Source organism: Vulpes lagopus, chromosome 11 (genome assembly GCF_018345385.1).
Source record: "Vulpes lagopus strain Blue_001 chromosome 11, ASM1834538v1, whole genome shotgun sequence".
Lineage (NCBI taxonomy): Eukaryota > Metazoa > Chordata > Mammalia > Carnivora > Canidae > Vulpes > Vulpes lagopus.
Genome location: NC_054834.1, coordinates 29,463,726 through 29,607,904, shown reverse-complemented (window position 1 = coordinate 29,607,904; position 144,179 = coordinate 29,463,726). Strand labels below are relative to the sequence as shown.

At 40.8% G+C, this 144,179-nt stretch overlaps 2 protein-coding genes across 3 annotated transcripts; one reads left to right on the top strand and one right to left on the bottom strand.

Moving 5' to 3' along the window:
• The first annotated feature begins 53,915 nt into the window (after positions 1–53,915).
• RGS5 (regulator of G protein signaling 5) lies at positions 53,916–101,275 on the top strand. The gene is made up of 5 exons (XM_041721775.1): positions 53,916–54,067; positions 79,515–79,625; positions 86,175–86,236; positions 93,470–93,636; positions 96,139–101,275. The coding sequence occupies exons 1-5, from the start codon at positions 54,024–54,026 to the stop codon at positions 96,298–96,300; spliced, it is 546 nt and encodes a 181-aa protein (XP_041577709.1). The 5' UTR covers positions 53,916–54,023; the 3' UTR covers positions 96,301–101,275.
• A 33,688-nt stretch (positions 101,276–134,963) lies between these two features.
• Positions 134,964–142,461, bottom strand: RGS4 (regulator of G protein signaling 4). 2 transcript variants are annotated; one of them, XM_041723534.1, is made up of 5 exons: positions 142,282–142,453; positions 139,129–139,233; positions 138,845–138,906; positions 138,072–138,238; positions 134,964–137,628 (listed from the first exon to the last, which is right to left on the bottom strand). In XM_041723534.1, the coding sequence occupies exons 1-5, from the start codon at positions 142,323–142,325 to the stop codon at positions 137,389–137,391; spliced, it is 618 nt and encodes a 205-aa protein (XP_041579468.1). In that variant the 5' UTR covers positions 142,326–142,453; the 3' UTR covers positions 134,964–137,388. The 2 variants fall into 2 exon arrangements, with proteins under 2 accessions (XP_041579468.1, XP_041579469.1); XM_041723535.1 differs by lacking the exon at positions 138,072–138,238 and having other exon boundaries at positions 137,415–137,628; positions 142,282–142,461.
• Between the last annotated feature and the right edge of the window lie 1,718 nt (positions 142,462–144,179).

Genomic DNA, 144,179 nt, shown 5'->3' with positions numbered 1-144,179 from the left:
CCTTACACAGATACCATTTAGCTAAGGGGTAAACACATATGGGCAAACTTAGGTACACTTTTCTAGCACCAGCCAATTTCTTAATAACCCTTTTGACAAGTAAGCACAAGTATGCAGTATAGAAGCTTCTCCCAGATTTCTTCAGATATTCCTGGAAACCGTAGTAGCAGTACATTTGTTTAGAACTTTTAAAAATGTTTTCATTTTCTAAGAGAAATTTATCTTTGTGATGTCTTCTGGTCCTCTCCAGAGATACATGTCTGGTCTTCATCCCTTTCAGAAGTGCAGAAGATGCTCCCGTGTTAGTACAAAACGCAAGGCTCTGGAGACTCAGGTCCTATTCATGAGTTGTTTAATACTAATATATGTAACCTTGTTCTAAAAATGTATGCGGGATTTGTTTGAATCAGGTATGACAAGATAGCAAACACAGAAATGATTATCAGGAAGGGAAAAAGTTTATATGCACAGATCCCTAGAAATAGAAGGCACAGCGTACCATGGAGGCCACGTGCAGAATCATCCAGATTGTTCAGGAGGCAGAAGGAAGAGAGGGGAAAGCACAGCTCAGAGACTTTATTGGGATTCTCTCAGGAAGGAATGGGAGAGACAGCATAGGCACTAGGATTGGGTAGTTTGACTAATTTCAGAGGCTTTGGATCTGAGTTGTCCAGTATCGTGGGATGATTTAGGGCAGGGGGTAGTATTGGCTTTCTGTGTGAGAGTTTGAGAAAAGTGACAGTTATGGTTGGGGGCTCTGGTTTGGTAGGTTTGCATTTCAAAGGCAGACACATAAGGGAGTTTGCTATCCCTAGGAATTAGCTAGCTTAGGAGAGGCTGTCTTTTTAGGAACAGGACCTCATTTTTCAGAACTTCAAGAATAGAGCAAAAAAATGTCCATCAACAGATGATAGGGTAAAGAAAACATGACCACACACACACACACACACACACACACACACACACACAGTGGAATAATATTCAGCATGAAAAAGAAGAAAAGCCTGCCACTTGTGACAACACGGATGGACCCTAAGGGCATTATACTAAGTGAGATAGGTCACACAGAGAAAGAAGTATACTGCAGGATCTCACTTATGTGTGGAATCTAAAACCCAAACAAAAATAAACTTCTAGAAAAGAGAGATGAGATTTGTGGTTTCCACAGGTGAAGGGTAGGAGGTAGAGAAATTGAAGGAAGGTGATCTAAATGGACAAATGTCCAGTTATTAGATAAGTGAGTCCTGGGGAAGTCGTGCGCAGCCTGGCAACTGTAGTTAACACTGTTGTACGGTACATAGGAAAGTTACTGAGAGAGTAGATCCTAAGAATTCTCATCAAAAAGGGAAAATATAGTTTTTTTCATCTTTTCCTTATATCTGTAGGAAATGACACATGTTCTCTAAACTTGTTGTGGTAATCATTTTACAACATATGTAAACCAAGTCATTGTACTGACTGTACATTTTAAGTTTATACAGCATTGTATATCAATTATATCTTGCTAACACTGAAATAAGCAAAAGAAAGAAAGTGTATAGTCAATACAGACCTTAGTTGAGTCACTTCGACTCTTGGGACCTTGGTTTCCTTGTCTGCAAAATGAAAGTATTGAATGAAGTGACTGATGTCTTTCCCTGATTATATGGGACAATCCCTAGGCTCCCTGAATTTCATGTTTGAAGCTTCTCCTTAAGCCAGTGAATAATAGCTATAGTTAAAAGTGTGGCTCTATCTCACATAAAAGATTGTTTAGGGATGCCTGGGAGGCTCAGTGGTTGAGTGTCTGCCTTTGGCTCAGAGTGTGATCTCAGAGTCCCGGGATCGAGTCCCACGATGGGCTCCCTGCAGGGAGTATGCTTTTCCCTCTGCTTATGTCTCTGCCTCCCTCTCTCTCTCTCTGTGTGTGTCTCTTATGAGTAAATAAATAAAAATAAATATCTTTAAAAATATATATTGTTTATGTTTGAATAAGTATATTTTTTAGAAGGAGAGGTCTAATAAATCTAGCACATTTAGTGTCTCCCTAACCCCTATTTTTCCCTTAATAGAAACTGAATTAGTAAAAAAAAAAAAAAATTGAGTTAAAACCACAGAAACCTTAGGAAATGGGGGGAAAGTGTGAACAAATCTCATTCATATATACTGGAAGAATGAGAACCAGTCAAAACAGAGAAGGTATAATTATTTATATATAAATCACGCAGGAGCAAACTAATCTTTTAGTTGGGAAAAATTTAATATTTAACTCATTCATTAATTTGCCAAATATGGTCACAGGTGTATCTGTGAACAAATGAGACTGAAAGAGGCTAGTCGCCCATTAGGAAATTTAAGAAGCATTCTTTTCAGAATATCATCCATAACACACATAAACATTTCAGAAGTTCAGAAAATACAATTTTCATTTCATGATTTTTGTTGTTAATTCGTGCTCTACAACTTTTATTTTGCCCCCACCCCAGCCCGTATAAAACTCAAATGACGTCCCATTGACGCTGACCTAGCTGCATATATTATAACTTTTGAGCAGGCTTAGAATAGGAGAACCATGGTGGTTGTGCAGGTAGCAGGCTGTACAACGTTGGCGGGGGGGAGGAGGGGAGGGCACGATTCACAATCAGATTCAATCTTGTCCTTCCAGATGCTTTCTTTTTAAATAAGACATGCATCTTGCATTATATACAGTGTATTCATGCAAGAGCGTGAGGGGAAAGGTGCTCCAGGGTTTCAGAGGACAGATAGCTAACTTCTGGTTGGGGCCACCCCAGAAGCTCTAGGTTCTAACAACCACCACCACATGTCTTAGTCTGCCCAGGCTGCCATAACAAAGTACCACAGGCTGGGGGAAGGAGGCCATAGAAATTTACTTCTACAATTCTGGAGGCTGGAAAGTCGAAGTTCAAGGTGCTGACTGATCCAGTTCCTGGTACAAGATTTCGTCCTGGCTTGCAGACAGACATCTTCTTTCTAAGTCCTCATATGGGAGGCAAAGAGAGAGGAACAGAGACAGAGAAAGAGAGAAGAAAGAAGCTCCTTGGTGTCTCTTCCTATAAGGGTACTAATCCCCTCACAAGAGTTGCATCCTTCTGACCTCATCTAACCTTAATTTTCTCCCAAAGGCCCCACCTCCTGATATCATCACATGAGGGGTTAGGGCTTCAGCATGTGCATTTTGTGCAAGTGCAAACATTCATTCCATAAGAGCATGAAAATGATACTTCCTAGAATTATTAAAAAGAGCACCATGGTCATAATATTGTGTCTGTAAAGCATCCTTCAACTCTGTTTGTTACTACATCATTTTATTCCTCTTCCAAGACCCACATAGGGTCCTAGCTGCCTCCCTTATTTCTTGAAACACACTTATAAGCGTGTGTTTTCTGGCAGTGCGGGGCAGGTATTAGGAAAAGTATCCATGAATAAGATATGTCCCTCCTTTCTCTTGCCTTGCAATCTGGAGGAGGAGATAAATGAGACATGCAAATACCAAAGATGCAGAGTATTAAGTTGAGACAAAGAAATCAGTGGTATGAAAGAGAAAATGACTCATTCCATGGAAGAAGCTGCCAGAGCCTGGGCGCAGAGGAAGTGGAGTAAGAATTCACAGAAAGAGGGAAATCTTGGAGAATGGACAAACACTTGATAGAGAGGTCTGAGGGTTGTGGACATTAAGACATTGGGGCGAGACCCAGAGGTAGGTCATTCAAAGCCCTTTCCGACCTTACAAAGAATTTGCACTTTATCCCATAAAAAAGTACAAGAAAACACTATGCTTTAGAAACATGCTGCTTTAGAAACATGATTTGAGAGATGCAAGCCCAGAGACACAGAAACGAGTCAGAGGAGAATTGCAAGAATGGGAAGATGATGTGAGACACAACATGGATGCGAGGATAAACACAGGAAACATTCAGTACGAACTACCTACACGATGGATTTAACAGATGACTGAATGTGAGGGTCGGGGGAAGGAGGGAGAAAGGTTCTGATTTGGATGACAGGGTCTTGCCAGAAGCTCAGAAGGAAGGAGAGCTACAGTGTGCAGTTCGAGAAGGACACCAGGCTGAAGAAGAACATTTTTCAACTATTTTTTTTTAAGATTCTATTTATTTATTTTGCCAGAGGAGAGTATGCGTGTGTGTGCACAAGCAGGGGTGGGGTGAGCCAGAGGGAGAAGAAAAAGCAGACCCCCACTACCACCAGCCCCACTAGGCAGGGAGCCCAATGACTTGGGGCTCGATCCAGCTAATTTAAATTAGCTTTAAGTTTACAGGGGCAGAGGTAAGATGATAAGGGACTTCATGTCTGGGAGACTCTTTTTTTTTTTGCCTAGAAACTTAAAAACTGTCTGCTGAACTTGTAGGAGAGGTGGAGAAAGGACCTGTGAAGTCTAAAAAAAGTGTGGACCAGCCCCTGTGAGGGACAGAAGAGGGAGCTGAGCAGAGCAGATAGAAGGCTTGTCAAATGGTCCAGAGGGCGTCACCTCTGGACTCAGTGAGAATCTGCCAACTCCCAGGTGTGTCATGTCCTGCAGTGATGCTCAGTGACCCAGGTCGGAATGGAGAAGGCACAGGTCTACTTGTCAATGGCTATGAACTGACAAGGTGGATGCAGAGGGGGAAGGGTCTCTAGGTATGGAAGTGCTTGCTGGTGAGTAATTTAAGAGACTCACCATAGATTTAGACTGAAAAGAAGGGAAGCCATCAGGCAATGATGAATTGAGAGAAAACGGGGGGAAAAATTGAGGAACAAAGTCTCAAGGAGGTTGAGAAATAAGTCGACATGGGTCATAGCCTTATAAAGGCTCTAGGGACAGGAGATGCTAGTCAGATCTTAGAATGCTGGAATTTACCATTCCAGAGGTGAAGGTATTCCAAGGTCCAGGTTCAGCCATGTGATTGGGTTATTGAAGTGGGAGAAGCACTTTGGGGTGGAGCTTAAAACCAGCTTGTTAGATGGGCATCCATACGCATGACGCAATCATAGGCGATTCTGCAGGAGTTGGGGCAAAAATGAAGCTTATGAGTCATACCAGAACACTTAATGAGGTAGTTGTGGGAGGGAATATATGGCAAATAATGAACAGATGAGCTTCTATTCAACTCAGAATTTACAAAGTGTTATTCACAGATATTATTGTACTTAATCTTCACAACCTATGACACAGGCATGACTCTTAGTCTCATTTTACAGATAAAGAAACAGAGATTTAAGTTGGGACTTGCCAAACAAAAATCACTCAGCCAGTCGGTGACAAAACTGAAATTCAAGCTCCTATTTTCTGACTGCAGATCTCTTGTTCTTTCCAGGATAATAGGCTGTATTAGCAGAGAGAAAATTTAACCCCTTATGGCACATGTTTCACAAAAGTACTCTAAAGATATAATGCCTTAATTTCAACAAAAGATGCTAAAATATGTCATTTAAAGCCTGTTAGTAGGTAAGAGGTGCTTTCACAGGAGCTGCTGGGTGGAGAGAAGAAAGCATTTCTCCCAGTTTGTGACAAAGAAAACCAACAGCTTATGGACATGCATCATCCATAACCTCTCCTCCGCTGCCCTGGGGTAAAGCTGACCTTCTACCATACTGTGGTTGCTGCCTGACGTTCAATTTTCACTCAACCCCACTTGTATAAAAATGCCAGCTGATGGGGTCAGGAACTAAGGGATGGAACACCTCCTATGCTCCTTAAAGTTTCTACTTAAAAACAACAACATAAAGAAATGGTCTTAGTGTTCACTCTTCCCTAATAACTCTCATTTCCTCTCAAAGATAAGAGTACTGATAATTCTCTAAACAAAATGTTTCTGAAACTCCAACCTTTCTGACAGCAAGAATCACAACACCTGCTTTTAGACGACACTGTGATCATTCTGTTTGACTCACCATGACTAATAAGGCAGGAAACTAAAAAAGAAAAGGAAAAAAAAAAGGAATAAATTCCTCTCTCCCACCTTCCTCTAGTGTTTGCATCCAGGGTTTTTCCAGAAGGAACAAGGTCTTTGGAGTCACTGAGGCTCTTTACCTACCCAACAGTGGTACCCAGAAAATGGGCAGGTGCTCAAGAAATGGTGACTAGGTTACCCTTAGCTTAGTAACTGGCTGAGGGTATATCCATCAAGAGAAAAACAACCTGACAATGGGAGATACAAATACCCAAACCATGTTTAGAGTGGTCAGATAAGGACAAGAACTAATTTCAAGAATCTGAAGAAGCAGTCTCCTTCGTGAATACAGACAGAAGTGAATATTTGGAAGATTCAGAAAGAAGCCCTCCTTTGATGAAATACCTAATGGGCGGATTGCTGAGAATTTGGATGGTGCGGATATACAGATGGCGAGCCAGGAGAAAATTGGGATTACAGAAATGGGATGATGCAACATGTCAGGCAACCCAATTTCAGTGCAGACCTTAAGCAAAGGGCTTGATCTGTAAAATCCAGATAAGGACATTCCTGAGGTTCTTGAGCATCTCAGGTGTGGGTTTGGGTGGGGGTGGAGGTGAGCTGAGTTGAGAGGTCGCTGCACTCAGATGCTACTTAGACCAGTTTGTAGGATTGAGATCTCCTTGCCCAGCAGGGAATTCACCATTACTAAAAGAGATGCAGGGATCTCCCCCACCGCTGCCCCCTGCAACACGGAGCTGCCTAGGGTGAGAAAGAACATGGGTAGCAGTGATGAGAAAAGTCTCAATAATCTGTGTGACTCCAAGAGGGGGCTGGTGGCTGCAGTGGGAGCAATCTCTGCTGTACTTAATAAAGAGGCAAAGGGGGAGCTGTGGGAATGGAGCCCACACAGGTGAGGATGTAGAAAGTGAAGGGGACAGCAGCATAGAGTAGAGAGGGGGCCATCAGAGACCATGCCTTGCCAAGCCAGCCCCACAGGGTCTGCAGCACAGAGACAACTGCCTGGAAACAAGGGAGAACCCTAGAATACTGGCCCTATGTGGGGCCATTTGAGCAGATACCATCTCAGACTTTCTAGCAATGTGCCATCTAAGAGCAAGCATGGACATCAGTGGGCATACTGACCCTCCAGAACTCATGTCTCGTACTAAAATAGTGACACACAGCACGTGCTCAGTAAATACTTGGTGAAGAGAATCGAGTGGACTTGAATAATATCTAAATAACCACAGAGTGCTCAGCTCTTGCCGCAGAACATGAACTGGCCTCTTGACTCCATTATTCGACACATCAGCCAGTTTTGGCTACTGATTCATAATCTATAGATTGTAAGCACCATTTTACAGACTAAGTGATTTGCTTTTGTGTGGATTGCTTTGATCAATGATATTATTGCCCTGAAAAGTCCTATTTGAACAGGTCAGGTCCTGCCATTGGGGGAGAAAGTAGAGATAAAACAACAGGAGGAAAAAAATATGTTTATCCCCCCCTTGGAATGCAAAGATTTACTAGGAGAAGAATATGGTAAAATAATGTTTTTGGAATATTGACTTTTTTCCCCTGCTATTTCCCCATTTCCCTTCTTTCTACGTAAGATATTAGTTACCTGTATCCATCATTCTGGGAAAGGCATGAAGCTTGCGAGCCTCTTGATCCTGGTTTTGTTTTCCAAAGCCCTAAAGGAATGAATTGGGGGTGGGGAGAGCTGGAGTGTGTGGAAGTCTCCCCTCCCTCCCTGGGAAAAAAGTCTTCCAGGCTCGGGAAGCAACGAGGTGATGGAGAGGTCTTGAGGAGAACAGAGATCCACAGACCTAAGAGGAAGTCCTGCCCCTTTCTTCTCTCATCCTGTCCTGGGAAGGAGAGAGAAAGGGGACTCTGCTTTGTAGACAGAGTCCAAGAAAGGCGACAAGACCTCAGAAGGGATGGATGCATAGAATATCTAGGCAGAATGTTCCAAAGGTGGTCCCTGAGAGATGGTGAAAAGCAGCCCAAGAATTCCTGTGCCTTTCTGCATAAGAAGGGGCAGAGAGAGTGGCCAGTCCTGGAGGAGCCCCAGCGGAAGGGCCAAATGTCATCCTAGGAATGACCAGTGTAGACAGATGAAGGAAAAAGACAGCCTCTGCCCCCAGGGGCTTGACCTAGATGAGTTCTCATCAGATCTTAGATGCCTAAAGTTTCTGCCAACAGGGCACAAGAGAGACTTGAAATCTAATGTAGAGAAGCTACATTCCCCCTCACATGTGAATTTCGGGCCCTAGATTTATAACCACTAACCTGCTATTTATGCTACTTGGCAACTTCATGCATTTATCTTGATTCCCTAACAAGATGCACATATTGAGACCCAAACTGTCTTGTGCATCCTTATATTGCCATCAGTACTTAATGGTCACGCAATCATTTCACGGATACTTGTAGAGCACCTACCAGTGCCCAGAGCTACTTAGCTCCTGAGTGTACATCTTTGAACAAAACTGAGAATGTTCCTGGTCTCATGGAGCTCCCAGGCCAGTGCAGAGATGCACGGGATTCACATGAACAAATATATGGCATGTTACGTGGTGATATTTGGGTGAGAATTATGAGTCAGGGCAAGAGGGATCTCTAGAGTGTCGCTAATGTCGAATTCGTGATATTTGCTGGGTGAAAATGTTGAACTGAGCTGACTGGGTTCCATGCTGTCTTTGAAACGCTGGCAACCATTTCAATAAGCTAAGAACATTTTATCAAGAAAGCCAAAATAGGCAAATGAGAGAAGCAAATATTTATATAAGACTCATAAATAAAACAAACCAGCCAGAGACCTCATTAATAGACTGTCAAGAAGGGGAGATTAAAAAGAAAAATCACACAAGACAAGGACATGATTTATTTTAATGAATTTAAATCCAAATACATCTGATTCCAGAGCCTATTGTGGCCTGTTATGACATCATGTGAGAAAAAGTGTAGGTTTTGGATCTGAATTCCTATTTCAGATACTTCTAGTTATGTTACCTCGGGCAAGTGACTTCATCCTTTTTTTTTTTTTTTTTTTAACCCTTTGAGCTTTAATCTTCTTATATGTAAAAGGGATTAGTAATTCCAAACTCACTGGGTTGTTGTTGGGAATACGTATTTAATAAATGATAATTTTAAAATATTACAATAATGTTATAATAAAAAAAGATAACGTAAGCACCAAATAAATGATTATTAAAACATACTAGCTCCCTTCCATGTGCCCCTTACAGATATGCATGGATTACACACAGAAGTGGGGACGGAAATGATGGATATTCAGTATATCACTGCTTTATGAGCAGAATGGGGCATGGGAATATTTTGAAGCAACCAGAGGCTGCTTTCAGTGTTTTCTTTTGGAATTCACACTTGACCTCCAGATGCATTTATCTGGGCATCTTCCCTTCCTGGCAGAGAAGAGAGCTCCCCGAGCACCGGGTGCTCAGAGATCCTGCCCCTTCCCACTCTGGATTTGCTGATGCCCTGTTCTCTCCCCATTTCCAGCCCTGGTGATTTTTCTTTCCAAAACGTTCCTCTTTCTAATCATGCATGTTGGGCTTCTCAATAGATTCTTAGAAAATGATATGATTCCATGAATGATAAAAACTTCTGCAGCTCCGGGGAACCACCTGATGATAACTTCTACTGGCTCTCAGGAGGCAGATACCACCTGCCCCTTCCCTGTCTGTCTCCAGCTGCACAATATCCTCCCATACAACTTGGAGTTGTCTCTGTTATAATTACTTGCCACACTCTAGTGCAATCATCTGTTTACAGATCGTCTTGGCAGGGCCTGTGAACTCTTTTTTTTTTTTTTTAACCTTTTTTTTAAAATGTATTTATTTATTTATTCAGAGAGAACAAGAGAGAGGCAGAGACACAGGAAGAGGGAGAAGCAGGCTCCATGCAGAGGGAGAAGCAGGCTCCGTGCAGGAGGCCTGACGTGGGACTCAATCCCGGGTCCCCAGGATCACACCCCGGGCTGCAGGCAGCGCTAAACCGCTGCGACACCAGGGCTGCCCCTGTGAGCTCTTTTGAAGGCTGAAACTGTCTTTATCTTTTCACTACGACGCTAGATGTAAATGGGGGGGGGTCAGATATTTGGTTCTCCAAATGAAGGAATGTACTGTCATCATCATCATATAAACACACGTGGAACACCTCGGCTCCATGCCTAGCATTATGCCAGTGTTCTTACATGTAGTGAGATATACATTTTAGTACTCTCCTTCTGAAGGTAAGGCTGCGAGTTTGGGTTAAATAACTCAAGGTGCATGCATCTAAAAGAGAAATTTAGCAGGCTAAACCAAGGAGTGGGTCAGTGGAGAGAGAAACTTCTAGCAGATGAGGCCTTTTAACTTTCCCAAATCCCGTATCAATGTGGCCACATTTTTCTGACTCTAAGCAATACAGGCGTTGGCTTCAGGATCCTAAATAAGTCACTGCAGGCAGACACAGAGGGGAAAAGGCTTTGCCACCACTTGGCCATCTGTTTGCTCCAGGTTTATATCTAGCTCATACCCACCACAACTGAATTCTATAAAGGGCATTAATTTGTTGTTGTTGTTTTCTTTTGACACCAGGCATAGCATAATCTTCTTGAAGCTAGAAACTTCCCAGGAAGGTACCCTGAGAAACTAGCTGGGTTTCTTCCCTAGTAACATTCAAACCTATCATTTAATTTTTCTAAGGACAGACTCAAACCACAAAGGTTGTAAATGGCATTGAAAGAAGCCAAACTGGCCCCACACATATTTTCCTCCACATGGATTGCAAGTTGCTTGCATCTTAGCTCTGCCGAGGGGGCCAGGGGCTGGTGGGAATGCAGGAACTGGGGATGAGCAACCCCAAGCCATGCAGCTCCCAGGGGAGGACTGTCTTTTAAGGTGCCACAGGGATCAGTTAATGAGGCTAGTCTAAGGTCCTCGGGTCACGTCTGAAAGAGGAAACAACAAAATCTTCATGGGAAAAGTATGCAAGAATGAAAATAGCCAGAATATACAAGTAGGATCGAGCACCCCAGGGAGGTTGTAAGTATAGCCTGGAAAAGAATAGAAGGGGGTGGGGTCGGGGATAGAGGGATCATGGAAAGAGAACTCAATTTGAAGTATAGTCCCAACTGTGTTAGAATATTCCAGTGTATGTGTTGCTCTTTGTCTGGGCCTCAGTTTCCTCACACAGGAAATGTCACTTCCAGTCATAGTCCGTGAGACATTTTCTAGTGCTGAAATTCTATGGCGCTGTTCTCAAGGAGGTTCCCTGGCTAGAAAGCAAAAAAGATACAAAGGAGACCACAAGACAAGATGGATTTGGAATATGTGCAGAGTGATAACGCTGAAACAGAAGAAAGGACCGAGAAAGGTTAGGTGTCCACTGCCGGGGGGTGGTGGGGGTGGGGGTTGTACAGCCCAGGAGTCGCTGCAGAGAAGTCTCCTGTGTGTTTTCTCCTTCCCTCACAAAAGGAAGAAGAAAGTCTACCTGAAGGTGTTGTTAGTTGGTCAGTGTTCTTGGAGAAAGGCAGTGGCTCATCAGAAAGCTCTCGGCAGCTGTGTTCCCATTTACAAAGTCAAGAATTACCAAGGACACTGGCAGAGGCCAGTATTAGGAGTCTTCAACTTCCTGTAACCCAGACTGCACACCTGGCCTTATAAGAGAGCTTGGAGGTGCCTTTCTCTTTTAAAAAATGAAATCTTCTCAGGGGTGCATGGAGGGCACGGTCGGTTGAGAGCATTGGACTCTTGATTTTGGCTCGGGTCATGATCTCAGGGTCCTGGGATGGAGCCCAGTGACAGGCTCCTTGCTGGGTGCAGAGTCTACTTGTGATTCTCTCTCCCTTCTCCTCTGCTCCTCCCTGGCTCATGCTCTCATTCTCTCTCTCTCTCTCTATCTCTTTCTCAAATAAATAAATAAAATCTTTTTTAAAAAGTAGATCTGTCAATATTATTCTTATATTTTGCCACCTGCCTTCATCATTTGCCATGTGATGGCAGGCAGGGAGTCTGAGGGTCCACTAGAGTCTGAGTCTCTCCCCACCTTGGAGAGAGCAAAGCTGCTGTTGTTCCATCCCCAAGAAGAGTTGGATTTCCATAGTCCTCTGACCAAGAAGCCTTTTCCAACCTTGCCCTCCTAAACTACAAGCCCCCTCTGGTGGGTTTCCCACCCACCTACCCAAATAGGCATGCTTTCTTTCGCTTTCAACAGCCCCCAGTAGGTATCTCCAAGAAACACATTACATCTATTTTAACCTATTTCTTTCATTGTCCAAATGAGACTAGACTGGACTAGAATGGCAGCTCCTGGGTGAAAGGATTGTGTCATAATCCGTTTGGGGTTCTTAGGATCTACGGCCGTCCTTGGGCCAAGACAAGGCCTCAAAAAAACAAAAACAAAAACAAAAACAAAACAAACAAACAAACAAACAAAAAAAACCCACTTGCTCAGTAAATGAGTAAATGACAGAATGAATGAATGGTTATGTTGAGAAAGAAATTTGAGCACAGGAAAAGGGGAAAGGTGGCTGGTGGTGGGGCTTCCCAAAGCCTTTCAAACTAAGATTGTTAAACATTTATTCATCCAACTAACCAAGTAGTTTCATCAATATCAACATGATGCTCTGATGGTGCTCTTCCCCATCAACCCTCATGTTGTTTCCCCAGATTTCCCCCTACCTGTTTCTTGCACTTACACATCTGCCTCTCTCTCCCCCAGCACCAGGATATCCACATTCTTGGGCTATTACTTTCATCCTTCTCTTCCCTCTGTAGGTATACGGTTTTCTTTGTCCACCTGTCCTGGATGACAGATTGGGAGAAAATCATTTTTTGAAACTAATTTTCAAATTGCTTAAGTGACATAGGGTGTGTGTGTGTGTGTGTGTGTGTGTGTGAAGTTCCTCTTAAGCAAGGATACCGTTGCAATTAATTATAAATCAGTATTTTTAAAGATTGTATTTTTTTTTATTTGAAAGGAGGGGGAGGGACAGAGGGAGAGAATCCCAAGCGGACTCGCCGTTAAGTGTAGACCCTGATACAGAGCTTCATCCCAGGGCCCCGAGATCACGACCTGAGCCAAAATCAGATGCTTAACCGACTGAGTCACCCAGAAACCCCAATTATAAGCCAATTTTGATGATAAACTCCTTATTGTATGACATATATCTGCCCACTGGCTAATTAATCATTTGCTAGTTTCCTGCTTCCTCCCTACCTCCGAGCCCCATTTAGCTTTTGGGAAGATGGTCTTATCGTGTCCTAATTTATCGTTGATCATTTCTTTTCAATGTGGACTTGAATTAGAAATAAAACACTCAGCGAAATGATGTATAGATTTTAGACCCTCCTGACATAGGAAACTATAAATATGGAGGATTGTGTCAATATTTCAATCGTAGAAGGGTGAAAACACCTTGAATCTTACTAGAAAGGTGTTACAGAAGACTGTCTCACCCCAGAGAGACCTTAGGGGTCATTTAAACATACCTGATGTTCAAATTGTCCCTATCTTTAAGTGCTTCCAATCAAAATTGTGCAGCAATTTCATCATACATTAGATTCATATTTGCAACAGGCTGATGGATTAGTGTGATTTCATAATTAGAGGACATTAAATTTCCTCCAGCCCTTTCATTTCTACACATGAGAAAAAAGTCAGGCCCAGAATGAAGAGGCTGCTCCAAAGTCACATAGACATTTAGCAGCAAATCTGAGGTTAGATTTCACGTCCAAGTACTTCTCTTTTAGCAATACAAAGTCTTTTTCCAACCAGCTTCCATGAAGCTTTCAACTCCCACAATTCAAACCACTTCTTATTTTCAATTTGTCTCTGGAAAGCATGCTGGTATACAACTGAGGAGCATGGAGCATTTTCATGGCACCCTGCTACACATATTGCTCTCAGATTATCTTCTGTCCCCCTAACCCACCCCACGCCTGTAGAAAACAGGATCCTGAGAGAATTGGGGGCAGCAGACAGGCACATTCAAATATTGGAAGTGGAAGTAAGGAAATGGCTGGAGCAGCATGTCCCCGTCTGGGTTCTGTAGAAAATCTATAAACTGGAAGTTGTTCATGATGGGCAAAAAAGACAATATTGGTCAAGTCAATTGAGAAACACCGGAATAAACACAATCAAGTGGGAGTTTTTGCTTTTGCTCTGCAGAAGACTCTGAGTGTTAGGTTGATGGGATTTTGCATGATTTTTTTTCTTTTTTCATATTTTTCTCATTATTGTTTCTGTACTTTAAAGATGAAAAAATGCAAATATGACTTTTTCAATATTTGTAAACTCGGTGAAAACAGCAAATCTTCTTTTGCTTGCTCTGGGATCCTTTTACGTATTCCAGCTTTACTGAGAAACTAATATCCTTCACAAGGAAAGAGCTTGTTAATTCAAGGAATACATTAGCAGGTGTGTTTAATAGGCATGACAGAGGACTGAGTCCATCTGGCATGCATATTGTTGTCTCACATAAATGTAATGAGGGAAAAAGAAACAAAGAAAAAAATCTAAATCGTATCACCAGACAACTTTTGAGGTCTTATTTTCCCTCCTCTAGAATCTAAACCTCGAGAGGTGGGAGATAGCATCTAACTAGTTCTGAACATAGTGCCAACCACAGACTGAGCTTCCAGAGTATTTGAAACATCTTAGGTCTGTTTAAACCCAGAAACACCCCAAACTTTACATTTATGAAAAATTCCCTTGCTAATGACTAAGCCTTGGGCAGAAGTTGTCTATAATTTTTACGTCCAAATTCTTCTGCCTTTTAAGGATGGAGCTTTATAGATCACAAATTCAAATGCTCAGAGAACCTTAGAAACGGTTTATTCTTAGTCTCTGTACTGCTTCTCTTGTGTGGCATTACCGACTCAAGAGAGCTTAGCTGAAATTGGCACTTTTCTAACACTAATAATATTTCCTATGTTCTCAGGGCCTTATTGCCAAGAGTAAAAGTAGTGAGGTGAGCAAGAAAAAGGCATTTCCTCTGAGATCTTGAAAGTTCACCTTGCATCAACCACAGTAAGGCTTTCTGCAATCCCACCACAGCTGACCTAAGCAGGGCGTTTTAAATATTAATTAATTAATTAATTAATTTGGCAAAGGTGTAGGAAACCTGGATTCTCTTGGTAGCTATGTGACTAACCAGCTGAGTGACCTTGGCTAACTCACTTGATCTTGAAGTTACAGTGATTCAGTTACAACATTGCCATCTCAGGTCTGCTGTGGGGATGCTGAGGCAATATTCATGACAGTTCAAGACACACAGCAGAAGCTTAAAGGCCATAGCCCCTTTCTTTTTTCTTTGCAGTCATTTATGATCATTTCATGGCTGCTGTGATTGCTTCCCAAAGATTAAATCTGTGGCTTGTGTCTGGAGTCCCGCCTTTTCTCTAGTGCATCAGTTTTAGATGAGCAGCAGTTAGTTCTGCAATACCACAGCCTAAGCCAGGTTTGCAGAGGGATTTTGGACTCAACTGGAAAATCCAGTGGTCATCTTTGGGGCCTGAGTCCCATGCTAGCCAAGATCTATTTTGTGGTGTTAAAAGAACGAGCTAGATACTTCCAGGCTCAAGCCCTATTACTCTAGGCACGTGGTGGTGTTGTACCTACCATGGGGATACTCCGTACAAAGCCAGCAGTAGGTGAGAGAAGGCAGGGCAGGATAAATAAAATGAGGAAAATAATAGCTAGCACTTTTATTAGTGTTTTGTGCTATGAAATCATTTAACTTTCACAAAAAAATTTGCACAGCCATTATCATCATATTCCATTTTATAGAAGAGGAAACTGAGGCACAGAAGGAGTGGATGACTGTCTTAAGGAAATACCGAAGGTTTGGTAGACAGTGATGGCTTGATTTAATCTTCTAAAAGGAAGATCGTCCTCCTTGTTGTGAAAAACACAAATGAGAAGAATGATGACAAACACACGGCAAGAGGCTTATTGCCATAGTGCAGGTGAGAAATGAAGACCAGCCCTGGAAGCTTCCAGAAGGAGGCACTGATCTTCCTTCCCTTGCATTTCCATAGAAGAGACATTTCTCTCTACTCCCCGTAAAGCAGAGTATTGGAGTGGATACTTCTTATCTCTTTCCACTCATTTTTGTTCCAGCACAGGGAACAGAAGTGGGTGATTTGAAATTTGAGAGCCTCGTGCCCTATGTAGTAATTTCATTTGAAGTATGTTTATAAAATTGAGTACCAAGAGGAAAACATTTCTTGTTTGCATTTGCTCTTGCACTTTCTGCCTTTGTTTTATAAAGGGCTTCTCGCTTCTTCCTGCCATCATGAGGAAGCCGACCAACGGGGACAGATGTTCCCCTAGGGAGTGAGGGTGAACCATTTCCCAGCTTCTTCCTTGCCACTTGAATGAGAAAATTGGACCCTATTCAAACCCAGCTTTACCAAGAAGCTCTGTGTTTTGTGTTTTACTGAACAGTCAACAATAAAGTTGATTTTTTTCCTACCTTTTATCTCTTTACACCCGTTAGGATCCTAAGGGGAGGAAAGGTTATTAGCACCTAAGATTCTGGGAGAAGCACCTATGGGGATGGAATTAAAAGATTCACGTTTACTGAGCAGTGTTTTTCCAAATAAATGTGCATTCCTGATATTTTGAGGAAGCTCTACTTCCCTGCTTGACCAGTGCCCATGACAAAGAAATCAGTTTGTGCCTCTGAGTCTTGAGTTCCTCATCTGTGAAGTAAGGGTTAGGGGTAGGTAGCTCATTTTAAACAGAGGCGATGCTATTGCTCATAATCCACCCACCCCCATCTGGGTTCATCCTAGGACATCATAGACCCTGGTGAGTTTTCTATCATCTCCTCCTTTATGGCAATCAAAACTCCATCTGGGTCTCTAGGACACCCTGATGGAGTGTCAGAAGTCATTAAAGTAAAAGAGTAAAGAAAAACAACAGGAGCCTTTGATCCCTGGGTCTGGTAATCAGTCCATTAAAAAAAGAGGATGAGGTCCAGTAACTCTCTCTAACCATATTAAAGCCGAGGCAGATCTGACTCTCTGCATGTTTCGGGGACCTGTTCCACTCATCCAGATCTAATAACGAGGGTGGTTTTATCTCTGCTCTTACTAACGTTGTCACTGTCTGTACTGAGGACAAATAACATGGGCAAGAAAAAAAGTGAGTTCCGGAAAGCTGAGCACACGGACTGTCCTGCCTGCCTACACGTGAGTGGCCCAGGGTCAAATCCATTGGATCTAATGTCTCGTTTCATTCTGCTTCTTTTCTTTTCATAAAATTATAGAATTTCAGAGAAGAAACAGAGGCACAGCCCAGAGAGACTCGTGATATGCCCAAAGCAAGTTAAGGATAGAGAAGGATCAGAATGTATTGATGGACTGAAAGAGCAGACATTCATTGATCACCTACCATGGGCCAGCAGTGTGTTAGGCTCTAGGAGTGAGATTAAAGGATGAATAAATATTAGTTGATGCCTGCCTCCCAAGAGCTATAAGTATTGGTGGTGCTATAAAAGAATATGCAAGGAGACCACTCAGGAAACAGTTGTCATTCCTTCGGAAAGGAGATATATAAAGTATATATATCGTCTCTATATATCCTCTTCATATATATATATATATCAGATATATATATATAAAATAATCATTATATATATATATATATATAAAATAATCAACCTCTGTCCAATCCAGTAGCAACACGCAATATAATTTCTGTAACTTAAGAGTTACATAGATGATTTCAAAATGTTTTGATAGAGTTAAATGCAATTTAATTGTATTTGTTTGCCTGACAGTCAATCTTAGTAGTTACTGATTGCAAACTAAATTTTTATATAATTGAAGTTCACCTATTATTACAGATAACATGATTAGGACGACATGGCCTAAGAATGGCACCATATCACAGGGCTAGGAACAGCCCTGGAGGATCACCAGCTCACCTGACTGAAACTAATCTCATATTTTCCTATTTAAAATTGTCTTTAAGTTTTCCAGATAGCCATTTAGAGCACCTCGGAAAGTCTTTCCAATCTTTGGAAATTTACCGTTGCAGTAAATCCCAAAGGAACCAGCAGATTATCCTAGAGGCATCACAGCATAAATTGTTCACAGAGACAAGTGGGTTTGGTAACAATACATCACCTCAAGAAGAGCTGTTCTGTCTATAGATTAGTCATTAAAGTGCTCAGGTTCTCTTTCTCACAAATGACTTGCATTCAATTGTAGGCCAAACTGAGGACGTAATCCAAATGAGTTACCCAGAGAAGGTAATTATTACACCTCAACTCTACAGAACACAGAAGTTGTTTAAGCTGCTATTCATTCAGCACACACAATGGGTCAAGTGCCATTTTAAGAGCTTTATCTATAATGTCATAGTTACTTCTCATGACAACACCTTGAAATTGACATTACCCCCATTTTTACAGATGAAGAATCCGAGTTCCCAAGAGGTAAAAGAGTATACCTAAATTTAAATTTACGCAAGTAGTATGATTTGCTTTTGCATTCTCCACTACACTATGATGCAGTAATGCCCTGCATATAAGACAGGGCAATATAAAAGCTACGCTTCCTGGTTTCTAAGATCTTACAATATGCTTGAGGAATCAGATCGTCGTGAAGGCAAGTGATGTCAATGTTAAGGTGTTAGAAGCAAAGTCTTACAGTCGTATTTGTGGCTCAGTTGGTTGAGTGTCAGATTCTTGATTTCAGCCCAGGTCATGATCTCAGGGTCCCTAGATGGAGCCCTGCATCCAGTTCTGCCCTTAGCGTGGAGCCTGTTTGGGATTCTCTCTCCTTCCCTCTCCCTCAAATCCTCCTCCCCACTATTGTGTGAGCTTTCTCTTTCTCTTAAAAAAATAACATAAGGAAGGCTCCTTGGAAGAGTTGGGAGTTTTGAGAAACTGTAAGAATTATTTCCGTAAGTTGTCATGAGGGAAAAGAGAATTCTGAGCAAAGGTGCTTGGAAGTCCATAGGTAGATAGGTGAACAGAGAGCATGAGACTTGAGGAATATGGGATATGAAGAGAGGGAGACAGTTGGGGGACAGGACACCAGATGTCTATTATGGAACCAGGCCCTTCCCAACTACACTGGAGCCTGGGACCATTCTTCCTTCAACATCCACATCATTGGACTCGTTGCAGGTAAGCTGCTACAACGAAAGCCTTCAGATTAATTAAATGCTCTGGATGATTCTGCGTTATGCCAAGTTCTATTATTCTTCATTCTTCAGTTTTGCTCTCATGGATTATCGTTTTCAGTGAAAAGGTTTGGTTGTGTCCTTTCTGTTTGGCACCAAGCATGCAGTGAGTCAACAACCAGAGTAGAGGAGAAATTACTCTCCATCATCTTTTCTGAATTCTTTAATTTGCTTTATTTTTCAAGTGTTGTAAATGTTATTATATCCACTAAAGTTGGGTTTTTTTAATTGTTTAAAATTTTTTTAAATCACTTGCAATCTCTGTAGCTTACTTTTTCCATGCGTCAGAGACGCTGTTTGTTATAGGATCAACTTCAAGCAGTCAGAAACAATACATTTGATAAACTTTGCTGTGTTAAATGCTTTGAAGATCATCCCTGAGCAAGAGTAGCAGAATGAATAAATAAGTATGTAGTGAGGCTGCAGGAGGGGTAGAAAGTGTTCACTCACCAGAGTGATTTGGAACTGAAATGAAACTTGGAACAGACTGGAGGATTCTATGTTCTGTGTGGGGGTCTTCTATGGTTAAAACTATAAAACAATCATCATGGAGACCGTGGACCTTATCTTCCTGAATCTGTAGACCTCGGGCTTCTTCTGATAAGTGCTATTACCAAAATACTCATTGACCTGGGGTAGGTGCCACATTGGCAACAACAGTGACCACGGCATAGAAGTATTGTGAGCTCCCAGCTACTGTGTACTTACAATAGACCAGAACCTACATTAAATCCTTCAGATGAGTTATTATATTCACTGCTTAACAAACTGTAAAGTAAATGTCTTTTGCTCCATTTTATATCAGAGGGTTTAAGTATCTTAAGAAAAGTTACACAGCTGTTGAAGGAGCCAGGCTTTTTGTCTGATTTAAAGTGCAGGTCCTCGACCATCCTAATACTCTACCTTTCAGATCTGCTGATTCTCTGCGAAACGGATGTTGTGTGTGTGTGTGTGTGTGTGTGTGTGTGTGTAAATGCATCCTCCGGTCTATAAAGACACTCATACAAATGTATCTCTGCTCTTTTGAGTATAGAACATTTGGTAACACAGTGAAAATATTACCATTAATTTATCTTCAGGCACCATAGAGTGCCTTTCTCTCTACTTCGCACACACCTCTACAAAGTCAACTACTTATTACAAAAATCTGCCCATGTCACCACTGCCCTCAGAAAGTGTTAGCAGCCCCCTAAGGGAAATGCGATCAAGTATGAACTCCTTGCCCTCCATCAGCTTTCCTCCCACTTACTTTTCCAGCCTTACATATTTCCTCCAATTCTAAATTCTTCTCATGGTAGGGCTACTACCATCCTGCCGGTATATGTGCAATTTCTTGCCTGTGCGCCTTCTTCCATGATGATGTCCCTTCCACCTGACATGGCCTCACTTATCTTAACTCAAATACCTTTTAAAACTCAGGTGAAACATTTAATGTAGAATCGACCTTTGCATTTTCTGATCGTTGGCTACATGTGGTGAGGGTGCCTTTCAAAGTTTGACTTCAAGTTCAAGTACAGCACTCATTTGTGTGTCTGTCTTATCTCACGTCTCCCTTCAGCCTGTGTTCCTTTCAGGCAGGGGAAAAACATCTGGCTCATTTCATATCCATCATGTCTTGCCCAGTGCTCAGCACATGTTCAGAAAATGTTGGTCACGTTGAATCACACATTCACTAATGTTATCCATTACTATAACTACCCCATTTTAACAGAGCACAGAATGTATTTATGCCATATGACCAAAATGTAAATATTTTTTTTCTGCTATACTTAAACAATATGCCATGTTTGACCCATTAACTGTCTGTCTTCATGGAGCCACTAACTTAGATATTTAGGTCAAAACTTTTATAGAACGCATCTATAAAGTTTTAAGGACAGGTTATTTTTCAAGAAGGATCTTTCTACATATGAAGACATTCAATATAATGTTCCACCTTCCTGATCCCAGAGCTCACTATGAAATGTAGAGTGGTTTGAGGGGCTTGGGATTAATAGCAATTCATCCAGTTTAATCTTGAGCACACCATACTTAATACAAGTACTGTACTTATGCAGCTATTCATTTTGCTAATAATGATTAATCATACCCCTGGGTGGTCAACCAAATTCTCCATCAATTATAGACGCTGGCCAGTCCCCAATCTCTAGTGAAAATATCATGTCTTTTACTATATTCAACATTTGTGACTTATTTTTATACATGACCGTCTGTCTGTGTCAGTTTTTCATCTTAAATTGAACATGTAAGAGTTGAATGGCCATGTTAAACTTTGTCGAACGGATCATTTCAGTAATTTTATTGTTTTTTTTTTAAGATTTTATTTATTTATCTGAGAGAGAGACTGAGTGAGAGAGAGGACACCAGAAGGAGAGGGAGAGAGTGAGGGAGAAGCAGGCTCCCTGCTGAGCAAGGAGCCCAATTTGGGGCTCAATCCCAGGACCCCAGGATCATGACCTGAGCTGAAGGCAGATGCTTAACCAACTAAGCCACCCAGACACCCCTTTTCAGTCATTTTAATTTAGCAGAGAATCAGATCAACAACTTAATGATCTGATTCAAGCTTATGCTACCTGAATTCAAATAATGACAGCAGACATGCCTCATGGTCCTGAGTTGTGAATATGTGACCCAAATGTGTCTGGAAGGCACAGCAAACCAGCAAAACTACAGCCTGAAATGGGGGTTAGAGGAACAACTTTATCACAAAACAAAACAAAACAAAACAAAAACCAATTTAATTCTAAATGCTGCAGGCAGGGGACACACATGCAGAGAGAAAAGATGTAGTCTTGCAGAGAAAGATTTTAAAGCGATAAAAGAGAGTCTTCTGGGAATGTTGAGAGCAGGAAATAATATATTTCCAAGTCAAGTCATGGAGATATTCATTCTCCATTCATTCAACGAGGATTTACTGAAGGCCCGTTCTGTGCCAGACATTGTTTTAAGTATCAGGGACACAGTGATGAACAACAACAAAATTCCTGCCATTACTAAACTTGCATCTTAGTCTGAGAAGAAAATAAACAAATGAACACCCAATACAGTATCTGTCTTTATAGAAGAAAAACAAAGTCAAGTCACGTAGCGTCTGGGATAAGGTGAGGAACAGATATTTTGAAGGTACTGGTCAGGAGTCTCTCATCTGATGACAGGCCAGCAGAAACCTGAAAAAAAAAAACAAGGAAGCAAGCCCCAAAGATATTTGGGGAGACAACAGCAAGTGCAAAGAACAGGTGGATATATTTAGGGTGCTTGAGAAACACGAAGGGCATGGTGCTTGGGATATTGGGAGCTAGAAGCCAAGTGGTAGGATATGAGACCAGAGAAGTAGCCAAGAGAAAATCACACTGTCCTAGCAGAGATTATTTTTTTCATTGAGGTCCAATTTATAGACAGTGAAATGTCCATATCTTAGGCAGAGAATTAGGTAAATTTTGATAAATATATTCACCCAGGTATCCACCATCTCAGGTAGGATATAGAATGTTTCCATTACAAAGGTGCCTGCGTGGCTCAGTCAGGTTAGGGTCCAGCTCTTGATCTCGGCTCAGGTCATGATCTCAGGGTCCTGAGATCGAGCCCCACATCAGGCTCTGTGTTGGGCATGGAGCCTGCTTGAGATTCTCTCTCTCCTTCTCTCTCTGGCCCTCCCCCACCCTCTCTCTCTAAAAAAAATTTAAATTATTTTAAAAAATAATGTTTCCATTACCCCTAAAAATTCCTCCATACCCACTTCCTGTCAAGCTCTGCCCTGCCTCCTGAGGCATACAGTCTAATTTTTCTCTACCACGGATTAGTGTCACTCAATCTAGAACTTCATATGAGTGGAATCATGGAGTGCATATTCTTTTTATCCTCAAAATGTTTTTGAAATTTATCCATGTTATTGCATGTTTATTAGTCTATTTTTTTTACTCCTAATTGTTTCTTTTTTTTAAAAAAAAGATTTTATTTATTTATTCATGAGAGACACAGAGAGAGAGGTGGAGACACAGGCAGAAGGAGAAGCAGGCTCCCTATAGGGAGCCTGTGGGACTCGATCCAGGAACCCTGGGATCATGTCCTGAGCCAAAGGCAGACACTCAAAACCACTGAGCCACCCAGACATCCCAGTTTTCATTGATAGTCATTTGAATTATTTCCAGTTTCTGGCTATTACTAAGTACAGGTCATAGTATTGGCATATCTTTTCATTTCTCTTGAGTGAATTCTTGAAAGTAGAATTGATAGGTCATAGGGTAAGTGCATTTTTTACTTTAAATGAAACAAAACTGCTAAGCAGTTTTCTTAAGTAGTTGTACCATTCATCATTCCCTTCAGCAACGTACGAGAGTTCTAGGTCTTCCACATCCTCTCCAATATTTGGTGTTGTGTTTACTTTCATTTCAGTCATTTCAGTGGGTACATTGAACTATTTCATTGGGTTTTAATGTGCATTTTCTGAATCTAATGATGTTGAATACTTTTTCATGTACTTATAGGCTATTTTTTTCTTGAGAGAGAGAGAGAGAGAGGAGAGAGATAGAGAGAGAGAGAGGGCCAAGCAGAGGAGAGAGGCAGAAGCAGAGGGAGAGAGAATCTTAAGCTCCGTGCTGGGTATGGAGCCTGATGCAAGGTATCAATCTCATGAACCTGAGATCATGATAAGAGCCAAATCAAGTTTGATGCTTAACTGACTGAGCCTCCATGATGAACCATATTGGTCATTTTTATGTCTTCCTTTGTAGACAATCTCTCCGAGTGTTTTGTCAATTATACTATTAGTTTGTCGAAGTGACATATGTTCTGCATACAAGAAAGTAAGGACTTTTAATTTTAATTTCATTGTTTTCCAACTGTGAGGCAAAGCTATCAGAAGATTTGATCATGGAATAACACAAAACCACACACATGGTCATGCATAACTACAGGGACAGCCATTCACACTTGCAGCCATCGTCAATATGTGTATTTGTTATGAGTCCCCATCGGATGTCAGCAGATGTCTCGAGAAGATAGTTATTGTTTTAACTCACTCTTACAAGTTTGGAGAAGACAATACCAGAAATGGTTCTGGCATATATTATTTTCCTCAGAAGGCACAGGAAGCTTTCACTAAGTATGCCCAGTGAATGAAGGGGACCAAGGCTGTATGTCTGCTCAGAGCAATCAGGTGACTCAGCTGTTCCTACTCTACATTTTGGACAAACTAACCAGACTTCAGTCCATAGGTTTTCCATAAAACAACCTATCAGAGAATTACAATGGTGCATCTTAAACCAGACAACTACTAAACCCACTGTCTCCTCACCCCCATTGCACAGGAAAACAAAACAAAACAAATGGAGCCTGGGAAGGTAACTTAATCACTCAAAGATGCATAGTTAGCAGGAAGAGTGGGTCTAGAAGTAGGTCCCATAACTCTCATAAAAATTTTAACTCTCTTAAAAATTTTCTCTGCATGTCAACCTCTGATTTTGCCCTTGAGTTGGAATCCCACACCTGGTGGGTAGTAGTAACCACCCCATTGGAGGAAGCATTCATCTCCCGCACACGGCAGCAGCAAGGAGAGGTGGAAGTCCTATGCATTCCCCAAGTGCTTATATAGGACCAATTTTAACACTGAAGGGAAAAATTTCCCATTTAACCTTTGTTTGATGCTACCATTTGTTTCCTCCCAGTGCACAAGATAACAGAGCCCTAACAAGCATAAACACTCTGAGGGACTCTAGAGCGAGGGCGTGGATAAAAGGAATCAGCACCAAATAAGTTCAGTTTATTCTTCATCATACAAAACACATTCCTTCAGACTTACTGTAGCCTGGCGCATACCACTGGACTAAAAATAGACCCAACCTTTATTCCGGGAACATTGTTTGCTTTACTATTGTTACATTCTCCAGGCAAAGTGGTTTTTCCCATGAGATTACATTTGGGGATCACAAGAACTGAGGTTCTCTCAGTGCCAGTCCTACAAAACGTCCTTCCTGCCAGCCTCTCATACATTGAACACAGACTCTGTCTTTTCTCAGCACCCGGACTTCATCAAGCCAACTCTCAGCCCCACACCTGTCTTCTTGTCTGTCAAATGGAAAAAACAACCACTCTAGTTACTGCACAGATTTTTGTGCAGCTCTAATTACATAAATATGTGGAAAGTCACTTTATGGATTTTGAAACACTGCAAATGCACACAGGATGATGATGGTTGTCAGCCCCTAAGAGGTAAATTTCCTCAAAACTACCTGCTGTGATTTAATATGAGAGAAAGAGAGAAAGTTGTCAGAAAGATTTCTCTAAATGATATCTTTATATTTTTTGCCCGTCCCTTTGGTCAATCACAGCTCCAGAAGTGTTTGTGGTATCTCTCACCCCCTCCACCCTGGCCAGAGAATGTTTCCTGACTGGATATGCCAGTAACTTGTACAAAGTCCATATAAAGTGCAGAGTTGATATCTTATCATCCATAAGGGGAAAATTATTGTAAATGGGGCTGAATTTTTTGTGATGTGTGAATCTTTATGGAATTTTCCAGAGGACTCTTCATAAACAGACCCTGCTATGACAGTTACATGACATGGAGAAACCTATCTAGAAATAATCAGGTTATCAGACTCTATGCTGACTAGTTCATATATTGCGCACTTCTCTTTACGTGACCCAATGTAGCTGGAGCTCTTGAATGAAGGTCAATGATAAAGTCTTAAAAATCTTTACCCGAGATAAAGATGTTTTACCATTAAGCTCCGTGCTGGAGATAATTAATGGCAAAGTAATTTAGTGATGCTACAGGGTCACTGAATCACCTGTCATCAGAGCCTGAACTTTCAACTGCTGTTAAAGTAGTATAAGAAAGGTATGGATTACATTCACTGATGGTCCTATATAAGCAGGGTGTGGATGGAGCTGAGAGTGACAAAACTTATTTAAGTAAATAGTCCATGTGGAACTAAAGCCATCAAAACCTTGGTATTTTAGAATTAAACTGACCAGTCAGAGACAATATAATAAAAGCTCCTGGGATCCCTAGGTGGCTCAGCAGTTTAGCACCTGCCTTCGGCCCAGGGCCTGATCCTGGAGTCCTGGGATCGAGTCCCACGTCGGGCTCCCTGCATGGAGTCTGCTTCTCCCTCTGCCTGTGTCTCTGTCTCTCTCTCTGTGTCTTTCTGTCTCTCATGAATAAATAAATAAAATCTTTTAAAAAAATAAATAAATAAGTAAAAGCTCCTATTAGGGGATCCCTGGGTGGCTCAGGGATCCCAGGTTTGGCGCCTGCCTTTGGCCCAGGGCGCGATCCTGGAATCCGGGGATTGAGTCCTGCATTGGGCTCCCGGCATGGAGCCTGCTTGTCCCTCTGCCTGTGTCTCTGCTTCTCTCTCTCTCTCTCTCTCTCTCTCTATGTCTATCATAAATAAATAAACAAATAAATAAATCTTTTAAAAAAGATCCTATTAATATTATCAGCATTTTTATGATAGCTTTTTGTTGTTGTTTTTGGCCTTCATGATAGGAGAATAAAGAAAAAGGAAACTAATGTTTATCGCATACCTATCATGTTTCATGCTTCCCAAGGTTCACAGCAATCCTATGCGGCAGGAAGGGAAGTTGTGGTTATGTTAACACCAAGTACAAAGTGGTGCCCAATATGACTCATCCGTGCCTTAGACCCCAGTCTGGTCCTCTGCCCCTTAGTCAAAAACTGTTTTCAATTTTACCTCTAACAAACATCTCATGTTTCAATGCTTTTTATTCAGAAATTTGAAAATCTTTGCAAACAAAAATTCATTATCAATGGTAAAAAGAGCATTGAGTAGATGGGAATATCATGACCTTTATTTTATGGAGGAAGGAGTTCAGGTACAGAGATATGAAAAGACTCACTTCCAATCAGACAATGATTAGATGGGAAGCCCAGGTTCATCACACGTCATTCATCCATCTATTAATTTCATAAATATTTGTTTATGACCTGTGAGCCCAGTATCGGGAAGAGGCTGGAGATTCAGCAGTGAACAAAGAGATGAAAATCCTGCCCTCAAGGAGCCCAGATCTTTGTGAGAGGCATCAGACAAGAAAGCAGGTAAGGATAGGAGTTCTGTGTATGTGTTGAAATTTTCATTAGAATGACTGAAAAAGTCTCACTAAGAAAAGATCATATTCCAGTAAAGGAGGTTGTAGGAGGTTGTAGAGGAAAGCCATGCAGATAGGGAGCGCCTTCCTGGAGCAAGAGCCTCAAGGTCAGATGATAGCAGGTGCAAGCCCATCTGGCTTTGCAGACCAGGAGGTTCTGTGGCTAGGACAGAGGGAAGGAGGACAGGAGAGCTGAAAGTCAGGCCTCAACGGTAACAGTCACTGGGCCTGTGGATGGCGGGAAAACGTAAGTCTTGGGAGGGCTTGAAAACTACTATGCCAGCATTGCCTTCCATTCAGAAAGACCGGAAGTCATCAGGATGTTTTCAGCAGAGAAGTGACCGTACTCTGACCTAGCTTTTAACACAACATGATCACTCGAGTGGCTGCATTAACAACAGATAAAAAGGAACACTGAAAGTGTGTGGAAATGGAGACATTTAGCCTAGATCATTAGCCAGGCTGCCAGCAGTGGAGGCAGTGAGAGTGGTCTATTCTGGTTATGGCTTAGGACTGTCGCCCCTGCTGCCTTTCACTCACATCACTAACGTAAATGCCCAGTGTTTATAATGATGATTTTTAAAAAGGGGGAAAAAAACTGAAGTGGTTGAAGAAAGCAAAACAATTTTTGGCCTGGAAGGGCAGGCATGGGTAAGCAAGCAGTTCATTTAGTTTTCTCTCCCAGGAGAATTAAGTGTAGATAACAACAAAACCCTAATTGCTGGAAACCCTATTTTCAGCTGGATGTGCCAGCAATCACCTTGAAAGAGTCACATATCACGTAGAACGCAGGGCCATCTGTAATCATTTTTCTATTGTTGATTAGAAGACAGTAATTGTGCAGTTTAGCTGTTCTTTGTACACATGATTGGTATTTGCTTCTCGGGAAAGTCAAGTCACAGAACATTCTGTGGCCAATACATTGAAGATATTTACTAGGGTGGGAGTGCAGCTCAGAAACCACAGTAGATTCGTGTGACAGGCTTGCCTCTCAGAGGTCTTGGTCCAAGCCCCAAGTGCCCCCTCCATGCAGCCCAGAGACACCAGCCTGTACTGAGCAGGGTCCCTCCTCAGAGGTGTGGGCTGCAGCCCATGGCACTCTTTACCCAAGCTTTAAGTTTAATCATTCCAACCCTATCCCTTCGTGATCCCACTTCTAGAGGAAATAGCTGCTTTTTACATTTTCTACCTCAGTGCTAATTTTTTTTTCCACTAATGTGCCCTTTATTTTGCCTTCAAATATACCCAGTAAACAATTTTGATACCTAATTAAGAGTTCTTCATATAGTCAGACCTTTAAAGTTACTTATAATTTTTACCTTCCTGGACCCTGATTGAATCAGAAATCAAAATCAAGATTGTTCTCGGAAGTGGTCCCTCAAAGATGAAATTTTGAAATTGATTTGGTCACATCCTTGGGCTTGAACTCAGTGCTGAGCTTCTGTCCACGGTAAACGGGATGCTAGTAATTTCTGGAATGAGGTGGTATCACACTTAATCAAATTACTTGTGATTAACTGCATTGATGTGCCTCCTGAAGTAAGCACCTTGGGGCATCAAATGTCTCTACACTTCTTCAAATTCCTATGTAAATTTAAATGTTCACAGGTTCTGGGCATTGGGTTATGGGCATCTTTGGGGGCACAGTATTCAGACTACCACACAAGCACAACATCAATTCCATGATTTTCCATGGAATTGGCCTTGTGAAAATATCAGATAGAAGTACCTGGGTGGCTCAGTCAGTTAGGCATCTGCCTTCAGCTCAGATCATGATCCCAGTGTCCTGGGATCAAGCCCTGCATCAGGCTCCCTCCCCAGTGGGGAGTCTGCTTTTCCCTCTCCCTCTGCCCCTACTCCTATTCTCTCTCTCTCTCTGTTTCTCTCTCTCTCTCAAATAAATAAAATCTTTAAAAAAATGGAAAAAGGCTCTGAATAGACAACTGGCCAGCTGGTACATGAAGAGGTGTTCAATATCACTCATCATCAGGGAAACGAAAATCAAAATCACAATGAAATATCACCTCACACCTGTCATAATGATTATTATCAAAAGAACAAGAGACAAGTGTTGACAAGAATGTGAACAGAAGCCTCCTACACTGTTGCTGGGAATGTAAATCAGTACAGTCATTACAGAAAACAGAATGGAGATTCCTCAGAAAATTAAAAATAGTACTAAATTGTGATCCAGCAATTCTACTTCAAGGTATGTACCTGAAGGAAATGAAATCAATATCTTGGAGAGATTTATGCACCCCGTGTTCATTGCAGCATTATTCATAATGGCCAAGACACGGAAACAACCTAAGTGTCCATCCACTGGGTGAATGGATAAAGAAATTTTGGTATATATTTAGAATATTATTTATCCCTGCAAAACAGAAATCCTCCCATTTGTGACAACATGAGTATACTTAAAGTTGAAGGCATTATGGTAAGTGAAATGAGTCAAGTAGAGAAAGACAAATACTGTATGATCTCACTTACATGTGGAATCTAAAAAAAACCCAAACAAACCCATGAGAGACAACAGATTGACGGTTGCCAGAGGTGAAAATGGGAGGTAGGGAAATGGGGGAAGGTGAGCAAAAGGTCCAACTTCCACTTATAAGATAAAACAAGTTCTACAAATATTATGGACAGCATGATGACTATAGTCAACAATGCTATATTGTATATTTGAAACTTGCCAAGAGAGTAGATCTTAAAAGTTTTCACTACAGGAAAAGAAATTTGTAACTATATAAGGTGATGGGTGTTTTTTTTTTTTAAGATTTTATTCATTTATTCATGAGAGACAGAGAGAGAGAGAGAGAAAGAGAGAGGCAGGGACACAGGCAGAGGGAGAAGCAGGCTCCATGCAAGGAGCCCGGCATGGGATTTGATCCCTGGACTCCAGGGCCCAACACCGTGGGCCGAAGGCAGGCACCAAGCCCCTGAGCCACGCAGGGATCCCTAGGTGATGGGTGTTAATTAAACTTATTGTGGAAATTGTTTTATGACATATACATATGTCAAGTTATTACATTGTGCACCTTAGACTAATGCAATATTACACGTTGATTATATCTCAATATAATTGGCAAAAAGAAAGCAAAACCCTAAACTGGATGACTTAATGAGTAAATTCTTTCTGATGTTTAAGGAACAAATAACACCAACATTGTACAACATTTTCCTGAGAATAGAAAGAAGGGAACATTTTACAACTCATTTTAAGAGGCCAACATTACCTTGATTGCAAAGAACATAACAACAACAACAACAAAATAAAATTATAGACTACTTTCTCTTTTCTGTCATGAACATAGATACAAAAGCCTTTTGAAGAATTAGCAAATCAAATCCAACACTATAAATAAATGGATATATACTGTGAGCAAGTAGAATTAATCCAGGTTTTCAAGAGTGGTTTAGTTCTTAAAAATCAATCAACATAACATAGTTGACAAAGAAAGAGAGAAAGAGAAAGAGAAAGAGAAAGAGAAAGAGAAACATATCCTTTCACTAGATGTAAGAAAAAAACATCAGGAAAAGCATGCCTACAAGTCAATAAAAGATAGATGACCCAGTAGAAAAATATATGGCATAAGTGACAATTTACAACACGATATTTAAATCGTCAATACACATATATGAAAGTTTGCGATTTCATTTGTCATCTAAGAAATACAAATTAAAACCTTGACACAATACCACTACACGATCAACAGAAAAGCTAGAATGATAAAGATGGACAACACTTCCTGTCGGTGAGAATGTAAACCAGATGAAAACTGTTGACTGCTGGTAGACTATAAACTGGTGCAGACATTCTGGAAAACTGGGAGTATCTACTAGAAACTAAGTCTACACTCTGTGTTCTAACCATCCCATTGCTAGGTGTATATGTATAGCCAACAGAAATAGGTTCATATGTTCATCAAAAGACATGTTCATAGAAGTAGATTCATAATTACCCAGAAAATGATTGTCGAACCCAAGGAAGTTTTATTTGGGTTATATCTGCTAATACTTACCATAGTGGAAATTGAAACTGAGAAATCTTTTAAAACAGGAATGCACAAATACCATCATGTACCCTGTAGCTTCTAGAAAACTCCACTGTACACTCATTAGAGAATGAGAGTGAAAAGGCAGACAAAATGCTTTCAACCTTGTGGACATTCTGGAAAGATCCCAGGACTCAGGAGTCCCTTGGTCACATTTTGAGAACCTCGGCTTACATAACAATGGAATCAAACTACAACATGGAAAAATATGGATTAGTTTCCCAAACTTACCAAAGGAGCCTAAAAAGTGGCACCTACTGTTATGACCCCGTTTATATAAAAAGTACCGCAATGTCCACAATAACCAAACTGTGGAAGGAGCCTCGGTGTCCGTCGAAAGATGAATGGATAAAGAAGCTGTGGTCTATGTATACAATGGAATATTCCTCAGCCATTAGAAACGACAAATACCCACCATGTGCTTCAAATACCCACCATGTGCTTCAACGTGGATGGAACTGGAGGGTATTATGCTGAGTGAAATAAGTCAATTGGAGAAGTTCAAACATTATATGGTCTCATTCATTTGGGGAATATAAAAACTAGTGAAAGGGAATAAAAGGAAAGGAGAGAAAATGAGTGAAAGTATCAGTGAGGGTGACAAAACATGAGAGACACCTAAGACCTAAATCTGGGAAATGGACAAGGGGTAGTGGAAGGGGAGGTGGGCAGGGGGGTTGGGGTGATTGGGTGATGGGCACTGAGGGGGGCACTTGGAGGGATGAGCACTGGGTGTTATGCTAAATGTTGGCAAATTGAACCCCAATAAAAAAAATTTAAAAAAAAATACCACAGCAGGCAAAACCCAACTCCCCTATTAGAAGTCAGAATAGTGGTGATGACAGGAAGGGGCACCTGGGGGGCTCCAGATTCTTCACTTGGGGTGCTTTCTGTGTACATATTATACTTTGATAAGAGTAAAATAAAGGAACAAAAATATTGTAAACACTTGATAAGCTGCTACTCTATCCACCTCCACTCCAAGCCACTCTAAACCGTAATTTCTGTCCCCATATAGTTTTTGAGTCTGAGAATTCCAGGTCCCCAGCAACAAGCTTTTCACTTCAGCCCCTCCCTCTGGCCTTCACATTTACATCTCAGTTTGAGGCAAATATAAACAATAGTGTGGTTTGGGGTGTGGAGGCACCACCACAATCCACTCTTGGTCACCAGCTGTTTCCCAGATGGTCTACACAATAAATACCTTTGTCCCTTTTGTAGGGCAGAGGATTTAGGGAGTAGCCTGAGGCAATGTATGTCTTTTACTACCACAATCCCCTTCCAAACTCTCCTGTCTCCCCATCTCCTCTTCACTAATTTTACTGTAGGTAAATAAATGTTCTTAACCTTCTTTATGCCATAAACGCATTTGGAATTTTGGTGAGGCTTAGAGACACAGGTACTGTTTTTAAGTAAATGAAATAAAATGCACAGATTACAGGAAAAATTAGACTGAAATACAGCTGTACAGTTGTGAAAATTACTAAAAACACATTTCTGATACTATAGGTGCTCATTAATTTTTGCAAACAAATGTTGAAGATATTAATCAATTCGATATCTAGCTGTGGGGTCAACTGACATTTCAAAGTAGTTATGAATTTAAAATATTTTGAGACATCTGTAGTAACTCTAACGTGATATAAAATATCTGTATCCTACTGTTGACAAAGAGAATCACACAGATCCAGCTGTAGGTTGGTTGGTTGGTTTGGTCTGCATTTATAATGAAAGAAAATGCTGGATTTCACTTAGGGGCTAGTGAAAAGAAAGAGGTGATTTTGTTTTCCTATCCAAGTACACCCATACTCTGAATTTTATTAATAGAGCCACAAGATGCTCAAGATAAATGGAGACCAGATTAAGAACTTGTGGCTCAGACTCAGCTCTTCTAACCTTGCAAGGCTCAAAATTATCAGACTCTTGGTCCACTGGGTTTAGAGACCATAGCTAAGCCTACTTCGACCTCTCTTTTTAGAATGGCCACTTTTTTTTTTTTTTTTTGCTGTTTTAATAGTCATTTTTATTTAAATAAACTGTTTCTTTTTTATCAAGTACTATTCATAAAATCCTTTCCCCTAGAAAGCCTAAATTTAGTCTAGTGTGAATATTTTACATTCATGTAATTAAATAAAAGTTATTTTAAAATAAAGAACTGTAATAAATTGATTCATAGGTTTTATGACCTGTTAAAATATGAGCTAACAATGATTAAATAGTTTAAGAGATTATCATTTTTTTAATAAATTAATTTTTATTGGTGTTCAATTTACCAACATACAGAATAACCCCCAGTGCTCATCCCGTCAAGTGTCCCCCTCAGTGCCCGCCACCCATTCCCCTCCACCCCCCGCCCTCCTCCCCTTCCACCACCCCTAGTTCATTTCCCAGAGTTAGGAGTCTTTATGTTCTGTCTCCCTTCCTGATATTTCCCACACATTTCTTCTCCCTTCCTTTATATTCCCTTTCACTATTATTTATATTCCCCAAATGAATGAGAACATACACTGTTTGTCCTTCTCCGATTGACTTACTTCACTCAGCATAATACCCTCCAGTTCCATCCACGTTGAAGCAAATGGTGGGTATTTGTTGTTTCTAATGGCTGAGGAATATTCCATTGTATACATAAACCACATCTTCTTTATCCAGAATGGCCACTTTTAGAGTAAGCTTGTCTCTTTCTTGTATAAGGCCATAACGAATGGTCAACACAAACCAACATTTTAAATGGTGGGATCCTCACTGATGCATGTCCAACCTCCAACACCCCATTCTGCATTTTATTGGTATGTTATTCAGAGTAGCCTACTCTGGGTATCCGTTTCCGTATCTGTTGGTTTGCATTACAAATAACATAAGCCCTGATTCTAACACTTTTAAACAACAAGACTTAATTAAGTAATCACAGATTAGAAGTCTTAATGCTAGAGTTCAGGTTCAGGACTTTTATTTTAAATTTCTTATTTGAGTATAGTTGACGCACAACGTCACATTAGTTTCAGATACACAGCTGACTGATGTGACAAGTTTATACATTACGCTATTTCTTTTTTTCCTTTTTAAAATTTAATTTAAATTCAATTGGCCAACGTAGATAGAGTATAACACCCAGTGCTCATCCCATCACGTGCCCTCCTTAGTGCCCATCACCCTGTCACCCCACCACCTGGCCCACCTCCCCTTCTTCAACCCTTTGTTTGTTTCCCAGAATTAGGAGTCTCTCATGGTTTGTCTTCTTCTCTAATTTTTCTCCACTCAGTTTCCTCCTTTCCCTTATGGTCCCCTGCACTGTTTCTTATATCCCACATACAAGTGAAACTATATGATAACTGTGTTTCTCTGACTGTCTTACTTCACTCAGCATAATACCCTTCTGTTCTATCCATGTCGATGTACATGGTAGGTGTTCGTCCTTTCTGACGGCTGAGTAGTAGTCCTATATATATATATATATATATATAAACCACATCTTCTCTATCCATTCACCTATTGAAGGACATCATGGCTCCTTCCACAGTTTGGCTATCGTGGTACATTATGCTATTTCACCACAACTATAGCTACCTTCTGTCACAATCTATCACAATGATATCATTGACTATATTCCTAATGCTCTGCTTTTTATTCCCCATGACTTACTTGTTTCATTAATGGAGGCCTTTATCTCCCTCTCCCCTTTACCTATTTTGTCCAACCTCCCTCATCTCCCCTCTAACAAACATCAGTTTAATGCCCTCTAGATCCATCCATGTTGTCGTAAATGGCACAGTCTCAACATTTTTTGTGGCTGTGTACTGTTCCATTGTGTGTATATACCACACCTTCCTTTTCCATTTATCTATTGATGGACATTTAGATTGCTTCCATGTCTTGGTAATGTAAATAATGTTGCAATAAGCATAGGGGTGTAAATATTTTTTTTGAGTTAGTGTTTTCATTTTCCCTGGGGAAAATACTCAATAACGGAATTATTGTTTTATATAATATTTCTATTTTTAATTTTGAGGAACCTCCATATTGTTTTCCAGAGTGGCTGCACCAGTTTACATTCCCACCAACGGTGCGCGAGGGTTCTTTTTTTCTACATCCTTGCAAATATTTGCTGTTCCTTGTCTTCCTGATCTTAGCCATTCTAAAAGGCGTGAAGCAATATCTCATTGTGGTTCTGGTTTGCATTTCCCTGATGATTAGTGATGTTGAGCATCTTTGTGTCTGAGCATCATGTGTCTGTTGGGCATTTGTATGTCTTCTTTGGAAAAATGTGTATTTAGATCCTCTGCCTATTTATTTATTTATTTTACATTTTTTAAAATTTAAATTCAATTTGCCAACATATAGTATAACACCCAGTGCTCATCCCATCAAGTGTCCTCCTCAGTGCCCCTCACCCAGTTACCCCATCCCCTGACTCCATTTTTTAATCAAATTGTTTGTCTTTTTGGTATTAGGTTGTATGAGTTCTTTATATATTTTAGATATTAATTCTTTATCAGATATATCATTTGCAAATATCTTGTCCCATTCAGTAGGTTGTCTTTTTGTTTTGTCAATGGTTTCCTTTCCTGTGTTCCTTTACTTTATATTTTTATGTTATGTAGGCCCAATAGTCTTTTTGTTTTGTTTTGCTTTTGCATTTGTTTCCCTTGTCTTAAGAAACATATCTAGAAAAATCTTGCTATGGCTGATGTCAGAGAAATTACTGCCTGTTTTCACTTCTAGGATTTTTATGGTTTCGAGTTTCACGTTTGAGTCTTTAATCCAATTTGAGTTTATTTTTGTGTGTGGTGTTAGAAATAGTCCATTTCATTCTTTTACATGTAGCTATTCAGTTTGCCCAGCACCATTTATTGAGAAAGTTATCTTTTCCCTTATTGTATATTCTTGCCTCCTTTGTCATAGATTAATTGTCCATATAAATGTGAATTTATTTCTGGAGTCTCTATCCTGTTTTATTGATCTGTGTCCATCTTTGCGCCAGTGCCCTTATGTTTTGATTATTATGGCTTTTTAGTATGTCTTAAAGTCTGGGATCCCTGGGTGGCTCAGTGGTTTAGTGCCTGCCTTTGGCCCAGGGCATGATCCTGGAGTCCTGGGATCGAGTTCCGCATTGGGCTTCCTGCATGGAGCCTGCTTCTCCCTCTGCCTGTGTCTCTGCCTCTCTGTCTCTCTCTCTGTCTCTTTCTCTGTGTGTCTCTCATGAATAAATAAATAAAATCTTTTTAAAAAAATCTGGAATTGTGATACCTCCAACTTTGTTTTTCTTTCTTAGAATTGCTTTGACTATTTGGGGTCTTCTGTGGTTCCACACAAATGTTAGTATTATTTTTTCTGATCTTGCAAAAAATGCTGTTGATATTTTGGTAGAGATTACATTGAATCTATAAATTGCTTTGGCTAATATGAACATTTTGATGATATTAATTCTTCCAATCCAAGAGCATGAAATATCTTCCCATTTGTTTGTATCATCTTCAGTGTCTTTCATCAGTGTTTTATAGTTTTAAGAGTACAGATATTTTACCTCCTGGTTAAATTTATTCCTGGGTATTTTATTCTTTTGGTGCAGTTGTAAATGGTATTCTTGTTTTAATTTCTTTTTCTGTGACTTCATATTAGTGTATAGAAATGCTTCTGATTTCTGGGTATTAATTTTGTATCCTGCCACTTTACTGAATTTATTTATCACTTCTTGTAAATTTTTGGTGGAATCCTTACAATTTTCTATGTATAGTATCATGTAGTCTGCAAATAGAGACAGTTTAACTTCTTTACCAATATGAGTATCAATGATTTCTTTTTCTTGTCTGACTGCTGTGGTTATGATTGCCAGTACTATGTTGGATAAAAATGGCGAGAGTGAACATACTTTTCTCATTCCTTATCTTAGAAAATTCTTGGTTTTTCACCATTGAAGATGATGTTAGCAGTGGGTTTTCATATATGGCCTTTAGTATGTTGAGGTATGTGCCCTCTAACACCATTTTGCTGAGAGTTTTTTTTTTTTTATCATGAATAGATGTTGAATCTTATGAAATGCTTTTTCTGTTTCTATTGGTATGATCATGATTTTTGCCCTTCATTTTGTAGTTGTGATGTATCATGTTGATTAATTTGTAAATAATGGACTATCTTTGTATCCCGGGAATAAATCCCACCTGATCATGGTGAATGATCTTTTTAATGTATTGTTGTATGTAGTCTGCTAATATTTTGTTAAGGATTTTGCATCTATGCTCATCAGGGATATTGACCTGTAGATTTCTTTTTTTGTGGTGTCTTTCTCTGGTTTCAGTATCAGGGTAATGCTGGACTCATAGAATGAATTTGGAAGTTTTCCTTCCTCTTCTATTTTTTAGAATGGTTTGAGGAAAATAGTAACTTTTCTTCAAATGTTTGACAGAAATGACTTGCAAATCCATCTGGTCCTGGACTTTTATTTTGTGGTAGTTCTTTATTAGCAATTCAATTTCATTACTTTTAATTGGTCTATTCAGATTTTCTATTTCTTCCTGGCTCAGTTAAGATTGCATGTTTCTAAGAATTTATCCACTTCTTCTAGGTTGTTCAGTGTGTTGACATATAACTTTTCACGATATGTTCTTACAATCCTTTGTATTATATTATATTTAATATGCATTACTGCATTTAAGCCACACAAGAACCCTGTGAAGTGGGAACTATTATTATCCTAATTTTATAATTTTGGAGATGGCAGGAGAGTCTGCATTCCTTAACCACTATGATATCTAGCCTGCTGTGACAAACACAGTAATTTCAAAAACTGCACTAGATCAGATCCAAGATCTGATGCCTTCCTGAGAATTAAGCTTTCTTTATGCTTGAATTGTCTCTCCTTTGGATAGAGATTCACCTGGCATAAATTCAGGGACATCCTTGTAAGAATACAATGTTCCCGAATGACTTAAGAGAACTAAACTAGGTAAACTATGTTTATGATTTATCTCACTCACATATAGTTTGGACTTTGAAATGTTCCTATGTTATAGTAAAACTAAGTTGTTTCCTCTAAACAGTTGTATATTCTGAAGCCAATGGATTGAATGGGAGACAGAATTGTTGCTGAAGAGCTGCATGTGAGATCAGGTTAAAATGCATTGATTTTCATTTAGGGAAATAGTTTCCCTCCTGTTTTACCCCAGGTAGAAACAATGAAGAACGTGCCTGACATCTCATCAATGACAAAATGCAGGGCAGCCCGTTTGGCTCTGTAGTTTAGCACCGCCTTAGGCCCAGGGCCTGCCTTTGGCTCAGGGCCTGATCCTGGAGACCCCAGATCAAGTCCCACATTGGGCTCCCTGCATGGAGCCTGTGTCTCTGCTTCTTTCCCTCTCTCTCTATCTTTGTGTCTCTCATGAATAAATAAATAAAATATTTAAATAAATGACAGAATGTATGGCCTTTTCTCCTTTTCTTATAATATCTCATAATATCATCATTAGAAATTTTGTTACATGTTCCTAATGCATGATTTTTTCAGCAGGAAAATAAATTTTTCACAAAATAACTAGAGAGTGGGTTTAATATGTAAATATTGTGAAAGAAGAAACTTGTACCCATATGAGGGTATAAATGATTGGTATTTATTCATGTTGAAAATTGTGTGGGATTAAAATGGGAATTTAGAACTATTATGGTCAGAAGATGCAGTATTGCCCAAAAAATACTCTGACAAATGTTCCTACTCTGGCCAAGTTTTTAAGCATCACTAGTAGAAAGAGAACCAAGAGGAGGAGGGAGAGTAGTAGTGGTAGTAGTAGTAGTAGTAGTAGTAGTAGTAGTAGTTGTTGTTGTTGTTGTTGATGTTAATAACTTTGAAAGCTCTTGATTCCTCAATGAAAACTTTGTTAAAGACCTGGTGAAGAACTTTTTAAACATTGAGGTCTTACCATTCTTCTTCTGGCCACATAGATAGAGAAAGTAAGTTAAGAATAAAGAATTGGATTTCTGAGAAGTTTATCCACACAGAAATATAGCAGAGAAGAAAGAACAGAAGTGAAGGAGGGAGTCCTGAGGAGTTCATGTATCATGAGGTCAAAGGGAGAAGGAGAGAGGAAGAGGAGGGAAAATTGCAGGGGAGAAAAAATTTTCTTGTACCTTCTTAGGCTCCTGGCTGGGTCTGGGAATTTAATTGACAAAAACAGTAACAGAAGAAAAGCATGCATGTTTATTTCATACATGTTTTATGTGACATGGGAATCTTTCCAATGAAATGAAGGCCTGAAGAAACAGTGAGGCCTGGGTGTTTTGATGCTGTGTTTGCTTAAGAGTGTAACACCATGGGCAAATGTGATAGAACAACAAGCGAAGTGTGGTAAATGGAAAGACCTTGCAAGATCTGTTTCTTCCAATTCTTTTTGGGTTCCTCCCTCTTGGAGAAAAGGATGCTCCTTTCCTCCAGGTTTAGGGAAGTCATCTCTCACATGAGAGAGGGTCTCATAACCTGCTTCATGGTGGCCAGCAGAGGGAAGGTCAGAGAAACCCTCTTGCCTCTGCCAGTTTCTCTAATCCTTCCACATTGGGTCTTCAATATGCTCACCTGCTATATTTTGGGGTAGTGTGTCCTGAATCCCACTAGGAGGGGGGATATGAGAGGGAGCAAGAGAAGAGGAGACAGGAAGAAGAAGGGAAGGGAAGGGAAGGGAAGGGAAGGGAAGGAAAGGGAAAGGGAAAGGGAAAGGGAAAGGGAAAGGGAAAGGGAAAGGGAAAGGGAAAGGGAAAGAAGGGAAAGGGAAAGGGAAAGGAAGGGAAGGGAAGAAGAGAAGTGAAGCGAAGCGAAGCGAAGTAGAGAAGGGAAGGGAAGGGAAGAGAAGGGAAGGGGAGAGGAGAGGAGAAGAGAAAGAAGAGAAGAGGAGAAGAGAAGAGAAGAGAAGAGAAGAGAAGAGAAGAGAAGAGAAGAGAAGAGAAGAGAAGAGAAGAGAGAGAAGAGAAGAGAGAGAAGAGAAGAGAAGAGAAGAGAAGAGAAGAGAAGAGAAGAGAAGAGAAAAAAAGAAGAGAAGAGAAGAGAAGAGAAGAGAGAGAAGAGAAGAGAGAAGAGAAGAGAAGAGAAGAGAAGAGAAGAGAAGAGAAGAGAAGAGAAAGAAGAGAAGAGAAGAGAAGAGAAGAAGGAAGAGGGAGGAAAGGAAGTGAGAGGAGCCTCAGTCCTACAAGGGGCCCTGATTCCATACACCTTACAAGTAGGCCTAAGGCCAAGGAGAGAAGAGAAATAAAGATCTGCACACTTGAAAAGATCATGTCTTGCTTGAGTCAGTTTACCACAGGAAGGCAGACCACACACGAGGTCCCCCTACCACGGGCTCTCATACTCAGATCCTAGCCAGTCAGATGAAAATCTTCTCCTCCACTGAGGGAAAAGCTGAAGGAGAGAAGACGAAAAAGTTGGGTCTAGGTACAGAGAGAAGGGACCTTACTTTATGCCTTTTCTTTTGGTCAGATGATGTAAATGGTAAAATCAATTGTTTCTTGTTTAAAATTCATCTAGGAAGACTTTACAGTTCAAATGAATATAGGAAGTGAGATGACATTTCTGAGTGTGTGCTTTGAAATACAGCTAACTCTGGACAACTGGGGTTTGAACTGCATGGCTTCACTTACACACAGATTTGTTACAACAAATATAGTACAATGTTATAAGTGTATTTTTCCTTGCTTATGATTTTCTTCTTCTTCTTTTTTTTTTTTTTTTTTTTTTAGAGAGAAAGAGAGAGCATGTGGGGGTGGAGAGGCATAAAGAGGGTAAGAAAGAGAATCTTAAGCAGGCCCCACGCCCAGCTCGATCCCAACATGGAGTTCAATCTCACAACCCTGAGATCATGACCTGAGCTGCAATGAAGAGTCAGTCTCTTAACTGACTGAGCTACTCAGGCATGTCCTCCCACACTTATGATTTTCTTAAATAACATATTCTTTTCTCTAGTTCACTTTGTTGTAAGAATACAGTGTATAATACATATTACACACCAAATATGTATTAATCAGCTATTTATGTTATTGGTAAGGCCTCCAGTCTAAGTAAACTATTAGTATTTAGGTTTGGCAGGAATCAAAAGTTATATATGAGTTTTCAACTCATGGGGTGTCAGTGTCCCAACCCCACATGGTACAAGGGTCAATTGTATCTGCAATGACTTCTTTGGTTCCTAATGACACACCTATTTTTGTTCTGGCCTACAAGTGGTTACAGCTTCCTTTTTCCCCTGCTGCACTGGGTTACTGTCCTAATCCTTATGGTTTACCTATACTTTGCCTACACTTTTGTAATTAGTCCTGTTATGGATAAACCCTTTTCCAATTATCCTAATTTGAATGTGCCATCTGCTTTCCTACTGACACACTAGTATTGTGTCCTGACTATAGCCCAGGAAGCTTATAGGTGCTTCACATAGGTAAATTTGTTTAATCCTCATTTAACCCAAAAACTAGCTACATTTATTAACTGCATCTCATAGATGAAATAACTGACATCAGAAAGTCTAAATAGCTTGCCTGAAGTCACACAGCTAGTAACTGACAGGTGTTTGGATTAAACCCAAGCCCCTAGTTCCAGAGCCTCTGCTCTTAGTCACCGTACAATGCTACCTCTCAAGTAAATGATTTTGAATACACGTGTTGGGATACAATATAGCATTTATGAAGAATGCCATAGATAAATATGAAAGATCTTAAAAGTCTAAAGTTGAGGAAAAAAGAAAGTTTCAGAATTATTCCATCTTATGTGTGTTTTAAAATAAATATACAGAACTAGATTTAGATTGTTTATGGGTATATATGCATAGATATAAATATGTACTTATATATGGTAAAGTATATGAAGTAAAAATGAAAAGATACATATTTATATGCAGCAAAATACAAAAAATGATTTGGATACAAATGAAATCTATCATAATGATTTTCTCTGTAACGGAAGGGAATGTGTCTAAGGAATAAAACAAAGGGGATTTCAACTTTATCTGTGATGATTTATTCATTTAAAACAACAAAACATTAAAGAATTTGAAAAAATTAGACAAAATGTTAGCAATTTTTTATTCTAGGTCATGATTGGATGACTGTCTATGTTATCCATCACACTCAAACAAACATTTATAAAAGCCCAGTTTCAAAAAGCAAACAGCAGCAATAAAAATATTTATAGAAATACAATGTGAATAGAAAAATAGGAGGCAAAGTTATGGAGATTGAATGTGGAAAAAATAAAGAATTTTGATCATGAGGGGAAAAGAGTCAGAGGTGGCTCTGGGCAAGGAGTTGAGATCAAAGGTAGATTCTTGAAGATAAGCAATGCTAGAGCAGGTGAAATGATAATGGAGAGTGAATCAGAAAGAAAGAGATGGATGATGGAGAAGATGGGAGTTGGGGGGTATTTATACAAGGGAGCAAGGCCTCTAGAAACTTCAAGGGAGGAGGTAAGTATTAGGTGAAGGAAATATGAAGGAGTTAATTTCTGAAGATTTCAAGTTCTATTTTTTTTTCTCCCATATAATATGATGCAAGAATTTAAGGAGAAGATGTCAGACAGGTCTACAGTTATTTCAGCAAGTGGGAAATGAACTTACTAGAACAATCTAGGAGAATTGCTAGGGAGAGCCGAGTGCCACTGGAAGTTGCAGATCACAAAATGGATGTGAAACCTGTCTCTCATGTGAAATCTTATATAATTCTCAAAAATGCTTGATTGCTTCTTGAACCCGGACTTGGGTTTTTCCATACGAATAAGTTGGAGGGAACAGACGTCAAAGGTGTGGACAGTGTTTGCCAAAGAGTGGTCATACTTTAGTTTCATGAGATCTTACCTGGGAGAGGAGAGTAGTAGAGGAGGGATTTCAGGGCAAGTGATGAAGTGAAATACAGAGCCTACTAGATGGGTGATCAGATGAGGTCAAAAGATTGTCTTAATGGGGTTACTCCATTAATTAATCTTGTAGAACAAGAGGTGGTGTCAGAAAATGGAAGGTTGGGATTTGAGATTTGGGAGGTGCAGTTTCTGGTTAGGACGAAATCCCAAGTAAGTCCTTGGTGGAGTGAGACAAAGCTAATTAGAAATGAGTTGGAAAAAAATCTTTATGTGTAAATGTTGATTGGCCCCCACCCAGATACTGACATCACAGTGAGGGATGGCAAGAATCAAAGTGCTAAGAAAAGGTTGTGATCCCCAACAGCCAATCCCATCTAAAGATGAATGGATAAAGTTGTGGTCTATGTATATAATGGAATATTCCTCAGCCATTAGAAACAACAAATAGCCTACCATTTGCTTCCACGTGGATGGAACCGGAGGGTATTATGCTGAGTGAAATAAGTCAATCAGAGAAGGACAAACATTATATGGTCTCATTCATTTTGGGAATATAAAAAATAGTGAAAGGGATTAAAGGGGAAAGGAGAGAAAATGAGTGGGAAATATCAGTGAGGGAGACAGAACATGAGAGACTCCTAACTCTGGGAAACGAACAAGGGGTAGTGGAAGGAGAAGTGGGTGGGGGGTGGGGGTGACTGGGTGATGAGCACTGAGGGGGGCACTTGATGGGATGAGCACTGGGTGATGTGCTATATGTTGGCAAATTGAACTCCAATAAAAGAAAAAGAATCAGAAAAAAAAAAAGGTTGTGATCGTACAGTCATGGTTCTTGGAGAATAAAAAAGAGAAATCAGAGAAGCTAATTGTCATATTTAGCTTCAAACATCGGTTAAATAAATAAGTTCTATTTTTCTTGCATAACAAGAAGTCAGGATACAGGCTCTCTGGGCTAATACCAAGAGGCTTCTTTCCTCTAAATCATCTTTAGCTTGTAGCTTTTGCCCTCGGGCTTGTTGCCTCATGATTGCTAAGATGTCATACCAAGTTGTGCTACCCAGGGCAGCAAATTGTCATTACAGTCAGGAAGAAGGAGAAGGAGACCAAAGTAAGAGAGCCAGCTAGCTGAGTGGGCCTCCTTTTCAACTGAGTTCCTGCAAATTCTATCCAGTGATTTCTGTTTCCACCACATTAGATAAAACCATAGGACTTGGCTAATCTTAATTACAAGGGAATTTTAATTTTAATTTTTAATAGGCTGGGCATATTGCTGCTCCAAGCGAAATCCATTTGTGTTTCGGAGAGAAAAAGAGAGTGGCTCTGCTACGTGTTCTACCCAGGGAGTGCCAATCTTAGAGAATAATAGATCTTGTGAGAGCAAGGAGGTCTGTGAAGTGATGATGTATAGGGAGAAAATGAAATTATCTCCTAATCCTGAAATCCACAGGATGTGAAGGAACAAAACAAAACAAAAATAGCCAAAAAAAAAAAAAAAAAAAAAAAAAAACCACACAAAAAAACAAAACCAACCCTCTAATCTGAGAAGTTCAATTTCAGTTAAGTCCAGGAAGTGGTGGGAATGATAAGAGAGGAAGCTAAAGATAAAGAAAGTAAGCTAATTTAATAAGTGACAGAAAGACCAGCAATATGAACGTGAGAAAGGGTCAGAGTAGTAGGAGGTTAGTAGTTGGCAAACAGGGAGGTTTTACATCTGGAGGTCCCTGAGGTAAAAAAGGATGTGAAACATCGCACTGTTGATCCCTAATAGGATCTGAGACGAGAATGTGTGGGTTTTGTGACTGTGTTCCGGGTGCTTAGGTTGGTGGCATACTGGTTTCCTCAGGCCAGCTGACCCCTCAGGTTACATGCAGACCTGTGGGGAAGCTATGAGGACCCGCTGCTCAGGCTTCACAGGAGGTCAGGTGATGTATGACAGCAAAAGGGTTGCTCAGTACAGCTGTCGGGGTTGCATTCTGAACAAGAGCCCATGACCAAGAAAGGAGGCTGGGGGTGAAACTCAGCCAGAGCCACACTAAAGAAGCCATGTAGTTAGGTGTTTCTGCCACCTGGACTGGCCTCTCTTTCCTAATCCTCATGAAGGTGCCAGCCCCAGGCAATGCTACAATATTTGAAGGTATTGCTATTTATTTAATTAACTCATTTTTTATTTTCAATCATAGATATTTACTGACACAAGCAGTCCATCCTACGTGCTTTGGGGAAGCCAAAGACAAGATATGTTCATTATTTAGCCCCAAGGTGCTGACCTAGTGCTGTGGAACTAAGGCACAAATGGCTGTAGACTCCCAGATTCAGAGCCCCAGAATGCTAGGAATGGAAGAGAGCTTGGAGGTCATCCACTGAAATCCCTTATTCAGATGCGGGAGCAGAAACTAAAACAAAACAACACTTGCAAGGAAGATGGAGATGAAAGACTGGAAGACATATCCTTCATCCAAAAGATCCTTCTTGTTTCATGGAAAGGGAATTAAGTCCAAGATATTTTGGCTCAGAATGTTCAAGAAAGCCCTTTGTTTTTTAAAATGTCCTCCAGGGCTAAGTTGGATAATATTTGTAGTGAGAACATGGACTTACAGAATGTTCTTCCAACAGAAATTATTTGTCAGGGGAGGATGCTGTTCTCCAGGGAAAGGACAGTCGTTTTAACAGCCACTACTGACCTTGAGGATAAATACTGCATTAGGGTAATTATACCAGAAAAGCAGCTCCCACAGAATTATGTTGGCTGTCTGTGCCCTTTAAAGACAGAGCAGGACTCCTTGTTTTTAGTATCTTCTAGAGACAAAAAAGCATGGAGTCTGGATCCAACTTCATTTTTCTTCTGATTTAACATATGTAATGAGACACTTCTGGAATTTCCATTGGAATCATCTTGTTCGGCAGTTGAGTGGTGTTCAGATACAGTGAGGCCATCCCTAACGGAGAATTCCGTCCATCAAAATATGTAATAATTTGGCAAAACATGGGGTTTCCAGTTGCAATTCTTCCATGAACCAAATGGAAACAGTGAATGAGTCTTTTCAAAGTGTCTATGCCTTCACCTCCTTAACTGAGGAGATTAGGGCAACCAAAGACACCTGCGCATCTTCTGCCTATCACCAGACATTTTCCTAGAATTATCATTCTCTCATTTTCCTTCCATTCTGTCTCAGACCTAACTCCTTTCCAAACCTCAGCCTATCTACCTTATTCCCCCTGTAGACAGGCTCATATTTCATTCATCCTTTTAAAGATAATTCTTACCCTTAGCGCTCAAGTTATACATCATTTCTCCTCTTCCAATCACCTCCAAACCTCTCAAAAGAATAGGCTTCACTCCTTGCTTTAACTTTTTTTAACTCCCATTCATGAGCAAATTTCTTAAAATGGAGCACTGCATGCACAACTTCTCCAGAAATTGTGATCTTCAAGAGAGTCTCTCAGGAATTAACTGGGTTAAAGCCTGAAACAAAGTATACCTTACTTACTCCTACTTCCTTCCAGCTCAGGCCAAGAATCCTAGTGTGAGTTTTCCAATATGCACGACCTAGTTTTAAACTCTTCATTCCCCATCCCATCATCCATGTTCCACCAACACAAGACAAGATCTGGTTTCAAACCAATGCATCCAGCATAGCCTCATAGACAGTAAAAACCTGTCCAACCTATAGCCTTTGAAACTATGACACTCCGTTAAAAATTCCCGCAGGAAGTAATTCCACAAAAGAATTAAATTCTACAGCCAGCTCACTTTTTTTTTTTTAAATAAACACAAAAATTTGTGAAGTATGCTCCCACTCTTGCTGAAAAAAACTACTAAACCAAGAAGGAAAATGAACTGACAAAGAGTGGGAGACAATAAGCCAAAAAGCAACACAGGTTAAGAAAATCAGTTTAACATGAAGATAAACTTCTAGTAATTGTAAGGAACTAGCGAAAAATAAAACCAATAACTTACTATTTCATGTTTTGTTTTTCTTTATCTAGAAAATAATATAATTACAGGAGAGAAGGAGTTATTATACTCAAGCTAAATGGTTTTTTTTTTTTTTTTTAAGATTTTTTATTTATTCATTTGAGAGAGCAAGGTAGCACAAGCAGGGGGGATGGCAGGCAGAGGAAGAGGGAGAAGCAGGCTCCCCACTGAACAGGGAGCCCAATGTGGGGCTTGACCTTGGGACCCTAGGATCATGACCTGAGCAGAAGGCAGACGCTTAACCCACTGAGCTACCCAGGCATCCTGCAAGGTAGGGTTTTCATTTGGTGAGAGGAGAGAGATACTACATAATGTTTAGACTGTTAAAATTAATTTACTATATATATATATATAAAAGAATTATATATTTAATATATATATATATATATATTAAAAATCTATGGATGGCCATTAAAATAATAAAACATGTAACTACCAAATGAGCAAAGCATGATAGAAAGGAATAAACTCTGTCTCAAACATAAGGTTGGAAAAAAGGAAAGTGTTAACACAAAATAGGGTTATAAAAACACATCCAAATATATTATTGATTGCAGCAAATGGAAAAAAAACTATATTCACCAATTATTAAGGGCATAGATTATCAGGTTTGAAACATATAGAGCTATGCTATTTAATGTTTTAAAAAGTAATAAAGACTAAGAAATGGTGAACATAGGCAAGTACTAACCAAAAAATGGTGAGGTGGAAATGTTAATATCAAACAATATAGATTTTAGAGCAAAATTAAATGAAAGAGACAATGACAGATATTATAAACAGATTTTTTTTTAAATAAAAAGGTATAGTGATCATGACCTTGTCGACATTTAAGAATACAGTTTCATAATATACAAAGCAAATACTGTCTTGGTTACTAAAGAAATAGAAAAATCCACATTAAATTTAGAAGTATTAAAAGATCTCCATCAGGAACTGATAAACAAACATAATGAGTAAGCATAGAGAAGGTTTGAATAAAATGGATAATTACAATAGATGAAGATGTGTAGAACCTTGTATATACCCAACAAAAAGAACACAACATACAGTTTTCCAAGTGTATGAAGATTATTTACCAAAAATTGGCTAACAGACAACAAATTTCAACAGAAACCCCAGGCCCAAATAGTTCTTCAAGTTTTATTTACTACATTTCTACAGAACAGATGTGGACTTCTGCTTATATTTATTTTTTGCCCCTTTTCTTGTTCTAAGAGTCGCTGACGATTCGGGTATTTCTATCAAATGGAAGAATGGCTGCTGTGTTATTTAGCATAAAATATTTCAGAATATTAGTATTTCCATTGTGAATTATGGCTTTTAAGCCTTAAAAAATATTTTCCTTTGTCATATTTAACACTTTTGGGCTTGAATTTCTTGTGTTAGATCAGAATTACTTCTTGGACTTTCTTGTTTTTGTATGTCCCTTATGCCCTGGTCCGTTTCTTTGTGTTTAATTTTTCTAAATAACTTTATTTTAGAAAGTCTTTATCTACAGAACATAGTTGGGTGTTACCTTGCACGTCTGATAACTTTCCTTTTAATAGGAGATTTACACCCACTCCCATTCACAGATACAACTTACATCATTGGTCTTAACTCTGTCGTAATATTGTACAGTGACGTGTGTTTTGTAACATTTTCTAGTTTTTGTTCTCTGCGAAATGTGTATTCTCTGCTCTTTCATCTATCATTTTAAAAAAATTTTGGTACTTAGGTATTTTTGCACCAATGGTTACCTTTGTACATATACTGTTGGTGGTGCTTTCATTTCCCTGTTTCTTTATTTAACCTGTTCCTCTCTGGTTTCCGAGATTTTTTAAAAAATTTCTTTAAAGTTTCTTTTTATTGGAGTTCAGTTTGCCAACATATAGCATAACACCCAGTGCTCATCCCATCTAATCCTTTATTAATAGAGGGCAATCTTCATTCAGGGTGACTTCTTTATATATATATATATATATATATATATATATATATATATATATAAATAAATTTATTTTTTATTGTTGTTCAATTTGCCAACATATAGAATAACACCCAGTGCTCATCCCGTCAAGTGCCCCCCTCAGTGCCTGCCACCCCGTCACCCCCCCCCCCCGCCCTCCTCCCCTTCCACCACCCCTAGTTCGTTTCCCAGAGTTAGGAGTCTTCCATGTTCTGTCTCCCTTTCTGATATTTCCTACCCATTTCTTCTCCCTTCCCCTCTATTCCCTTTCACTATTACTTATATTCCCCAAATGAATGAGACCATATAATGTTTGTCCTTCTCCGATTGACTTATTTCCCAGATTTTATGAAGATCCTTGAACACCAACCCAATGCCCATCCAACAACCAATGACCTAATTCTACTCTTCTCTTTCTTTTCCCTTCCCCCATGTTCAGTTCCATTATTTATATAAAGAATTCTTGCCTATCAATATTGAAAAGCCAATCAGCAAAGGAGTAAGTTGTTTTAAAAATGAGAATAGACAACTACAGGAGAAAACAACTGCTGTGTGGCCCAACACAAAAACTACAGAAGCTCAAATCCACTTGTCATCAGAAAGGTATATGTTAAAATGGCATGATTCTTTTGCCTGGCAGTGGCAAAACATTAAAGCCTTGCATATGTTGTATATTGAAGGAAATGAGAGGGAAATGATGCTTCTATATATTTCTGTTGGGAGTCTACATTGGTCTGACCACTTTTTAATCTTGTAGTCTTATATTCACCAATTCTACTTTGTAGGATACATTTGTGGAGCAACTCCTCCAGGAGACACACATAGGGATATTATTTGAAGTCCTTTTGCCAGAAGCAAAAAATTGGAAATGATCTAAGTCTTTAATAGAAAGTCTACAGAGAAATGCAATTATATATGCTCATGATAAATTATCACCATCAATTAAAAGGTATAAACTGGAGGTAGAGTGTAAGCTGCACACTTGCTGTGTTAGTATTAATGCTTTTTAAGCCTCAACAACTTCATCTTCACTTAAAAAGATCACAGTGTTCCTTTCTTTAAAAAATGACATTAGGGGCACCTGGGTAGTTCAGTTGGTTAAGGGTCTAACTCTTGTTTCAACTCAGGTCATGATCTCAGGGTTGTGAGATGGAGCTCCGAGTCAGCCTCCTGGCAGAGTCTGTTTGAGATTCTCTCTCCCTCTCCCTCTGCCCCCCCCCATGCTCTCTGAATAAATGAATGAACGAATGAATAAATAAATAAAATCTTTTTAAACATGACATTAATTAGAGCACTTATCTCGTGGTTTCATTGTGAGAAATAAATATGGGAATGTGTGGAAAGTGATTTTAAAATCCCTGGCACATGGAAAATGTTCTGCCCTGGTGTAATCTAGAAACAGAAAATTTGTAATTCTGAATAAAAGAGCAAGGTAGGGATTATGTTACTATATATATATTATATATTATATTTTATATTATAAATATATTATACATATATTATTTACATAAATCATATAAATATAATTATAAATACATTATATTTATATATAAATGAAATGTACATAAATTATAGTATTTATGAATCCAGTGTAAGTGAATAGATTTTTAAAAGAAAAATTTAAAAGAAGAAAACTACATACCAAAATCTATAGGGATTGTGTATACTGAGGATGGGAGGAGAATGGAAATAGGAATGGGCATTTAAAAGGATTTTAAGTTCTATCTAATGCCTCTTAATTTAAAGGAAAAAAGTGTGGAAGCAGATATAACAACTTGCTGGCAGTGTATACTCCAGGAGGCAGAATATAAATTGAACTAATACATAATTTTTTTAAAGAATCAGAAAGAAAGAAATCCAGCACCATGTAAGGTGAATACTTTACCTTATTTATCCTGTGTGCTCTTGGCTGGCCTTAGGGTGGAACTTGGCAGCATTAAGAGAGATTAAGCAGTGAGTGGATGGATGCCTATTCACCACTGACCACATGGTCCTAGGTGTCCCCAGATCAGAGGTTCACCCCACAACGTGCCATCATTGGTTATGAAAGGCATCCCAACAAATGTGTTGTTAATGATAGTTAAATAGACACATGATTTAGTTAAGAAAATGAATTAGAGGGCTGCCTGGGTGGCTCAGTTTAAGATGTTAAGCCTCTGCCTCTGGCTCAGGTCATGATCCCGGGGTCCTGGAATAGATCTCCACTCTGGGCTCTCTGCTCAGTGGGGAGTCTGCTTCTCCCTTGCCCTCTGCTGCTCCCTCCTCCTGCTCATGCTCTTTCCCCCTCCTCCTCCCTCTTCCTCTTTTTCTCTCTCTCTCTGTCCCTTGCTCTTGCTCTCACTCTGCACTGTCTCTCAAATAAGCATATAACATATTTTAAAAAATAAGAAAATGAATTCGAAATAAATCACAGCAATTCTGTGGGGTAGGCACGAGACCTTTCTATCAGACAAAAAGCTCAATTATCCCCACTATTGTCGGCTCCATTGCTAATTCCTGCCTCTGTAGTATCTAGCACTTGGAGCCTGCAGCCCTGTGGCATCCTGCAAAACGGATGGATACCTCTTTGGCTTGTTTTCTGAATTCTATTCACTGCTTTTTTAGTGACCGCTCCTAACTACCCCTTTCTATCTTTTGTAAAGAGATTGAAACCACTCAGAATGTGATGGCCTACTTCCCTTCCTCTATGTTACAGCTTTCTACATTTTTCATACATTTTCTATCATTTTGAGGGATGTTTGGGAAGGCAAGGAAAAAAGATTAGTTCAATTCATTTTTAAAAAACTTCAAATTTATTTTATGTGAGTGTATTGGTTAATTTTATGTGTCAACTTGACTGACCACAGGGTGCCCAGGTATTTGGCGAAACATGATTCTGGGTGTGTCTGTGAGGGTGGTTTTGGATGAGATTAACATTTGAACCGAACCAGTAGACAGAGTCAACCCCTTGGCCTCCCCAAAGTGGGTGGGTCTCATCCAATCCACTTAAAGCCCGAATAGGACAAAAAGCTACGGAAGGGAGAATTCATTCTCTTTCTGCTTATCTTCACTGGACCATGGGTCTTCTCCTGCCTTCAGACTTGGACTCAGCTTGGAACTTACACTGTAGGTTCTGCTACTCCAACCTTATGAAGGTTTTGAAAACAAATAGATGCCAGATTCATTTTTATTTCTATTGCATCTTACATCCTTTGCCTGTTGGGCTCTAGTCTGCCTTTTAGTATGATTGAGATAGTTTTGATTCTTGAGTAGTCCACCCATTCGTCACACAAACTCTTCTGAATCAGTCAGAAACCCGCTTTGATGCTTTGACCTCCAGCCCTGGCCAAGACATCACCCTGCTTTGCTCTACATTAATTTTTTTTTTTTTCACTTTATTCTCTACTTGAGGATCTTTAAATATCAAACTGTAATTTAGGCTCTTGCCCCACGGAGTCTCCTCTGCTAGTTTTATATCTCCAGTCTAAGACTCAGTGGTCAACAATAGTGTTCATATCTCTATGAACATTAAGTGTTGCATCACTCAGATTAGTTGATCGGCTGGCGTTTATGCAGTCGGCAATCAGCAGAACTTGGACAGTTGCATTTAGCTCAAGCATTATTTGTAAATGTCAATGTGCTAATGTTGTGTTAAGTGCTGGGGTTGCAGAGGTGATTATGACAGGTTTCTTTGTTAATAAAATATATGGTAGAGAGCTGTGGTCTTCGAACTTTTTTGATTATAAATTATAGTAAGAAATATAGTTAATATAGTTTATTTAATGATGTTGTTCACACACCCATATGGATAATTAAAGCAAAAATCTCAGAAAAGTATTTAGCTTTCTTCATGCAATGTGCTTATGTGTCTATTATAACCTATTCATTTAATTTAAAACATTAGATCATAATACAGTACACAGACTTTACAAGCCAGTAACGAGCCCTATCCAACAGTGTAAAACAAATAATTTTAGACAATGGGGAACATTATGAGAACCATCTGTAATTCTATATTTAGAGCTTTTCTTACAGATGATGTAATTGCTGTTTATTTTTAGCTTAGACTCATGCCTACCCTTCAGGCATCTGTATTTACATATTAATTTATCAAGCTCTTGGGTCCTGATAGGATGAAACACAAATAAGGTAGCTTTTGGATGGGAATAATCCTGGAGTGATTGGAGACAGGCAAAGGTCAGGCAAAGGCCAGGCAAGACTGACCAAGGGAGGTGGGGGCAGGGTCCAAGGAATTACCTGATGTTGTTATCAAAGTAAAGAATAATCAGAAGGCCAATTATAGAATTAGGGAAACTTGGGAGCAATATCTAGTAGATAGAATGGTGTAGCATATTTTGTCTCTTATATCACTAAGTTCAGGGCTTATTTCCTCCCCCCAGATCTTCCCTGGTGGCCCTTGAAAGCTCACACATCTTGGGCCTGCCTCCATTGCTCACTTACATCATATTGATAGGATGTTCTGGGGTCTTGAGAGCAGGCAGTGCCTTTCTTTAAATTCCTAGCACCCAGCTAACTGCCTGGCAGCCTGGCACAAGTAGATACTCAGTCCACATCTCAGCTTTTCCAAATCTCCCCTCCTCCACTGTGGCACAGTTAGGCTAACTGATCCCTGGGGCTCTTGCAGTCCTAACAGGCTAGGATTGTGATGGATCTGGGGTAGCCCAGGGCTGCTCTGTGGCTGGCTCACACTTACCCATTAAAACATGAATGGCCTGTGCTGGGTTTGAGGGCTCTGACCTGCCTCAGCAGAATAGTGTCCTCACTAGAGCAGTGGGAAGCCTAGAGCTGCAGAGACAGGATCCCAGCCTCCAGCTCCTACAGTTGCTGCTGCTCCCCAGCCAGCGATTTCCTCTAAGGTCTGGATTGGTCCAGGAGCGACAGAGGGCTGGCAGAGAGCCTCTATATATTCCTCAGAGGGAGAGGCAGACTCAGACAGTTGTGAAGTTTTCAAAGTCTCGCTCTGCCGTTCAGAATTTGTGCTCAAAACTGAGGAGCTAAGCCACTTGCCAAAATGTGCAAAGGACTTGCAGCTTTGCCCCATTCATGCCTGGAAAGGTGAGAACCAAATTATTTGGGTTTAAGAGATGGAGATACGCAAAATCTCTGCTCAGGGGGAGGATATCCAGGGGCAACAGAAAGCCGTTGTTGTTTGTGCTGCAACAGGTGTAGGATTGTAGACTGGGGCTTGCCTCCTCTCTGTCAATGGTACAGAGGCTTGTGTGGCCTGAGCTGTAGGACACAGATCCACCATGGGGTAGCTTATGCACCATTTCATATCCAGAGCTTCATTTCCTCCAAGGAGATGCCTATTGTATAGGTGCTTGCTCAGAGTCAAAAGTGCATGGTTAGGAGAATGGATTCCAACATCACACTGCCCTGCCTGCCTTTGAACCGTGACTCCTACTGACTCTTTTGTGGGCTTGGGCAATTTATTTACTCTTTCTGTATTTTGATTTCCTTCTCTGTGAAACGGAAATGCCAAGAGCATCTACCTCACAGACTGGTTATTAGGACTGAATGAACTACTGCATATTAAACACTCAGCACACTGTCTGGCACATATTAAAACTGTCTAAATGTTAACCTTTGTTAATTGATGTGTGTGGACTGAGAGAGGGGAGCAGGTTTGTGACGAGGAGGAGGGGATTTCTCATTGTTCTTTGTATCTTGATCCCATTAGATGGAAGTATCTGGATTGCTTGAGGGAAGAAAGACAGTGGAACACAGAAGTTATTTATTAGCTAGGATTCTTTTTTTAGATAAATAGGAAAACACCATTGAGATTCTCTGGTAATCCTTAAACTGGCCTGAATTCTGGAGGGAATCCTAAGCATCTAGGCTGACAACCCAACAACACTACTTGACACGGGAAGTAGTAAAGATGTTTATCCTCCTCTTATTTCTTAAGAATAGATTTGATTACATTTGGGTCGAGTTTTCAGTGTTTAAAAGTAATGAAGATGAATTTCTTGCAACCCAACTCTATCCATAAAGGCACCAGCAGTGTTTGCCTAAGACAATTTTGTTCAATGGGTTATTTATGATTTGTCTCATCTCTTACAAGCTCAGGTCTGACTCCTATTACTGCTTTATATCTGACATGTGAACATGAATATTAATATTGAATCACTTTTTGTGTTGTTGAGTGCACAGTAAAATCTTATGCTCCATGATATAACTAATGTTCATGTGGGATATTTTAGGGTGGCCAAGGAGCAAGCATTTTTTCCTAGATTGCCTAAACCTTTTAATTTACTGGCGTGTGGTAGACTCTTGCAATTTCTGTTTCCTATTCATTTTTTTCACATTCTATTTCCATTGCAAATAGAATCCTATTTCCAATGACAATGCTGCCTGACAGGGGTGTTTTGGAGAAATGGAATTGTGGAACTGTCAAACTGTTAGCACACATTCATGGAAAAATCTGAGAGTATCCTGAAGCATAGGATGAATTTGGATGAATGAATGCATCCAAAACCACCATCCCGGCTCTTCTGTTTGTTTCATTTCCCTCGTCCTCAGAAGCCCCCCCACCGCCCTTTCCACTTCTCTCCACGCTGCAAGAGGAACGTGGATGGGCCTGAATGCTTAGATAAGATGTTTGAAGACTCCTATAAAATAAATCAGGACAACATAGATCCTTACAAAATGAATCTGGTTATAATGGAACGCCCTACTGAAGAGTTACATTGCACCTTCTGGTTGCATAGGAATAAAATTCAGTTTACAGAAACCAGATTAACATGTGATTGATCACAGTGGAAAGAGGACTTGCAAAAGAGTGAAAAGCAGACTCAGTTTTGTCATTATCTAAATTTGCACCCATGAGCAAGTTCTTTCACTCCCCCAGGATTCTATATTCTCATTTAACCAGTTAGAGTTGGAGTTACTGTCCTCTAACATCTTTTTCCATGCTGACATAGTTTAAATATTTTTAAACCACAATTTATGTCTGTGGCCAACCAGAGATGCAATTAAAGGGAAATTTATCCTAATTAATTTCTCTCTAAAAGTTTGGGAGCAGAAAAGAGTCAATTAATGAAAAATCATCCAGAACCTAACGCTGTGCTGAAATCATGGCAGCGGCAGAAGCACCTACTCAGAGATTCTAATTCTGATTTACAAGAAAGTAAGATTTACTCCATGTTCCAGGAGATTTAATCCTAGAAAGTATTCCTTGTTTAATGTGTAGGGAAGCATTATGCCAGAGTCATCTATGATATATTCATAGAAACTATTTTTCTTTCTTTAGATCTTTAAGACTATTGCTTATTAAAACCCAAAGTTGACCTCACATATTTTTATATATTTAGAGAGACCAGTAATCCAAATATATGAGCAACAAATGGCGACCACCCCAAACTTCTGCCTTGTGGTATATTGAAACCAGTGCCGTGTGGGTAGCAATATGACAGTTGGTGGAAAAATGAAAAAGTTGAGTCAATTAAAAAAAAAAAAAAAAGTTGAGTCAGTTCAAGTTCTTATTTTTTCACCCATGATTTTCAACTTGGGTTTTAGGCTTCTTTTGAAAATCCATTTTATTTCTAGAGTCTCTTGAATTTCTCTGAAAGAGTTTAAGTTTTAAAGTAAACACTGCTCTTTGGAAAACGACAAAAATACTCTAAAATTAAAGTGTTTTTGTGATGATTTCCAAAAAAGTTGTTAGCATAATATAAGGAAGCCAGCGTGATTATTAAGATTGTTCTCCTTCAGTACTGACCAGTCCTGTCACCAAGTTCAGTCTCTACTAACCTGAAAAGGAGAGTAGGGAAGTAATGAAAACTTAGCTTCTGACAGAGTTTTCCCTGGGATATTTATAAAGTCTCACAAACCTTATACCTCTGTCAGCATCTGCCGTAGCTCTGACTTCTGTTTATGATTATAAAGGCTGCTGGTGGTGAAATGTTTTCAATCCACAGTTCACACGGGAGCTTCTGGTCATCTCAAGTTTGTGACAATGTTGGGAATTTCAGGACCTGTAGAATGTTAATGAGGAAAGTGACTTTCTGGTTCTTTAAGTTTATTATTATTTTTACTGAATAGATTCCATTTTTTTTCTCCTCTCCTGATTTATAGATGGGTCTAAGTGTGGGAAATTTAGAGTAGAAAGTCGCCTAATAAGCAAGGCCACTAATCAACTAATTCTTTAAGGGCAGTAAGCCACATGGAAGCACCTTGCTGAGTAGGCTAAGTCTCCTGGGTCTGAGGATTAAATAAATACTGCATTTTCAAGGATATGAACACATCCTTGGGCCAACTATGGAGGATAATTTGCCAATGAACTTGAACAAGTCATAGCTCAGTCAGAGTAGATAAAACACCATCAAAGAAGCCTACAGAGATAGTGAGAGTGCCTCTAGTTGACTTTAGGATCATGCTTTCTGGGAATAAGTATGAATCTGAAGCTTGCTGTAGCTCGTAGAAAGTCTTGAGATATAATCACCCAGTATTTCAGTGAAACTTTATAATGTTAAGAAAGTAAAGGAACTGTTTAATAAAGATGAGATGTGGTGAGTCACTTTTGTTTTGGTTTTTATTGCTGACACAATATTGATTATTTCTCTGGATTGCTTTTCAAACTCCATACTTGCCTTAAGCATGAGGATGAATGACACAGACCCTGCTCTCAAGGAAACTGCAGTCCAGTTAGGGAGACAAATAATAAGAAATGAGTCTATGGTGTTGAGATCCTCTATGAAGGAATAAATGATGGAGTGCAAAGAAGTACAAGACTGGGAGGAGGTGGTGGGGAGCTCAGAGAGCTTTTGGGTCAGGGAAACTTTGCAAGAAGTTATAAGAAATGATACTTAACCCAGACTCATGAATGAAGCCTTGGGAAGAAAGGGTTGGTCAGGTCTAGCTGAGAAGAGTCAAGAGAAAGAAGGCATCTCAAGGCCAAATCTCTGGTCTGCCTGGGCAGAGTCAAGGAAGAGAGAGGGCCCAAGGAGCTTGGCTGCTGTTAGGGCATCTTTGGACTTTGTACTATCCCTGTATTATCTCTCTGAGGCAAGCAAGAAGGGAATTTGAATTTCTAATCAGTTAACCTCCCATGCAGCACATCCTGTGTACTGTTGCCTTGGAATTTGTCGAATTCCCTTCCACTCCTGTCTGTGAAGATCGATCGAAGAGATTTGTTCAGGGGAAAGATATTCACCCCTTCCCCTTTGCCTAAGGAGTTTATTTACTAAACAATCAGACAAGCAGGTACATGGTAAGCACTCAATAAATATTTTGTCAAGAGAATGCACAAATACATTTATAAGTGGAGACAGGGCTGCTCCCAGTTTGGCCTGGTGCTTCATCTGCTTGCAAAGAAAGGGATGGGAAGAACAGTAGAGTAGCAGTGGTGTTAGAGACCACGATAAAATAAAGAGGAGCTGGGGGGCGGGGAAGGGTTAGGAGAGGGAGGAAGGTGGAGAGGAGCCTGCAGCATTCCTGCAACTTCCTTAGGAAAAGAGGCAGGTCTTTCTGTCTCTGGTGAGGGTAGGCCTGGGGCTGCTTGGGGAAGCTTCTGAGCCTATCACCCTGGCTCTGTCTCCTGCAGCTGCTGCCTGAGCTTTCCCGATGGATCACATCCCCGATTCTAAAGGGGCGCCTCTTCCTAGTCTTTCATTCAGTCTGGGCTAAGTTGAAACACCAGATCTCAATTCAAAACACATTTGGGTCCCAGAACCTGAAGTTTGGGATGATCCTTGAAAGGTTATCTAATTTTTCCTTCTTTCTTTCTAAAGACTCTCCACTGTTATGGGACAGCTGATATCTAGGGATGGGGTTAATGCTTCATGGTCATGGCTTTTGTCTGTCCTCCTGGCCAGAAAGCAAAGGAACTGAACTTTAATTAGTTCAGACAGGATCAATCCTTAGTAACAGGAACCAGGCTCTGGCTGGAGACCAGAAGATAGCAGGTTCCTATCTCTTTCTTCCTCTAAAGTCCCAATCAGTTCTCAGATAACACTGAGCCTGCACTGTATTTCCAAAGCTGAGTCATCCAGAGGATAAGGCAGTGAACGCCTGTTTTTGATGGCCTGAGGAGGTAACTCCTAAGATTATACATTTTAGGAATATTGAAGAAAGCCCAGAGTAAGGAAGGAGGCAAGTTCACAGTCTACCCTCTGCCTTAACATCAGCAAGGAGGTGCAGCGGAAAGAACATGGTGCTCGTAACTCTACTTCTATTACTTCCTAGTTGTGCCAACTGGAGAAGTCACTAAACCTCTCTAAGCTTCATTTCCTCATCTGTAAATGAGGATATTTTTCTTATTGGGGAGAAATGCTATAACCCCTATCAAAGAATTAATTTCCTTCCATCCTTCTTTCCCTCTTTGCGGGTAGTCAGGAAATCATTTAAACATCAATTATGTGCCAAGGCCTTTGATAGAGCTTATTTATTTCCATCTTTCCTCATCATAACTTCATCTTTTTAAATAATAAAGATGAGTGTGTCGGATAGTACAGAATTTTTACCATTTCATCCATAATTCCTCAGTGGATATCTCCTTTAAAAATATAGCAACTTCTCACAAAACATTAAAAGCCATCAAAAGCCATGATCATACTTAAAATTGAACAATTCTTTAATATTAGAAAATATTCTGTAAGCATCCAAATATCCTCAATGACTTTCTTGCAGCTGGATTGTTTGAACCAGGATCAAACAAAGGTCACACTTTTTTTTTAATTGTTATTACTGATTTTTATTATTATTAGATAGATAAGCACCAGCCATTGATCTACCATTGATTATGTAGAAGTACTTCTTACAAATGCACTTAAGGACACCTTGAAACTGAGAGGCCAGTGCTTTTATCTAGTGGGGAGACATTAGCAATCTTATTAGAAGCCATTCGACAGAGCAGGTGTGGTGAGGCAGGGAGCACTGTTCATAAACAACACTGACCTGAGAGGTTTGTCTCCAGTGCCCTTTCTCCCCCTCTTCCTGTCCCTTCACTGAGTGCAAAAAGCCTCTCACAGAGCCTGCCTGACTTCTCTACATCAAATCACATTATCTTAGTCTCCAACTGCTTACAACACACCTTGCCAGGAGCTGGAAGTCTCTTGGGGTGCAGATCCTTTTTCTGTTCTTACTTCTTTTGGTGTGGGAACTAGTCCCCTTCCCTAACTTACTGCTGAACTAGCTCACATGCAGCCAGTCTCCCTTCCAACCAGGACTGAAGGATATCCCCAAATCTCCCCCAAGGAGCAGATAACACATAAACCCCAGGATTGCTTGAGGGACCTTTAAATCTCTCTTTAGTCAATAGGCTTCCTGTTTTTTATTTCTTTTTCTTGCAATTATTCGTAGAACACAGAATTTTTATTTATTTATTTATTTACCCCCCCCCCCCCAGGCATGCGTGCACGCATGAGGGGGGTGGGGAGGATAGGAGCAGGGAAGGGCAGAGGGAGAGAGAGAATCTTAGGAAGTCGATACAGGGCTTAATCTTACCACCCTGCGATCATGACTTGAGCTGAAATCAAGAGTCAGATGCTTAACCTACTGAGCCATCCTGGTGCCCCCGTAGATCACAGAATATTTAGATGCAAGTGTAAAAGGTTATATAACACATGGAAAGGGTAGTGGGTGGGGAATACAGGTGTCCTGAGCTGTAACCTTGGCCTCTGCTAAGCAGCAGCAGGATGAGCCCTGAGTCAGGGCCTCTCCCAGTCTCATCACCATACTTGTAATGGTGATGAGTCAACTATGTGATCCTCTACCCTCCTTCCAGCTTCAATGCTTTATTGTCCTTAATTTGGACATTATATATTTTGAGGAAAGATTGTACTTTTATTCTAATTTTACATCTCATCCCAATCCCACAGGAAGGCCAGGTAGCTAACTTCTGGATGTAGCTTGAAAGCAGCAATCACTTAAAAATGTGCAATTTTCTTCCAGCCACTTTGGATCTCAAAGGACTAAATTAAGAACCCCATATTTCTTGAAAATACTTGTGACACATTCAGAATAAACTTTGAGTTTGTGAAAAATATATATTTATGTGCAGTGGAATGTGACTCTTTTATTTTGGTGAATTCCAGGAAAGGAAAAGATGGTTTCAGTTTCTTGTAAAATTCGAGGATAATTTAGGTTCAAAGATCATGGATTCTAACAGTCTATGATTTGTGTACTTTGTTGACAGTTAATCTCAAGAGTATAAGCTCCTGGAGGGCAGGGAAGGAAATGCGATATAAGGACACAGACATGCCTGGCCTTGGGGGTGTGGTTCCATTGACTGCTCTCATACCAGGTCATGTTTTTCTCCAGTCAATGGAAAGAGTGGGAGTGGCCCACCCATGCCCTTCCTAGTGCTGCCCAGTAGACTCACTTTGCATTAACAGCAAAAGAGTTTCCATCTCTGAGGCTGGAATGAGAAAGTTGAATCAGGATTTCTAGGCCTTTTTTATATTTAAACAGTCTTCATCTACCAGCTGCATAGATCCTGGAGTCCCAGCAATTCTTGAAATGATGTGGGGACTGCTTTGGACTACATGAATCCATGCCAGGCATGTAGTACACAGTGACTGCAATTTCCACCCATAGAGCTTGCCTTTACCCCTGGCATTAGAAATTGGATCTTGGGGCACCCCGCCCCCCCCACCAGCGGTTTAGCGCCACCTTCAGCCCAGGGCGTGATCCTGGAGACCCGGGATGGAGTCCCACGTTGGGCTCCCTGCATGGAGCCTGCTTCTCCCTCTCTCTGTGTCTCTCATGAACAAATAAAATAAAATATTAAAATAACAAAAAAGAAATTGGATCTTTCCTGGAAAATCTGAAGATGCAGCCAATCTAATCATAAGATGCATGTGTCATTAACACAGGTAATACACATATGACTGGTTTTATTCTCTCTGACCAGCACGTTCCTGGAAAGTTCATACAGGGCATTTCTTTGTAGAGCATTCCATTTAGTTGCCATGTCAAGATAAAATAACTTGGCTTGACATTGTTTCTCCTTTAAAAGGGAAATTTGGTAGGGTTGAAAGGACTCAACCAGACAGTCTTTGAATGCTTTGGGCAGTAGGTAGCTGATCATCACAAGGGCTCCATGAGTAGTAAACAAGGCTAAGGTCACTCGTCTCTGTTCTACATGTTCTTCTTTCTGCTATCTGACTGCTTCCCCAGGCACTTGTCCAGCAATACCTAGCTCTTCTGAACAGACTCTCACTCAGATCCTCACAACTCTACATTCCAGAAAGATGTTAGAACTATCCTATCAACATCAGAGAAGGGCATACAGTGTGAGGTAAGACACTTGAAGAACGTGAAGTGGTCTACTCTGTAAGGTAGTGAAGCATGTGGAGCTGTTTTGGGTCAAGCTACTACTTTTTGACTTTTTCTTGTAGAACATCTCTTTCTGGATGAGGCACTTGTCTGTGGGGATTCAGGAAGCTTTGAAGGAGTCAAGACGTTCCATTGACAGAGTCGTTTGTTGTGTTTGGCAGCGTATTTTAGGTTATAGCTTACAAGAGATACCTGAGTTCCAGACCATGGACCAAATGACGTGTGCTCTTTGGGACAAGGTCAACAGAGCAGGTCACACTAAAGACTCTCTCAGAGAAGCCCACTGTCTGAGGTCTGGTGCTGGTGCCTTCTGAATGATAAGCTTCCAGAATCTTAGACTCTGTTTCTGAATCCCCCAAATCTAAAAACACCTGTGTCACTTGAACATGGACACCCCTGATATTTTTATAACTTGGCAGGACAAAAGATCAATTGCTGAAATCAGATATCCGTGAAGGCAAACTGAAAGCAAAGCTGTTCACAGAGATGAATGTAGATCGACAGGGATTTTTTTCCTTCTTGGACAAATATGTCTCCCGTGCTCATGGGGTAGCATTTACACTTTCTCTGTGAGTTGGCAACATTAGGGGAAACCCCCTCTGTAAGTTGCTTTTTTTTTTTTTTTCCAAAATTCTCAGCTGAGGTATCAAAAGCCTTTAGTTTATTTTTTATTTTTTATTTTTTATTTTTTTAACTGCCCTCTAACTTTTATCTTCCGGATTCAGTAAGAATAGCTTAAATTTTGTCTCCCTTCCTGATCCACACAGAGCCCCAAGGTCAGTAATTAAGCCAAGAGGAGTGGCAGAGTCTGGACTGCAGCAAGGGGAGGAATATGGGACTTTCATTGTCCACTCATGGAACATTTTATTAAATGGACCCTGGCTTCCGAACAAGAAAAGGGCAAGAATAGCTAAGACAACTGTTGATCATGATAGTCTAGAAATGAGTTCCTTGCACAACCTTGGTCACCCAGATGCACGCAGTAAAGTCAAATGCCTGGAATTGATGGATTCTGCTTCTTGAGAGGGGGTATGAATTTTTTTTTCTCTCCTCTCTCATACCACCAACTCAGAATCATAGTCTGTGAATAGTATTAGGGTCACAGACAAATGCCTTCTTTCATAGATAAGAAAATAGGCCCAGACCTAGTTTGGTGACTTGTCCAAGATCTCCTACCTGGTGAAAGTTGAAGCTAAATCAAGGTCTGCAGACTGAGCTTTCACCTTTATTTTATTTTGTCTGATGGACTTTAATTTATGAATTTTGTGTGTCTTCACTTGTAAAATACTTATTCTTTCATAGACACTATATTTCAGAAGGTTTGGGCTACCAAATAAACTGTAGTCTCTAAGAAAAAAAAATGTCCCCCATTTCTGCTTACCAGATGCATAGAGCTTCCAGTTAGAATAACTGAACAGCATGAGACAGGCTTATTACAGTAAGTAAGAGCCCAGGGACTGAAATGAGATTGAGTTTGACTCCTACCACTGTCATTTATCAGAAGATTTGGGGCAGGGGGGGTCCCTGGGTGGTTCAGCAGTTTAGCACCTGCCTTTGATCCAGGGTGTGATCCTGGAGTTCTGGGATTGAGTCCTGCATCGGGCTCCCTGCATGGAGCTTGCTTCTCCCTCTGCCTGTGTCTCTGCCTCTCTCTCTCTCTCTCTGTCTCTCATGAATAAATAAATAAAATATAAAAAAAAAAAAACTTAAAAAAAAAGATGATTTGGGGCAAATCCACACACTTCTTGGTAACTCAGTTTTCTCACCTGCAAGATGGGGGTAATATTTATACTTCCCTCATAGGATCGTTACATGCACTAAATAAGGTTATGCACTAGGTGTGTTGAGTAAACTATTTCATTACCTGGACATGTGCGATTTTTCTTAGTGTATGATTTTTCTTAGTCATTTTCAATTGGGGAAACTTTGCAGCCACGTCTCAGAATGGGGCCAGAACAGGGAACTGCATAGCATCCAAAATTAAATGAGACAAGAACCCCTCCCAACTCCCCTTCTTCGTGTGCCTGTTTCAATGCCTTGTAGATTGTTCCTCTGCCATCTTGAGTGAACATTTCGCCAGAGCAGGCCATATCTCAAGGATTTAACTAGATCCTTTATACCATTTAGAAGACTTTGTTCTTCCCGTCTGTGTTCTGTGGCGTATCCCTAGCACCTCTCAGGGCCTGCTTCCTCGGGCCCTTTCTCCTTTGTGTTTTATATCTGATGGTCTCCTATCAGCTATGACTTGCATTTGCAAGACATGAAATTACACATGCATTTGTCTAAGATCCTTTGTGCCTTCAGTCTAGGAGAGGGCCCTCAGCTCAGAGACTCCTGCTTTGCATCTTTCTGGTGGCAACTGGGTGACCATCTGCATGGTTCCTGGACATTGTTTCTATCCCGAGCCCAGTTCTCTAACTTAGCAACTACCATCCTATCCCAGTAACCACACAGGGTAGGGCATCCCCATTCTTCAGGTCCCGATGTGGGAGTGCCACAATGCAGACGGCCTTGCCCCTGGGGATGAATGTGAGGGAATGCTTATGAGACAAGTGTCCAGGTTTATGACCCAGCAACACACTCCCGAACTTTGAAAACTTCTTTGGAATTTTTAGAAAATGTCTTAGGTAGATGTGGATTTCTATATCAAACTTTGGGAAGGATCCAGGGGAAGACGGAAGAAACACAGGAAGCGAGCACCTGTGTGGGGATGCACACTGATTCCCCGTCCTCCCAGATCAGGACAGGGTCCAGCCAGATCATACATCCCCAAACTTCAACCCTTCAGGGAGACTTTCTCTGTTTCTCCCTTGGGGAGAAGCTAGCCCTCTATCTTCTTCACCCTCACAGAACTTTTTCATCTTTCTTCTAGCTCATACCTCTTCTTCCCCTACTTCCCTCAGATTCAGCTTTGGTTGGATATTTGAAAGCACCTGGTTTAATTCTTACTCTAACCCTGCAAGGTAGATATCATCAGCATCATTGTTTTACCAATGAAAAAGCACAGATAATTATTTAAAGATTTCATTTATTTATTTTAGAGAGAGATAGGGAGAGAGAGAGAGCACAAGTGAGGGGCAGACGGAGAGGGAAAGAGGGAATCCTAAACAGACTCCGTGCTGAGTGTGGAGCCCGACACCAAGGCTCTATCCCAGGACACTGAGATCATGACTTGAGCTGAAATCAAGAGTGGGATGCTTTTCTGACTGAGCCATCCAGGTGCCCCCACAGCACAGATAATTTAAATGTCGGGCCCAAGGTCAGACAGTACACTTGATGTGCATGAGTTCCAAGGAGCTGGTTTCAAATCTAAGGCTTAGTCCACCATATCACAGCTGCATTTCAATAAAATTATGTAGATGTATCTTCTTTGTAAAATGAAAGCTACTTGAGGTAAGGAACCATCTCTTCTTATTTTGTAAAACTCTCCCCTATGCTCTAGCACGGTGCCTGAAAGATGGGGGTCTTTAAGTCTATTGCATTTGTGTCGGATAAGTGAATGGAAATGAGTGTGTGAATCAAGAACTAGATAGTTCTTGAAAATAGAAATCTTGAGAATAATAAGGGGTTGTTACCATATTTTGGCAGAGGGAGAGATGAAGTGGTATGAAATCAAATTCCATGCTTCAGACAAGAAATAGTTCTCTTCTTCCGCACACTTATGTCATTATTTTGCCCGGCAAAACCTTTTAATAATTTGGCAAAGATAAATGTTAACCAACTGTTTGTGATTATTCGAGGTAATGAATTTGGATCTGTTACATGAATTCACAGTGAGAGGACACATTAAATTCTGGGAACCATGGTTTTATTAAGTGATGTAGCACATGTTACTGTTGAGTAAGGTCCCAGTGAATTTTATTTTGATGCTCTTTCCTTTCTGCCATCTTCAACACTCTTTATTATCCACTTTATGTCCTTCTTTTGTAATATATGAAACAAGTTAAGTAAGGTAGGGGCCATGTAGAACTAGAAACCTCCAGTCTGCGAAGTCCCTCTTCATAATTTAAAGCAGAATAACATGGAGATGTTCAAAGGCTATGGGTCACACCAGTGTTCAGAGAAGCTCTCGTGGGAATGACTCTGACCCCTCCACTTTGGGAACTCAAAATAAACCATAAATTTCTGTCTTCCTCAACTTGAGGACGATGTTCCCACTATTTATTATCTGCCTTCCAAGCTGAACTATCAAAAGTCCAGAAATCTTGCCAACAATATTTTGAATAAAACAGGGAATTGAAGGTCAGAGGGAAATAATCTGTTTCTATCCTGTCTTGTCCCCCCATGGCCTCTTTCATTACCCCCACTAACCTACTCTGAGTGATGAATGTGTCGGAGACAGGCCATGAAAGCATGGGAAATATCTCCATTTCCACAGGAATCCTTGGGTAGGGAGTAGCCAACGCTTGGGAAAAACAATACTCTTTTTTTCCTCCCCATTTTTTTTAATAGCGGCACAAAGGGGGTAATATTACAGTGTAGCTCTGAGCCACTCCAGGCAGCAATAGACATCTCCAGATTGGCTTTTTGTGACACCCCATAGGGATGTTCTCCAGCACTGTATTTTTTTCTATGCCTTCAGAATTAGTTGCATTATTCCAAGGTGGAGGCCTTCTGAAAGGGGCTTATCTTGCATGTTAGTCAGCCAGATCCTTGTTGAACGTACTCCATTCCATTCCGTTCTGTTTCATTCCATTCTATTCCATTCCGTTCCGTTCTGTTCCGTTCCATTCCATTCCATTCCATTCCATTCATCCAATAAACATTTAGTAGTAAACACCCATGTCCAAGACATTTGCTAGAAATAGTGGGGCAAATATAATTAAACAATAATAAGAATATATAACCTTTATAGATTATTTACTATGCTCTAAGTACCATTCTAAACATTTCAATGCATTGATTTATTTAGCCTCATAACATATATATGGCACAGAAACTAGAGGCTCAGAATCTAAGTTACTTACCCAAAGTCAGCCAGCTGGTAAGAGTTGGAATATAAGCCCAAGCAGTGTGGACCTGTGATCTTAGGACTTATGGCAGCTTTAATGTACTTAATTTCAAGATGCTATGGGAGACCAAGGAAGTAAGATATGCTATTAGCCCCCAAGAATATTGCTATCTCATTTGGAAGTGCATACATCAGGATCTCCTAGATGTACACTCATGAAGGACTAGCATTATTTCTTGAAAATATGCTGTCCACAACTTTGCAGAAAAAAATGTGTTCTACCCCTTGCACTGTAACTTCTTAGAAATCTTAAAATAAGATCTTGTGAGATCTTGTAAAAACGATTTCTATAATTTTAATTTCTATAAACCTCAGTTTTTCCACTTTTAAAATAAGGAGATGGCAAATTAAAAACCCTCTAAGGTCCCTTGAACATGACTTTACTTGGTGATTTTATACTGGAGAAGAGAGAGAGCAGTCTAGGCTGTAGTAGTTATGCAGGTTTCAGAAACGGAGCAAGATCTATTCAAGGCCTAGAGTATTAGAACAGCTTTAAATTGCCAAACAGACACCAAGAGAGGGTGACCATGTGCTTGAGAGATAATGGGGAGACCAGAAGGAATAAGAGACATTTTCCTTCATTAGCACAAGATTTTTAGTAAATCATCATCATCATCATCATCATCATCATCATCATCATCATCACTGCTGAGTATGGAGGCATGGTAAATATGTCAGGCATTAATAGAAGTCCTTCATATGTAGTAACTCCTTTTATCAGCATAAGAACCTTATGAGGTAGGTGCCATTAATGCCTCCATTTTATACATAAGAAAACTGAGGAAAGGTAAGGTTTAAAAACTTGCCAAAAGTCATAAGATAAATCTGGATGGTTTGGCTCCAACATCCATGCCCTTACCCACCATACTATTCCATCTCTTGTCCTTTAGTTTTGGTATTTGATTTTATGGGTAAAAGCCCAATACTCCACTTTATTGTCCCTCTAGGAACAGCCTCGTTGCTTTACAAACTCTTCCAGTTATATAACCTGGGACAGGATTTTGCCACAGTTGGGAGGTGGACATTTTCTTTGCCAAGTGCAGGGAAGAGATTGAACACAATTGAACATGTTATATGTCGCTGTAATAATGGAGTTGAGATCTGGAAAGTGTCACATGAGATCATCTGAATAGATCTAGGTGGTTGGTTATACATGACTTACATTATCCAAAACAGCTGGTTGCTTGTCTTTTCTTGATGACTTTTTTTTCAGCGATGGAAACTTTGCCATGTATAGTTCACTATTCCCATGGTTTCATCACCATATGGTTACTGAGTTCTCCTGAACACTTACTGTTTTAATTTAAGCAATCTTGTGTTTGTGTGGGGCACGCTTTTCCACACTTACAAGTGTCTGGTTTTGAATAATTTAAAATGGATGATCATTATTTATATTTCTCATTTGAAGCTTCACAATGCCTTGAGGCCACTCCTTAGACCTTTGCTTGGGTCTGGATATCATTTTGGGTGAAGCCAGGAGCTCTGGTGCTAAAGGTCAGGTCTCATGGGCACCTTCTATCTTTCCCCCTCTGTGCTCCTACCACCTCCCTGGAGTCCTGCAAAGGAGTATGTGGAGTGGATGAGGGTGCTGGTTTGAAGAGTTGTAGAACACTGAACCATAGTCCTCTGACCTCTGACCTTGTCTCAGGAATGCTCTCTTGTCCCTCTCTACTTTTCTGCTTCTTCTTTTACCATTCATTAAAAGCAGTCTTCCTCTTTGGGAACAGGTCAGCCTATCTTCCCAATGAGTTAGGGTCTTGGAAAACGAAGGCCAGAAATGGAATATTACCTTCTGTTAACATCTGCTTTTGGCTTCTCCACACAGCTCCCTCAGAGGTTAGAAAGCACAATGGCCTAGTTATCTCAAGCATTGTCTCAGAACAGCAATTCGGGGAATATAGATTCTTGAAAGTCAGAGGCAAAACTCTATCGAGAGGATTACATGAATTTTTTTAAAAAATTTTTATTTATTTATGATAGTCACACAGAGAGAGAGAGAGAGAGAGGCAGAGACACAGGCAGAGGGAGAAGCAGGCTCCATGCACCGGGAGCCGGACGTGGGATTCGATCCCGGGTCTCCAGGATCGCGCCCTGGACCAAAGGCAGGCGCTAAACTGCTGCACCACCCAGGGATCCCGGATTACATGAATTAATGCCTCGATAAACTAATACTGTATGTAAACTGTTGTTTACATAAACCTATTATTATCTTTAAGAATTGCTGCCAATCACAGGCTTTCTACCTATTTGCTGTGAGGAGGAGTGACTGATGTAGGAAAGGCATTAGGGTTCAAAGCCAATGGCCAAGAAATTCTTGAGAAGTCTTTAATGCAGAAAGGTGGTTTTATTGGAGCACAGAGACAGGATCTGTGGGCAGAAAGGGCTGCCCTCGGGTCATGAGGAGTGGCCCTTATATACTTTCAAGTTGGGAGGGAGTTAGGGAGCACAGTAAGTCTCTCAGGAATTTTGGAGCAAGGTTTCCAGGATGTTGGGGTTCTAGCTATTGTTAGGAAAAGGTCATGTATTACTGTTTAGTAAAAACTCAGTTATGGTGCTCTTCAGATATATACCCGTGGGTCATATGCTTGGGGTATGATTGCCAACATGTATTTTGGTGGGTTTAGAGAAGGAAGTTTCCAAAGGAATTTTTATATGTTGAAGTAGGCTTACAGGGTCTTGGGGGTCAGACTTAAGGTTGCCTTTTGCCCTTAACAAAGTATTAATATCAAGGCAGCTGAGTTCTTAGAGAAGTGTCCCCTTGCCTGTTTCAAGGACTTGCCAAGGGGCTGCAGGTAGTAAGGAAATTTAATAATTTTTCTCCTGCCTTCGTTTCCCACATCATGACCTCTTGACCAGATGGAAAGCTTGCACCTAGACGCAGGAACTGTGTGATTGAAATGAAAGTCCAGTGACCTCACATGGTCCTCTACACTTGGATATACCAGGGATCTGGAGAGACAGAGGGTTTCTTCCCCAGATGACTGAGGAAGAAAATGCATCATCAAATAGGACTGGGCTTTACTCACCTACCCACGTCGAGTCTGTTTTTGATCAATTGGGAGTAAAGAGGGTGCCGCAAAGATAGACCTTTCCACACCACCTATAGGTGAACCAGGCCCTCACTTTTGTTTTTGGTCACTGCTGAGACCATCCTGGCTTTTCCCACCTAGCTTTCCTCCTGTCTTCCCCAGGGTAGGGTCACGAGGAATTGCTTCTGACATTTCCTCATTCTCTCACTTTGGTATCGTTGTCATTTCACCAAGAAAGTAATGTTGAAGGCAATGTCAACCAAGCAAAGGGGCAAAGCTAAAATACAACAAAAGCATTTTGAGGGTCTCAGAATTGCAATGCAAAGAATACAGATCCAGGTAGCACCTCAAATGCATTGTTTCCACCCCACCTCCTCCCCTCTGTGAACAAAAGTCAGGGGTTTTTAAAGACAAAAGGGAATGCTTATATATGTTGTTTACAAAGAATTTCTATTGGTGTTGGTGGTGGGAAGCAAATCTTAGCTGAACATAATTGGTTGCTAAGGCTATCACTAAGCAAAAGCTTTTACTAGAGCAAGTTGCAGGTGTTCAGGCTGAGCCCTCGCAATATTTGCAGTTTGGCCCAGTTGAAGGTTCATGATTTCATACTATGAGAACATGCATAAGGCCCAATTCTTTAATGGCCTCCTGGCTTCATTTTAAAATCCCTGGACATAAGTAACTCCACTTCATTTCACCTTTCACAGCATTGAGTTCATTTATTCTACCCAGAGAAAATGAGCTTAATGCAATCAAATGCCAATATCCCCAAAGTTAAAGGAAACTGCTATAAACTGTAATAGTAGGTGGTATAAGATGAAGTTTTTTAAGTATGTAATGAAGACTGTGGTGATGATGGTGATGATGATGATGATGATAATGATGGTGATGATGGAGATGGTGGTGGTCATGAGGATGGTGTTGGTGGTGGTGATCATGATGGTGATGGTAATTATGGAGATGATGTGGAGATGGTGGTGATGATGGTGGTGATGACGGTGGTGATGGTGGTGGTGGTGGTGGTGATGATGATGACCATCACTGTATATTGCATGCCATTTATGTTCAGGTACTGTGCTAATTTTTACATACTTTATCTCACAAATTCCTCACGGAAAGTTTTTACTGAAGGCACTAATGCTATCCCTTTTTAACAGATGATGGAACCAAGACCAAGAGATATTATATCACTTGTATAAAGTCACACAGATAGGAAGTGGCTGTTGAAAACAAACCTAAGTCAATTCATTCATATCCAACTATCAGATTCTTTTTGGTAGATAAAATGTAGCTATTAATGTTTAGTCATAGATGATGGTTACTTCTTTCTTTTTTTTTTAATGATTTTATTTATTTATTTATTCATAGAGACACACAGAGAGAGAGAGAGAGAGAGGCAGAGGCACAGGCAGAGGGAGAAGCAGGCTCCATGCAGGGAGCCTGATGTGGGACTCGATCCAGGGTCCCCAGGATCAAACCCCGGGCTGCAGGCGGCGCTAAACCGCTGCACCACCGAGGCTGCCCTGGTTACTTCTTTCTCCACAACTTTGCTACTGGTTTAAGAAAGCAAGACCACCTTACATATAGTGAAACCCAATTGGGCCAACTTATTTAGGCAAATTTGTATCAATAAGCTGGTCAAAATGTTTATACTACTCATCCTCTAATCAGTAAAATCCTCATCCTTTGTGTTCTGACCACAACTTGTAGGAAAAATTGAGTCAGACAATAATATTCTGAGATAGGATTCTGATACCCTTGTAGGTGGTATCAGGCAACGGGGATCTCAGAATCAAGGCGTAAATGTTGGACTATTTTAGGGATCAAGCTACAGGTGCCGTCTATATGGGTGAAGGGGTAATTACCTTTGTATAACCTTTCTATGAAACAGGTTGGGGTTTCCACAACAAGTCACCAGTCCACATGACTTAGGCCATTATCATGACAGGAGAGAGACCATTATCTAATGAACAAACCTATTTGTAAAAGTTCATTTCTAACATATTCTGCTAACTGCCAAACATCTGATGTTGGTCCCAATCAATAAGGACAGCTGAGACCCCTACAACAATCCCCTCTGGAGCATGATCTTTCTAAAATGCTTATTGATAGGGGATCCTGGGTGGCTCAGTAGTTTTAACGCCTGCCTTCGGCCCAGGGTGTGATCCTACAGTCCCGGGATTGAGTCCCACATCGGGCTCTCTATGTGGAGCCCGCTTCTCCCTCTGCCTGTGTCTCTGCCTCTCTCTCTCACTCTCTCTCTCTCTGTCTCTCATGAATAAATAAATAAAATCTTTAAAAAAATAAAATAAGATGCTTGTTGATCACCAGTGCAACGTGAATTCCTTATTAGGCCATGTAGCTGAAGCTAACTCCTACATACGTAAGGTCATACTGTAGTGATTACAACCCGCTAACATTTTTCATTGCATTGTTTTGATTCCTTGTTTTGTGTTTGTCTTATTCAACTAAAATATAAACTCCATGAGAGGACCTTTTCTCTTCATTCCAGTGCGGATTTCAAAACCTATCATAGCGTATGACACATGACAAGCATTTAATAATTAGTTGAATAAACAAGTGAGCAAAAGGAGAACTCTACTGAGGCCAGTCTTTTCTATCTCTACTATAATCCTATGAAATAAAGTCAGTTTATTTAAATAAGTGCCCTGGTCGAGGGACCTGAGGATAACAAGTTAATCTGGGGTGGTCAAGGTTGAAGACTGAACATAAACAAGGAGCAGATTATCTATAGTTCATATGGAAGTAGGTTAATTCAGGAAAATGGCAGATGCCAAACTTGATGCATTCTCTCTCTACCATAATGACCTGGCACTACTTTCTCCCTACACGTGAGAGTTGATCTTGATTTTAAGAGACCACATTCCGACAACCCTGGAGGGTTGAGAATTTCAGTTTCTGAACAGACCTGATCATTCACTTCTATTTCTTTATGTTCTACTAAGGGTTTTCAAGGCCTTTTACTAACCCCTGCCTCTCATGAGCCATTGATGAGTAACAAACTCCATTCATCTCGAGCTTTAAAAGAACCGCCAACAAGAAGCTTTTCCAGTCTTCAACCAAATGAATCTTTCCAGATGGGTCCTGCCTCATGAACACACACCCTCTGGGCTCCCTTTTTTCTGTCAGCCTCAGCTTGGGTTCTGTCTAAGGGATTCACACCTCGACTGCAGGAACTCAGAGGAGCTAATTTTTTCCTTTGCGTCTCAGAGCAGCTGACTCTGGTGGGTGCAGTACTCTCCAGCGACCAGTGGAGACTGGTTGCTAACAAGTGTTTTAGAGATTGTTGTTTATCTTTTCTGGGTATTTATTGCACTTTCAGGAGCCAAGAAAGGGCATGTCGTTTTTACTCCTGGGGTGTCTTTTCAGAAGGTGGCCGCCTGGAACACACAGGTCTGCTCTCTAGGTAATTCCTCACTGACATACACACTTCCCCACGACCAGCAGGGGGCATCTGCCACACAGATTTAAGCTGAATTCACTTTAAACTGGATTGTCCTTGATACCTGACCTGTTGGGACACTTCTTTTGGAAATGTAAAATCCCTGTTCTATATTTCCCAAATGTTCTCCATCTTGTCTTTCCTCTTGACTGTTCCCAAAAGATGTCTGGAGTCTAGAATGAAACCTGCTCGTGATGACCCCAAGTCTTCCAACCACAGGATGGGTCTGTGCCTCTGGGCTACTTCTAATTCTTTTAAGTCCTGATAAATTTTGGTCTCACAATAGATTCTGATCAGGCTGCTAGAGGTTGTAATCGCCTTCCCTGCCCCTTCTCCTCAGAGTAGACCTGGTCTGGAGTGAGGAACTAAATGAGCACGCTCAGTTTGAGCCTTACTTAACTTTCAACCTCTTTAATAGATGGCAATTGAATCCAGTTACCTTAGAGTCCTTGTGGTCATTTGGTGACGTTTTACATCCCCTCACCCAGTTAACCAAATTAAAAACAGCCTAGTTCTGGAGGCCTTATTCTGTGCCACACCCCAGTATTACAGTCACCCCTGTTTTTCATTCAACCCAAAATGTAGTTTTGCTCTCAGCTAGAAATTGAATTCATTCATTCACTTTTTGATTCATCGATTTATAGAGCAAATCTTTTCTGAGCACCTATTAAGTGCCAGGCCCTGAGCTGTGTGCTGAGATTGGAACCGTGAACCAAGTAGATATTGTTGGAGACCTGCCATGCTAATGGGAGAGAGAGAGACAGGACCCAAATAAAAATACAGAGATATATGTGCAAATTGATAAGGACCATAAAGGAAAAATACAGAAGGGTCTGTAGGGGCAGCTGTTGAAGCCATGTTTCCCTTTGCACTGCTTTTGTGTCATCACATTAGCACACACTGGAACTCCTTGACGTTGGGGTCTATATCCTTTAATTGGCATATCCCACCCACGGTGGTCAATGACTAGAAAAAAATATAGCATTTAGTTTGCATGTATGTGTCCTACATTCAGCTGTTCCAATTGTCTCTGAGGCAAGGAACTGTCTCTGTTACCCTTGAAGCCCCTAGCACAGGACTTTACATATAGTTGGCTATTCTATATTCTACTTGTGTTTTTAAAAATTCAGCTGGATTTGTTTTGATTGATTGCTTGTACTATTTTTCATACTTGTATGCAGTAAGGTAATATCTTTGACTCAATTCACCCGTTAGAAGGAAGGGCCCAGGTGGCCTAGGGTCCTTTTGAAATTTGATTTCCTGGCCAGCGTACCCACAGAAGGCACAGATTTAAAACCGCAAACCCTGCAATTACTCAAACCCTTTCCAGTTTGAAATCACTAATGTGAGTCATCTACAGAAAGAATTATCTTCCTCTGAGCCTTTAATTAAAATTTCACCCAGGCATTTCCATCGATTTTATTTCAAAACAAGGTTTTCTTTGCAAAACAAAAGGATACCAAGACGGGGATGAGATGGGAGGAAGTAAAAATTGTTTCTTGTTCACCAGCATTAATGTTATGTACCCAGGAAAAATGCCTAGTGTCGGGTCGAACGGAGCCCAAGACTCCAGTTGAAATCACCAAAGTGTCAGAAAGTTTTCTTCTTTGGGCGAGGTTGTTGTTGACATTAAATTAATGTCAGATTCATTCAAGTTGATTTTTTTAAGGGGGGAAAATAAAATGATAGGTTTGAGCTTTTGTTTTGTTTGATTTTCCACTTGGTTTATTTTGTTCCCATATGTGTGTATAGGGAGGGGCGGGGAGGAGAAGGCAAGTGGGGGGATGTCTCCCCCTTGTTCCGGGAATTTCTGAGGAGAAAAACAAATGTAGTAACATTATTTATCCTTGCAAAAGAATAAAATATTTCAAGTGGTTTCAACTCCAGCATCTGTCAACTCCTTACCCTGTCAACTTTTAGTGTTTTAGAAGAGGAGATGCAATCATATTATTCATTCTCCGTATTCCTGCAAACTCCTAATTAAATCAAATGGACTTCCCATTGTATATATTCTCTTTAATGTCAGATATTTGAACACGTACTAAGTCAGGAGTTGGAAGCCATCAAGAGAAGTTTTAACAGAGCCCTGCATCTCCTTTCCCTGTTTCATCCCCAAGGCAAGTATGAGGAAGAGAATAATGTGATGTACTGGTAGGTTTGCTACCCTGAAGAATGGAATATAATTTTCTATAAGCAATGTTCTAAATGGCCATTGATTTCTAGATCATCCCACAGAAAATTTATTTAAGCAGTGATACAGATGAAATCATACTAGGGTTTTGATTCATTCTGGATTCACTTTATTTTTTTTTTAAGGATTTTATTTATTTATTCATGAGAGAGGCAGAGACACAGGCAGAGGGAGAAGCAGGCTCCCCATAGGAAGCCCAATGTGGAACTCGATCCCGGGACCCTGGGATCACGACCTGAGCCAAAGGCAGACAGTCGTTCACCCCCTGAGCCACCCAGGCATCCCTTATTCTGGTTTTAGAAGGCTTCTGTGGGATGCCTTAAACATTTAACCACCATTTATAGACAGTGTTTTTATGGGAACATACATCCTGAAAGAGTTAACAGAAGAAAAACTCGAAACAGATTGAGTTGGCAAGACCGGCCGCCACCTGTTTTGGGAGAGACAGTCTTTGAGGGCACCTTCCAGGCATTTTACCCTTTTTGGGGTTTTCTTCCAAAACTGCCCTAGGCTGAGTGTTGTACAGAGGCTCCTGTGTCATCCTTCTGTCCCCCAGGAAGGGTAGGCAGAGCGAGCCGGCTTCACCCAACATGGTTTCTGCTCTCCCTGTCACACACTTTATGCTCCAGCAACAAGGAAGCATCCCTTCAAGCAATAGGCACATTCCCCTCTTCTTGCCTGGAAGGACCGTCCTTTTCTTGTCTGCCTGGCAAACCGCTGCTCCCACTTTGCCTCCCCTGAGAAGCCCCCCTGGCTTGCCCTTGTGGGGCAGAGCTCTGCTGCCCTCTGGATGTCCTCTCCTTGAACCCCTCCTTGTGATCACTTGAAAGCCTGAGGCCCCAATGGGCTGTGAGCACCTTGACCGCCAGGACCTTACCCCATGGGTGTTCGTACATTTCCTGCGTACTGCTGACACAGTGTGATCAAGGAGTAAAAACACGGATTGGGTGTTTCTGGCTGTCCCAGGGCACACTCGCCAGCATGCATGCATCCCCACCTCCTTTCTCTACACTCGTAATATTTTCTTTCTATTCCAGATAAATATTAGATTGGTGATTCTTGTCTCCAGACCAGAGCTAGAATATGGCAGGCAGTGGGATGTAGTAATTCTTAGTAACTTGTGGGAATCTTTTTAGATGCTTTAATTTGGTACTTAAAGCTAGGGAACACGGGTTGGGCTTAGTTGGAAAAATGATTATGCAGTTAGAGCTAACTTTGAAGAAGCAGTATTATATGCCAACTGCTCTGCCAAGTGATTCACATGCATTAGCATATTTAATCATCACGTAAAAGAGGATGTACTATTTTATCAGTCCCGTTTTCTAGGCAAAAAAAAAAAAAATCCAAAACATTAGTTAATTTAAGCAACCTGCAGAGCTTGGAATCAAAATGACACTTATTCTTATTCTCAAGTGTTATACAAGCTCCCCCGCGGAACTTGCCCGGTTTTAACCAAAGTGCCATGCTTGGGTAAGCTTGATCTGCTGGGTTGGGATCCAACTTGGCTTCAGCCAGAAAGAGAGTCCTAGGGAACAAATGGAAGCAGAAAGAAATGGAAAGGAAAAGACATTGTAGAAGGGACTAGATCATAGTTTCAAAATTATATTTATGACACTAAAGGAAACTATGATATGATTCAATATTTATAGATCTTTTTGTAAGGTATACAATACATGTCCTTAACTTTTCCTCTCTGATATTCATGATTGTTTATCTCACATGTTTTGTTTACTTAAATTGTCTCATCACTGTCTCCAGTGAATGGATGGGGAAAATCTACTTAGAGCAGCAAAACCCTATCTGGCCACAAGATGAATCCCATCATAACTCTTGAAGATTTGGGTTAGGATCAGCTGTGGCTGAGAGATAAATGTTAGCAGATTCGTGAGGAACACATTCTAGATATTTCTAGTTGACTCTGGTGAATGTTTTGTTTTGTTTTTAAGATTTTTATTTGTTTATTCATGAGAGACACACACACAGAGAGGCAGAGACACAGGCAGAGGGAGAAGCAGGCTCCACACAGGGAGCCCAACGTGGGACTCAATCCCGGGTCTCCAGGATCATGCCCTGGGCTGAAGCCAGGAGCTAAACCACTGAGCCACCCAGGTTGCCCTCTGGTGAATGTTTTTGAGTATTGACTACATCACCATGCATTGTGCCATCACTGGAGTTAAAGGTATTCAGAACTCGATGCCCGTCTTCACAGGGCTTGAAAAACAGACATGAATCAACCACCATGATGCAGTACAATAAATCCTATCTTAAGAGCATGTGTAAAGTGCTGAGGCAATAGTGAAAGAGCTTTGTGGGTCTCTCAATCTACAACAGCTTGGCTCATGAATTAATGCTTATGGTTTGCTTGGTGTTCTTTTGGGTTCAGACTCACCATGAAATAATGGATAAGGTTAGTCTTGAAACAAACCATGAAAATAGTTGCATCCTTTGGTAGAGGAATGCACAGAATTCTGACTACATCTGCTCACTAAAATGTTGAGGGTGGAAAGCAGTGATGTAATGTGGCTCTAGTCGGTCCATTGGCAATTCATACTCATCTCCTGAAGGCTTACTGCGTGTGAGATACCAATAGCCATTATGGAGCAATGGGCAAGTGGTTGGGGAAAAAAATCAGATCCCTCTAAATAAAAAATGCTTTAAAGGGAATACATCTTCAGGAAGAATAATTTAATTTTATAGCTGGAGAGAGCTGAAGAAAACATCTAGATTAACTCTGTCACTTTATGGATGAGGGGACTGAGGTCTAGTGATAAAAAAATGATTAATTTTTTTTCAAATATTCCATGTCTAATTAATGGCAGATCTGGGACCAGAGCCCTCAGAAGACAGGTAGGCAATGCAGTGGGTAGCTCACCTGTGAATCCTAGAGTCAGACGGTGTGGGCTCTGGTCCCATCTCCACCACAGACTGGCTGAGTTATCTTAAGTAAGTCATTTAAACACTCTGACTTTCAGTGTCTGCATCTGCAAAATGAGAATAATACTATAGTCTCTGTCATACATAAAATGAAAGAATCCATGCAAAACATTAATTAAGAATGTGGTGAGGCAGGGGTGCCTGAGTGGCTCAGTCAGTTAAGCATCTGCCTTCAGTTCAGGTCATGATCCCAGGGTTCTGGGATTGAGCCCCACATTGGGCTCCTGCTCAGTGGGCAGCCTGCTTCTCCCTCTCCCTCTGCCAGCTGCTCTCACCCTGCTGGTGCTCTCTCTCTGTCAAATTAATAAACAAAATCTTAAAAAAAAGAATGAGATAATGCATATTAACCAGGGACATAATAATAGCTTGATAAATGTTAATTATTAGAACTCATGTGTCCCGATTTCTTTCTTTCCTTTTTTTTTTTTTTGGTGTGTGTGTGTGTGTGTCCTGATTTCTACATTAGTAGTCTTTCTGCCACAACAGTGAAAATGGGATTTTGTTTGTTTTTTGTTTCTATGACACAGGAAGAAATCTGTGTCTCAGATCCATATGCTCATGTTGTGTTGGTGTTCCCCTTACATCTTCTCTTTCAGGGCCAAGGAGATCAAGATCAAGTTGGGAATTCTCCTTCAGAAGCCAGATTCAGCTGTTGACCTTGTCATTCCATACAATGAGAAGCCAGAGAAACCAGCCAAGACCCAGAAGTGAGTCATGAGCATGGATTCCACTCCTTTCCCTCCAGAGAATGGCTATTTCTCAAGTGGATAACACCATCCCTCATCTGTAGAGCCCTCTACACTATTACTCATTGAAGATCATAAGATCCCTCAGAGAGTTGGTTTATAAATAAGCATTTTTTACTCTCCTATGCCTGGAGCTTAATATTGGCTACAATCAGGTTACTTAAAAAATAACAATAAGGCCCTGCTGGGGACCTTGTTGGAGAGACAGACGGTCCCTTACAAAATGGCACCAGCCTCCTCATCAATTATTTACCACCCAGAAGTAGGACAAAAAAAATACCTATTCACCTTTGGAGTCAGGTAACTGCTTCTGACCCAATTACTTAAGATCACTGGATGCTCCCCTGCTAAGGAATGAGCCAAAGCTGCTTCCTCAGCAGGAAGTTAGAAATGGAAACATTTCCCTCAGGAAGATGCTAAGACCAAGGCAGATAATTTAAGCCTAATAGCTTCTTCACCAAAATAGGATTCCTTCAGCGTCTGATAGAGGAACAGAAGATGGTTCCTTGACTGAGGAATGATTTCTTGTCCAGTCTATTCTATTTAAAATGTATATTAATCATTTTAACCCCAATCCATAAATTAGTATTCCTGGCTGGACTTCCTCAGTTCTCTCTCCCTTTCCACCCACCTCCCCCTACACACTTCCACTGATGAAGGCATACAGCGAAATAATAATTCTGTAGATTGAAGCTAGTGTGGCAGGGAGTGTGGCTCACCATTTGCATGGACTCTGCTGACTTGGTAACACTATTCCAAGCACGCGCACTGTTTCCCATTGTTCCACCAGCCATGAAGCCAATCCTTGCCTAGACACACACCCTCCATCTGTCCCTTCAACCATTCTCATGGGCATGAAAAATCAAGAAAGGAAAGTGAGCAGGAGAAAAACCAGATGTATTCGAATTCCTTCACTCTGCTATCCTAAAGCATCCAGGAGATCGCAGAAACACAGGAACCCTTTTAACCTCCATTTCTTTTCAAATCTGACATATGTATAAACGGGCCCATCTTTTCTTCATCCGAATGACCTTCAACTTAATAGAGCTGGAGTGGCTGGGAGATAAAAAGACGAGTTCTTCTTTTTAAATCTTTTTCCATTAACCTAAGTGGATGTTTCCATTTTCCTCTTATTACTTCAAAGGGATCTCAAACCGGAAGTGAGGCGTAATTGAGTTTTTGCATTTAGAAAGGGGAAGCTAATTCAGTGTGGAGTGGCAGGTGCTAGGCACCAGTGGAGAATAAGAACCACATTTCACAGCAGCAAGAGATCAAAAAAACTATTTTGAAGAAAACAGTGCGGTGGTTATGGATCTGTAGGAATTCACTTTAAAAAATATATAGAAATGCATTTTCTGATTCTCTGCTTTAATGTTCCGCACAGACACTGGAGCTATGTAGCTTCATAGGGACTCGGAGAGTAGTTTTGGAAGGAAACCTGGGGTTGGTATTTATTGGATGATTTTCTTCTCCTGTCTTCTATCTCCTTTCTTCTTCCAGAAGTTTGAATTGTTTTGGAAAAAAAAAAAATCCTTCCTATCCCTAGAGACTATTTGTGTGTCTCTGCTGCATTTCTCACAGTGACCATGACAAGCCTTTCCCACCATCTTCTGAGCCCTTAAACCAGTTCCACCTCCTCAGGTTTGGCAAATTTTCCATGCCTTTTAACTAACAGGAAAAGACTATGTTCTGCATGAGCTCCATCAATTTCTCTTCTCCCCACATAAGATTTCTTTGTATTTTTGTACCCATGTTCTTCTCTCAGAAAAGAAAATAAACCTTCTCCAGACTGAAGGTATTTTTAACCCCCTCAGCTTTTAAAAAAAGCTATCCCTTTTTTTAAAAGACAGTATTTTCTGGGGCGCCTGGGTGGCTCAGTTGGTTAAGTGTCCAACTCTTATTTTTGGCTCAGGTCGTGAGATCGAGCCCCGTGTCAGGCTCCATGTCAGGCTCTGTGCTGGGTGTGGAGCCTGCTTAAGAGTCTCTCCCTCCCTCTCCCTCTGCCCTTCCAGCCTCCCCTCTCCCTCTCAAAAAAAGCATTTTCTATTTTTAAGTGTTTTTATTTTTCTTATTAGAAAAAAAGAAGTAAAAAAAAAATTGAAAAGAGTAGCCTAGATCTCTACCAGCCACAGGCAGTGTCTGTTACCATTTTAGTATTCTTAATTGCTCTTCTCCCTATGGGCCCATGTTCCACTCTGAAAAAATCTCTCTCAGCCCCTCACTCCTACTCTTCTCCCTTCCTCTTGCTTTCATCAGGTAATTCTAGAAATGGAACGTGTCAATCAAGACAAGACTATGAAACAACCAAAGCATTTACTTGGGGTTGTGGGGATGGCAATCTAGGAGACACGGGGTCGACAGAAATAAAAAATGTGCTCCCAATTGCCAGCGTGAAGTACAGGCTTATAAAGGCCAGATCAAGTTTACATAACTCATTTTGAAAGAATCATGATCAACCCTGGCCGATTTTTAACTACCTACTGCACAACTGGCTGTTCAGCCAACAGGTGTTACACTATCTCTATCTCAGTCCAAAGTGGAAGGGTGTGTTCTAGAAGGAGGTCCAGAAGCAAATGACAAGAGTCAGCTCAGAGATGTGCTCCCCTTGCTCAACGTCCTCTCGACTCTATTCTGAGTGACTCTTCGCAATGCTTGCTTGGTTTCGAAACTTCTTTCACAAAAGCCACTGCTTCTCGTATCTTCTCTTCACTCTTCTTTATCCAGACTAAACCTGACTACTCACAGGAACCCTCTCTAAAGCCTCGCCTTTGACCCTTTGCCAGCGTTTGACTCTGCTCAACGCTTGGCCTCCTGAAAACTCCCTTCACTTCTAACCCGATCTTCTCCTCTCTCTTTAAGGACTCTCACTTTCGCCCAGCCTCTGCATATGTGACCATTCCCCCCCCCCCCAGGCCGTGCGCTGGGTCCTCATAAGGAATCATAAGCATATTAGTACACCGCATAAATTTAGTTTACAATAACTGTCATCATGGCTTGTCATATAATCAATTGTGAAATGCTCTGGAGCTGATCTAGATATTCCTATAGTTTATTTTATATTGCATATGTTCCTTTTCCCCCTGCCTATGCTACTAATCTTTAGCTACATTTTGTGGTGTTTTGCCACTTTTATAAGCCTAAAATGACATCCACATAGAAGCAGGACCTAGCTGTGCACCGACGAGAACAGTTACCAAGGGTTCCCCTCTCCATACTCTCCCCAGGTAAACTGCTGAGTGAGCCTCACTGCCAGGATTACAGCTGTATGTACCATATTTGGCCCACAGACAGACCACAAAAAGTGGCATATGTTTTCATCTGCATCCCCTCCTGGGCGCCCAGGTCAATGTTGGCCATGGAGCAAGGGCTTAACAAATGTCCATGAATGGACTGGAGATGAATCATGACCATATTGCCCTGCGGGGAGAGAAGGGGGGTCAGAGCAGGCACACAAGAGCCAATAAATAACTGAGATTTCATTTTCCTTGTCAAGAAGAAAAGCATGTGAGAACATTACCAGAAGGGTTTAAACATGTGCCAGGGAACGTGTAGATTAAAAACACAACAAAACAAAAAACAAGGAAAGGAAACCACTGGTGTTTAGAGAGGTTAAAATACTTCCCCATGGTTACAGCTAGGAAGTGACAGTGTTGCCACCAGTTGTCGTAATGGTTCGTGGGGATAACACTTTCGAATTCTAAGTTTCAAGTTATTTATGGGGTTGTGGGGATGCAGACTAACTATGGGCACACTGAACCATCATTAACGTTTGCATTGGGCGCATGCTTGTGGCAAATTAGTGCTGCAGGGGGTGCGCCATCGGACAGGTGCAATGGGAAAAATTCTCCACGATTGACAAACTCTACCTTTAGGCAGTGGGTGCATTGTTGCCACGGAAGACATTCAACAAGTAAATAGGTAAGAGTAGAGTAAAGAGAGAGAACACTTACAATTGAGATGGTCACTTCCTGGACCAGTTGGCATTTACCCTGGGCATTATAAAACACACAGTTAATCATCTCTACAAATGTTTATTTTCCTTTCATATGAACTGACTTCCTCCCCCTCCCCCTACACCCACCCACACATGGAGACTCAGTGCCCACTCTCTGTGGTCAGCGATGACCTTGCAAACCAGGGCACTTACTGGTCATTTAGATCTGCATCTATCTTGTTTCCAAAGAAGTCAAACTTAATGAGGGCTGGCAAATTCTGAGAATCAGGACAGGATGAACCTCTGTTACCTCCTAGGCTGGTAATCAGAACACTGGGCTCTATGCTGTGGGCCATGCGTCCCGCTCATCTGTGTCCTTGAATCAATTTGGACTAATTTAACCCCCAGGCGGGCTCTGCATACGTCCTTTTCAGGAATTTAATATTGGCTGTGATGTACTGCTGTTATTAATCATTAGTCTGGTTCTAACAAAAGCATTTGGGACAAATTGGATCTGGTAGCGTGCTTAAGCTTGGTGCACCTGCTTATGCCATTTCTTCTTCCTGTGGTCCTCTCCACCAACCAGAGTAAAAGAGGGGGAAGGAAGGTGATTTCATTTTATGAGAGTCTTTAGAAAATCAGAAAGAGATTCAGTGAGTGAGCCAGGCCTTCCCCTTTCTGTTTCTTTTGTACAATTATCTAATGTCCTGCTATTTCTGTCAACAATCAATAGAGCCTTGGTGGGTGTCTATTATATGCATTGAAACTGGTGTAGTGAAGAAATTAAGATGTGTAAGCCTTACTACTAAGAATGTAGGTATAAAATAATGTATACATAGGAAGAATTGTCCATATGAGGTAATAAAGGAGAGCCAAAAAGGACTTAATGACCTCTAGAAAACAGGTCTCTTTCTGGTTAGACATAAAATGAGGCAAAAAATATAGGGATGTACTTGTGATCCCTTCTTCATGTCATCTCTCTAACCAGAAGAACACAGGGGGAGGGAAGGTAGTTAATTCACTTATTAAAAACAAATTTCTGAAAAAATTAAAAAAATAAAAATAAAAATAAAAATAAAAATAAAAATAAATTTCCAAGGAATTAGTGTGGAGTTCTTGATCAACGGCACCCGTGTTTCTAGCTAGGGAAATAGAAACCACGTGAGATTATTTCACCGAGTTTGTTACCCTCACTTTTGGCATGTTTAGTCTTCAAATAGTAAAAACATAAAGCCTTATGGAAAATCAAATAATTAAGGCTGAAAATCTGTACATGTTCTGCACTGAAGAACATAGAAGTGAAGGCAACATTCACAGCACTTTAGCCAAAAAATCTACTGCCACCTTGGACTCTTTTAGTTATGTAAATAAAGTTTATTAAAATTATGTAAATAATTTTTTATTTATGTAAATAAAGTGAAGCTGTATCCAAGCCTGGACAGCACAATGAAAAGTGGAATTAGTAATTGTCTTATCAACCTCAGCTGCTAATCTGAAAGCTTAAAACTCCAAGATATATATATTTTTAAAAAAGATAGAAGTAGGAATGTTTCTGGACTGTCTGAACAGTAGAATAAAAAAAAAAGTGAAGCGCTAAGGAAATTCCAATTTAAGGAAAACACCTTCATTGGCCTTAATATTCTAATACACACCTTGTTAGCTTCTTTTCACTTGACAGGAGGAACTCACATCACAATGCCAAGAGTGAGAGCAGGTGAGCCCCAGGAGAGCACAGTCAGCCATTTTTCCCAGACAACAGCCACCTGCCTTGACACAATCCTTCTGTGAGAGAAGAACTGGCTGCTATAACTGCAGGGTTTCTGCATATATAAATGTTAAAATAAAAACAGCCTAAGGGGGGCTTTTGTGTTGGCTATTACCTTCTCCCTCTGAGTCAGCATCTAGAGAATTTATGTGCAACCTTCTTATTCACGAAGTATAACCACTTTTCTTCTCATAAAGAGAACATGTTTTAAAAATCATTATCCTATCCTAACTGGGGGAGGAAAAATGCAACCAGATTTTTTAAAATGTAGACATAGCATGATCACATTCCCACCGTGAGGCAGCATCCCACCTTCCATCGTCCACCAGCCTTAATGATGGCAGTGGGATGTGGATGCAAAATCGAATGCCTTTTACTGATTGAATTGGGTGGCTAACATGGAGCCCCGGTGAGGCAGAGAATTTGAGTTCAATCCCTACAATGGGGCAACTGGATTTCATTCAGTCACATTCAGGGGAAAAAAGACCACAGTTGGCAATACTGTCACGGGATATACAAAAATGTCAAGACACAGCTTCATGACAAATAGATTATATTTTTAAACAGCGATAGACCTAAAAAGTTTGTTCAAAAGGAGAGGAAAATGCATAGTATTGATGTGTGAAAGCAAACCCAGCCCACCGAATCTGATTGCAGGAAAGAAAATAACTCAAACCCCCTCATCGTGAGGATGGGTCATTGGTTGTAGCATTTCTAAGAAAAGCAGGTCTGAGACATTGTCAGTGCATGTGGCTAATTCCCTTCTCATGGCTGTTGCCTTTTTTTTTTTTTTTCTTAATTCTTGATGTAGACCCTCGCTGGATGAGGCCCTGCAGTGGCGTGACTCCCTGGACAAGCTCCTGCAGAACAACTGTAAGTTGGAATTGTCTTCTGGTCATGGAAGGGACAGAGGCCAAAACTCGCCCTTGTATTGCCTTTGTCCTTCTCCAATTTTGACATGGCTTCAATTTTTCAAAGTGGCCTTAACAAGGGAAGGATGCAGGATGCCTGGGTGGCTCAGCGGTTGAGTGCCTGCCTTCCCCTCAGGTTGTGATCCTGGGGTCCTGGGATCGAGTCCTGTATCAGGTTCCCTGCAGGGAGCCTGCTTCTCCCTCTGCCTGTGTCTCTGCCTCTCTCTCTGGGTCTCTCATGAATAAATAAATATAACCTAAAAAAAAAAAAAAAAGGAAGGATGACAAAGGAGTGTGGTTATCCAGCTCACAAGAAGGAGGTCTACTGCGCATTAAGAAACTGTGGAAATAAAATGTCCTGAGGACTGGTGACTGCAGGTTAATTTCCCATCTGCCCTGCTTCCTCGTGTGAGCAGAGCAAGCAGCCTGACCTGTGTGCTTCTTCAGGTTTTCATCAGTGAGAGAGAGAGATACTCCCTTTTCCAGCTTAGCCTCACGGTGGTGTGGCAAGGATTGGCTAGAGCGGCATGCGGGTCACTGGGTGAAGAATCACAGGTTGGGCACTATGTCCCCGTTCAAGCTGCTGGTAACTGCTTTTGTGGCCCAATGTGGGGTGTTCTCTCCATCAGCCTTGTTTCCTCCTCTGGTGTTTGCTTTTTATGTCTTCATTCAAGACACCACCAAAATGCCAGCAAGAACCGTTTCCAAGCTAATTCCAGCCCACCTGGGGACTCCTTGCTTTTCCCCTAATGCAAATCCTTGCTGATTCCCAAGGTCTGCGATATCGAGTTCAAGCTTCCAAGGTTTACCAGTCTGCAGTCCAACTGAAGTGCTCTCCCCTCCCGATGCAACTTCTACATGCAATCCCTTTGGCTGGAATACTTTGTATTCATGTCTCTACCTGTTGAAATTCTTCCTCTCTTCTAAAATTGAATCCAAATACTAAATGCTTAGTCTTCCTTGGCCATCCAGAATGATCTCCCTCTGAGCTTTCACAGCAACTTGTCTGAAATTCTTTTCTCCTGCTTAATACTTATTCCATGTACTTTTTCATTGGTGGCTCCCTCCTGTGATAGATTATAAACTCAGTGACAGTCAGGATCTGAATAATTTCCCAATAAGAAGTATACAATTATGGGGAGGATAAATAGTTGAATAGTTCATCTTAAAAATATGATTTCATTTCAGACACCCTACCCATATTTCTCCACCTTTACTGCAAGAATGGCATATGAAATGTTAGATGCTTTGCAAAAATGAGGATTTAAAAAATATTTCTCACAGGAGCATCATGATCAATAGGCACAGAGTAAATAACAAAGAATATACGTTGAATTGTATATGAATTTTTTTTATGTCTTGTTTTTGGTAGGGAAGCTTCTGTTTATGAGATAGAATCATTATCTTGTATTTGGACAGTCAAACCTCAACTCTGTAACTTTCTTAATCATATCCAATTTTGATTCTCTTTTTATTTCTTGTGATAAACAGAATACCCTGCCCTGACACATATAAAGTGTTGACTTAATGGGTGAATGAATTAACTCAATTTGCTTCCTGGACCCAGAAATCGCATGAAGTCAACCAAGAGAAAATTTTTTATGTTTCTATGTTTATCAATTGACTTTATTTCTTACCTTACACAATAGTTTTGGGGCCAGTTGCAACCTGACAGATGATATATTGATACATTGTGAGTGCTAAGTATCCTGGGTGCAGGTATTTATTGCTGTGGTCAAGAACCCTGAGAATTAGCAGAACTATTTTCATGTTTGCAAAACCATTAAGGAGAAGGATATATATTTATGTGCCCATATGCAATCCTTTTCAGTCATGCTAATCCTTTGGGCCACACATTTATAAGTTTCAGGTGTTTAGGGGACAGGGAGCTATTGGCATAAGAAAGATAAGGGTAGAAGTTAAGCCAGAGGCAGTTATTACCACTTTAGCATTTGTTGAGGAACTGGAGTCTTCCAGGTTGCAAACAGATGATTACCATGTTGTGAGCTTGATGCCTGAGATTCTCACAGTAATGTTTTCTACTTCTCAGTTCAGAAAATATAAATTCATGTGTGTGTGTACATATATATCTACATATAATATTCACATTTCTCTTAATTATATATATTTAAAATTACATATGCATATATATGTGTTACATAGTGTGTATCTGTGTACACATGTGTGTGTCCATATACTCATTTTTAAAGATTTATTTATTTATTTTAGAGAGAGAGAGAGTGTGTGTGTGTGTGTGTGTCCATATAATCTTCAATTCTACATAATTATCCTCCTAGGTAACTAACATTTTTAAGACTTGGGTGATTGATATCTCCAAATGATATGTGGGAAAGCATTTGATAATCACTCAGGTCAAAATTCTTCCTTTGAAAGGGTATCTCTCTATACTCAAACTAGCTTAAGTGAAAAAGAGGGGTTCTGGTATGAAAAGAGAGACCTCCTGAAACAAAGGAGAGCCACGTCCTAGGGCAGGGCCTGCCATTAGTAAATAAGACAGACTCTCTCTAAGTCTAGTCCTCAACTCTTAGTATCCTTCTGTCTCTCTCTTCCTCTTTATTTCCCATCTCCCCCTCTGCCCCTGCTTCACTCTTGACTCCCCTTCGTGCTCTGTGCCTCTCTCTGGTCACGTTGTCTTCGCTCTCTGCTTCCCTCTCTGGCTAGCTATCCCCGGAGAAGGACTAATGGAATGACTGGCACACTCAATAATTCTACCCTGGCACCACTGACCTGAAGAAACAATATTTGACCCATTCTTCCAGATGCCAACTATTATGCCTCATGAATAAATTTAAGCCAAACTTGAGCAACTCAGTTCTCATGAGATGTTTTTATTTGAATCTGTTAAAACTAATGATCCAAGACCAGAAATATCTCGCATTACCTGTGATTGATGCAAAATAGGTAACGAAGGAAGAAAGGTACATTTGAGAAATCTATGCATTTGAAACTCCACAATCTCCTCTTGCATGACTGATCGGATAAACTAAACCATTTAACCTTGAGGAGTATAGCACCTTTGTTGACTTACAAAGAGTATTTGTCATTCTGTTCCACTAATGTAGGGTACTGACTCACAATTGATATAGTTCCCAAGCATTCCTGAATTTAACCACATTTTTCTTGAGTGGAAATTAAATCAATTGGTACTTAACCTCTTAAAAATAAGACAATTAAGGCGCTATTCAATCTTTTCCAGCTAACAAGGTTTCTCTTACCTTTCCTCATTTAAAAAATAATTTTTAATCCTCCAATGTATTTGATTGTGTTTTGAAAGTATGTCGATTTCTTACACATTTTATGTTCAACTCTGTAGGTGACGCCATCTGTATTCATCAGGTCCATGGGACAAATAACCAGTGTGTTGTTCATTAAACACAAAAATAGATCGCATATGGGAGCTTAAATATGAAATTTCTCCCTGTGACTGTCTTTAAGAGCAGAGGAGGAATGAAACACAATCTAATAGCAGCAAAGTTTTTATGTGAATTCTTTTTTTCCCCAGGATCTCCAGAAGGTCAGAACATTTCCTGAGACACCCTTGAGATTTGGACTCTTCCATGGGGAATAGAGTAGCCTGGATCTCTCTCTCTCTCTCTCTCTCTCTCTCTCTCTCTCTCTCTCCTGTCTTTGTATTCACCTTCTGTTTCTCACTCTTTGGTTTCCAATATTATCCCCTCTTTTCTGGCTGTTCTATGTCTTCATCTTACTCACTGGCAGCCACAAATTTCTTTAAAGCAATAATGATAATGATATCAAGAATAATAAACAAGAGCTTCCATGTATTATTCACCACATACTAGGCACTGTCCAAAGCACTTTGTATATATTGGTTTATTTAATGTGTGTAATACATTGAGGACTTGGGTACCATAACATTCTCTATTTTTCAGAAAAGCAAACTGAGGTTAGGTAACTTGATTATGAAATAAAACATTAGAGTAGTAGCAGAAAATTTATTTTTCTTCTAAGTTTGTGTTCTTCAGTTCTGTGACTTGGGGGCAAATGCTTCCCTTAATGGGTCTTATATAGTTCAGCACAAATCTATGAAATGTTAAGCACAGGGGCATCTGCGTGGCTCAGATGGTTAAGTGGCCGACTCTTGCTTTCAGCTCAGGTCACGATCTCAGGGTCATATGATTGAGTCCTGTGTTGGGCTCTGTGCTCAGTGCAGAGCCTGGTTAAGATTCTCTCTCTCCCCTGCCCTTTACCCCCATCCTCCCACTCTCACTCACTCTCTCTTTCTAAAAAATAAAAGTGTTGGGCACAGATTTAGATAGCAAGTGGATGTGAAAGAGAGGCAAAAACCAATGAAACTCAAACCTTGAACTCAACGAATTGACAGCCTCCTGGAGAAGACCATTATGTAAGCGACAGTCACAACAAAAGAACAAAGAGAGCTCTTCCCTCATCATAATAAAAATTTTCAAGAGCAAGTGGTATACCTCCCATGTGAGGCAACACTTGAGTTGGGTTTTAGATAGTGATAAAGATCAATTTTAAATTGGGCATGAATAATAATGATAAAAGCCAATACTTACTGAGTGAGCTATCCTGTTCAACACCAGGTAGGAGCTTTCCACGGATTACTGAATCCTTACAACAACCTTATCGTTTTATGATTATATCCATTCAGCAGATGAGGCAGTAGAGGCTCACAGAGGGTGGGTAACTTGCCCCAGCCACCGTAGTAATGTGGTTTGCTAGCATCCACCCACGCAGCCTGGACTCCAGAGCCCATGCTCTGAACCAGTAAGCTATGCAGTGGCACCTATCAGGTATCTGTTCATTAAATTTCACTATTTTTCCTCTAGGACAAGAAATTTATTCTAATCTTGTTTTCAAAATTTTTATTACACCAAACTGACTTGGTTTTATCTGACACTCTTTTTATTTTCAAGGGAAAATATAAGTGGCTTCATTTTCTTCTTTGGGAGGGCTGCTACGCTATTTTGCTCGGATGTCAAAAGTGACACGATTCATTAGGGCCAGCTCTGGGACTATAATGTGGCTCACAAGCCAGACTGCTGCCACACGACCAGAGATCAGGTGGGCTTCCTCTGCTTCCTAGGTAGTGGACACCTGAAGAGGTATATTGAGAAGTACTCTGAGGCTCTGTGCAGGCTCAGCTGGGAAGACTGTGGCGATTTACAGGGATGCACAGTGGGAGCTCCACTGGGGTGTAGAGGGGGCTGGCAGTGGTGTGGGCCATAGAAGACATGTGTATTCTTTGCAGAATAGAGACATTCTTCCTGGAGGTCTATTTGGCTCTAACCCAAGAGGACTTCCTCAGGGGTTATGGGAATTGAACAGAGAGTGTTGAGGAATGGACCAATAGACACTCAGAGGCTAAAGAGAAAAGGTATCTGGAGACTGTCTTGAGGATCCTACTAAGGGACCATCCAGAGAATTCTCAAAAGCCAGTTGAGAGAAAGAAGAGATGCTTGAAGCATCTCCTAGACTAAGAGAGTATAAAGCCATTTTATGAGTCTCCAAAGTGTATGCATTTTTAAAAAGCCTTGAAATCATACTGTAGAATTCAATGAGAATGATAAAGCCAGTACCCAGGAAATGGACTTACTTCACTGGAAAGTTATTTTCCAATCTCACCGTCAAGATGCCTGGTAAATGTTAACACTGTTCTGGAGTCCAAGTGCGTGTCCTCAGGTCATAAAAAACAATGCTTGGGAGGACTGGGGTTTTATCTCTACCTTTAGATGTGGAATGGGTGATTCAGAGTGCCTGATAGGTTGTGGGGAGATGGGCCAGATGAGAGTAAATTGGCCACAGGCTTATTCTGTGAAGTTATAGCTTCCTCTACAGTCTTGCGTGGGCGCTCATAAGACTTCATGTCTGCTATCATTTCCCAGCAGCTAGAAAATGCCTGGGAATCTTTCCATTTCAACAGAGACTATCTGACACCTCTTGTTTAAGAAATAATGAAAACTTGAACCGTGACAGAGAGATCTAGACCTTCTTTCAGCATATATGCTGACTCCTGTGTCACTAAATTATAACAAATGGTGCTAGAAATATAGAAAAAAGAAAAATATATATATATGAGCAGGGATAGAGGGAAAACAAGCCGGGGGAGAGGCAGAGGAAGAGGCAGAAGCAGACTCCTCGCTGAGCAGGGAGCCCAACATGGGGCTTGACCCCAGGACCCCAGGATCATGACCTGAGCTGAAGGCAGATGCTTAACCAATTGAGCCACCCAGGCACCCCATGTAAACATATTTTAAAATAATCTAAAGTCTATTCTACATGAGCAACAAACACTGAAAACACAATCACCATAATTGTAATTATATTAAATTGAATATGTTTTAAAAACCAATTTATGATTGATGGGCATAGGGATGACTCAGCATGTGGTAACTTCATTGGATCCCTTCTCACCCATCCTCAGGTCTCAAACTGAATGTCCCTTTCACATGGAGCCTCCTCTATACTTCAAACGAAGTTAAGACCCTTCTGTTACCCTGTGGCCATCTTTCATATGGTTTTTCCTTTGTCGTGTCAATGGTATTTGTGTCTCTTCATTTTCTTTCTACTTCACCCAGAATCTACAAACTCCATTAGGGCAGGAACCATGATGACTTTACTTACCATAGGGACTTATCATAATGCCTGGAACAGAACACCTGCTCACAAATCATCTGTAGGAAAATTTAAAAAAAAAAAAGGATCATAAGTAGTTTGCACAAGATGATCAACATTGGTATTACACGACCAAACCAAGTTGCAAAATTTTTTTTCTTTTTGGTAATTGATAAGTATCTAAAATGCTATAAGTGTTTGTAGTATTCCCTGATGCTGTATACAGATAACCCTTATCACCAAATACAGGCTGCCTGGATTTGAATCCCAGCTCTGCCACTCAGCAGCTGGTTCATTAAGAGCAAGTTACTGACTTCTAACTCTTCGTAAAAGAGGACATTAATAGCACCCACCTCAGGTCCGTAATGTGAGTAAATGAGTTAACGCTTGTAAGGTTCTTATGTGACAGAAATACCCAGTAAATGAACCTAGGCTATAAAGTAGGATATAGTGTTAGTAAACTAGCAAGCACATTTATAATAAATATGTAATATATTTTTGATGAATTTATAATGCATGTATGTATACAGGTAGTGCATATGTATTTATCCATCCAACCGACCTTCTCCCTAACTAGATGGACTTGCCAGCTTCAAAAGTTTCCTGAAGTCTGAGTTCAGTGAGGAAAACCTTGAGTTCTGGCTTGCCTGTGAGGACTACAAGAAGATCAAGTCCCCTGCCAAGATGGCTGAGAAGGCAAAGAAAATTTATGAAGAATTCATCCAAACAGAGGCTCCCAAAGAGGTATGTATTGATGGGAAGGTGGGTTAAGTTTGGCCACTGTTCTCTGAGCTGGGCATCGGAGAGGATGGGAACCTTGCTCCTGGCGCATCGTAAGCAGTCAGCAAATTTCTGTGAGGTGAATGGATGTGGACATCCTAATCCTGGGCCTTCCTCCATGTGTGGGTCCCGGTTTAAAGTTGGGTCCCGGATTAAAGTTCTCCCATCCTCAGTCCCCTTCGCCGTAAACATCTCACGTGCATATATGTGTGTGTACCTAGAGCATGTTTAAAACTACAGCTGTTATGACTCTAAAAATTCTCCAAGTCTTGTATGTTGACCTAAAATTTACCAGTTTACGTTGATGCGCAGAGGATTGAGCCATATAACACACTTGTGCAGGCAAGTAGCAATCTAAAGTTTCTTTCTCCGAATAGTCACCTCAGCCTTTTCTCAGCAGGAACTGGTGGAGAAAATACAGTGGTAAGAATTGGAGCTAAAATTTTGAAAAAAGAAATGGCCACGCATTGTTCAAATGTGCAGATAATGCGTACACTGCAAATTGTCATTTAACCATATCTAAAATTCATCAATAATGCTTTCCTGGCTAAGTCAACAGATGAATATTTATCAGAATAATTCATTAGAGGAGGCCTATGCATATAAAAGTAATAGACAAATAGCAGTTATTAGTTGCTGGATACAATGTGTTAGAGAGTGGTAAAGACATCCCTTCTTTTATTTTTTTTTTAAAGACTTGTTTGAGAGAGAGAGAAAGAGAGAGCAAGGGGAGGGGCAGAAGGAGAGGGAGAGAGAACCGCAACCAGGCTCCCCACTGAGCGTGGGGCCCGACGCAGGACCCCTCATGACCCTGAGATCATGACCTGAGCCAAAACCAAGAGTCGGACGCTCAACCAACTGAGCCACCCAGGTGCCCCCAAGACATCCCTTATTTTAAACATGAAGGTTAGGAAAGAGCCTCATACTTCTTTGATACTCAACCGTTCTGAGTAGAATTGCCTTCCTAGCTCAGTATATACTCAGTGTAAGAGAAGGACGAAGCATTGCTTTAGTGTAGCAGCAAGAGTAGCAGATTGGGAACAGAGAAATACACAGTATGGCCTGTCCCTCCGGAGTGTTAGTGGGCATGTAAGTTGACCTCACTGGGCTCAGAGTCTCCACATGCAGAGGCCGGCCCTGGACATTAGCTCTGAGGCTGCTCTGTATCCTCTTCCACTACACCTGCAGAAAGCACTCCAGCCCTTCTCATCATGGTCTCAACTCCTCCATCCTGGACCTTGGAGCACAGCTCACGCCCCCTGTCCAGACCATTCTGGCTTGGCACTCCCCAGTCAAGCTTTAGTCCTTGATTCTGCCTCCAGCCACACCAACGTCCTCTGAGCTCAGATAGCTTTTCTCCATACCAAGGACATCTAGCAGCTCCGGAGAGACTGGAGACATTTTCCAGGGTTCCAATTCAGAACCACAGGCTAATTTGGATTCTGTTCCCTTCTCTTTTACAGACAGAGAACTTAAGAGTCCTTAAAGCATATATGAGATGATAAAACGGTGATTTCTCTCAAATCAAACTCAGGCACGCCTGTGCAGGCTGTAGACTGCACAATTCCAGGGGGGACCATTCACATGGACTCTAATATGAATGACGTTTCCGAGACGTGTGCAATGTGTCAGCACTGCACTCAGGGCATAAAAGTCACAGTGCCTTCCAACACTGCGGCCTGCTGGTTAAAAGCTACATTGCCAGGTTTCTGAATCTTCTCTCTACCACTTATGACCTTGAGCAAATCACTAAACATTCTGCTCCTTGATTGCAAGATGTAGAGGTCAGTATCTGCCTCAGAGCTGTGAGGTTAGATGGGTTCACCAGCACAGAGCCTGTAAAAGTAACATCCCCAGCAAGGAGCCTGCACAGACGAAGCACCAATAAACATGAGCTGCTATTCTTATTGGTCTTCTGTCAAAAGCACTGTTTCATGGTTTGTTTCAGGAAAGACCAAGTTTCCTACCTCTTCTAGAACCATGCACAAGGTCTTGAGTCCCAGGCAGGACTCCTTTTCCCTCTTTACTCTCTCCATCAGGCAGGAAACCAAATGCTGGGGAAGGAAGGATGAGGGACTAGGCATTAGGACACCAGGATCCAAATTCTGAGCCTTTGATGCAAATACACATCTTAGGTCTGTGGCCTTGAGAAAGCCACTGAAGCTTGATATATATATTCATAGGCCCATCGTGAGGATTAGGTGCCATATGCACGTATTAGCTGCCAGTGGAGGGTCTGACACCTGGCAGGTGTCTAACACTGATTGGATCCTAATGTGACTCGTTCATGTATTGGAGCTTCACTTGCCTTACCCCATTGCCCATGAAACAGAAGTGATGTTTCTTACTTTTTATGACCCTCTGCCCCTCAAGTGTTTTATTGGTGACAAATTCCACTCCCCCTTCCCACCCCTCATCAAATCCTGCAACCTGAGCTGACTCAAGACCCTATTTCCTGGCCCCCAGGTGAATATCGATCACTTCACAAAGGACATCACCATGAAGAGCCTGGTGGAACCTTCCCTGAGCAGCTTTGATGTGGCCCAGAAGAGAATCTATGCCCTGATGGAAAAGGATTCACTGCCTCGCTTTGTGCGCTCTGAGTTTTATCAGGAATTAATCAAGTAGTAATTCAGTCGAGCTATGAGAATCACCCTGTGAGTTTTTCCTCCTTAATAACCCTGCATTTTCTAGCAACCTGCGTATCTTCCCATAACAGCTTCTTTCAAAGATCCCCAAACAAGGAAAATCCCAGGGAGTGTTGCTTACTCTTTTTGTGCACTTTGTTTTGGATGTTTATTGTCTGAATGTCTTCCTTTCCCAGTTTCTTCTTCCTGTCTGATCCTTAATTAAGTTCTCCTCAGTGTGTTCTTTTCAAAGCTAATCAGAATCACAGAAAAACTCTGCTGAAGGCAAGGAAGTATAATACAAGAATATGGTATCATTGAATGTGGGTCCATATGGTTTAGGTAATGAATCTCCACCTAAACTGATCTGAAAAGAATGTAGATGTAGAAAGACCAATTTCACGTGAGATTAACTGATCTCATTTGCTGTTGTAATTCTGACCCAGAGGCAATGACCCCTCCATTTCTGACCTTGGTTAGCAAAAGGTGAAATGAATTTTATGAGGCAGCCACTATTTGATTTGTTTAAAGCACATACATTATTTAAAACATCAGTCTTCCATTTAGAGCATCTTTGTGTTGGCTGGAGATCACTAACAAGAGATATAACCATGAATACGTTGTGTTTATACAAAATCAATCTGAACACAATCCGTATTGATTCTTTCCTTTTACCTCTCTCATACCCCCCTACCCAGTTTACCAAATTCTGTATTAAATCAATGACCCGACAGTGGAGTATTTAATAAATGTATATATGCCTCTAGCATGTAGTCCCAATGTTTCCATTTCCAAATTATTTTAAGTCCATGTGAGTATAAAATTCCAGAATTTTCAACTCCAATCATGTAAAATAAAACAGATGCTGTCCAGCACAGTGTCTCTTACCTCAATATCAGGAGAGCTATACACTAAAATGGAAAAATTTTGTCAAGCCTAAAATGGTTAATTACCCTATGATGCCATCTGTTTGTTTAGGAAATGATGATTACCTTTAAAATACCAAATTATCTTTAGAAAAGTTAATTTGACTACATGTAGAGGTTTTCTAAGTGAGACAGAGTTTCAAAGGACCCTGCATTTTGCAAAATGATGTGATTTTTTTTTAGCAACCCCATCTTGCCTCCCTATTTTGCTCCCTGTATTAGTGGATTATATTTACCCTCAAGGTGCACATTTATATCCTAATGTGACTCGCATGCAGCTGACTGATAAGCCGTGGTATTTTTTTTTTAGTAGTTTTGAACTTTTAATTCTATCTTTCATTATCATAAGTCTTGCTAGATTTTTTTTTCTTATCTTTAGGAGACTTGATTATGTAGTGATTTACACAATTTAGTTGTAAGGCGATCAAGCTAAACGCATACGAGGCTAAACAAGATGAGGCTATTGAGTTAATTTGGAAAGAATTTATGAAAGGATTAATAAAATTCTGAAACATTTAAGGAGAAGATTGCATTGTTTAGTCTTGCATTTCCTCCTTGTATATTCCTTTTTCCTCCACACACTCCTCGTTTTCCATGTTCGTGGCTCATGTATTCAGTGGTTTCCTAACAATATTCAAAGTGAAGCAACCATGCTACTGTATTCTTTAGGCAAACACTGGTTGTGTTGGTTGGCTCCAGGTTTGCTATTTTGAAAGATAGGCTGCCCTTCTGAATACTCGCTATTTCACATTTGGAGAGTGGGTTGGAGTGAGTGAGTCCACTGCAACAGTTGCCAGTGTGGTAAGAGTCCATTCATAGTTGTAAATATTGCTCACTTCGGAGAAACTTGTCATTAAGCAGTTGACAGCTAGGCCAGGTCAACACTGAGAGCATTGAGAAGTCCTTACCACGTGCATTTGTGTAGGAGTGACACGCAACTCAGAGCAAAACTTCCTGACACCACCTTGCCCAGCATCTGTTTCCAGGGCCTAAATCAGTATAAAATCTCCAGCCCTATACTTTATCATGCAGCTAGAAATATTAAGAACCCAAGCATCTAGGTGAGTTATTGTTCTTGAACATGAAAACATTTTCAAGCAAAATGTTAATTTAATTGAAAATTCAAAATCTTTCATTCACGTTGTCTGAAAGAGCCAAATGTTTGAAAATGCTCAGAGAATTTGCTAGATGTTACAGAGCTCACCCAGATGGTTGACGTCACACAGACCCAGATCAACTGTATTCATGAACTGATTGCACACCCTATGGCAGTGGGTAGGACTTGTCAGTGGAGGCTAAGGAGGGCCTTCCCCTTTTCAGAGGCTGAACTCAGGAGGCAAAGGGCAGAAAAGCACCACCACAAGGGCAGTGCAGTGAAGGAAAAAAAAAAAAAGAATGAATGCTTTCCAGCCAAACGATGGCGTGTAATATATATTTATGTATTTGTATATGTGATTTTAAATTTAAAGTAATATACACACACATCAGAAACTATTCTAACGCATGAATTGATAAAATTAAAAGGAATACAAGTATCACAACCCAAAATGAGAAAGCAAACATATGAAAACTGCCCTTAAAAAGTTCTTTCAAATCTTTTTAAAGTGTTCTTAAACTTAGGAAAAGGAAAACACACACACACACACACACACAACAGTGTTACTAGAAGTTTCCATGGTAACAAAAAGAAAGTAACATTCTTTTAATTCTGGGAAATTAGAAAAAACGGGGATGATCTTTCCAGAAACAAAGAAATGTGTAATATCTCTTTACCACTCCCTTTCCCTTCCCACCTCCCTCCCCACTTTCTCTAGAGTAAATCCCTGGGAAAGCAAGAAACTTAATGCAAGAGTCCTGTGGTGCTTTCATTTTCCTCCCTTGTGGAGGACGACGAACTACAGTCGCAAGTGATCTGGGATGTAGAGAGGTAGCAGAGCCAGACTGTGGTCAATGGAAAGAGAAGTAAAGGCTTCTCATTCTTGAAAGAAACCTAGATTAGGCCAGGGAATGGCCCACGACCTAAAATTTTCTGCCTGGGTTTGATACAGTTTGGGGTTGGCGTCAGATTAGGATCCAAATTGGACCAGAGTAAAGAGGTAGACTGTTGATTCTAGAGGAAATTAAGGAGCTCTGTTTATCTACTAAAGCAGTGCTTGCTCACATGAACAACTCCCTCCCTCTCTCTCTCTCTCTCTCTCTCTCTCCTTCTCCCAGACAGACCTTCTGAGATGGAAAACTGAGGCATTTCAGTCCCTTTGATTTCACATCAGTAGCATCCAATGTATAGAAACATTTTGCTCCCCATGCCCTGTGAACTCTAATTCTCTATTGTATAAATTATACTATCAGTAGATTTCAGTTTTTAGTGCGTAATGAGAAAAACTTGGTGAAAGAAATTGCTTTTATTTCTACCCTCTACAAATCCATGGATTTGCTTGATTGGTGGGTTCTCTCTCCAGACTTCTATTCTAGTGGGATGGGGTTATTAATTGCCTCCCAAAGAATAAGAGCTGTTCAGAAGTTTCAGTAAAAACTGACTATCAGCAAATCAGTGGATACACTCATAAGCATCCCCTGCCAGGGCTTTGTCAAATTATCTATCTCGATCACAGATTTGATCATGAACATTATTTAAAAGGCTATCTGTGTCATAGCAGCCCATTCTCCCTATTTCCTGGGACTTCAGCAAGTTTGGGAGATAAAGGCTCAGGAGTTAAAAGGGAAGAGAGGAGGGAAGGGTAGTGGTGAAGAAGGGAGTGCCCAGACCTATGAAGTTAATCGATTTACTAGGAAACATTTAAGAACAGCTCCCTTTAGCTGAAAATCAAACCACTTCTCATTGTCTTCACTACGGTTTGCAAACAAGACATGCCTTGATCACAACGCAGCTAGATGAGAAACTTCATCTTCAAATCTTAGAGAGTCTTGATTAGAAGAAAGAACAGATGTAGAGATCTGCTTTCCCCCACTTGGCTCACTTGTGCGGGAGAGAAGAGAATGGAGAACTGAGTTTCTAACACCCAAACGTCTAAACCCAAGAGCCAGGGAACTCTATGTAGGTTCTGGACGTGAGGTCTTCACGCATCTCGGTCTATCCTGACTGACTTGTCATTAGGCCTCTAAGGTTTTCTGGTCTCCATTCTACTGGACGAGTATGTAGGTAACACTTGTTTGGGAGGAGGCTCTTCCGTTAACAATTTAGCAACTGCCACCTGTGTTAAACATACTTTCACCCAAATAGGGCATGTGGCGACCAGAGCAATGGATAGTCAAGGAAAGGCTTTCCCCAGTATCAGTGAACCCTCATGGAACTGAAAAGATCAACTCTTCCAACTGAGGAGACATTTGCAGCTTTGAATGGAAACTCAGAGAAGAGAGTGAAAGGGGAAAAAGTCTTGGGAATGTTATCCTCACCTCACAGTTTAATAATAATAATCTTCTTATTTTTCTAGTAGAGAAGCTACACATCAAACTTATTCAAATCCAGTTTAAGAAGCCTCTTGCAAGTTACTTGTTTTCTCACCTGAGGTACTTTCCCTCCCAACCTCACATCTATACCCCCCTTTCTTTCTTCCCCCCTGCAAGAGGAAACATTTAAGATAACTGAGTCTAATCACAATTATGTAACAATGGATACATTAAGAGCATTTAACTTCCTAAGAAAATGTGTAAGCTAAGTTGTAGGCAAAACAGGGGGAAATGCTGAGAAGTTTTCCAATGGAGGGAAATAATCCAGATCATTTCTTCTAAAAGTTCCTTATATGTCATACAGTAGCAGGATTTGGGAAGACCAAAAAAGTTTTATAAATGCCAGAACTCGCATCTTTGGGAGACACGTCCCAGAGACAGGAGAAGAAATGAAAGGCTGAAAATCCATCTGTCAGCATTTATCCCATAAGTTTTTCATTTAGAAACAATTGTTTATCTTCTGATTTTGTAGTCAGTATGTTGTGTACTATGTGACTTATACTTCTTGATAAATAATGCACCAAACATGTATCATGTAACCACGATCACCTATATTGTATTAAATATATATCTGTATAACAACCTCTGTGAATCTTTCTTGACTCTCGAACATGCTTGATATGAAACTATTCCTTAAGACAGGCTTTCGGGGGGAGGGGCACCTGGGTGGTTCAGTGATTGAGCATCTGCCTTCGGCTCAGGGTGTGACCCTGAGATCCCTGGTCCTGGGATCGAGGCCTGCATTGGGCTCCCCGCAGGGAGCCTGCTTCTCCCTCTGCCTGTGTCTCTTCCTCTATCTGTGTGTCTCTCATGAATAAATAAATAAACTCTTACAAAAAAAGATAGGCTTTTTTGTTCACTAGGTGAGCTCTTGATCAATTAGGATGATCCTTATCCTAATAAGCATCAATATAGCCTGACAGCAAAACTCATAAAGGGAGCAACAAGGTACCCTAGACTCCTACGCTCTGTTGACTACTTTCCTTTGATTGGAACGGCAACTTATTGATGTGGCTGTTCACTGTTAGAACTAAACACATTATATCATTTGGATCCTGCAATAGTCAGTGAGTATAGTCATTCCTTTGCCCCTTGCAGTGGTGAAAGAGCTGAAATCCTGGTGCCATCGTAAGCAGCTCAATTCTATGACCTTAGATTTGGTGCTCAGATAGTTTAGGTAATGGGCTGAAATTATCCAACTAGTGGGGTTGGGACTAGGAGATAGGGGAAAGTTTGGGTATAGAAAGAAACATAAATGGAAGCAGATTTGCAGGGAGGAATAATAATGAAAAATGGGGGGGGGGAGAGAAGGATGAGGAGAGAAATTTGAAGAGAATATCTGTCCAGGTCTGCGACAGTTTCTTAGATCTCATTCCAAGTCCCTGTGGAGCCTAACTATGTTTAACGTAGATGAAATGGCCCAAAATCATTTCAATGCCACTTACTCTCCTCTTTAATTATCTTGGATGAGGAGTGCCTGGGTGGCTTAGTTGGTTGAGCATCCAACTCCTGATCTCAGCTAAGGTCTTGATCTCAGAGTTGAGAGTTCAAACCCCACATTGGGCTATATGCTGAGCCTGAAGACTGCTCAAAAAAAATCTATATATCTATGTCTATATATCTATCTATCTGGGATGAGTTTCTGAGGGTTTCCATTCAAGAAGTATTACAATCTTATTTTCTGAAATCTGGTCATCCCTCTATGGTCATCATGGCCCTATTCCTGATGCATCAGGTAACAAGTAAAGATTTACAGACACAGAACAGTCTTTCATCCTATATAAGATTCTTGCAAGTACTGTGCATTGTTTTACTCTTTAGTGGGATTTCAAGAACCAGCAAAGCAGTCGTGATAAATTTTTCAACTACCATTTTCAATTTATTCCATTTTGTTAAGCATTGCCCATCATTTAAGCGTTCTCCCTTTTAATTTTAAGTCCCTCCCATTTAAATGCAAATTCTCCTGAGGGGAATCACACAGAAAATCTTTAATGACAAGGGAGAACAGAGCTTCTCTGATCATGTCACTCCTCCTATGATTTATCTCATCACGCTATTCCTCTGTTTAAAACCTTTCAATGGCTCTTCATGCTCTTGAGCGTCCTAGAGGCTCCAGACCCAGGAGCAGAGTTTGTAAAGATTATGAGTATCCTTTGCTATCCGTTGGTTAACACCTCGCATTTCCAGGTATTATTCAAATGTTCCAGTTTTAAAAAGCAAAATGCAAACTATACTTAAGAAAATTCCTGAATTTCTAAAAAAAAAACAAACAAACAAAAAAAGAAAATTCCTGAATTTCTATTAGCTTGTCATTTCAAATATTTTAAATTAGAAGATTATGATACCGCTACTCTTATATGGATGCCCTAAAAAAATTACTCTTAATCTTAGAAGTTTGTTTTAACTCTAAGATTCTGATTGCCATGATCCTAAAGAATAGCATCTTAGATCCTCAGCCCAATACAGAAAGGTCTTAAGCCAGTCAGCCTTCCATGACATGTTGCAGAACTCCAAATGCACCCTGCTGTCTCATGCTCTAGGCCTCGGTGAGGTAGTTCCTTTTACTATCTTCCCTCTCTCACCGAGCTAACACCAATGCATTTTTAAAGAATTAGAGCACAGATACCATCTTCCCCAGGGAGACTTTCTTCATTCCCATCAGATCCCACATTCCTCTAGTCTGGCATGCTTCACTAAAGACATGTGCCTACCAATTGGATAGGGTAATTGTGTGGCATTGCTAGGGAATTCTTTTCTTTAAACAGTGTTAGAAAAGCAAAAAAGACCTGGTATTTTCATTTCTGAAAAAGTCTTGACATGAAAACTTCCAGACACCCCTCTCCTCCCAAGCTCCTAGAATAGTCCCAGGTTTAAGGAGGTTTAAATTCTTGTGGCTTATAACTGCGTCCTCAGGAAATAATATTCATTGAACTCCTTGGCTCTGTGGCTTTGCTCCTTTTCTGTACAGGTAGGTCAGAACTCTCCTGTTCTTTAATCCCTGAACACCCCCAGCTTGCTAAACATTAAAAATAGTGAAAAGAAGTGAGCTATTCTTATTTTATGACAGGTAGCTCTTGTGACTTTTCATCATACTATCATTTAATTTTAATATCATTTCTGCTTCGCTCTAGGAGGTAGGCAGGTATTGGGGTCTAATCTTATCCCTTTGAAGCTGCACTTTATTCCTGTAAAAAGGTTTAATGACATTTGGGGATTGTATGTCTCTCATCTTGACAAATTCTTCCCAACCAACTCCTTCCAAAATTACTAAGAACAGATAAAAGAAGAAAAAGAGGGTATATTTTTAGCTTGTGTGAGGGACCTTCTATTTTATTTATCAGCTGTCTATAAAGTGTCTGCATCATGAAGATAAAGGCATTTGAAACCCAAATGAAAGCATTTATTCAGATCTTAGCTCCTCAATAGGCAACAGGGTTATAAGAGATTTCAAAGATACAGATGGCATATTTTGGTAAAAACTAAATCAATGCCTCTTTGAACTGTAAGTGCAGACTTCAGAAAATCATGTGTAGATAATATTAGGCTTTAGAGCTGGAAAAAAAATGGCTTTTCTAGTTATAATCATCATTTCTCTCTAGTTGGCTCAGCATATGTGGCTTAGAGTTATAAAATCTGAGCTGTCGGCTAGATTCTTCCTCTATTCCATCTTGAGCATATAAGTAATTCCCTGAGCCTCTGTTTGCTCATCTGCAAAAATGGGGCTGCCTAGATTTTCCATCACGGAAATGTGATGAGGAGTGAATGAAATCATATGCATGAAATAAGCTGGTAACCTGTAAAATAAAGTCTCAGATCCCCATTTGGGGCAATTTGCTTCCTGTTATACCTTGCTGATGTGAGTCATCAGAAGCTTGATCAGAGAAAGTAGGCACTTCTTGAAGTATGACCAAGAGAGACAGAACTATGCCCTTTATTCTACCCCATTGCCCCTTCCCCCAGCCAATTCCTAACTGTGATATGGAAAAAAACTGGGACCATTTTTTTGTTCCTTGATGTCCTTATGTCCTGAGAGTCCAGAATGTAATTTAACCAACTGTCAGAATGAGGATTGGCTAGCTGGTCTACCAGTTATCTACTTGAGCTATTTTGGTTCTTTCAGTACCACCATCTTCTCGATGACCTAATAATAACTAATGTTTGCTTAGCTTTTTCTTACCTTATTTCACCTGATTGTCATCATAACTCCATGAGGTGGTTAAAACAGGTAGGATTAAAATGTTCACTTCACATATGATTTAGTCTGAGCCTCGTGGAATCTAAAGGACATGGCAAGGTCACACAGTTAACTCCAGCAGAGCTGAACCTAGACCATAGGTCTTCTGGCTCTGGTTCTGGTTCTGGAACTCTTTTTTTTTTTTTTTTTTTTAATACCAGACTAAGTATACTGCTAACTCAGCACTGAAGCATCTTTTTAGGGTTGGGTAAAAGAGTGAGTGACCTTGCATAATGTCTAGTGTGCTCTTTATTGACGATTCATGGATGAATGTGTAGGTATATGCAGAAAAATGTGATCTTTCCTTTTAAATCCTTTTCTTTATGAATATTAATAAAGTCACAGTTTACCTAAGTGGGTAAGAAAAAGAGAAGGATGCAGGAGTGCATACATGAAGATTTTCCTTTAGTCTTCTGGCTTATTTACAAAGCCTCTGCCTGGTTCCTTTGTTTAAACCGGTGTTTGATCTCCGATTACAGCCAGCTGGGCCATCTGGTACCTTTCCCCAAACCTAGAATTCTTGACTGACATCCGAGGTGATACTTTCATGTCCCCTGTGAAAGCCTGATAGTGGCTCATTCTGCTCACAGTTCTGTTGCTTTCGTGTTTAGTGACTTCTCACATCTGCAAGTTTCCTTTAAACTTTCAAATCATTTGCACATATGTGATTGCATTAGCTTTTCACTTCTAGTTTCTTTTCCCTCAGAGTCTTTTTAGCTACTCTGTCTCTGGTGTTGCACTATGCTATTTTGGGATTCAATTTTATCATTCATTCTTGGATTTATTCCTTCCTGTCTTATTTTTTTCTGAAATTCTTCCTTTTCTCTCTCCTTTGACTCTTCTACTACTTCTTTCTAATTTTTATAATACAGCTTCCTTCTTACCCTAGATTTAATTTGCTTCCGTTCTTGGTGGATAAACACATGATTTTATGATACAGCAATTTTTAATCCATTTTGTTGTTATGAAGAACTAACATTCAAAGAGAATCAGTGATGAGCTGAAGGTCACGCAGCTAGAAAGGATATGGGTAGCTATGGATACTGAACCATGTGTTTTCCTTTTCCTTTCCTCCCTTAATTTTCTTTCTTCTGCTTTTAACTTCAGTCTGGGTTGTTTTACCCTAAATAAGACCTGGTTTTTTTTGTTTTTTGTTTTGTTTTTTTTTTTTTTTACTTCTTCGAAGGCATGTAATTGCATGTGCAGAGTGTATCTTCCATGTCCCTTCCCCCAGCACATTCAGTCTATGCCGATATTCCAGACCTTTGTGTAATCTCACTGAATCCTACCCAAACCAAATTGGCTCTTACCAGCCACAGTCCATCACCTTGGGGTCCCTGAAGAATTCATATTTGTTTAAGCACAAGGAAGTAAGGGGCTATACTAATAGCAACCAGAGGTTACAGAGATTTTCTAAGACAGCTGCCATTCCAAATACCCTATTTCGTCTTTCCTCAAAACTACACTTGTCAGGTCATGTGTTCTGGTTTGGGGTTTAGAAAATATATGTACTCCAGCTAAGCTGTAATTCAGCCCAGGCAGACCAGGTATGTATAGCCCTAATAATGTCAATACATCAGGAGCTGTAGAAACATTCATTCCTAAGGGTCAAAGGACAAACAGCTGACTTTTCTAGATCCTGAAGGATCACTGGAACAAGTCACATAGCGCCTAAGATGCTTTCTGTTAGAAAGTGGTGGTCTATGGGTTGCCTGGGTGGCTCAATGGTTAAGCATCTGCCTTCAGCCCAGGGTGATCCCAGAGACCCATGATCGAGTCCCGCATCAGGCTTCCCGCATGGAGGCTTCTCCCTCTGCCTGAGTCTCTGCCTCTCTCTCTCTCTCTGTGTCTCTCGTGAATTAATAAATAAAATATTTTAAAAAAGTGGTGGTCTAAAGGGATTAACACAAAGATCCTAACTTGATCTGGACAAACATTACTGCTTATGAAGTCTTTGGCTGCACTTCCAGCGAAGTCAGGGGGTCCCCGCTCCCCTGCCCATAACACTTTGTTCTGAACTTGATTCTAGCACTTGTCACAGCCATTCAAGATACATATATTCACTGTGTTCTGTGTGTGACTATGCTGGTTAGGGATGTGAACGTGAATTAAACCGAGTCCCTGTTCTCCAAAGGACTTGCAATCTAGTTGGGGGGATATGTTACATAAACGGGCTTCCAAAAGAAGGTGGTAAGTGGCATGCTAGCGACTGTGAATGTGGAGTCTGTGAAGGAGCCCCGCTCTGTGTGGCTCAGCTCAGTGGGAACATCTGATCATGTACTTATACCACTCTACCCTTTATCTTCTACCTGAATGAGTGCACCAAGCAGAAGCTGCACTGCAGACCCCCACACCCATCCTCCTCACTGCCAAGTGCTCCCACTTCTTATCTGCAGAATCTTGTCTCATTCTTACCCAAGTGAGCCTTTATTTAAGGCTTAGCTAGAGGCTTAAGCATTTGTCTTCAGCTCAGGTCATGATCCTGGAGTCCTGGGACCAGCACCTCATCTGGCTCTCTGCTCAGCGGGGAGTCTGCTTCTCCTTCTCCCTCTGCCACTTGCCTTGCTTGTTCTTTCAAATAATTAATTTAAAAATGACTTAGCTGGAGGGTCAGCTTATTAATGGAGATAATCTGACCATACTCCCTCCAGAGTAAGATCGATTCTTTTGCTTTGTACTTGCTCTCTAAAATAATAATGACATAAGAATAATACAATAATCATTTGTACTACATCCTATACATTTGTCACATAATTTCTATCCATTTTCATAGTAACCCAAGAAACAAACACGAGGTACTTGTTAGCAGTTTTATTTGGAAAATGAGAAATGAGGCTTAGTAACTTGCCCAGGGTTGCAGTGTGTGTTGTATCCATCTAGAGTATCAATCCGCGTTTTATTTAGTTGTGTAACCCAAGGATGTGGGACAGGATAGTGCCTGTGATAACTGTATTCTTAAAAGACATTTGTGAAATGAATGAATGAATGAATGAATGAATGAATGAATGACAAAGATGAAACTCACTTGATTTTCATTGCAACTTGGTGAGGCAGGAAAAGCAGATATACTTATCCCCATTTTACAGGGGTCTCACAAGAAAGGGACAGATATACATGTCATGATTCCAAGATATGGACACTTCTATGTCCCCTCCTCAAAGCACCACCTCTTCAGATGCCTTTTCTGACCCTCCCACATGTCCAGATGCAGAGTGGACTTAAGCTTAGTCATGTCATGTCAATGCCAAAAATCAAGCTGAGTTCCAGGATTTCATTATTTGCAATCTCCTCCCTCTAGAACATTGAATTTTGTGTTCATTAATCACAAACATTCAGCAGCCACACACTGCTCCCAATTCTAGGTTGTCAAGAAATAGCCCTTGAGGAGAAGGATTTCCCTGGTACAGACCAACTGGAAGCTGATCCAAACACTCTGAGGCCTCCCAGTTCTACCTACAAGGTCACACCTAAAGGAAGGTTTAAAAACATTTTTTACTACTTTTTATGTACTTTGAAAAGGTAATAATCAGCAACTTGCCACTCCTAGACAATTGGCTCCAGGGTTTCTGTGACTGTCTGCTGATTTTTTTTTCTGCTAATTTTATGGCAAAAATGTTCCCTAAGTTGCGCTTGAAATTCAAAGCACTTAATTGGGTATGGGGAATCCTATTATACAAAAATTCCTATTGGGAATTAAAATGCTCCTGTAATTGAGGAATAAGGTTATATCAGCCATTTCCTGAAATTAGCACCTCAGGTGACTGATTCCATTAGGATTTTTTTGTTTTTAATTATAATGGGATAAGATATATGGTTCAGAACAGAGTTTTGGGGGATGCCTGGGTGGCTCAGTGGTTGAGTGTCTGCCTTCAGCATAGGATATGATACTGGGGCACTGGGATCAAGTCCCACATTGGGTTCCCTGTGAGGAGCCTTCTTCTCCCTCTGCCTATGTCTCTAAAGAATAAATAAATAAATAAATAAATAAATAAATAAATAAATAAATAAAATCTTAAAAAAAGAGAAAAGAATAGAGTTTGGGGTTTGGTTATTGTTGACAGGAAATAGACGTGGATGTTAGACGGGGGAGAGCATAATCAAGCTGCTCACAGTGCTTGAGCAGAAGTCCACAGGGAAAGACTGAAGTCAGTGCTTCTGATCCTGTGGGTGCAGGTGTCCTGCAGAAGCCAGGACCTGACTTAGCAGGTGGAAAGAGGGAGAGAGGGAGGACCCAGGGCCCACCCAGTAGAGAGGGAGAACTTAAATCAAAGCATTAATTTGAGAGTCTCAGAATTATGATTTGGGAAACACAGATTTGGGCAGCAACCCAAATCATGCCCCCTAGGGAACAAAAGCCAGTTTTTTGTGTTTTGTCTTGTTTTGTTTTAAGACAAAGGAGAAAGCTTGTGTATGTCGTTTACAAATAATTTTGATTGGTATTGGTGGTAGAAAACTAATCGTGGCTAAACATAACTGATCGTTAGGGCTCCCATCAAGCATACGATGGTTACTGTAGTAACCTGCAGTTGTTCCAGCAGCATCTTTGGAATAGTTGCAGGTTGGCCCAGTTCAAAAGTTCATCGTTCCATCAGGTAAGGACATATCCCTCCTTAATGGCCTCTCAACTCCTTTTTAAAACCCCTTGGCATAAGTGACTCCATTTTATTTCATCGTCATGAGGGGATGGCATAGCAATTGCAAGCTCAGCTGCTGCATCAGCCAAAGGAAGCAGCCGGCAGATACACAGCCGTGTAGGTGAGCAAGAGTGCTAGAGCCCCTGCGCTCTATCTACCTGGCACCGCACCTCCCTTGCAGCCTGTCCTCACTAGAAGCACACAGGGAAGGGAATTCTGAGAAACACAGTTCACCCTGACCAAGGTGGCACAGTGCAAAACCACCACATATCACCCCCTTGTCAGCGTGACCCCCGTACACATTTCCTTAAACCATATTTATTCTCCTAACACAGACAATAACGCAGTCATGCTTCTGCCTAAAATTACAGGAGCATCCCTCAATGGCCACCCTTTTGCTGGAAGAGGACACCAAGTTCCTTTTGGTCTTTGAGTGATATCCATTCCTATCCTAGCTGATTGATGTATCCCCTTTAATATCCCACAACTTAAATAATGAGACACAAGTTAATCACCATTAGCACGTCTTACTAAATGATGAGACAGTGAGAGGGGGGAGAAAATTAAAAAGTTGTATTGCGGGGCACCTGGGTGGTTCAGCAGTTGAGCGTGAGTTTTTCTTTATTCTGTTAATATCATGAGTTATGTTAAGTTGGAAATCCTCAACCAATCTTGTATTTCTGGCAAAAGCTCCACCTAGTCCAAATGTAGTACCCATTTAATATATCACTATTTGGGGGGCACCTGGATGGCTCAGTTGGTTGAGAAATTGACTCTTGGTTTTGGCTTAGGTCCTATCTCAGGGTCATAACATGGGGTCCTGTGTGGGCTCCACGCTCAGCAGGGAGTCCGCTTGGGATTCTCTCTCCCTCTGCCCCTTCCTGACCACAAGCTCCCTTCCTCTCTCTTTCAAATAAATAAATGAATCTTTGAAAAAACATACATGTCACTATTTCTGAATTGCTACTATTTTATTAAGGATTTTTGTAGCCATTTTCATGAGGATATTCTATAATTTTCTTTTTTCACAATATCCTTATATGGTGTGGGGATTAGGGTTATTCTGGCCTCATACATCAGGTGGAAGTTTTATCGTCCTTTATTATCTAAATGAGTTTTCATGAGATTAGTGTTATCTCTTCTCAAATGTTGATGGAACTTAATAATAGTGAGATCATCTGGGGCTGAAGTCTTTTTTGACATATGTAAGGCTATTGACATTTTCTTTTTTTTCTTTGCCTTTTTTCTTTCCTTTTTCCTTTTTCTCTTTTTTTCTCTTTCTTTCCTTCCTTCTTGTTTGTTTTTGTTGTTTTGATGGTTGAGCTTATTTATTTGTTACTCTTGAACACCCCCCCTTTTTTTTTTACCTCAGACTCAGAGGTGGAAGCCCTCAGAGAGGACAGGCTCTGTCTCTTGGCAATCTGTTGCTGGCATTTTTCTTTGGCCCGTTCATTCTCTTGGTCAAAAGTTTAGCATAATCTTTATTTTTCTTTTATTTATCCTTTTATTTTATTTTTTTATTTTATTTTTTTATTTAGCCTTTTATTTTATTTTTTTATTTAGCCTTTTATCTTTTTATTTAGCCTTTTATTTTTCTTAGTACACTGTTTGGAGCAATACACCCACGTTTGTGTGGCAGGAAGAGCCGAGTAACAAGATGCAGAACCTGGGCTGATTGGTCCTAGGTGTCCTATCTTCCTTGCTTTGCGGCTTTCTCACAACATACTGGGGGGCAGCATCTTCTTTAGAGAGACTGGTCTGTGCATTCTGCGAGCATTTCTGGGTCCCAGATGACGAGGTGCAATCCTATCAGTGAGTCCAGGAATATCTTTCCCCTCCTTGTTTTTACAAGGACCAAATTGAGAACCCTCAGATGGGCATCCACAGATGTGTGCGTTCGTTCTCCAGTCCTCCTCGGTCGGTAACAGGAATGCCCATCACTCAGTAGCAGATGGACACAGCCGTGGGTGGAGACACCCTGCTTCATGGGGAAACCTTGCTTGTCATTCCCACCAGGAATTTACACCACATAACCCTTCCATTCTTCACCCAGAGCATCAGGAGCCACTTTTGCTCCTCATAAAAGATAAGAAGTTTGCAAATATCATCCACTTCAGTGAGTTCCTGACAGCCCATGGCTGGGAAACAGATGCTCAGCTTCATCCCAAAGCAGCCCACCATTTTGAGGAGCCGTGAAAAAGAGTGTTCTTTACCTTTTCTATTTTCTCTTATACCAGTTTTATTAAGTTTTGATTTATTTTTTATTTATTTTTAATTTTTTAAATAAGATTTTTATTCTTTTTTATTGGAGTTAAATTTGCCAACATACAGCATAACACCCAGTGCTCATCCCATCAGCGCCCCTATCAGTGCCCGTCACCCAGTCACCCCCACCCCCCGCCCACCTCCCTTTCCAACACCCTTTGTTCGCTTCCCAGAGTTAGGAGTCTCTCATGTTCTGTCTCCCTTTCTGATATTTCCCACTCATTTTTTTCTCCTTACCCCTCTATTCCCATTCACCATTCTTTATATTCCCCAAATGAATGAGACCATATAACGTTTGTCCTTCTCTGATTGACTTATTTCACTCAGCATAATACCCTCCAGGTCCATCCATGTTGAAGCAAATGGTGGGTATTTGTTGTTTCTAATGGCTGAGGAATATTCCATTGTATACATAGAAAAAATCTTCTTTGTTCATTCATCTTTCAGTGGACACCGAGGCTCCTTCCACAGTTTGGCTATTGTGGACATTGCTGCTATAAACATCGGGGTGAGGGGTCCTGGCATTTCACTGCATCGGCATCTTTGGGGTAAATCCCCAACAGTGCAATTGCTGGGTCGTAGGGCAGATCTATTTTTAACTCCTTGAGGAACCTCCACACAGTTTTCCAGAGTGCCTGCACCAGTTCACATTCCCACCAACAGTGCAGGAGGGTTCCCTTTTCTCCACATCCTCTCCAACATTTCTTGTTGTCTGCCTTGTTAATTTTTCCCATTCTCACTGGTGTGAGGTGGTACCTCATTATGGTTTCGATATGTATTGCCTTGATGACCAGTCATATGGAGCATCTTCTCATGTGCTTGTTGGCCATGTCTGTGTCTTCCTCTGTGAGATTTCTGTTCATGTCTTTTGCCCATTTCATGATTGGATTGTTTATTTGCCGATGAGTTTCATAAGTTCTTTTTTATTATATTTTTTTAATAATAAATTTATTTTTTATTGGTGTTTAATTTGCCAACATACAGAATAACACCCAGTGTTCATCCCGTCAAGTGCCCCCCCTCAGTGCCTGCCACCCAGTCACGCCCACCCCCTGCCCTCCTCCCCTTCCACCACCCCTAGTTCGTTTCCCAGAGTTAGGAGACTTCCATGTTCTGTCTCCCTTTCTGATATTTCCTACCCATTTCTTCTCCCTTCCCTTCTATTCCCTTTCACTATTATTTATATTCCCCAAATGAATGAGACCATATAATGTTTGTCCTTCTCCAATTGACTTATTTCACTCAGTATAATACCCTCCACTTCCATCCACGTCGAAGCAAATGGTGGGCATTTGTCATTTCTAATGGCTGAGTAATATTCCATTGTATACATAAACCACATCTTCTTTATTCATCATCTTTCGATGGACACCGAGGCTTCTGCCACAGTTTGGCTATTGTGGACATTGCTGCTATAAACATCGGGGTGCAAGTGTCCTGGCGTTTCATTGCATCTGTATCTTTGGGGTAAATCCCCAGCAGTGCAATTGCTGGGTCATAGGGCAGGCACAAAAGCAGACACATAGATCAATGGAACAGAATAGAGAATCCAGAAGTGGACCCACAACTTTATGGTCAACAAATATTCGACAAAGGAGGAAAGACTATCCACTGGAAGAAAGACAGCCTCTTCAATAAATGGTGCTGGGAAAATTGGACATCCACATGCAGAAGAATGAAACTAGACCACTCTCTTGCACCATACACAAAGATAAACTCAAAATGGATGAAAGATCTAAATGTGAGACAAGATTCCATCAAAATCCTAGAGAGGAACACAGGCAACACCCTTTTTGAATTCGGCCACAGTAACTTCTTGCAAGATACATACACGAAGGCAAAGGAAACAAAAGCAAAAATGAACTATTGGGACTTCATAAAGATAAGAAGCTTCTGCACAGCAAAAGATACAGTCATCAAAACTAAAAGACAACCTACAGAATGGGAGAAGATATTTGCAAATGACGTATCAGATAAAGGGCTAGTTTCCAAGATCTATAAAGAACTTACTAAACTCAACACCAATGAAACAAACAATCCAATCATGAAATGGGCAAAAGACATGAACAGAAATCTCACAGAGGAAGACATGGACATGGCCAACACACACATGAGAAAATGCTCTGCATCACTTGCCATCAGGGAAATACAAATCAAAACCACAATGAGATACCACCTCACACCATTGAGAATTGGGAAAATTAACAAGGCAGGAAACCACAAATGTTGGAGAGGATGTGGAGAAGGGGAAACCTCCTGCACTGTTGGTGGGAATGTGAACTGGTGCAGCCACTCTGGAAAACTGTGTGGAGGTTCCTGAAAGAGTTAAGTTTTGTTTTTTTTTGTTTGTTTGTTTGTTTTTTTTAAGAGTTAAGTTTTGATTTAAAAGGGCTTGCCCACTTCATATAAGTTCTTGACTTTATTGGCATAAGGTTGGTTCTAATATTTATTTGGTATTATGGGTATCTAATGGTTTCTCTTTCATTTCCAATAATGATCACTATGGTTCCCTAATCTTTTTCTGGATTTGCAGAGTGAGATGTGTGCCCTTTTTCAAAAAATCTTTTCAAAGAGCTAGCTTTAGGTTTCCTTGATTTTCTCAAGTGTTTGTTTTCTATTCCATTGATTTATACTTTTCATTCTATTCCTTCCTCCTCCTTCAGGTTAAATTCGTTCTTCTGTTTCTAGTTGTTTAGGGTAGAAAGATAGATCATTGAGTATATCTTTCTTTTTTTCCTAAATAAATATTTTAAGTTATAGCTTTCTTTCTAAGCAGTGCTTTCATGGCATCACATTTTGATACATTCAGAGCAAAGCATTTTCTAATTTCACTTCTGTTTTCTTCTTTGATCCGGGTCTCATTTAGAGGTTTATTGCTTAATTTCCAAATTTTTAGAGGTTTCCTAAAGATCTGATTGTTACCTATTTCTAAATTAATCCCTTTGTGGTTAGTGAACATACTTTATACTTATCAATCATTTGAAATTTATTAAAAATTTTGTTTCAGCCCAGCACATGATTTATCCAGTGGATATTCTCTGTGCACTTGAAAAGAATGGCTTTCAGGTTTTCTGTTCCACAAGTGGTAAGTGCGTTAGGTTGCTTGATGACGTGGTCTGTAGCTCCCATACTTTTACAGTTTTTTCTGCTTATTCTAATTACTCAGTGATGAACCATAAAACCTCAAATGCTATTTGTCTACTTTTTGTTCTGTATCTTCTGTTTTACTTATTTGAATCTTTATTATTAGATATACATACATTTAGAATTCTTATGTCTTCTTGAAAAGTTGAACATTTATTATTATAAAATGTCCCTCTTTATTTCCAGTGATTCTTTTTTGTCTTGAAATATGCTTTATTTTACATCCACTCCAGCTTCCTTATAAGTAGGGTTGGTATGCTTTCTCCTCCATTCACGTTTATATTTGCTCATATATTTATCATTTCCTGTGCTCTTCATGCCTTTATTTAGATGAGTTATCTGAAGAAATTTCATTTGCATTACTTTTAGTGGATATTTGCTAGTAGTAAGTCTGTCAGCTTTTCTCTTAAAATGTCTTTATTTTGCTTTTACTTTTGATGGACATTTTCTCTGGAAAAAGAACTTGAGATTGAAATGGTTTGTGCCTTGTGTTTTGGTTTGAATTACCTCTTCTAAGATGCCAGAAGTCAATCTTATCTTTGTTCTCTTGTATATAAATTGCCTCTTTTTTTTCTGCATATCATTAATTTACAGCTATTTTCCCACGATGTTTACTTATCATGGTGAATGCTGCATTTTTGATAGTCTGAATTATGTTATCTTCTTTTTAAGAGCATTGAGATTTTACTGGCAGGCAGCTAATTTGCTGGCAGATAGACTTTCTTTTGCTCAGGCTAGGTTAAAGCTCTGTTAGGGCCTGACAAATTGTAGCCCTTCTGAGCTAGATTAGGCATATTCCTCAGTCATAACCCTTCTGGGTCTCAACCAGATATCTCACACGTTCTGCTGGGATGTGGGGGGTGTTCAGAACTCCTGTAACCCCAGCACTGTGTGAGCATCCCAACAGCTGTACGGATCACAGCTCCTCGCTGGCTCCTCTGTCAGTCCTACACCGTGCCTTGTGTAGGCTCAACTTCAAGTCTAATAACTCAAGGAGAGTCCTTTGCAGATTCTTGGAGCTCCTTCTTTGCTCAAGTACCTCTTGGGTACCCTGACCTGCAAATTTCAGCCTCTGAAGACATCTGGCACTCTCTTTCCCTGAGCACAATCACTATTCTGCTTTGATTCTGCTTTTCTCAACTGCAGTTTAGAAAATGCTCTTTGAGGGACACTTGGGTGGCTCAGCGGTTGAGTATCTGCCTTTGGCCCAGGGTGTGATCCTGGGTTCCTGGGATCTAGTCCTGCATCGGGCTCCCTGCATTGGAGTCTGCTTTTCCCTATGCCTATGTCTGTGCCTCTCTCTGTGCATCTTTTATGAATAAATAAATAAAATCTGAAAAGAAGAAGAAAAAAGAAAAGAAAAGAAAAGAAAAGAAAAGACAGAAAAGAAAAAAGAAAAGAAAAGAAAGGAAAGGAAAGGAAAGAAAAGGAAAAGAAAAGAAAAGAAAAAGAAAAAGAAAAGAAAAGAAGAAAAGAAAAGAAAAGAAAAGAAAAGAAAAGAAAAGAAAAGAAAAGAAAAGAAAAGAAAAGAAAAGAAAAGAAAAGAGAAAATGCCCTTTGAGCAGAAAGCCGGGGTAAACGTGGAGCTCAAATTGTGTATTTCCATTCTCTCCAGGATCACAGGGTCACTGTCTGTATCCAATATATGGAAATAGTTGCTTCATACATTTTTGTCCAGTTTTGTCCACTTTTGCTTATGATAAGAAAGTAGGTCTGATACCTGTTATCCCAGAAGACTGTAAATCGGAATTCCTCTGTGACGTTTTCCTTTTGTTTTTAAATCCTGGTTGACTTTTTTCTTAAATGTGAATAGAATAAAGTTCACTCTGTGTTGTATTATTTTGTGAGCTTTAACAAATTTGGGAAATGTCCTCCACCATGCAGAGCAGTTTCATCACGGAGAAAATTCTCTGATGAAAGCCCTTTGTAGTCAAATATTTCACCCTCCCCCAAACCCTGGCAACCACTCGTCTGTTTTCCACTGCTATAGTTTGGCCTTTTTCCTGAACATCAAATTCATGAAATCATCAAAAAAGTATCTTGCTTCTTTCACTTTGCAAACTGAATTTAAGATTTATTTATGTTGTGGCACGAATCAGTAGTTTGTTCCTTTTTATTACTGCGTAGTATTTCATTGTATGGATGGGCCACAGTTAATTTATCTATTCACTTTTTAAAAGTCATCTTGGTTGTTTTCAGTTTGGGGCAATTATGAATCCAACTGCTATATCTATTCATGTACAGGCTTTAAGTTTTCATTTCTGTAAATACCCAGTAATGGAATTGTTGGGTCATATGTAAATGTATATTTAACTTATAAGAAACAGTTTTCCAGAATGGCTGTTCCACTCTGCAATAAATGTCAGTTCTTATCCTCCATATGATTTTATCTCCAACCTTGATCTCTACAAGACACATATTTCTTGTTATCTCCACGTACATAATATAATAAACACTGAAAAACTTCAAAAATACTTTTAAACTTTAGTTATCTATGGACATAAACATTTTTTGTTGTTGTGGTTACCATGAACTTATCAAGCTAGATGTGACTCCAAAGTGAAAGATTTTCTCCCCTTTCTATCCTTTAGCCTTTCAATCCCCCTCTCTTGGGAGCAACAGTGCTGTCATTTTAAAAATACACTTCCAGAGATAGATTATATACCCATAAATAAATACATATATTTCCCCTTCCCCATTTATATAAATGCTAAATTACTACTTTGTGCATTTTTTTGTACTTACCTATATATCATCTTTAATAGTGCATTGTGTCAACATGGATCCATAGAGCTCATGCTATCTTAATTACTAGAGCTTTATACTATATTTAATAAATCCTAAGAGGCACATTTATTTTATTTTAATTTATATGATGATGAATCATAACTTATAATCACTGTTGGTCAGGTGATGGTCATGATGTAATTTACTTTTTCTGAGCTGATACAAATTTTATCATAGACATTTATATTGTAGTCACTTATATTGAGTTATGAGCATTACTACTAATACATGTATACAATTGCCACTGAAGTGTTTTGTTTAAAAAATGTTCACTATTATTTGTCATTGAAAGGAAAATTCATTGTGTATGCATAACATTCTGAAAACAGCAGTTGGGCATAAAGTTGGTATTAATGAAGAAATATTGTTGGATTGGAGAAATTACCATAATTTCATATTTTTTAAAAAGCATAACACCAAAAGTTTAAAAAGGCCTAATAAATTAAGATAGTCACATATGATACTATTTTTCATTTATGTATTGAGATAAATGCAAATGTTTTCTAATCACAAACAAAGCAATTCATCTGAAGGCAAGAAAAATGGTCTAATTTCAGACTAGATGAAAGAAATTCAATGAGTGACTGGTATGACTAATTAATCCATTATGTAGATTATCATTAAGATATCGTTTCTTACCTTAGAGTGGCCATGCTTTTTCTTTCTCGATGGCATGTAAATAGTGGTGCCCCTTCCAACTATATCATTTTAGATTTGATGAAATAAGATAATCAGTATTGATACCTGGTAGAGTAGATTCCCATTCTTCATTGTTTCCTTAGAACTGTATTGACCATTCTTGGCTGTTAATTCTTTCAAACACAGTTTAGAAACAGTCTATTGAGTTTCACTAAACAAAAACAAAACAAAACAAAATCTTTGATTGATAGGAATTGCATTGAATCAATTACTTCATGAGATTGAGTTACATCATTTTAATATTATAGTCTGTTACCCATGACTGGTGTATTTCTTTGCTTTGAAGATCTTTCTTAATACATTTCAATAGACTGTTATAAAATTCTACATAAAGTCCATATGTACCTGGATTATGGATTGAATTGCGTACCCCAGTACCTGTGAATGTGACCTTATTGGTAATGGGATGTTTGCAGATCATAGTACTTTAAGATATGTCAAACTCAATTAGGATAGGCCCTAATCCAATACAGCTAGTGTCTTTATAAGAAGAGTAGAGAAACTCATAGGCAGAAGACAACAATGTAAAGATGCAGAGATCAGAGTTAAGTGCAACCAGACCAGGAATGCCTAACGGCCACCAGAAGACAGAAGAATGTACAACATGGTATGGTGAACCGTATATACTACGCTGTGCTTTAGATTTCTAGGAAGTGTTTATCTTACATAACAGAAATTTTCTACTCTTTGACTAACATTCCTCATTTCCTCCTCTCTCCAGCCCATGGCAGCCACATTCTATTGTCTGATTCTATTAGTTTGTGTATTTTAGATTCCTCAAATAAGTAGTATCATGCACTACTTGTGTTTCTATGTCTGGTTTATTTCATTTAGCCTGATGTCCTCAGGAATGGCAGGATTTCCTTCTTTGTCTGAAGCTGAATATGCCATTGTATGTCTATATCACATTTTCTTTATCCTTTTATCTGCAGTGGACATTTAGATTGCTTCAATGTCTTGACTATTGTGGATAATGTTTCAGTGAACCTGAAATAATCTCTTTTTTGAGATACTGATTTCACTTCCTTTAGACATAGACCCATTAACTATATTTTATAACACTATGTAGTTTTCATAAAAATAATTTATTGAAATTTGTTGGGATTCACTTTATATCCTCTCACATAATAAATTTTTGCAAGTTTTCCAAGATAGCTTAAAAAGACTGTGTACTCCCCCATTTTTGGCCTTGATATTCTAAGCTTTTAAGTGTACCCATGTTTAAAGGGTGTTTTTTAAATCACCAAATCTTTATGTTTATTTGTTATTTTTATGATCTATTAATTACTTGGAGAAGGGTCATTTATACAGGAGAGCATAACTTGTATCATACTAACCCTCCTTCTGAAAACAACTATAAAATGTGGGAGAAGTGAAAATATATATGAAATCATCAAAGAGCATCCAGAACAGTCAGAAATTGAAGGACAAAATTCTAGAGTCAAAGAAAATGTATTGAGATAAGGCCCACTTTCATCCATTGCTTTCTACCTCCTCCTTGTTAGAATCTACTGGTTCCTGGCATGGCACATATATTCTGAGAAGAGAGTGGCAGCCTAGAGCTTTTAGCAGCATCACTGGGCTGAGAGATAAAAACTAGAGGCATGAGAGGAGAAAGAACTTCAAAAGATGAGCCTAAAATTCAGGATGCAATTTTCCCTGTGTCAGTGGTGGATTCTCATGCTGCATATGCATGAAATGGAGGCTAAAAAGCCAAGCTAAATGCACTTGCCAAAGCAGAGATTTTGGCAGTGTTGGGAATTTAAATAAAGTGCGTCACGTTTAGACAGACTTTCTAACTTAAAATTATGATTTAATTGTCCAGCGGTATCTTCTCAGTTACTTCATGAGATTACTTCATGAGTTCCATTCTCTACCATTAAAACTCTGATTCATTTGGATTTTATCCTGGCATAAGGTTCAAGATAGACTTTATTTTTTTGCCATATGGCTATCCATTTGTTCCCAAACCAATTATTTAATAATTGCTTCTCTTATACTGATTGGAGATGCCGCTTTTCCATATAAGAAATTAATGTCTTAAAATAAATAAAACCAAAACCAGAGTCAGATATATTTTCTCAAACTCAACTCTCCTCTCACGTTCCCATTTTAGTCACTATCACTACTCACTCATTAACTTACATCAAAACCTTAGACTCATCTTTTGCTCCTTGTTTGTCTACATCTTGTATCCACTTCTACTATCTCATTGTGTCACCTTCAAAAATATATACAGATTCTGGCCACTTTTCATCACTTTTATCCTTTTGGGTCCGGGCCATCAGAGTCTTCTTATGAGCTCCTAAAATAGCATTTTAGTGACTCCTGTACTTTCATTCTCGCCTTACTTTCTTCACTCATCCTCTTCTATTCTCCACACTACACCCAAAGTGATCCTATAAAACACAAATCATCTCAGAGCCTTCTGGCGGCTTCCCATCACATCTGGGATGATATCCAAAGTCTTTATCATGACCTTACATGACCTAATGTCCACTCTCCAAACTCTCTTCCACCTCTTCTATTCATTCTTCACTAACCATCACACTCTTCCTCAAACTGCTCACAATATTTTCTCTAGGCTTTTGTACTTGGTATTCCTTGCTTTGCTTGTTTGTTTATTTGATTTTTCCTTCCAGATACTCACTTGGTTCACATCCTCAAGTCAATCCATCAGCTATTTCTCAGATACTCTATCTAAAAGATTCCCATTGTCACTTTCTGTTCACTTACTCTGCTTTACTTTTCTTCACTACTACAGGAAGTTATATTATTATCAAAGTGTTTTGTCTTTTTGAGCCTTGGTTTCAATTTCTACAAAGCAGAGATAATAACAGCCTCATTAGCAGCAGTAATTAAATTATATTATACTTTCCAAAGTACTTAGCATTTCTGTAGGTAGGTAGTAAATGCTTCAAGTCATTCCCAGCTTATCTTATTACTTAAGAATTTTGATGAATTTAATCACCAACTAGTTCTTTCTCTCTTGGCTTCAGGGTAGCGTTTTCCTCTGCAGTGGGATTGCTTTCAAGGCAAAGTGAGAAGTTACTAATCCTGCTGCTTCTCGTCAAATGACACTCCTCTGCCAATTTCTCCTCTGCCTTTATGATTCCTGGCTCAAATCACAGGTCGGTTCTCCACAAAAATCTCATCATTTATTAATTACTTTAATGGGAATTATAAGTATTCTGCAGGGAAAAATTACATCCTCTCCATTTCGCAATTTGTAAAGGATGAGGCTATGGAAAGTGATTGGCTGACATTCATACAAGGCAGCAGGTGGCAGCAAGCCAGAGGGGCAAGAGAAAATAGAACCATTAGTTTGGAGAAACATCTTCTTGATTTCTAGATATTACGAAGGGTTGAAGTTGTGTAATTATGCCAGATTTGCATTATAAATGCCACTGTATGGAGTATTTTAAAATTTAGTCATTCCTTTCTAAAAAACCTGTCATCTGTCCTATTATTAAACTTCCACATCACTGGCACTCAGTTGTTTTAGACCTTCCCTTTTCTTTTGAGTCATTTTCACTTTCAAAAATTTGGGCCCTTTGACCATGCCTAGCTTTTCCTCCAGTCTTCCACAACCTGTTCTCTTAAAATCTGACTATGACCAGAGTTCCACTCTTGCCAGCTGACGCTGTGTGTAATAGCACCGCATAAATAAAATCTGTTGCTAAAATAATAGAGGTTTGAAAACCAACACTTAAAGTCAGTGAAAAATTTAGATGCAAAATCATGCTCTATAAATGCCTAAGTGCAATGTTCTCGAAGAGGATACTACATGTTAGACAAATAATCTCTCTGAACCTGTTTTCTTTAAAAAAAAAAAAGTAGGATAATTATTATCTGACCTACTAACCTTCCAGAGAGAAGCCTACACAAATATGAGCTATATTACATTAGCAATCATCTGGCTCCCTTCAGACTCTTGGTTCGAGTTAGTTGAAATAAAGAGCAGAGCCGACAAAAACAACAAAATTTGAAAAAAAGAAAAAAAAAAGAAAACCGTACTTCCGTGGAAATGATTTCCATTACATTTGCCAAAATATCAAATAATGAGATAAACCAGGACTCAATTTCTCAAAAGGCAAATCAGTTCCCTCAAATCAATGTTTTATTTGAATAAGGATAAGTAAAAAAAAAAAAAAAAAAAAAAAAACCCTCCTGCTTCTCATGAAGAAAACACGCAGATCTGCTCTTCATTTCCATCATAGCCTGAGGTCAGGCAGGGTGAATTAAGAATGTTAAGATTTTCCAAAGCAAATATTACTTCTTATTGAAAATTTGATTCCTATCAAGAATTTTCTAAGTCTTCAATGAGAATCTTATCATCACCAAAATGTCCATTTATATTTATAGTTTTCTGGGGATTTTATGTTTTTCTTAAATGTTTCATATAGTCTTTTTCAAAAATGGCATCCGACAAAGGAAATAAAAATAATTTCCCCTCCTGTCTCCCCCTCCTTTCTCTCCTTCCCTCCTTCCTTCCCTCTTTCCTTCCTTCCCTCCATCCCTCCCTCCTTCCTCCCTCCTTCCTTCCCTCTTTCCTTCCTTCCCTCCCTCCCTCCTTCCCTCCTTCCTTCCCTCTTTTCCTTTCTTCCCTCCTTCCTTCCCTCCTTCCTTCCCTCTTTCCTTCCTTCCTTCTTTCCCTCCTTCCTTCCCTCCCTCCTTCCTTCTCTCCTTCTTTCCCTCCTTCCTTCCCTCCCTCCTTCTTCCCTCCTTCCTTCCCTCTTTCCTTTCTTCCCTCCTTCCTTCCCTCCCTCCCTCCTTCCTTCCCTCCTTCCCTCCCTCCCTCCTTCCTTCCCTCTTTCCTTCCTTCTCTCCCTCCTTCCTTCCTTCCCTCTTTCCTTCCTTCTCTCCCTCCTTCCTTCCTTCCCTCCCTCCTTCCTTCCCTCTTCCCTTTCTTTCCTCCTTCCTTCCCTCCTTCCTTCCCTCCCTCCTTCTTTCCTTCCTTCCTATCTTCCCTCCTTCCTCCCATTAGCAAACACTTTTGTCAAGGCCTGGACTGAAAGACGAGGAAGTGCACAAGTATGAGACATGAACATATCATGAGGAGCTCACAGCCTAGGGTGAGAGACAGGAGAAACTATGAAGGGTTTCAATAATGATATGAAGGAAATGCTGTCAGAACAGAAAGAAAAAATTACCAACCCTTCCCCAGGGAGTCCAAAGAGGCTTCAAAGAGAAGGTGGCACTAAAGCTAGACCTTAATTATTTAAAAAATAAAATAAGATAAACTTTGCTAGGTCCAACGGGGGAGGGTAGATCCTGGTAGAAGGAGCACCGTGGGCAAAGAATGGTTTCAGAGAAAGGTCCAGCGGGAGAGGGAACACAAGGCAGCGCTGAGTGTGCTGTGTGTCAGAGGCGCAGTGCAGAGAAGTCAGCTGACTTCGGTGGAGGGGCTGATAAACCACTGTTGGCTGCATCACTTGTCTAAGCTCTTCTCCTGTGAAGTGTCTGCCACTTGCTGTGAGCCTCGAGGTGGACATCAACTTCTTTTTTTTTTTTTAATTTATTTTATTTTATTTTTTATTTTTTGGACATCAACTTCTTTTGCTGGCTTTCTGCAAGGTTATTTCTTCTACTTTTATTTCTCTTTACATGACCTCTTACTTATTGAGTTATTAAAGACTGGCCGATTCCAAAGACAGTGGATTGATGATGAAATGCAGGTGAGGAAATTTTGTCTACTTTTCTGGAGTGGAGAAAAATACAGATGCAGGGGAAAAAAAAAAACCTGCCAGCATACCTGGAAGCCCTGCTCCTTTGGCCTTACCTCATAGAGATTAAACTAACTTACTTTGTAGAAGGAAGAAAAGGGAACTCCCACATGCCAGGTTAGGAGAAGCACATATTATATCTGAAGTACATATTTAATCCTGGTAAAATATGAAGACTTTTCAGAGGCCTGGGAACCACAATTTGATCCACTGTGACCCTCTTTCCTCATTACCAGTCATTCATCGCATCCCTCTTTGCACTCCCATCATGCTGGCCTTCTGGGCTGGTCCTTAAGTGTACAAAGCACACTTTCCCTCTGCCCAGAACTCTCTTACTTTAGGTAGTTGTGGATCTCTCTCCCTCACATGCTTCAGGTTTCCACACAAAGAGGCTTTCTGTGATCACACGATGTAAAACAAGACACCTGCTCCTTCCCCCCATATTCTAACCCTCTCCCTGACTTACATTTCTTCTGTAAGTGCTTATTCCCACTTGGCATATCACATATATTTATTTGCCAGATTTCGTTTTGCCTCTCTCCTCTCACTGGAGTTTAAGCACTGTGAGAGGAAGCATCAGTCTATCTTGTGTCTAGAAATAAAGTGTCTGGAAGAGTTAACATTTAGTCAATGGTTAATAAATATATCTTAAATAAATGGAAAATCCTTTATATTGATAGTATTAGCAACATTTTACACATGAGTAAATTGAATTTCAGACAAGTGAAATAATTTGTCTGATGTTTTATGACTCATAGGGCATCTGGATTTGAATATATAATGTCTCCAAAACCTATGATTTTTTTCCATTAGGCCAAACTTTATTTCCTAAAAAAGGGCTTTCTATGAGACATATCTTCAGATGTATCTAACACATTAATGTGTACTATATTCACCATGGTTCTGAAATGTAGAAACCAAATCCACTGTAGCAGGCTTAGGCCAAAAAAAAAAAAAAATGGATTTATTGGTGGTTACAAGGAGTGCACAGACTCATGGGCAAAGCTTCCAGAAATAACTACCAAAACCACATCAAAGAACTGACCTGCCAGGGAGATACTGCTCCCTCTCCCACTTTAAAGGAACTGTGGAATCAGAAAAGTATTTGTCATGGCTTCTGGCTTCAGGGCAAGGCCAGGTACGCCATGAACAGGATGCTGCTGAATCAGGAAAGTAACCACTACGTTCTAGATCCAGAACCACCATTTGCCACCATCGTATCAGCAACATGACTGCCCTATATCCTGGTTCTCTCTTCGTGAAACTCTACTCTGTATCGAAGACTCATACAAGACCATCTAATTCGTGGAGGTCAAATCACATTTGGAAATTTTGCTGCAAAAGGAAATGAGAAATATAGTTCTTTAGCTTTCCAAGCTAGCAGGACTGGAGCTCACCCGAGTTATTAGGGGATCAGTACTATTGTTGACTGAGCTAGTCCTCTGTCCTACCTTGGGCACCCTAGAGCATGAACTTATTCACATGTCATCACAGCAACTCTGTAAGGCAGCCACCATTGTGTTTATGGAGCTGATGATGAGATGAAGGCTCAGAAAAGGATTTGCCTAGGGTCACTGATGAGGTCATCTAGTGAGAGATCCTTGTGCCTTCTTCCTGGAGTTTATCAGTGTCCCTTTTCAGTTGTGCAGAAGGCAGCAGCCATTGTTCTGTTCAGAGCTGAACACTTTAGGGTTAAGTCTACCCCAAGAATATTATTCTCCAAATGGAAGACCAGAGAAGGTACAAAAATGCAAATCAATGAAACTTCTCCATAAATGTCTTGCTGACTATTAGAAGTGTTTTTTACTATATGGGAGAGGTGTTTTGGGTCTTTCCTCATGGAAAGGTAGCATCTTGGTACACTTGCATAATAGTGGCCTAGTTCCCAACTCTGCAGGTATAAAATTTTAATTTTTATAAATTCTCTTGGAGTGATGACTAAATGTTTTACTTGGGGGCATATTGGTTAACACTGAACCAAATTAATAAGAGATAGAGTTAAAACCAGATGAATAAATAATAGGCTGCCAAGTAATATTTATGGAGCATCAGTGTGTGACATGCACTGTAGATATTTACTTATGAATTTTTATTACTTCCCCCCAAAATCTAGCAACTAGGCTTCCATCATTGAAAAGAAGGGGTGCTAGAAAGCTTAACAACATGGTGCCACACCAGTGTGATGTCCCTAAAATGTGATGTCCCTAAAGTATCATTAATTAAGTCTAGAAATGGGGCATATCTAAAAAGAAGTTGTGAGTGTGCTCATGAAATTGACAAGAATCAAGTACATAAAAAACCCATAAAGTTTTGATCGAGTTGTATTGATAAAAGTGCTGTTCAACTAGACTAAAAAGTGGCTTGTATTGCTTAATACATAAAATCGTCCCCATGTTCCCAACTATCTACAGGCAGAAAGCAAGCAGAGAAAGCTGCTCAGGGCAAGGAGGGCAGAATTAATGATGCCTTCTGAAAAAAATGGCCAAGGAGTGTGATGGAAAAGGAAGAACCTTCCAGAAGCTGGACTCAACATCTACTGGAAACAGTGAGCTAATATCTAATAATGGAACTATTCCACCCTCAATGGAGAGAGACTTGGTGACATTTTCTCGGCATGTTTTTGGAGTTTCTCTGGACCAGTGATTATTATGGGTATTCCATTTAATCTTTTTCCAAATAATTGCAATTATTATGTCCATATCCCATTGCAAATTGACTGTGTGAAGGGCAGATTTCTTATAAGTTTATCAATGTATGAAATAAGATAAACTTTACCTGAACTCAAAGTACATCAAGGGATTCTGAACTTTGAGCTTGAGGCTGAGATTGGATAAGACTTTTGAGTGTCTTAGAATACAGCAAGTATATTTTATGTGGAAGAGATATTAAAATGTGAATGTGAGGTGGAATGTAAAACTTTAGATTACTTTACAGCAAACATTCACTCCTTCCCTTCTACTACAGGCAGAGTATACTTCCCAGAATGGCTTCCCAGCATGGCTTTGGTTATGTGACTTTTTAGCCAATGCGATGTTAGTGGATGACTTGATGTTAGGAAAGACTTGAAATATATTTACACAATAGGTCTTGCTGTCTTGCACGGCTGCCATCTCCAAGTGAAGAACAGGATGTGGATTGCCTACTGGCCAAGAAAGATATGAGGTAGGTATGTGGAAAAGACCTAGATACAACCTGCAACCTGAGGACAAGCCCAGATGTGCGTGACTTAAGTCAGTGGACCCTCAGTCATTCCACAAGTATCCAGAAGAGAAAAAAAGTAACTCTTGTCCTAAGCAACTGGGTTTCAAGTTTTGGAGTGATTTGTTATGCAGCAAAAGCTAACTGATACAGAAATAAATGGAAATTTTTAATGTCTTGGGGAGCTGTCTCCACGGGTCAAGAAACAAAACTGCATCATCAGAAAGGAGGCTTGAAGTACATATATGAAATCTAAATAAAGAGAGTTGGGAATTTTATATGGTATTTCCACCTGCCAAAACACATTTCTGCCTGTGACAGTGTTATCAGCAGTGACCTGTGGCTTTAAACAATGGAAATCAACTTTGGAAATTTAAGAAGACTCAAAAAGAATATATCAGAAGTACTACACAGGTTAGAGAATTGCCAGAAGAGCTGAATAATCAAGCTTTGAGAAGTTCAGGACCAGGGAATATCTCAGCAGTGCGAATTCATGGACATTTTTGTTCTTCAGATTCACACGATCAGAGTCTGATTAGCCTTGTTCATTTCAGGTGTCCAGTTGCATGGAGGGAAGGAGGGGTCATGCTCTCCTGATGGGTAGCTCCCCCCACAGAGAATGGGGGGAAGGACAATTGATCATTAATAGTCCTCTTACACCCAAATGGCCTAGATAACTTCTTACTCTCAATATTTTCCATCAGTCAATTACCCAAAGATCTCAGTATTAAAATATTACATCATGTTCCAGCTTGCATCAAAGCTGCATCCAATCAGATGTCTGATCTTTTTTTAGAAACTATTCCATAACCATAATGAAGGATGACCTATGACTATATAAAGTCATTGTGCACTGAAGGTTATTAGTGTCTCCTTTAGAAATAGCACTTTGAGTTTTATACTTAGACTTCAAAATATTTTTACCTGAAGTCACCCAGTGCTGTATTCATTCCTTATAGGTCTATCTAACACCTTGCCCCAGTATATCACCTAGTGCTTTTTATGGATTTCACAGCCAATAAATACTTTCTCAGGGCACTTCATTAAGTTCCAGCTCACCTTCTGTGATTCCAGTATAGATGGCTACTTTTGAAAATTTCTTAAAATGCTCTTCCCACCCATCTCTAAATCTTTTCTCTCAATAAATTGTGACCAGTCCTGGGAAATAAGGATTATGTTATCTATTATTTGTTCTTGTTTTCTCAGGCTGCAAGTAAGGAGCTCTTTATATTTCGGGCAGTGGGGGTGAGGGCGGGGAAAGAATATAAATATCCGTGTTGGGCCTTTATAACGTTGTCTTCACTTTAATTATTATTTTATGGATATGAACCTCAAGAACTCTCTGTCCCTATTTAAAGCACTGAAGGTGAAATTGAGAAATGTTGCTAACAAGAAAGGATAATTTTCTCATGGCTAAATGACCCGGGTGGCAGGCATTTTTCATAAGTATGACTCATTGGAGATTAAACAAGTTCTGCTTATCTTCATTCCATCACTGGCCTCATCCCTTTCCAAATTAAAACCGATGAACTATAAGCCATAAAAGGGATTTATTAGAGCATAGTTACAATTTTTAGCTTGTAAAGGTAATAAACTCCCTTTCCCTCCTCACTCTGTTTTTCTGGCTGTCATTTCCTCTTGAATGCTGATGGATGGAACGGAAAGCTTCATTTTAATGCTTCAAGGTCTTAAAGAGAACAGTCTTGGATGACAGATATACCTAAGTCTTTGTGGTAACAATATTGGTTTCATCATTGTCATCTGTCATTGGGAGGATGAAAAGTCATGAGAGTGAATTTGGCAGTTTCTTTTGCAAATAAGGACAATGTTATTGAGTGGGTTTCTTTCCTCTTGGAGTCAGCAGATTGCATCGAGAAAAAGAACTGATTAAACAACAACCTGTCACCTGAAAGAATCAAGGTAACTGCCCAATGTTGCCTAAAATTTATCTGAAACAGCCCAGTTCCTGGCAGAAGCTAATCCAAGTAAAGAATAGCTAAACACAAGGGACCGAGGTACATCTGCTTTATTGGAACCACTAGAACAGCTTTCCCCCCAGTGATCTGTGAAAGAGAAATTCAGCTGACCAAGTCACCTTTTCCAGTAAAGCTGGCTATCGGACAACACCTCCTAATTGAACTGTGTCTAATGTTCACTGAACTGACTGGGCAATCAGTGTGTTCATCTGGTTGCCAAGCACGTTATGTTTCTGACTTAAATACACCCCCTCCTCATATATCCTTATTTTCTTATGCTGGCTTCCTTATTCCCTGATTTGCCAGTCTTTTCTCTGAAATTCTATTTTCACAAACCTATAAAGGATTAAATCAATGGATATTTCTGCCTTTGTTCCATCCCTCCCTCCTTCCTTCCCTCCCTCCTCTTTCTTTTTCTCTTCTATTTCTTTTTTCCTTTCTCTCTCATCCTCTTCTATTATTTTCTCTTTCTTTTTCTTTCTTTCTTTCTTTCTTTCTTTCTTTCTTTCTTTCTTTCTTTCTTTCTTTCTTTCTTTCTTTCTTTCTTTCTTTCTCTTGGCATTCAATTCCCTTTATTCAGCAAGGAAACATTACTGGACATCTACTCTGATCGTATGTTAGATATTCCAGCAAAGATTATGACAGAGATCCAAGGGTTTAAACCATTCTATAGTGGAACAGATAAGTCCCAGATGAGTTCCAGTATTTGCATGAGAAACACCCTAATTAATACTACACTTTCAACTTATCTATTTGTGAATAAATGACATATATAAAACATGTGCTGATAGTCTCAGTGCCTACCACTGTTCTAGGGCAGGACTGTTTTAGGGCAGACCTTTATGCCTTCCATGTGAGGTCTGTCTTCAAAAGCCTTACTCCTTTTTTAGAGAAAATAAACAAGAATTTAGGAAAATATGGAAGAATGGCATAAGGCAGGAGAGAACTGATTTTTGTCGAAGTTGTGCATACTGGGGATAAAGAAAGGAATCATTGAGAACAGTTGGGGTCATTTATATTTTTCTAGAAGGGCAAGACTTCACTTGGACTAGAAAATGCAGATAGGGATTTGAAACAGGAAGGTGACAGAAGGTGTAACCAGGTTAAGAAGTGGGAACAGAATGTCAAAGATAATAAGAAGAAAATGAGTTGACTTCCAGTTATTATCTCCTCCTACCTCTGGGTCTTTCTGTATGTGAAATTTTAGAGCAATTTTCCAACATCTTCACTGTAGTAAGTAGCCGTGTAGTTTGGGAGACACCCTCCTAAATCGGCGGTTCCAGGACACGGCGCTGGTAGCAATGAAAGCAAAATAGTATCAAGGGAAGCCTTGACATCAGAGGAATGTTGACGTCCAGTCAAAGAGGGGAAGAGGGCTTCTCACCCTGGACAAGTCTTGAGTCGAGTTTAAAATGAACAACAGGAGGTGGCTGGATGGAGGGGAAGGATGGAAAACTGGCTTGAACACTGATAAGGGGCAATTAGCAACCTGCGGGGTCAGGAGGCACAAATCATTCCAGCTGGATGGTGGGGGTGAGCCAGCAGGGAGGAGGCCAGCAGGCTAGAGAGTTCAAAGTCATAAAGGGTCTCAAAACTCGCCTGGAGAGCTGAGAGTATTGCGGATTTTCAGCAGGAGAGTGGGAGGTCAGGTGTGCCCCTCGGAATCAGAGGGTGTCAGAGACCAGAAGGAAGGCGGAGGCAATGGGCCCGCCTACGTGTGGTGGTGGCCTGGAGGAAGGGCCTGCCATGGTCATGAGGGTGGAGAGGCAGGAACAGGCTCTGAGTGATTTTACCCAAGGGGAGACTACTAGGTATGAGAGAGGGATCGAGAAGGAACCGGCGGTGATTCTGTACTCTCCAGTTGGAAGGGCCCTGTGTCAGGGAAGGGGTCTCCAAGAGGGAAATTGGAAGAAGAATCCATCTAGGACTTGCAAAGTGCTCTAGCAGTTGTCCTTTCTGGCACCCCAAAGCATGGAATTATTAGCAGCAAGGCCCAAGTGTAGCAGAAGGTACCAAGTCCTACAGAGGAGAGTTGGGAAGAGAAGTGGGGAGGCAGAGGAGAAATGAGCGGGCCTTGTCTGTGACACGACTTAGCTGGAACTGGTTTTCCATCACTGCGGTCGCTGTAGAGGGGACATCGCGGGGCTATATTTGCCCCGACAGGAGACTGCTACTCAAAAGCCCGATAGGTTGGTGGAATAATCTGGGAATGTGACAAATCATACTTCTGGAAGATCCACAAAACAGTTGCATTACTTTCTTCAAAAGCAATGCCTCCCCCCCCTCCCTCCCCAGTCAACCCTGGAGAGTCACTCTCAAGAGGCCACCACCCTCTAATTCCCACGATCTAAGTCACACTGATCTGCACATGCTGTGGCCTTGACCAGACTCAAGTAGGGGGCAAGTTCCTTTAGCCTAGACCCTGCGGTCATGGTCTCTGGCTTGCCTCCCAGTGGGGAGCAGGAGCAAGGCAACCCGGACCATGTGCCAAATGACAGCTTCCCTCTGGGATCCCATTGGTGTGTGACCCCTGCAAGTGGCTGAGTGACTTGTGCAATGTCCCTTGCAATGTCACTCCAAAGCAATGGCGCGCTGGAACCAAGGGAAAGTTGACCTGTTCCTCTATCCTTTTTCATTCCTCCTTCAGGGCTTTTTCTCAGGGGTGGGCGGGCATTGTTAAGACTTGCTCTGGATCTGGAAAATGTAGAGAGAGAAAGAGGAAACAGAAAAGTGATTCTTAGAGAGGACGCTGACCTGGTATTTATCTCCTGCTTCCCAAACTCCCTTTTCCCTAGACCCAGAGAACCTTCCACCTGCCCCAGCTCAGGCAAGCGGCTGGCAATCTGTCCTTCCTCATAACACGCATCTTATTTCTGTTTCTTCTGCTCCATCTTTCATGGTCCTTCCTTTCATATTTTCTAACCTGTCTGGTCTTCTTTTCTTTCTTTTCATCTTTTTACCTCTTTTCTCCCTTCTACTTCCATTGCTTCCTTTTAGGCTCCTCTCACTTACCATGATTTTTTTCTTCCTTCTCTTTGTTCCCTTCCCCTTCTCCTTGCCTAGAGTAATTAAAAGTGTTTAGTCTGGAGGCAGATTTCTGGGTTTGCTCCATGCTCTGCCACTTTTTTGATGTTGATCTTGGGGAAATTTCTGAACTTGCCTGGGTCACATTTCTTCCACCAGTAATGGAAAGCCACTGATGGCATCTACCTCAGAGTTCAGGCCTAACGGTTAGATGAGATCATGGGAAGCACCCACCCTAGGCTGGTGATTAATAAGCATGTCATAGATGTAAGATGTGACCATCAAGTTTTAACTTTCCTTTGGAAACCCAGTTGTCTCTTCACGCATTGCTGACCTCCACCAATGTGCTTCAGAAATTCAGTCATCCTTGGCCTTGGCTAGGTCATTATCACTTTGCGTACAAAATCTAAGACATTGGATGCTATTTCTCAGTGAACACTTCTTCAGTCACCTCACTCAACTCTGCCTCTATTCTATACCACAAAAAAAGTCAAAACCCAGTATTTTCCTTTCTCATGCCATATTTCCGTGTGACATCTAGAAAGCGATGCATAGTAACACAATAGTTTTTAATGATGAACAATTTAGTGGCTCGCATGCAGGCTAATGGCCTGAGAAAACTCATGGATTGAATTCAGTCTCTGAATTCAGTGAATGGAGTCCTTTTGTTTTTATATTATGCTTTTGGGTCTTGGCAGTCACATGAGCCAATTTATCTGTATACCTTGCTATACTGATTTTTTTTTTTTTTTTGTCCACATGTTGGGCCTACGCTGATGGGTAGTGAATTTTCCTTGGAGGTAGCTTTTTTGAATTTTTATTTCTTCTTTTCCCCTTCTATCATCTCATTTCTAACTCTAAAGATCTAAGCTCTGTTGACATGGTGTGCCGAGACACAGCTTGGGGCACCCTGGGTCATGGAGTTTCTCCAAAGTCAAGTTTTGTCTGCAACCTGCTATAACGTAAAGGAGTCCCCTGGTTCACACTCTTGTGTGCCCCCACACAATAAAATGGCAACCACACGGTGGAACAGTGACGAGCACAGTCTCTGGTTTTCTCAGGATAAACAATGCTCTGCTGCAGTAACAAACAGCCTCATAAACAGATGATTCAAATCAGCAATGATTTATTCCTTATCCACTTGATATTCTGAAGTGAGTCAAGGGGTCCTTCATCTCACTGCTACACAATCTGAAACATATACTCTCCATGGTTGCCACAGAAGGAGAAGAGAGAGATGGAAATGCGTTTGGCTCTAATCCCGAGCATATAGGTTTGAAAGTGACAGTCTGCTCCTTGCCTGTTGGCATGTGGGTATTTGGTGAGCGTTTCATGTCTCTGCCCTGCTCTCTGGGGCAATGATGGCTCAGTTCATATCCCAGCTTTGCTCCTTGATGGCAGATTGACCTTGACAAGTTTAACTTCTCTGTGTCTCAGTTTCCTCAGCTGTAAAAATCGGCAGATGTTTTGCAGAGGCCGTGTTGACAACTGGGAACATATCTCGGGGTTGCCGTGCGAATTAAGTTTATTATGTATATGAAATGCTTAGGACAATACCTGGCACATGATAAGCAATAATACTTGTTTTTCAACACATGGTCCTTGATCGAGGTCCAAATGAGTTTGCATATATGTGTTATTTATTTCATGGCCAACCATCAAGAAGAAAGGATGGGCAAGGTGGAGATTGGAGACAAGCACACTTGCTTATAGCAGTGATTTTAATTCCTCTGTGATACTTGGAAGATGGTACTACATGCAAAGAGCAGTGACTACACACTCCTGGGGACTCTGAGACACCTACTTGGGAGAGGGGAAGGGCATCCCTGTGTGTTTGGGGAGGGGGGGAGTTGTAAAGCTTCCTTCTAAATATTTCTCTTTTGTTTTAAGGTTTTATTTAGTTATTCATGAGAGACACAGAGAGAAAGAGAGAGGCAGAGACACAGGCAGAGGGAGAAGCAGGCTCCACACAGGGAGTCCAACATGGGACTTGATCCCGGGTCTCCGGGATCACACCCTGGGCCAAAGGCAGACGCTCAACCACTGAGCCACCCAGGTGCCCCACCCCTTCTAAATATTTCTGATGAATCTGGATCCCTTTGTGTATTTTTCTCAGAAGATGGTCCATGATTTTTGTCAGATCCCTGAAGGGGTCTCTTCCTCCAAATAGCCTGAAATCTGTGGTCCTGAACACCCTGTAAGCTGACTTCCACAATGGGGATGTAGAATTCAGGAAATGGAGGTCTCACGGTATAACAGACCTTGTATCCGTGACTGTGATTGGGAACATTCTATACCTCTTTTCTAGGGGAGAGAATCTATAAGGGGGAGGGAGGGATTTTGAGCAGTTGGGCCAGGAGTCTGTCCCATAGGGATCTACGGCTCTCATCTACCTTCTGAGTTTCCTCTGTTCCCACCTTCTCATTGGACAGATAAGTGGAAGAGGAACGGCTCTGAAAGGTGAACTCTATCTCTTGAACAATTCTTGAGGACCTGCAAGTACACCCCAAGTCTGTTGAGCAAAGTCTCTGGAGCCCAGATTGCCTCGGCTCTGTGATGAGAGGTAGTCAGAGCAGTGGCAGGAACAGGAAAATATACATTTATTTTCTGCTGCTTTCTCCAGAGTTGGCATGGGACAGATCGAAGCCTGGACATGAGCCATTTTCTATCATCGTCCTACACCTTGCTTTTCTCATTGTACATCCTTGTGGATCATTAATGTGTTTACAAGCAGATAGTTTCGTATGAAGCATTTATTTACCCTTATTATTAAGATGCATGTGTTTCCCTGGAAGCATCAGCTTTGAGGCCTTTAAAGCACATGATAAAAGCAGGCATGCAAAGAGAAGAAGAGTTCTGCCCACAGGCCATGAGCAGGTTGGCTCAGCATCTCAAATGGTGGCAAAATAAGAGGTAAATACAATTGAAAAACACACTTGAAAATTGTATTACATAAAATAATTTACTTCTCATTCAGAATGACCTTCCAGATCTCTTTGTAAGACAGCAGCCGGTGAGCACAGGTACAATCTGAGAGTCATGACAGTTATAATAGGGCAAGATCAACAGAGTTACACGTCTGGATCCTGGAGTCAACTAGAGACAAAACTGTGGAACCATGTATAATAAAAGGGACAGAGGGGAGGAATTCTGGGAACGTGGAAAGTAAGACTGCCAGAGACAAGAAGGGCATAACTGAAAGAACCTACATCTTTAATAGGGTGAGATTTGTCTATGCACACTCTGGTTTTCATTGTGCAACCCCATCTGTTGGCTTACAAGCCACAAGGTGCTCACGTATGCAATTTATGCCGGAGGAACTAGTGCAATGTGCATGCATATGTGTGTGTGTGTGTGTGTGTGTGTGTGCACTTCAAAGGCTGGAGTTTTAGAAGAATGAGAAGAAAATTACTTCCTGGCCATTCATTAATAATTCAGGTGATATCCTGCACCCTCCATTTATAAAACAATACAATAATAAAAACATTGTAGAAAACAACATCATAAATAACGTAAATGAGAAATTTTCAAGTATTTCACGTGCCTTGAAAAGTTCCAAACAGTAGTTCTATCGACTGTTTTTTGTTTCTTGTTTTCTTTTTTCCTTTCCTCTCTCATTTAGTCTCAGAGGCTGGAAAGGTATACCTGCAGGCTCTAGTAGCCCTGATGTTCAGGGTGGAATGAACAAGGTCCTCCTTTCAAAAGAGAAACTTAGGAGGGCTTTTCAGTTTGCAAAAACATGTTTCACGCTTATAACACACAATCCTTCCCTTGCTGCTGGTTTCTAAGTGGAGGCATAGAGCCCGGAGCCATTATAGGGAACCAACCAACCAACCGAGTGAAGGGAGGAGCCTCATCTGATGTCTGAAGTCCTCGGGGCGGTGGGGCCGGGGAGGACAAGATGAGGAAAGCACCCTTGATCAGGAGAGAGAAAAAGAGTAGAGGATAAAACTATTAACCTTGAAGTTCCATGCCCTCGCTCAGCCAGTATCTTACAGCAGGGAGAGCTGGCGAGGCCCTCCCTGCCTGTCTTCATTTGGTTCGAGCATTTTCTCTCCCAATTCCATACCAACCTGGCTTCTGACAATCATGGCCAAGCACCCAGGCAAAGAAGGGAAGGCCAGCAGCTGAGGGACTGCAAAATGCTGTAAGAAATAACCAGCTCAAGACAGAACTGTGTCAGCCAGGCTTAAGATTCTTTAGGATATCTGCTCCTTAGAATACTGTTCAAGGTGGAAGCTATAAGTGGTTACGCTACGCATGGAGTCCCTCGGATGTGTGGCCGACAGGACCTATAGTGTTTTACAGAACCAACTTTCCACAGGTTAGCATTCCTTTCTTGGCCTGCATGGGAATGGGCTCTGCTTGCCTGTTTGATTGCAGGATGAAAGACCAGGGATCAGAACATGCATTAGGTATGTACGCACACTCTAGTTATGAGCACCTAGGGTCTTTCCTATCTATTCTTGCAGAAATATATATGTATATACACATATAGACACATATACATAGAATGTGTATATATATGTGTGTGTAAATATATGTATACATGTGTATACATATATTTACACACACACATATGTACACACAATAGATCAACCCCATCTAAACATATAGAGTTTAGAGAAAGTGCCAACAGAATACATGTGCTTGTAGATGTCACATGAAATGTTACCAACCAACCAACCTGAGGTCAAGCCATTGGGAGGAGAAGACTGCAACAGTCTTTGAAAAGCCACCCCTACAAAACCATTATTTGGATACTTGCTCACATGGCACCCAAAAGGAAATCTGGGAAAGCTGGACTGGAATGAGGTCCTGCCCTGATGGACACCAAACATCAAAACTAAATCTATTTCTTACATGGGAGTGACTCACGCATGGCAGGCAGCATGAACACTAAGCTACGATGTGGATAAAGCCCTGGTGCTTAATACAGATCAATATTTGGCCTCAGGTTTTCCAGGCATAGAGTCTTGGCATTTCAGCCCTCCGGTGTGTGTGAGAATCAGGCATACTGGGGGACCAGGGAAGGACAGTCTGCAGAGCTCTTGGCCCCTTTCTGCTTCTCTGACCCGGCGATGGAAGAGTTGGCCAAGTCAAGATAGAATCGAGACTTGAGGAAGCGGCGGTAGGAATCCTTTTCCATGAGGTTGAAAATCCTCTTCTGGGCCTCATCAAAGCAGGTTATCGTGGGCTCTAGCATGTTCCGGCTTGTCTCCTCCCTGGTGCAAGAATCCAGGTTTACCTATAGAGCAAAGACCAAGATGTATTGGACACATGGCCTTGTTGACAATGGAAGGCTGCATGCTTTGTGGGGAGGCATCACGTGCACCCTTCATTCATACCCCAGAAACAACAACAACAACAACAAAAAGAATATTTAGCTCCACCCTGGCACATGTGAGAGAGTATAGAAGGTTCATCTGCTTCTGGGTGGGCAGGACAATCTCTTTGTTCTTTCTCACAAATTGGGAAGATTTATCAAAAAAACTCATTAAGGGAGATCATCTAAGTCATCTGGATGAAAGCTTTCTTAACTGACTTATTTGGGGTGGTAAAGGTTTTAATAATCTCCTCCACTGTTACATCATTTCCTTTAACTAAGATGATCTAAAGATCCACACCACTAAATATCACTTGCAGGAAATTTCACTAAGACTCAGAGAGTTCTGTGCTGTGATGACCTACCTCTTTGGTTGCCTGGACGGAGATGAATTCATTATAGATCTTTTTGGCCTTGGGACTTAGTTTAGAGGGTGATTTGATTTTCTTGTACTCTTCGCAGCTAATCCAGAAGTCGATGTTCTCCTCGCTGTATTCAGACTTCAAGAAAGCTTTGAAAGCCGCCAGCCCACCTGTGATGGAGGAGAAAGAGCCACCCTTGTCACCACACTGGCAGACCTCTTGGATAGTGTATTTCAGGGAAATTCAACGTGCTTGAGAGAATAAAGCGTGGGCTCAAATGCCTCACCCTTTCCTTCCTTTCTGAGGGTCACTTGGGGTCAGGTGACCCTAATCTGTTTGACATCTATTGGATCCCAGTTATATCTAGTGCTTCTTGCTCAAGGTTTGAAGTCTCGGTGTTTCTGAAATACCCATGAAGCCAAAAGTAAGTTTGGCTTACTTTTGGCTTCAAAGCCGATTGCCAAAGTAAGTTTGAGAAAAAGAAACTAAGGCTGGTTCTGCAAGAAGTCTCAATATTTTGAAGTTTTCCCCTCAACCTGTTTCCCATGTGGTGAGAGAGATGATTTTCCACATGGTTTTGTATGAACTTTCCATTGTCTATCACAAAGCCCGGGGCATGGTAAAATTTTAAATAGACTGATGCTCCTGAGTCTGGAAGCCAGAAGAAACCCAACTCTGTCTGCAGTTCTTATTAGATCAAATATAATATGAGATAACTTGTCTATCTAGAGAGCTTTTGTCCTTCTCCTAGCAGGGAAGAAAGCCGTCAGACTTACATTCATGGCTAATCAGGTTTTCCAGTGATTCAGCCCATTTTTTTACTTCCTCTTGGCTCACCCTAGAGACGTGACAAAGAGAAAGAAAAACTTGAATGCCATGATACAAACTTAGGGCGAGAAATTTAAGATCCTGAGAAAAATGCAGACACTTATTTTCTATCCTCATGATGAGACCTATTCTTGATTAGGGCAGTCTTTCCACAAAATGGGTGGAAATTTCAACATCTCTGACATTAAATAGTTAACATTCAATGGGTCCTCACCGAGGCCTTTTCTCTTACCTCTGACAAACCACCACTCTGTCCTTCTTGCTGTGGGAAGAATTGTGTTCGCAGGAATCAGACTTCTGCAGCAGGAAACCTAGCCGATGCTTCATATCCTTTGCACTGCACAGAAGAAGAAAAAGAATAATCCTAATTAGCTCTTTTAAAAGATACCCTGGTGGCAGAGCTCGAAGAGTCCATTACTAGTAAAGGGGCTGGGGCAGTTTATTTACAAAATGGGAGCTGAAGTTGGCGTGAACAGTCAGGAAAAGGAGATCCCACTTCTGTGTTTGCCTGTGACTCACTATGAAACCCGGGGCCAGAGTCACAGCACAGCCTGCTCTGTCTGCAACAGAATTCTTTTGAGAGAAAGAGTATGAATGGAGAAAGGGCAGAGAGAGAAAGAGGGAGAAGCAGACTCTGCTGAGCAGGGAGCCCAATGTGGGGCTCAACCCCAGGACCCTGGGATCAAGACCTGAGCAGAAGGCAGACGCTTCACCGACTGAGCCCCCAGGGCCCCAGCCTGCGACACAATGCTGACCCTCAGTTGGCCTCAGGAGGCTTTTCTGTAAACCTATCATTTTGACCAATGGAACGCTTTGGGGTCTTTAACAGACACACATTGAAAAGGGGACCGCTCTTTGGGTCATTTGTAGGAATTGGAGGGCGAGCAGTCATTGAGAGGGAAATGTGGCACCTTTCCTGTTGCACGCCACCTTCTGGACAGACGGCGGCGGCTGTTTCCACCTGCCTCCCTGTTAGCAGAGGGACCTGCAGAAGCACCTTAAGAGCAAGCGGAAGGGCTGGGTGGTCCCAGCGTCCCAGGAGGTGGGCCAAGCGATTGACCTTCGGGTATTTATGGAGGTGGGGATGCAGCTCCAGCAGAGGGAAGTGGAGGAGGCCACAAAGGCAAATGCTCTGGCCAAAAGCTGAGCAACTTCAGGCTTGCTTCTAGAGAAATCTGCTTCTGCTGTTGCTACTGCTCTCCTGTGTAATATCTACATTCTAAGGGCATTTGCACTATAAAGGGCATCTGAGCCCTAAAAACAATCGAGAAGCAAGAGTCATCACTGCGGCTAGTGACTGTTTAATTAGAGCAGAGCTTATTTGCACTGTTTAATGGATAGCGAGGGAGCAGCGGGGTGCGTGACTTAGAAAGAAGGACCTTTTATTAAGTTTTTAAGCTCAGCTTTCTCTCTGTTAATTCCTCTTTTGTTTGAATCTCTTTTATTATAAAAGCCAAGAAATCGTTTTTAAAAGAGAAATGTCACTTTAGAAGCAATGAATGGGTAGATGTTCCTACTTAAAGGGAGAAAAAGAAAGTCTCAAGGATAAAAAAAAAAAAAAGGCATTATATGACGGCTCCTGATAGGTCACTGGCTTCTCCATTCAGGCATTTCTCCAGAAGCTTGAATTCCCTTATGTTCTTGGGCTGCCCCTAAAAATGGATTATCTCTTCCTCACAAGACTGATTTCCCTCTTCTGCTTCTCCGACTGCTCAGGGGATGCAAAATCCTCCTCAATGACAGCAAGATAGAATCCTAAAGGCTCAAGTGATTCTAAGACACAAACATATTATGATCTGGTCAAAACAGACCTCACTTCACCTTGCCATGTACCGGCTCAGGCTGAGATCTAAGTTACTGAGTAATGCAAGTCATTTCACAGAGTCGTTAGTATGCTTAGCAAGGATGCTACATTTGTCCTTAGGACGCCATTCAACCATAAAAATAAAAGGCAGCATGACTTTAGAGGTCACCAGAGTCATGACACCAGATCTGATGTGCACTAGCCATCCACTGCCTATTTGACCTTGAGCAGTTTAGGGCTTCCTGCAGCCTCAGGCACTGATGCTAGGGGGGAACGTGCTGGACTAGTTGATTTGCAGTTGACCAGTGAAGAGGGAAGAGCCATTTACTTTGCTGATATACAGGTTACCTCCCCAGCTTAGCTTCTTAGCTCCTTGGGCAGACCTGTGCAACCATTCATCTGTCTCCTGCAACACTTACCAGAGCATAACGGTTTCCTGACACTCCTATATTTTGTATGGTTTATTTTATTTTATTTATTTTTGTATGGTTAATTTTATATATGAGTTAACCGAAGCTCAGACTAATTTGCTCCACTCAGCTCGGGATAGTCATGATGGAGCTCAGGGGCATTCCCTCCATGAGTACTTCCTGCCAGATCCTCCTGCTTCACTTTAAGGCACCCATGAAAGCACATTTTAAAAAGAATATTTTTTCACACCCCTGAATGACTGAATATTTGTAAGGCAAACTTCTACAAAGTGCACGGAAGGCTGTGCTTTCTGGGATATTCCCAAATTGAAATTTAAGGTGATTTTTATTTGCAGGGAAACAAGGGGGTGCTACAGCTACAGACGGACTTTGTACCTTCAACTGTAAGATTAAATAATAATGATATGCACTAGTTTTGTATTTCTCTTTCAGCTGGCTAATGTATAAGCATTCTCTGAAAGCACTTATTTATCCTTTTTTTTTTTTTAAGGCAAAGGCATATGAGGAGCTATGAAGCAGCTTTACTATTTTTTTTTTTTTTAAATCAAGGGACAGTAGACAAAACAATGTCTGCAGGAGGACTGAACTGTTAACTGAATTGTTAGGATCAGGACTTCTCAACCACCACTCATGTGAGACATTTCAGGAACTGGGGGAAGAGGGCAGAGAGAGAGAAGGGGGTCTAGCACTGGAACTCACACTGGATTGCCACACTTGCTTATAGGAGCATAGAGAGTGGAAGGTACTGCAGCGCCTGTGATGCAGCCAGACCTCATTCTGGGGTGTCTTCCCCTAAACAGGACCTACCACCCGGTCCGAAAGCTCAGAGCCGTGAGTCCACAGACCCCCAGCGATGTGCAAATAACCGCAGCGATCGCAGAGCCCTGTGTGTGCCCCGAAGCCTCATGTCCCTTCTTACTCCGAATTAGCTCAGGGAAAGAGGGTCAGGACAGTCCCCAAAAGCCAGGTCACATGGGGGCCCATTCGGGGGGTGGGTTGGGGTGGGGGGCGCGCTCCTGCAGTGCCGACGTCCAGCTGGCCATGGAGGAGAGCCAGCAGGTGGAGGCCCTCCTGCGCGCACCGGAGAGCTGGGTGACCAAGAAAGTCTGTCCCAAAGTTTACCGCGGGGAGTAGCTGCAAATAATCTTACCTCCTCAAGCAAGAAGCCGGCAGGCCTGCAAGTCCTTTGCACATGGTGTGCGGCGTGGGGTTCGCGAGCTGGGGTTGGAAATGCAGAGGGAGGAGCTGCGCCTTCGGACGGGAGCAAGATGCGGTCGGATTCGCCCTGCAAGATGCGGTCGGATTCCTGCGCGCTGCCGGCGAGCCCGCGGGGCTCCCTTTTATAGCCCGGCGGCGGCCGCCCGGCCAATCAGACGGCAGCTCCGAAGCCCCGCCCCGCAGTGCGGCCAATCAGGAGGCAGTTCTGGTAGCACCGCCCACGGCGGCCCGGCCAATCAGAGGGCAGCTCTGACGCCGCCGCCCGCAGCAGCCCCGCCCCCGCCCCGGGGCGGCCGGGGTTCCGCGGGGAGGGTCTGACGCAGCCGCGCGCGCAGAGGAGAGCCTTTGCGGAGCCGGTGCACCGCGCAGGCAGATGCCCCGGGTCTCCAACCGATGTCGGTCCGGGGTTTGGGATTTCTAGCAAAGGGGGAGGGAAAAAAAAGAGAGAGTTTCAAACGCTACGAAACGCAGCTTTATCCAGCCTTTCTGCAAAAGCGATTGCAAGGAAAGGCGCCAGCGGGAGTTCCGGGCTGGGCTCATTTTGGAGACTGAGTCTCAGTGCGCTTTTTTTTTTTTTTCATTTTCATTTTAATTATTATTATTATGTTTTGCATTAGAAATAGCATATCTCACACGGTGCAAGAGCTCATCCTCACTGTTTCCCCAGGGGATTTGGGCAGGATCACCATTTCCAGGCGGTGATTTGCAGAAGCTGCCTCCCGGGTTGTCCCATTCGCGCGGGGGCGCGGAGGGGAGCCGGTTGGAGGCCTGGCGGCCCAGAAAATCCGCCCCGGGGCAAGTGGATTAGCCACATCTGTAATCAGCCTGAGTGTGGAACACTTTGCCAGAAATCTTACTAGGAAGAGCATTCAGCCGAGTGCACACCGGTGGGCTCCGGGACACACGCGGGCCTCCTGCTGAAAGCCGCAACGCAGCAGTCGGGGACCAGAGGAGGCAGTAAATGAACAAATATAGAGACCCTTTCATATTTGCAAATGGACTTATATCATTATGTCTTAGGGAATTCAGATCTCCAAACTGGTATATCGAGAAAGAGAGGAAGAGAGGGAGAGAGGAAGAGAGGGAGAGAGAGAAGACAAAAATACCTAATTTATGTGCATATTACCGGGCTTCAGGGTGAACCCAAGAATATTTGACTCTTCAGGTGCTTCTGAACACCTGGACAATTAGTATCTTTGGCACACAATATGACAGACTGCATGCCTCAAAGAACCATGCAGGTGTTTTACATCTTGTAGTTGCAGCTCCAGGACCCACACCAGAGTTACAGAGGGGTGTTGTCCATATATAGGAAAGCTATGCATGGAAGGAGGGAATGAACTATATCAGACCTGAGCAGCTTGCTTGCTTTCTTTCTTTCTTTCTTTCTTTCTTTCTTTCTTTCTTTTTCTTTCTTTCTTTTTAAGTAGATAGGCTCCCGATCAAAGGATAGAGGGGGCTGTAACTTTACATATAAGGAGAGGCATCAAATGGTTTAGATGGAGAAGACAGAAAAAATAGATGGGTTCCAGTGAGATGCAATGGTACCCAAGAATATAGAAAGGGAAGTGATAAAGACCAATATGCCTACCACCTACATGACCCTCGACGTACCACACTGCCCACCCCCTTACCCCAGTTCATGGCCAGCAGAGCAAGGAGATGGTAGAGAAGTATAAAAGGGCCACAGTCCTAGAAGATATATTTAAGTCATAGGAAAAATTCTCTGGCTTTCTCCAAGACAGATAGGAAAAAATTAGATTAGCTACTGGACAACTTTTCCTTGAGGCTTAACATGGAACAAATGCATTCCTTTGTGAAACTGACAGG

Bases quoted from the DNA above. Each gene is read 5' to 3' on its own strand.
- RGS5 (XM_041721775.1), top strand. From the start codon at position 54,024: ATGTGCAAAGGACTTGCAGCTTTGCCCCATTCATGCCTGGAAAG. The intron at 86,237-93,469 runs GTAAGTTGGAAT...CTCCCTAACTAG, and splicing joins CAAGCTCCTGCAGAACAACT to ATGGACTTGCCAGCTTCAAA. The intron at 93,637-96,138 runs GTATGTATTGAT...CCTGGCCCCCAG, and splicing joins AAACAGAGGCTCCCAAAGAG to GTGAATATCGATCACTTCAC.
- RGS4 (XM_041723534.1), bottom strand. From the start codon at position 142,325: ATGTGCAAAGGACTTGCAGGCCTGCCGGCTTCTTGCTTGAGGAG. The intron at 139,234-142,281 runs GTAAGATTATTT...TCTTCTGTGCAG, and splicing joins CCGGCTTCTTGCTTGAGGAG to TGCAAAGGATATGAAGCATC. The intron at 138,907-139,128 runs GTAAGAGAAAAG...TCACGTCTCTAG, and splicing joins AGAGTGGTGGTTTGTCAGAG to GGTGAGCCAAGAGGAAGTAA.